General features: G+C 39.4%; 10 protein-coding genes across 18 annotated transcripts in view; 5 read left to right on the forward strand and 5 right to left on the reverse strand.

Annotated features, from left to right (window-relative positions):
• The first annotated feature begins 4,397 nt into the window (after positions 1-4,397).
• On the forward strand, positions 4,398-23,122 carry LOC113024535 (uncharacterized). 3 transcript variants are annotated; one of them, XM_026171719.1, is made up of 11 exons: positions 4,398-4,506; positions 4,602-4,672; positions 4,764-4,884; positions 5,082-5,230; positions 6,036-6,145; positions 17,108-17,140; positions 17,225-17,387; positions 19,672-19,765; positions 19,874-19,952; positions 20,728-20,801; positions 20,893-23,122. In XM_026171719.1, exons 1-11 carry the CDS (start codon positions 4,493-4,495, stop codon positions 21,893-21,895), a joined length of 1,911 nt encoding a protein of 636 aa, XP_026027504.1. In that variant the 5' UTR covers positions 4,398-4,492; the 3' UTR covers positions 21,896-23,122. The 3 variants fall into 3 exon arrangements, with proteins under 3 accessions (XP_026027504.1, XP_026027506.1, XP_026027511.1); XM_026171721.1 differs by lacking the exons at positions 4,398-4,506; positions 4,602-4,672; positions 4,764-4,884; positions 5,082-5,230; positions 6,036-6,145 and adding exons at positions 14,369-14,461; positions 14,735-14,849; positions 14,939-15,003; positions 15,083-15,203; positions 16,044-16,192 and having other exon boundaries at positions 16,998-17,140; XM_026171726.1 differs by lacking the exons at positions 4,398-4,506; positions 4,602-4,672; positions 4,764-4,884; positions 5,082-5,230; positions 6,036-6,145 and adding exons at positions 14,946-15,003; positions 16,044-16,192 and having other exon boundaries at positions 16,998-17,140.
• An 83-nt stretch (positions 23,123-23,205) lies between these two features.
• On the forward strand, positions 23,206-30,571 carry irf1a (interferon regulatory factor 1a). 2 transcript variants are annotated; one of them, XM_026171740.1, is made up of 8 exons: positions 23,206-23,836; positions 23,949-24,051; positions 24,235-24,334; positions 28,345-28,524; positions 28,609-28,782; positions 28,874-28,926; positions 29,163-29,253; positions 29,869-30,571. In XM_026171740.1, the coding sequence occupies exons 2-8, from the start codon at positions 23,962-23,964 to the stop codon at positions 29,985-29,987; spliced, it is 807 nt and encodes a 268-aa protein (XP_026027525.1). In that variant the 5' UTR covers positions 23,206-23,836; positions 23,949-23,961; the 3' UTR covers positions 29,988-30,571. The 2 variants fall into 2 exon arrangements, with proteins under 2 accessions (XP_026027525.1, XP_026027518.1); XM_026171733.1 differs by having other exon boundaries at positions 23,206-24,051.
• Positions 30,572-34,598: 4,027 nt separating this feature from the next.
• cdc42se2 (CDC42 small effector 2) lies at positions 34,599-40,826 on the reverse strand. 2 transcript variants are annotated; one of them, XM_026171780.1, is made up of 5 exons: positions 40,754-40,826; positions 38,396-38,640; positions 36,473-36,574; positions 36,312-36,390; positions 34,599-35,302 (listed from the first exon to the last, which is right to left on the reverse strand). In XM_026171780.1, exons 2-4 carry the CDS (start codon positions 38,447-38,449, stop codon positions 36,316-36,318), a joined length of 231 nt encoding a protein of 76 aa, XP_026027565.1. In that variant the 5' UTR covers positions 38,450-38,640; positions 40,754-40,826; the 3' UTR covers positions 34,599-35,302; positions 36,312-36,315. The 2 variants fall into 2 exon arrangements, with proteins under 2 accessions (XP_026027565.1, XP_026027573.1); XM_026171788.1 differs by having other exon boundaries at positions 38,396-38,637; positions 40,754-40,816.
• A 49-nt stretch (positions 40,827-40,875) lies between these two features.
• nip7 (NIP7 nucleolar pre-rRNA processing protein) lies at positions 40,876-43,079 on the forward strand. The gene is made up of 5 exons (XM_026171772.1): positions 40,876-41,010; positions 41,134-41,220; positions 41,301-41,439; positions 42,226-42,366; positions 42,631-43,079. The coding sequence occupies exons 1-5, from the start codon at positions 40,955-40,957 to the stop codon at positions 42,748-42,750; spliced, it is 543 nt and encodes a 180-aa protein (XP_026027557.1). The 5' UTR covers positions 40,876-40,954; the 3' UTR covers positions 42,751-43,079.
• Positions 42,768-54,218, reverse strand: LOC113024563 (telomeric repeat-binding factor 2-like). 2 transcript variants are annotated; one of them, XM_026171754.1, is made up of 14 exons: positions 54,191-54,218; positions 52,837-52,932; positions 52,590-52,717; positions 51,896-51,982; positions 51,439-51,579; positions 51,089-51,213; positions 49,461-49,997; positions 49,195-49,311; positions 48,284-48,457; positions 45,140-45,268; positions 44,906-45,052; positions 44,039-44,118; positions 43,896-43,939; positions 42,768-43,592 (listed from the first exon to the last, which is right to left on the reverse strand). In XM_026171754.1, the coding sequence occupies exons 1-14, from the start codon at positions 54,201-54,203 to the stop codon at positions 43,434-43,436; spliced, it is 1,977 nt and encodes a 658-aa protein (XP_026027539.1). In that variant the 5' UTR covers positions 54,204-54,218; the 3' UTR covers positions 42,768-43,433. The 2 variants fall into 2 exon arrangements, with proteins under 2 accessions (XP_026027539.1, XP_026027534.1); XM_026171749.1 differs by lacking the exon at positions 54,191-54,218 and adding an exon at positions 53,247-53,656.
• A 1,384-nt stretch (positions 54,219-55,602) lies between these two features.
• On the reverse strand, positions 55,603-67,628 carry LOC113024577 (telomeric repeat-binding factor 2-like). The gene is made up of 11 exons (XM_026171766.1): positions 67,440-67,628; positions 66,507-66,602; positions 63,129-63,259; positions 61,456-61,542; positions 60,567-60,707; positions 59,361-59,485; positions 58,480-59,013; positions 56,838-56,984; positions 56,600-56,670; positions 56,431-56,474; positions 55,603-56,083 (listed from the first exon to the last, which is right to left on the reverse strand). Exons 1-11 carry the CDS (start codon positions 67,588-67,590, stop codon positions 55,925-55,927), a joined length of 1,686 nt encoding a protein of 561 aa, XP_026027551.1. The 5' UTR covers positions 67,591-67,628; the 3' UTR covers positions 55,603-55,924.
• A 1,322-nt stretch (positions 67,629-68,950) lies between these two features.
• On the reverse strand, positions 68,951-84,914 carry zdhhc7 (zDHHC palmitoyltransferase 7). Of its 2 annotated transcripts, XR_003272692.1 has the most exons (9): positions 84,749-84,914; positions 83,613-83,699; positions 77,655-78,005; positions 76,294-76,418; positions 75,975-76,071; positions 73,382-73,463; positions 72,674-72,804; positions 71,946-72,251; positions 68,951-71,794 (listed from the first exon to the last, which is right to left on the reverse strand). XR_003272692.1 is itself a non-coding variant. In XM_026171799.1 (8 exons), exons 3-8 carry the CDS (start codon positions 77,997-77,999, stop codon positions 72,069-72,071), a joined length of 963 nt encoding a protein of 320 aa, XP_026027584.1. In that variant the 5' UTR covers positions 78,000-78,005; positions 83,613-83,699; positions 84,749-84,914; the 3' UTR covers positions 68,951-72,068. The 2 variants fall into 2 exon arrangements, 1 of the variants encoding a protein (XP_026027584.1); XM_026171799.1 differs by having other exon boundaries at positions 68,951-72,251.
• A 13,313-nt stretch (positions 84,915-98,227) lies between these two features.
• LOC113023240 (regulator of G-protein signaling 9-binding protein) lies at positions 98,228-100,521 on the forward strand. Its single transcript, XM_026169300.1, has one exon. The coding sequence runs from the start codon at positions 98,869-98,871 to the stop codon at positions 99,607-99,609; it is 741 nt and encodes a 246-aa protein (XP_026025085.1). The 5' UTR covers positions 98,228-98,868; the 3' UTR covers positions 99,610-100,521.
• A 4,099-nt stretch (positions 100,522-104,620) lies between these two features.
• nudt19 (nudix (nucleoside diphosphate linked moiety X)-type motif 19) lies at positions 104,621-108,399 on the reverse strand. Its single transcript, XM_026171816.1, has 3 exons — positions 107,506-108,399; positions 105,624-105,831; positions 104,621-105,535 (listed from the first exon to the last, which is right to left on the reverse strand). The coding sequence occupies exons 1-3, from the start codon at positions 108,259-108,261 to the stop codon at positions 105,318-105,320; spliced, it is 1,182 nt and encodes a 393-aa protein (XP_026027601.1). The 5' UTR covers positions 108,262-108,399; the 3' UTR covers positions 104,621-105,317.
• An 8,094-nt stretch (positions 108,400-116,493) lies between these two features.
• Positions 116,494-141,739, forward strand: part of slc7a9 (solute carrier family 7 member 9) — a 25,280-nt gene continuing 34 nt past the window's right edge. The window contains exons 1-13 of one of the 3 annotated variants that reach the window (XM_026171835.1): positions 116,494-117,178; positions 118,153-118,271; positions 127,815-127,962; positions 130,287-130,529; positions 134,451-134,576; positions 134,690-134,789; positions 138,775-138,819; positions 138,917-139,040; positions 139,704-139,807; positions 140,056-140,152; positions 140,400-140,549; positions 140,974-141,148; positions 141,290-141,739. The exon at positions 141,290-141,739 is cut by the window's right edge and continues 34 nt beyond it. In XM_026171835.1, the coding sequence (XP_026027620.1) occupies positions 118,167-118,271; positions 127,815-127,962; positions 130,287-130,529; positions 134,451-134,576; positions 134,690-134,789; positions 138,775-138,819; positions 138,917-139,040; positions 139,704-139,807; positions 140,056-140,152; positions 140,400-140,549; positions 140,974-141,148; positions 141,290-141,351 (1,479 nt within the window). In that variant the 5' untranslated portion in view covers positions 116,494-117,178; positions 118,153-118,166 and the 3' untranslated portion in view covers positions 141,352-141,739. Of the gene's footprint in view, positions 117,179-117,572; positions 118,272-127,814; positions 127,963-130,286; positions 130,530-134,450; positions 134,577-134,689; positions 134,790-138,774; positions 138,820-138,916; positions 139,041-139,703; positions 139,808-140,055; positions 140,153-140,399; positions 140,550-140,973; positions 141,149-141,289 lie in introns of those variants that run through there. The other 2 variants (XM_026171844.1, XM_026171825.1) reach the window with 2 other exon arrangements.

Consider the following 141,739-nt stretch of genomic DNA (forward strand, 5'->3'; position numbering starts at 1 on the left):
CCTGACTTCTGCATAGCACAACTGATGGCCTCAACCCCATTAAAAGGCAAGAAATTCAACCAATGACAAGCCACACCTGTAGAGCGAAAATCATTTCAGGTGACTACATCATGAATCTCACTGAGAGAAGGCCAAGGGTTTGCAGCACTGCCAACAAAGTAAAAGGTTTTATGTATGTATGTATCTACAATGTAGAAAGTAAAAAAAAAAAAAAACCATCAAATGAGAACGTGTGTCCAAACTTCTGACTGGTAGTGTATATTCTTTATATATATTACAGCACCGGATCCCCGCAAGGCTGCGTTCCCAGCCCCCTACTGTACAACCCTGTACATATATGACTGTACATCAACCCACCCAACCAACGTCATCGTCAAGTATGTAAGTAAGTATTTAACCAATGTTGGTTTTTCTTTCTGGCCGTTGGGCATAGCAGGAAAATAACATCAACCTTAATGCAGTTGAGTTACATGTCAGCCGTTTTGTGCTGCAATACAGTAACAGTTATATCAGTAAAGTTTTACTGATTGTATGTGTGTGAAAGAAAACCAACAGAACAAATCACAAACCAAAACTGAGCTCCTTTAAATTCCCCTCCTGACTTTGTGGGACCTTTTTTTTTAATATATTTTTCAGACTACACTTCAAAAACAGTAACACATTCACAGTGTAACAACAGATAATATAATATATGAAAAGGGGAGAAAATAACTGAATCTTTTTTTCATTTTTTTGTACAGCAGCAACCACAGCCTAGCATGATTATGCCACATGAACAAGATCTACAACTCTTGCAACACTTCCTTTCTCAACATTTACCAACTATCTAAATTGTGAGTGGAAGTTTACAACACGTCTTCTCGTCACTTTTTATGCTGTGTATGCTGTATATCTCTGCTGCAAGATACAACAAGATATCACGGCCTTATTATTTTATGCATAAAGTATGCCAATAAAAAAACTACTCACTGGATATAAGTGTTTTGGGGACAAAATTTGAGCAGCAAGGCTGAGATGGTTTAGGCATGTGTAGGGGAGCGATAGTGAGAGGAGGGATATATTGGACAAAGAATGTGTAATATGGAGACGAAAAGTGAGAGACAACAAAGAAAATCACAAGATGCAGTAAATAAGGACATGCAGAAGGCCAGTGTAAGCAAAGAGTATTCAAGTGACAGCAGGAGAGCCATTGTGCCCCCTTCAGGAGGCACCCAAGAGAAGAATATTAAATGTCAATGATGGGTTTCTTTCTAAACATTTACATGTCAATGTAAATGTCAATGTTGGTAATACGTTACCAACAAAGGTGATAATACCTTTGTTGAAGTATAAAATAGATTTTATTAAGAGTATTTAATACGGCTGTGTCAGATAATGCATACCCAATTTCTCACTCTACACAAACACTGGGATTTCAGTAGCTTTTTTGAGTCAACTCCCCCTCGACTACTGTTGTGGGCTTTATGCGCACGGTTCTGTCTTCCTTAAGAAATGTGAGTAGGACTGACTTCCCCTAATGTGGCGCAATATATCCTTCTATTGCTCCCATAACAGGAAGACTGTGAGACTTGGGCGTAATAGTGATGGGATTTCCGGCTCTTTTTAGAGATCCGGCTCTTTCGGTTCGGCTCACTAAAAAGAGCCGGCTCTTTCGGCTCCGAACCGGCTCTTCAGGTTGTTTTGTTGCTTTAATTAATTTATTATTAACAATAATATAAAATTATGCACAAAAGGAATTACTAACGTAAAAACAAGTGGTTTTATTTATATATGTTTATATATAAATATATGCGGTGGCCCCTAGAGACAAAACACGTACAAACTCCAAAACACATTTCTAGCATGAACTGAACTTCCAAAGCAGAGCTACTAGATCACTTAAATTACACAATTGAAAGCATGTGTGTATTGTTTGTGTATTTATACACAGGCACTCATATATATATTCAAATAATTTTTAAAAAAGTTCATTTACCTGTTATTACCACACACCAAATCCGGTCATTGGTACTTGCTGGCTTGTGTAGCCACAAGATAACAAAGGCTCAACACTGCGCCCAGCATCCTGGAGCACTTCTGTTGTTCTTTTGTACGTGTTTTGAGTTTTTATGTGCTTCTGAGTTTTTATATGCTTCTGAGTTTTTACGTGCTTCGGAGTTTGTACGTGTTTTTACATGTTTTGGAGTTTTTACGTGTTTTGGAGTTTGTACGTGTTTTTACGTGTTTTGGAGTTTGTACATGCTTCAGAGTTCGTACGTGATTTGAAGTTTGTATGTGCTTTGTCTCTAGGGGCCACCGTAAATATACTTTTGAGTGAGTCCCCTTGTCCTCAAGGCCTGTGCCCCCCAGCTGTGTGGAGTCTTTCATAAACTGTTTATGCTGAGTCTGCAGAGGGTCCCGGTGATGTGGAAGACATCATGCCTCGTCCCTGTACCAAAGACGCCTCGTCCCAGTGGCCCCCAGGATTACAGGCCCGTGGCACTGACCTCCCACATCATGAAGACCCTGGAAAGGCTCATCCTGGACCAGCTGCGACCCATAGTAAGACCACATCTGGATCCCCTTCAGTTCGCTTATCAGCCTCGTCTCGGAACAGAGGACGCCATCATCTACCTGCTCAATCGTGTCTACACCCATCTGGACCAGCCGGCGAGCACTGTGAGGGTCATGTTTTTTGACTTTTCCAGTGCTTTCAACACCATCAGGCCGACCCTCCTGGGTGATAAGTTAGCAGCGATGCAGGTGGATGCTTCTCTGGTGTCCTGGATTGTTGATTACCTGACAGGAAGACCACAATATGTACGTCTCCCACAGTGTGTGTCTGACAAGGTGATCAGCAACACAGGGGCACCACAGGGGACTGTCCTCTCCCCCTTCCTCTTCACCCTCTACACCACAGACTTCAGCCACTGCACAGAGACCTGCCATCTTCAGAAGTTTTCTGATGACTCTGCGGTGGTTGGATGCATCAGCAGGGATGATGAGACAGAGTACCGGGCTGTGGTCGACTCCTTTGTCACGTGGTGTGAGCAGAATCATCTGCAGCTCAACGTGGCAAAGACCAAGGAACTGATCGTGGACTTCAGGAAGACCAGGAAACACTTGACCCCTGTTTCAATTCAGGGGGTCAGTGTTGACATTGTGGAGGACTATAAATACCTTGGAGTACACATTGACAATAAACTGGACTGGGCTAAAAACACCACAGCACTTTACAGGAAGGGCCAGAGTCGTCTCTATTTTTTGAGGCGACTGAGGTCCTTCAACATCTGCCAGAAAATGCTGAGGATTTTCTATGAGTCTGTGGTGGCCAGTGCGATCCTCTATGCTGTTGCATGCTGGGGGAGCAGGCTGAGGGTCGCAGATGCCAACAGACTTAATAAACTGATCCGTAAGGCCAGCAATGTTGTGGGGATGGAGCTGGACTCCCTCAAGGTGGTGTCGGAGAGGCGGATGCTGTCCAAGATAAAGACAATGTTGGATAACACCTCCCACCCACTCCATGACATGTTGGTCAGTCACAGGAGCTCGTTCAGTGAGAGACTGAGATTACCGAAAAGCACCACTGAACGACACAGGAAATCTTTCCTGCCTGTGGCCATCTCCCTGTACAACGCATCCACTTAACACACTGTTTGCTGCTACAACTACACATGTTTCTTTCCAAATATTTATTTATAAGTGATGTATGTATGTATGTATGTATGTATGTATATATATGTATATATTGTACTATTCTTAGTTAGCGTATTGTCTGTCTTGTCTTAATGTTGGTTTAAAATGGAGCACTGTAACAAAAAATAATTTCCCCCAGGGATCAATAAAGTATTCTGATTCTGATTCTGATTCTGATTCTGATTTATTCACTCCACATAAAATGTAATAAATAAATCATCTAATACAAAAATCAACTATTCACATTTCAAGTTTTAACTATTTACATTTTCAGCTTTTTCCTTTCACAAATTTAAAGTGAAAAGAACACAAAACACTGCAAACCACAACACAATTAAATATAAATTATAATATGAAAACTAAAAGAACATGCATATTCTCTGTCATATGGACCTGCATGAATAAACTTTCTCAATCCTTTATCATCTGCAACCGAAAATAGTTGTGGATGATTACTATACCTTTCTAATGTTGTTGTCCCTGCCTCTCTTTCTCTCTCTCTGGCTCTGTTCCTGTGCTACTGAGTGTAACTACCGCCCCTCCCCCCTCTGCCCAGTGTAAAGCACAAGGCTCGCGTGCAGAGTGAAGCGGAAAAAAAGTGCGAGAGAGAGGCTGAGAGAAAGAAAAAAAAAAAAAACACGTGACGGCTCGCGATAAGGAGCCGGCTCGCGTCGTTCACGTCAAAGAGTCGGCTCTAAGAGCCATTTCGTTCGCGAACGACCCATCACTAGGGCGTAAGCAGCGTTCGCATTCCCAGGATATAGACCGTAGCTGAGTGTTTTCCATAGCAGAAAAAAATGCACTCAGTTGTTTCATAATGGATTCAAATAGGTAAACTGATTAACTTGGAGTTGTCTTTCTTACTGAATCCGCCATGTTTGTTGAAAGAAAAGATCTCCTTTTGCGTTTCCCCTTTTCTTTTCCAGACGAGTCTGCACCAGGATCTCTGTTATCTTGCTTCTTTTAGCACACATCGCGACTGCAGCAGTTCTCTCTAGTATGTACATTACAGTGAACAAATGCTGTAATGGATTATTCTATGTGTGAATTCTTAATGAGCCACAATTTATAATTTATGTTTCGTGCAGGAAATATTCAGACAACTAACTCCAGTCTTGACTGTACCAACGACTTTGACGAGCTGATGTTGTGTCAGCTGGAGCTACAAAACTGCACTGAGTACAGTTTGACTCTCCAGAGTGTAGACGGGTATGACTGAGATGGTTTTTTTGGGGTTTTTTTTAGTCTTATTATAACACTGGCTTTTGTAAGCTAGAGGAAATAAAAATGTGGGATGGAGGCATTGGGTGAAAATGCTGTACATAAAAATGTAAGATTAGCTTAATCAGCATAAGATGTCATAAATATCATTTGTTTTAAACATTTTGTATTATTATTTCCCACAGTAAGAAGAATTGCTTTTTACAACAGTGTGGCACTGGACAATGTTGTTGCTCCTTTCGACTGATACTCGTGCTTGGAGAAACTCACACAGCAACTATCTGGAAAGATGGCAACGTCATGGAGTCAAAAGTTTTCAGTGTCACAGAGAGCAGTATGTTGACTTCTTTTAATTCAATTCAATTCAATTTTATTTATATAGCGCCAAATCACAACAAAAGTCGCCTCAAGGCGCTTCATAGATACAGAGAAAAACCCAACAATCATATGACCCCCTATGAGCAAGTACTTTGGCGACAGTGGGAAGGAAAAACTCCCTTTTAACAGGAAGAAACCTCCGGCAGAACCAGGCTCAGGGAGGGGCGGCCATCTGCTGCGACCGGTTGGGGTGAGAGAAGGAAGACAGGATAAAAGACATGCTGTGGAAGAGAAACGGAGGTTAATAACGGATATGATTCAATGCAGAGAGGTCTATTAACACATAGTGAGTGAGAAAGGTGACTGGAAAGGAAAAACTCAATGCATCATGGGAATCCCCCGGCAGCCTACGTCTATTGCAGCATAACTAAGGGAGGATTCAGGGTCACCTGGTCCAGCCCTAACTATATGCTTTAGCAAAAAGGAACGTTTTAAGCCTAATCTTAAAAGTAGAGATAGTGTCTGTCTCCCGAATCCAAACTGGAAGCTGGTTCCACAGAAGAGGGGCCTGAAAACTGAAGGCTCTCCCTCCCATTCTACTTTTAAATACTCTAGGAACAACAAGTAGGCCTGCAGAGCGAGAGCGAAGTGCTCTAATAGGGTGATATGGTGCTACAAGGTCATTAAGATAAGATCAGGCCTGATTATTTAAGACCTTGTATGTGAGGACCTTTTAAATTACAGCCCATAACTCTGCATCTGCCAGAAAGACCGGGCGAACAAACATTCACTTTAATGCTCTTGTTTCTGTTTCTGTACAGTAAAACCAAAAACTCCAACAATCAAATCAGTCAATAAATCTGAAGGGAATTCTGAAGTCATGTGGACGTCAAACATGGAGGGATTTATAAACAATGAAATGACTGCTGTGGTGACTGTAAATAGTCACTGTACTTGTTCTCCAATCTATTATAAAATTCTTGACAAATATCTGTTGTAAATTTCCTCTTCTTAATATTCTTAATATATAATGATCTATTTACCTTAATGTATTTCCATGTCCATGTAGGCCTTAAAGGCAACAATAATGTCTGACTAAATTCTTTGTCATATACTTTAAATGCTCCAGCTCTATCATCCCCAACCCACCCAAAACTATTTTTAAAATCCTTTCCCCTCTCCCAACAATTTCCTAACACTTTCTTAACAGATTGATTTTTTTATGACCTTTCAAATGTATCCAATAGTTAACCATTAACTGTTGCACAACACAACTGATGTTCCCAACCCTATTAAGAAGGCAAGAAATTCCACAAATGAACCCTAAAGCCACACCTGTAGAGTGAAAACCATTTCAGGTGACTACATCATGAAGCTCGTTGAGAGAAGGCCAAGGGTTTGCAGCACTGCCAACAGAGTAAAAGGTGGCTACATTGAGGAATCTAAAATATAAAACATATTTAAAGTTTTTTTTTCTTTGCTGCATAATTCCATATATCTTTTTTCATATCTCTGATGTCTTCAGTATGTATCTACAATGTAGAAAAAAAAATAAAAATAAATACATGAAAAGGTATGTCCCAACTTCTGACTGGTAGTGTGTATTCTTTATATATATTTCAGCACCGGACAAATCACAAACCAAAACTGAACTTCTTTCAATTCCCCTCCTAAATTTGTGGGACCTTTTTTCATATTTTTCAGTCTACACTTTAAAAACATTAATGGAACACATTCACAGTGTAACAACAGATAATATAATATATGAAAAAAGGAGAAAATAACTAAAACTTTTTTTCATTTTTTTACAGGCGCAACCACAGCCTAGCATGATTATGCCACATTGCAACACTTTCTTTCTCAACATTTTCCACCTATTTAAATTTTGAGTGGAAGCTTACAACACATCTTCTGGTCACTTTTTATGCTGTATATGTTACAAGATACAGCAAGATATCACACCCTTATTATTTTATACATAAAGTATGCCAATAAAAAATACTTATTTGATATAAGGGTTTTGGAGACAACAAAATTTTAGCAGCAAGGCTGAGATGGTTTATGCATGTGTAGGGGAGCGATAGTGAAAGGAGGGATATATTGGACAAAGAATGTAATATGGAGACGAAAAGTGTGGATGATGTGAAGAAGACTCACTAGTATGAGAGGAGTATTCATGCAACAGCAGGAGATGGAGGCAGATGAGCCATTCAGGAGGCAGCCAAAAGAAGAATATTAAATGTCAACGATGGGTTTCTTGTTGATGTGAAAAATTTACATCATAGTTCACCATTATCGCTCAAAGCCTCTTAAGCCCAGTCTAGTTCTCCAGGTTGAGTTATCCACACCCATAATACAATCCAACCATCCTTTTCTCTGCAATGTCTACTGACAGGTTTGATGACCCCTGCGGGGAAAGGCTCATCAGTGCCATCTGAGAACTCCTGGGCTCTCTGTTCCCCGATTATATAGCTGTGGTTGGCACATCATTCTGCCTCTCATGCACCTGCCTGCCTGCCACCTCGCCATGCTTCAACGTACTTTCTTTATGTTGTTTAAGCACTTGTGATATCCATACTCACCTAATACTAAAGGAATATCAACGTGTGTCACACTCACTCATTCGATGAATCACTGCTTCATGTTTAATGTGAAAGAATCACCTTAAAAAATTTTGCACAGAGGAGCAAAGCAAACACAGACTTGTAGCTTATGATTACTAAATTTCATCTTTCATCAACTGTCAAATTTACAGAATAACTGTTGTTGTTTCTTGTCTTGTCATGTTTCATGCAGAGCTGTTATGACAGAGGCATCTTTGAAAATTAAGCTGTTTGTGTAGTGTAAAATTACACAAGCTAAGCTAAAATCATAGAAAAAGCATCTGATTTTATTTGAAATAAACAAACCACTTCCTAAAATGTAAATGTTTAGGACAAATACAGTAAGATTGTGCTAATACTTTTTCATAAACATATTGCTTAATCCAGTGTACCGTGAATCATTACAGAAAATGGAAGATGCTCCTCTGTCAAAGTGGTGCCTGCTAACACTTTGTAATCTAAGATAAATGCAAAATCACAGTTTGCAGGGTTGCTGTCAGGGTCCTACCCGGTGTTTTGATTTTGTATTATTATCTTTTATTAGTCTGTGGTTTCTTCTTGATTCGTGTTTACTAGTGTTTTGGTTTCTGTTTTGTATTTCTAGTTCGTAGGTTTTGGATTCCTTTGCTCCTCATGCCACTCTGGTCCCTGTACTCTGGCTCTCTCTGTTTCGTGTCTCTGAGTCTGTCTGTAAGTTCAGTCTGTCTATTTCCTGTTTTATTTTGAAGGTCCATGTCTGGTGTCACTGTATTCAGTTTTCCGCCATCCCTGTTTCGTCATGTTAATTAGGTTCAGCCGTGTCTCCCTCCTGTTTGCTATTCCTTGTTTCCCTCCGTGTATTTAAAAGTGTGTGTTTGCCTTTGCTCGTTGTCGGTCCGTCTGCGTTTCTCTGCTCATCATCCCGTGTTCCTCCCTGCATGTTATGATTTCAGGTTTGTTCACTAGTTTTCCCAGTTCAGCTTAGTTCTGTCCTCGCCATCCTAGCTTTTGCTTGTTTTCACCTCCTGATAATAAAGCTCACTCGCATCAAAGACAGTGCCTGCATCTTGGATCCTTCTCTTAACCCCATAGCTGCTTAATGAACAGTTCAAAGACATACAGTTTTAAATTTAAAATAATTGATTGTTTTATATATATATATATATATATATATATATATATATATATATATATAGCAGTGATCAGTGAGATGCTTGGCTACAAGTTGAACAGCGACAAGGGGCAGTACCCTCCATGGAGAAGGAGGCTAGAGGGCAAGATCAAAGTAGCACGGAGGGAGGTTAGCCAACTAACGGAGTTGCAGCAAGGTGCGACAAATAAGGTGCCTAAGAAATACAGCAAGCTGTCCATACCTGAGGCCTTGGAAACTGCCAAGCAAAGACTCACAGCCTTGGCCAGCCGCTTGAGGAGGTACACCAGAGAGATAGAAGGCAGGAGAATAAACCAGCTGTCCTCCACAGAACCAGCAAAGGTGTACTCTCAGTGGCAAGGGAACAATAAGAGAACAGCACCACCAAGGCTGGAGACGGAGCAATACTGGAAGAGCATATGGGAGACGGACACAACCCATAACGGCAATGCTCAGTGGCTAGAGGATCTGAGGGCAGACCACAGCGATCTCCCTGAACAGGGTCCAGTAACCATCACAGTGGCAGATATCCAAGAAAGGGTCTCCAGTATGAAGAGTTGGACAGCACCAGGGCCCGACATGGTTCACGCCTACTGGCTGAAGAAGCTGACTGCACTCCACGAGCGTCTGGCAGCACAAATGAACCAGCTGCTAGTTAACGAGAGACACCCGGAATGGCTAACTGAAGGCCGGACGGTCCTGATCCCCAAGGACCCCAAGAAGGGACCGGTCCCCTCCAACTACCGTCCAATAACCTGCCTCAGTACTACATGGAAGCTCCTGTCAGGCATCATATCGGCTAAGATGAACAGGCACATGGGTCAATACATGAGCGGGACACAGAAAGGAATTGGCAAGAATACCAGAGGCGCAAAACACCAGCTACTGGTAGACAGAACAATCAGCCGAGACTGCAAGACCAGACTGACCAACCTGTGCACTGCCTGGATTGATTACAAGAAGGCCTATGACTCAATGCCCCACAGCTGGATACTGGAATGCCTAGAATTGTACAAGATCAATGGGACCCTAAGAGCCTTCATCAGGAACTCAATGGGGATGTGGCGTACAACACTAGAGGCCAACTCCAAGCCCATAGCACAAGTCACCATCAAGTGCGGGATCTACCAAGGAGATGCTCTGTCCCCACTGCTGTTCTGCATAGGCCTGAACCCCCTCAGTGAGATCATTAACAAGACTGGCTATGGATACCGACTACGGAACGGAGCAGTTGTCAGCCACCTCCTGTACATGGATGACATCAAGCTGTATGCCAAGAGTGAACGAGACATCGATTCACTGATCCACACTACCAGGCTATACAGCAATGACATTGGAATGTCGTTCGGACTGGAGAAGTGTAGTCGGATGGTAACAAAGAGAGGGAAGGTAGTCAGAACTGAGGGGATTGAACTACCAGAAGGCAACATTGCAGACATAGAGGACAGTTACAAGTACTTGGGGATCCCACAGGCGAATGGGAACCATGAAGAGGCCGCTAGAAAAGCTGCAACCACCAAGTACCTGCAGAGGGTCAGGCAAGTCCAGAGGAGTCAGCTGAATGGTAAGAACAAGATCCGGGCCATCAACACTTACGCCCTGCCCGTGATCAGGTACCCTGCTGGGGTAATAGGCTGGCCAAAGGAGGAGATAGAAGCCACTGACATAAAGACAAGAAAGCTCCTTACCATGCATGGAGGGTTTCACCCCAAATCCAGCACCCTGAGGCTGTACGCTAAGCGGAAGGAAGGGGGCCGGGGACTGGTGAGTGTCAGCACCACAGTCCAGGATGAGACAACGAACATCCAAGAATACATTGGGAAGATGGCCCCAACTGACCGAGTGCTCAGTGAATACCTCAGGCAGCAGAAACCCAAGAAAGAGGAGGGAGACGAGGAACCATCATGGAAGGACAGGCCCCTGCACGGTATGTACCACCGGCAGATAGAGGAGGTGGCTGATATCCAGAAATCCTACCAGTGGCTGGACAAAGCTGGACTGAAAGACAGCACAGAGGCACTAATCATGGCAGCACAAGAACAAGCTCTGAGCACAAGATCCATAGAGGCTGGGGTCTATCACACCAGGCAAGACCCCAGGTGCAGGCTGTGTAAAGATGCCCCTGAGACAATCCAGCACATAACAGCAGGGTGCAAGATGCTAGCAGGCAAGGCATACATGGAACGCCATAACCAAGTGGCCGGCATAGTGTACAGGAACATCTGTGCCGAGTATAACCTGGAAGTCCCGAGGTCAAAATGGGAGATGCCCCCAAGGGTGGTGGAGAATGACCGAGCTAAGATCCTGTGGGACTTCCAGATACAGACGGACAAAATGGTGGTGGCTAACCAACCGGACATAGTGGTGGTAGACAAACAGAAGAAGACGGCCGTAGTGATCGATGTAGCGGTTCCGAATGACAGCAATATCAGGAAGAAGGAACACGAGAAGCTGGAGAAATACCAAGGGCTCAGAGAAGAGCTCGAGAGGATGTGGAGGGTGAAGGTAACGGTGGTCCCCGTGGTAATCGGAGCACTAGGTGCGGTGACTCCCAAGCTAGGCGAGTGGCTCCAGCAGATCCCGGGAACAACATCGGAGATCTCTGTCTAGAAGAGCGCAGTCCTGGGAACAGCTAAGATACTGCGCAGGGCCCTCAAGCTCCCAGGCCTCTGGTAGAGGACCCGAGCTTGAAGGATAAACCGCCCGCAGGGGCGTGCTGGGTGTTTTTTTATATATATATATTTGCAATCACGCACAGTATACTTTTAGACTAGATCTTTACGGTCCTTTTTACTGACAGTTCAACACAACAGTTAATGTGTTATCCAAATTGCACCACACTACCAAAACACTTCTAGTTTAACTCAGGATCAACTCTTGGACAAGAACAGTACAAGACATATTTTTGGTCTTCAAACAAGGAAACGTCACTGAGAATACATTTAGTTAAAAAAAAGAAAGAAAGAAAGGTAGCACAGGTAGCATCATAACATGTCTATTAATATGTTTTTTGGTTGTTGTTTTCTTTTTTCAAATAAAGATCCCATCAAAGCAAAATGTCACATTTTATTTTATGACAGTTGTGAATATATTGATTAAAAGTGTGCAAAATGATGCAGTAGAGCAATACAACTGTAGAACTGCAGATATCTTTTGTATATACTGTACATCTGAAGTTGAAAAGTGTTCCCTTTTAAATGTGATCACAAATTCTTCTCAACATTGCATCTGGTCTAATATATGAATCAGAAAAATAAAACTAAAACTTTTTTCTGTCTGATCCATCTTGGCAAAGTTTAGCACCTACCATTACATCATCAAGTATTTTGTACTCTCGTCCACCAGTGTCTAAACTCCAGGTGGTCCTGATCTAATCCCTATCAACACTGGGATACCATTCCGCCAAGTCGCGCCATCAGAGTCTAACCACTAAATACCTTTATTTAAATTCTGTACATCATGTTCATTTCATTTTAATGATTTCTCCTTATGTGTGTGTGTGTGTGTGTGTGTGTGTGTGTGTGTGTGTGTGTGTGTGTGTGTGTGTAGAGAGAGAGAGAGGCAGCCCATCCAATCCAACACACACATAATGTTATGTGTAATTGTCAATGGAAAATTGTATTTAGTAGTCAGTATAATCTTTTAGTGATATAAGTTTGCTTATGGTAGGATGCTGTTTGTAGTTATTTGTATTAGGAAATGTTTAACCATGTATACTTAGAGGCATATAATCAATTGTGTAGTGACAAGATGTGTGATCTCTAGCAGGCTGCAGGCTTGGTTCACCCCCCACATCCTGGGAGCGTGGGAGAGGTCGCACCTTGTTTTATTGTTTTAACGTAGCTATGTCTGTTTTAGTCTAAGTGCTTTAACTGCTGGACTTCCTCACCGTGCCATCTAGGGTGGGGGAGACTACCCTCTTTATGACCAAGGATGTACCTTTTGTGTTTGTATGTTATATGACCCTTTTGATCAGCAGTGACACACACACACACACACACACCACACACACACCATACACACACACATACGCTCAAGAGTATAAATAAAGACCAGGGCAGTTCTCTCACTGGAGTCTCTTAGTGTGGAGACTGCCCTTGCTAGCAAGAACTTCTGTGTGTTTCTCTTCTCTGAGTCTTTACTGAAGAAGTGTTTTAGAACATTTTCCCTAACAGTAATGATGACAAATAACTAAGGCAAAAAATATTCAACACAGGAAGAATGAGAGGTGCAAGCAAAAAAAGTATGGGATTTCATGACACCAGCTGAAATCTATCAGTAATTAGAAAGCAATGCTCCCACTTAATACAAATTAAGTTTAGCTGGTTCAGTCCAAACATATAGTCTGTGAAAAGCTTTCTCATTAAACATGGTGAGCGCTCTCACAACCTTCGCAACCCTATTATTGCAAAACAAATGTACATAGCATACAAACAATGGTTACAGAAGAATTTCTAAACTACTGAAGGTTCCAGTAAACATTGTTGGGGCCATAATTCGGAAGTGGCGAGGACATCATTTCACCATAAACCAGCCATGGCCAAGTGGTCCCTGCAAGATTTCAGAGATCGAGTGAAATAAATTATCAAAAGATTTGTCAAAAAGCCAAAAGTCACTGGTGGAGAGCTACAGAAAGACCTGGAAGCAGGAAGTACAATGGTTTCAAAGAAAACTATAAGTAATGCACTCAACTGCCATGGCCTGTGTGCACATTCACCACACAAGACTATTGCTAAAGAAAAAGCATGTTGAAGCTTTTTCAAATTTTAAGGAACAAGATTTAGAGAAAAAAAAACGGCTGTGAAATACACTCGTGTATAATCTGGCCAGATGAGACGAAAATTTTACTTTTTGGATCCCCTACTACAAACATTGTTTGGAGGTCAAAAGGTACTGCATATCATGGTGTGAGGCTCTTTTTCAGAGCGTCACTGGCATTCTTCATATGACTGAAAGAAGGCTAAATAGAAAAATGTATGGAGACATTCTAGATAAAAATCTGCTGCCATGGACCAGGATGATGAAGATGAAATAAGGGGGGTCCTTTCAGCAAATACATTGATCCCAAATACACAGCCGAGGAAACTCTCAATGGGTTTCTGAAAAAGAAAATAAATCTGCTAGAATAGCCCAGCCAATCACCTGACCTGAATCCATCTTAAAATCAGTGGAAAGAAGAGAAGCTCAAAGTTCATCAAAGAGGCCCACAGAACTTCAGAATTTGAAGAGTGTTTGTGTGGAACAACGGGCCACACAAGACACCTCAAAGCTGTCATTACCAACAAAGTTGGTAATATTTTTGTTGAAGTATTAAATAGATTTCATTAAGCGTATTCAATACGGCTGTGTCAGATAATTCATTCCTCTGTGGGGCATAGGCCAACATGCTATTAGTCACTTTCACCTTTCACAATAAATGCTCTCAATGTGCTAACAGCTGAGAAAAGACACGAGACATGAGTAGAAACCACACAACACAGTACAGAGGGACATGTTAACGGGTGCCTGTGATGTGGTAGGAAAAATATCGATGCTTGCTTTAAATCTTCATATGTACATGTTTTATTTGTTATTTTTATTTTTTGTCGGGGGTGTTTGTTTTAATTTCAACCCAATTTCCTCACTCTACACAAACACTGGGATTTCAGTAGCTGTTTTAAGTCGACTCGCCGCACCCCGGCTACTGTTGTGGGCTTTATGCGCACGGTTCTGTCTTTCTAAAGAAATGTGAGTAGGACTGACTTCCCCTAATGTGGCGCAATATATCCTTCTATCGCTCCCATAACAGGAAGACTGTGAGACTCGGGCGTAAGCAGCGTTCGCGTACCCAGGATATAGACCGTAGCTGTGTATTTTCCATAGCAGAAAAATGCACTAACTCATCTTACAATGGATTCAAATAGGTAAACTGAATAACTTGGAGTTGTCTTTCTTACTGAATCCGTCATGTTTGTTGAAAGAAAATATCTCTCTTTCCCTTTTTCTTTTCCAGACGAGTCTGCAACAGGATCTCTGTTATCTTCCTTCTTTTAGGGCACATCGTGACTGTTCCCTTTGGTATGTAGCTCACAGTAAACGAATTAATTGTTGTGTGAAATCCTAAGGAGCCACAATTTATAATTTATGTTTCGTGCAGGAAATAATCAGACAACTAACTCCAGTCTTGACTGTACCAACGACTTTGACGAGCTGATGTTGTGTCAGCTGGAGCTACAAAACTGCACTGAGTACAGTTTGACTCTCCAGAGTGTAGACGGGTATGACTGAGATGGTTTTGTTTGGTTTTAGTCTAATTTTAATATTAACCTGATGACATTTAAACCAGCTGCGTCACTTTGAGTGGATCCTGCTTTTGTTAATAGCTCTGAACTGTCGACTTAGTGTGCGGAGCAGGGACTGTAACAGCGGGTTCTTTCGGCGGGTTTGTACTTGCTTTGACTTGACTCATTAAGTGGATGCATATTTGGACTGATATGCGGGAGTATTGTTGCTGGTTGTTTGTTGTGTCCCTGCTTGTTTTAGGGGTGCGACTGATCCTCACAGAAATGATCCTAACAAACTGAAAGTGAAGCATGTTATAATGCTGAACTAAAGTAAATAAAAGTAAATAAAATGATAAATATTAACATTCACGTGAAGAACATATATATTGTACTTCTTGTTAGTGGATTTTTGTATTTGTACACTTCCTTTGGCCGCTCCCTTATTGACATGGGGTCTCCGCAGCAATGTTATTGGAGCTTTGGTTTTGTTTTGTTTTTCTCGAGATTCGTAAGGGGTTGTCTCCTCCCAGAATAAAACACCACAATTTTTTTGTTTATTAGGCGAAGGTGTAAACCACCACACTATGGAGCCTAACTCTTCCATTTCAACTCCTCTTTTATCTAGTGATCATCTTGGGATTTCAGGGGGAATGCTTTCATTTTCCAGCCGTGATTTTGTGAGACTCAAACACTGGCTTTTGTAAGCTAGAGGAAATAAAAATGTGGGATGGAGCCACAATTTATAATTACATAAAAATGTAAGATTAGCTTAATCAGCATAAGATGTCATAAATATCATTTGTTTTAAACATTTTGTATTATTATTTCCCACAGTAAGAAGAATTGCTTTTTACAACAGTGTGGCACTGGACAATGTTGTTGCTCCTTTCGACTGATACTCGTGCTTGGAGAAACTCACACAGCAACTATCTGGAAAGATGGCAACGTCATGGAGTCAAAAGTTTTCAGTGTCACAGAGAGCAGTATGTTGACTTCTTTTAATTCAATTCAATTCAATTTTATTTATATAGCGCCAAATCACAACAAAAGTCGCCTCAAGGCGCTTCATAGATACAGAGAAAAACCCAACAATCATATGACCCCCTATGAGCAAGCACTTTGGCGACAGTGGGAAGGAAAAACTCCCTTTTAACAGGAAGAAACCTCCGGCAGAACCAGGTTCAGGGAGGGGCGGCCATCTGCTGCGACCGGTTGGGGTGAGAGAAGGAAGACAGGATAAAAGACATGCTGTGGAAGAGAAACAGAGGTTAATAACGGATATGATTCAATGCAGAGAGGTCTATTAACACATAGTGAGTGAGAAAGGTGACTGGAAAGGAAAAACTCAATGCATCATGGGAATCCCCCGGCAGCCTACGTCTATTGCAGCATAACTAAGGGAGGATTCAGGGTCACCTGGTCCAGCCCTAACTATATGCTTTAGCAAAAAGGAAAGTTTTAAGCCTAATCTTAAAAGTAGAGATAGTGTCTGTCTCCCGAATCCAAACTGGAAGCTGGTTCCACAGAAGAGGGGCCTGAAAACTGAAGGCTCTCCCTCCCATTCTACTTTTAAATACTCTAGGAACAACAAGTAGGCCTGCAGAGCGAGAGCGAAGTGCTCTAATAGGGTGATATGGTACTACAAGGTCCTTAAGATAAGATGGGGCCTGATTATTTAAGACCTTGTATGTGAGGACCTTTTAAATTACAGCCCATAACTCTGCATCTGCCAGAAAGACCGGGCGAACAAACATTCACTTTAATGCTCTTGTTTCTGTTTCTGTACAGTAAAACCAAAAACTCCAACAATCAAATCAGTCAATAAATCTGAAGGGAATTTTGAAGTCATGTGGACGTCAAACATGGAGGGATTTATAAACAATGAAATGACTGCTGTGGTGACTTACTATAAAAAAGGAGAAACAGAAAAGGTAGGAACAATGCCACAGTAACTATTTGTTCTGGAGATGTAAACATGGACAACTGTCAAACTCATTTTTGTTCCTCCATACTAGACATCTGGACCTTTCAAACCAGCCACAGTTGATGGACTAAATTACTATATAATAAAAGGTCAAGACCTGGATCCCAGTTCAGCATATGTGGTCAGCGTGAAAAGCTTCATAAGTCTGAGTGGCAAGTTCAGTGACAGTAGCGAAGAGTGGGAATTTCAAACTGGTAAGTATTGTCTTTTTTCAGTTTTAAATTCTGTATTTCTTAACTGTGTTAAGAGGCCCAAATTATATTTCTATTACACATTCAGCTGAAAAATAATGAGTTTTAATATTAACTCTCAAACTAACTTTCATGGAAGCCGCTGTCTCCAGAGAAAAGTGGAGATGAGCTCCTCAGATTGTAACATTAAAGCTGAACTACAATGTCCTGTATTCAAACATAAAAGATCCTTGAATATCTCAAAAGCAAAGCGATGCATACTTTGCTGTGAAGGTTCAGTTTGTTCATTTGAATTTTTCTCCAAAACAACCGAATTACTATGATGTCATGTCCTTCTATTTACGTTCCAGAGAGTGCACTCACATTTGTTATTTGCATTAGTGTTAATATGTACTTTCTCCAAACACTTTGAATAATGTGGTTATTGCGTTAAACTTCCTGACTTACAGTGGGGCAAAAAAGTATTTAGTCAGCCACCGATTGTGCAAGTTCCCCCACCTAAAATGATGACAGAGGTCAGTAATTTGCACCAGAGGTACACTTCAACTGTGAGAGACAGAATGTGAAAAAATAATCCATGAATCCACATGGTAGGATTTGTAACGAATTTATTCGTAAATCAGGGTGGAAAATAAGTATTTGGTCAATAACAAAAATACAACTCAATACTTTGTAACATAACCTTTGTTGGCAATAACAGAGGTCAAACGTTTACTATAGGTCTTTACCAGGTTTGCACACACAGTAGTTGGTATTTTGGCCCATTCCTCCATGCAGATCTTCTCGAGAGCAGTGATGTTTTGGGGCTGTCGCCGAGCAACACGGACTTCCAACTCCCGCCACAGATTTTCTATGGGGTTGAGGTCTGGAGACTGGCTAGGCCACTCCAGGACTTTCAAATGCTTCTTACGGAGCCACTCCTTTGTTGCCCGGGCGGTGTGTTTTGGATCATTGTCATGTTGGAAGACCCAGCCTCGTTTCATCTTCAAAGTTCTCACTGATGGAAGGAGGTTTTGGCTCAAAATCTCACGATACATGGCCCCATTCATTCTGTCCTTAACACGGATCAGTCGTCCTGTCCCCTTGGCAGAAAAACAGCCCCATAGCATGATGTTTCCACCCCCATGCTTCACAGTAGGTATGGTGTTCTTGGGATGCAACTCAGTATTCTTCTTCCTCCAAACACGACGAGTTGAGTTTATACCAAAAAGTTCTACTTTGGTTTCATCTGACCACATGACATTCTCCCAATCCTCTGCTGTATCATCCATGTGCTCTCTGGCAAACTTCAGACGGGCCTGGACATGCACTGGCTTCAGCAGCGGAACACGTCTGGCACTGCGGGATTTGATTCCCTGCCGTTGTAGTGTGTTACTGATGGTGACCTTTGTTACTTTGGTCCCAGCTCTCTGCAGGTCATTCACCAGGTCCCCCCGTGTGGTTCTGGGATCTTTGCTCACCGTTCTCATGATCATTTTGACCCCACGGGATGAGATCTTGCGTGGAGCCCCAGATCGAGGGAGATTATCAGTGGTCTTGTATGTCTTCCATTTTCTGATGATTGCTCCCACAGTTGATTTTTTCACACCAAGCTGCTTGCCTATTGTAGATTCACTCTTCCCAGTCTGGTGCAGGTCTACAATACTTTTCCTGGTGTCCTTCGAAAGCTCTTTGGTCTTGGCCATGGCGGAGTTTGGAGTCTGACTGTTTGAGGCTGTGGACAGGTGTCTTTCATACAGATGATGAGTTCAAACAGGTGCCATTCATACAGGTAACGAGTGGGGGACAGAAAAGCTTCTTACAGAAGACGTTACAGGTCTGTGAGAGCCAGAGATTTTCCTTGTTTGAGGTGACCAAATACTTATTTTCCACCCTGATTTACGAATAAATTCTTTACAAATCCTACCATGTGAATTCATGGATTTTTTTTTTTTCACATTCTGTCTCTCACAGTTGAAGTGTACCTCTGGTGCAAATTACTGACCTCTGTCATCATTTTAAGTGGGGAAACTTGCACAATCGGTGGCTGACTAAATACTTTTTTGCCCCACTGTATGTCACAATACAAATTGAACCTGTTCTTCATTATCATTTTCATCCTCTCCCCTGTTTTCATTTTTGCTTGAATTGTTGGTCACAAAGGTTTTGTTTATGCTTTTGGAAATGACAAAGAATACAAAAGCTGATTCATACTTTTGTCTGTATACAGTAGTGTTTGCTCATAGTTGTGTATTTTCTGTACAAATAGAAAAAGCATTCAACTTTTTTCAAACGCCTACCTTCACAGCTCGCTCCCCACACTACCTGCTCGTGGTTATCATCATCTGCCTCAGTATTGCTGCCGTCATCTTAAGCGCTGTTATGTGTGGCTGTTATTTCAAGTAGGTTGTGCATATAAAAAGTTAGTTTTTTCTGCCAGTGCACATTTCTCCTAAATACTAGAGCTTTTTTATTTTTTGTTGATTTATTTTTTTAACATTTCCTTTTAGGTTTAAAATAAACTGGTGGGATGTAGTTACCAAACCTCCAAATCCAAGCTTTCTTAATATCTATCCAAACAAGGAACAGGTGAGACATATTTCACACTAGTTAAAAGCTTCTGACTTGATAGTAATAATTGTGGGAAATTTTTATTAATTTTTTTTCATTACTTCTTCATTAATAGCAATTCATTGGATTTATGTTCCGTCCTTAACCTCCTAAGACCTGAAGTCTTCCACGGCATGCATTTTTAATTTCTCTTTGATATTTGGGCATATTGGGACTCAATGAATGTAAAAACAAAGAATTACCAGATTTTGTTTTTTTTTTTTACCTTAAATCTGTTTTTAGGAAAAAAAATTTAGGAAAAATAAGAGCCACATATTCATTTAAAATTTTGATAGAACAGTAGCAGCATAATGTCCTTGTAAGTGGATATCAGGCCCTTGTAGAGCAAAATTGAGTATTTTGGTCTAAATAACCCAAAATGTGATGTCCACATATGTGGACGCCAGGTCCTAGGAGGTTAAATAGCAGTTTGGTTGGGACTGTTATACTCAGAAGAACAGTGTTATTTCCATCTGCAGTCATTTATATTCTTAGTATGGCTCTCTTCGCTGACTTCCTCACCCTTCCGTGTGTTTCATGAGCACAGATCAAACATGAATACATGGGCTGGAGGAGGTTTGCACCAATGGTAGGCAGGCTAAAACAACTTAATTAGTTCACTGAGTATAACATTTACTGACGGCGCCCTGCACCTTATATCGGATAGTACTTCTCACACAATCTGACAGGATTACAGCTGAGCTTGAATTTATGACCTGCGTCATGTTTAAGACTGCTAATCCCTTTTGTTTAGGTCTTAAAACCTGAGCCATCCATTACCTCCACTATCTGCATTGAGCCCCTTATACCAGATGACAGTAAACTGGGGTCAGTATTGGCTCTATTGATGCATCAGCATTACAAGATATTTTCTTGAGGATTTTTATCTGGCAGTTTCAGTAATTGTTTCTCTACTCAGGTCGAAGATGTCACTGACAGACACAAGCAGTGGAAGCCTTCAGCAAACCAGTGGGATCAGCACGGGCTCCTCCGATCTCAGTTATGCGAATGCCGAACCCCCTGAGACTATGAACGAAGAACCTCCTATCACTAAAGCTGTTCATGATGTGCTTTCTAAACTTTTCCTGAATATTAGCCCCATATCACCAGTGACCACCAGTCCCCTTACACAATTAATGAATATGCAAAAAAGCGATTTATGCTCAGCTCCCTACAGTCCGTGTAGTGTCCAAGCTAATGACACCAGTTCAGGATCATCTGTATTTGAAAATAAAACCTATTCCCTCCTAATCCCCGTCTCTGAACATCAGGCCATGACGGGCGACTTGGAGGCACAGGAGAAGGCTGAAATGCTTTGTGTCCCTGATTACCATCCCAGTAAGAGCGACATGGGAATTTGTCCTCATCAGCTGCTACCATCTTGTCAAGTTCCTGCTCAGCAGGATTCTGGTTCATTTCTAAGGCAACCAAACATGCCATATCAATCCTACAAAGCAGATTCTGGGACATTTTCATATGAAGAAGACACCAGCTTGTCCTCTGTCTCTAGTGGGACTAATGCATCTGATCCTTGTGAATTTTCATCCAGAGCTGAGGCAGAGTTTGAGAGCTCTGATGAGGTCATCAGTGGTAAACCAAAGCTAGGTGAAGAGGTCACAATTTGTGATGAAAATCCCTGTTATGGTTGTGTGCCTAAAGGGTCAAACAGCTTTCTTGCAATGGATGATGACTACCAGGCACTTCCAAGTCTGGAGAAACAACCTGATATTTTGCTTTTAGAGCAAGGAAATGGTGAGTACGAAAAATTATTCAAAAAGACTCCTCAAAGCATCTTAAGTGAAGTCTTTCCAGGTTTTATCCACAATGTCCAGGGCGGGCAGCTCCAAATACCTTTTCCCCCCTTAATGTCTGTTGACCACTCTGTGCCAATAATTACAGATGCTGGCTATCGAGCTGTGTAGCACTGTGACTGTGACCTATGGTTCATTCTTGAACTTGGATACGGTTTTAAAATTGTAACTCAAGAGCCAATTAGTGTCTGTTTTTTGCACTGCATGGGATCTTTACACTGTAAGTCCTGCTTTTACATATAAATGTATACATTTTCAATATAGAGCATCCACAGGTATTCATTCTGAAAACATTTCAACTGTAAATACTTTCTTTCTGAAGTTTTTGATTGAAAATTGTGAAGTGTCCATGAAACTTCCACATAAAATGACTGATATCAGATATCAACCAGTATGCGCCTGTAGCCTTAATATTTTCAGTATTTGTTTTCTACAAAGGGATAGGCAAAACAGCTCCCATCACATCATTTATCTACATTCCACATCTGATATTGAACAAAGTGAATTTTCTTTCTTCTTTTTGTTCAGTTTGGTTTGTGTTGCCGTTTGTTTTTAAATGTCATTCTGCATTTCTTTTTGAAGACAGATTCCTTAAATGCATAAAGGCTGAGATGACTAAGCTGTATCAAATCTGTCTAAAATGTCAACTCAGTAATCCCCTTGAGCCATTTTAGAGTTTTCATTTAAATCTCAGTTTAAAAGAATAGAAAAGAGAGACAATTTGCCCATTAAGTCTAAACCTTTTAAGTAGGAATTACATTGGAAATGGCTGCACTCTCTGACTAAAACAAGCCGCAACACTTATCTGCCCTTCAGGGCTGCTGTTCAGAGTTATGAAATTACTTCCTCATTGCTCTTCTTTGGAACTGTTGATCTGTTTCCACAGAAGCACACGTCATCGCCTTCAGCATGTTGTAGTTGTCAAAATAAAAACATAGTTACTTTTTAATATATGCAACTGAAAGAAACAACTTTATTCTGTATTTGGGTGATGTGAATCTTAATTTTCTGTTGTATAAAAAAGTTCAAATAAATGTGAATACTTCTGAGTTGTGTTTCCTTCAACGAGACAAACAGGTTTGAATGATCCACAACAAGCTTTGTCCGCTGTGTGCTTTGGTACACCAATGAAATTTGGTAATGCATTTTTGAGATTATATCTTATACATAATTGAATTGACCATAATGCAAAATACAATTCAAAAGTATATACCTTAAGTAGGATACATGTTATTTGCTTTTTGGATCCCCATGTAGTAAATATGTGTACTTAAACATGACAGTGGACTAATGTAAACTAGTGTTTATGTGCTACTTAAAATAAAGACATCAAGCATTTATGGTGAGTGAAAGTCACTATATTCTATACTACATAGTGCATATGTGTGTGTGTGTGTGTGTGTGTGTGTGTGTGTGTGTGTGTGTTCTGTATCCTGTTGCTTCTGTGTGTATGTATATGTGTGTGGCTATGCTCAGTATTAGTGGTGGGCGCATAGGTTTAAAAGAAATGTTCACGCTTAACTGAACTGTACTGAACATGTACACTAAAAAGTCGAGGCCCTGTTGCAACATGTAAGGGAACGTCACCATTACTACACCATTGCTTGTGCTTCCACCTTGTGGTCTTAACATGAATAGATGCTATCTAGTAACTGTGCTGTGACTTAATAAAGCCAAAATAAAAAATATACTGACACTGACTTTCTGCAGCAGCTGACATATACAAAAATTCACATATCATGCAAACATAATATATATTTACCTTTTCCCCCATGTTTATACAAGTTATTTTAAATTAACTGTAAACAACTGGTTAATAAACCAGCTTTTCTGTCTATATTCAACTATTGGAAAAGGATTAAAACACCTGTACAAGCAGCTTTACAACTCTCCTCCCACCTATAACCGCACTATTCCAATTCAACTCCACTTGAAGCAAATAACATGCAGTATACAATATTTTCTGTAACAGGAAGAGCCTGTGTGGTAGACTATTGGAGGAGGAGCAGGATCGTGTTAACTGTGAGTCTTCTGATTGGAAGAACCAGCCAGGTAGGAAGGGTGTCCCAGCATAACCTCTGATTTAATCTGAGCTCCTAAGAAATTTTCTGTTATTGCTGAAACTCCTGCTTTTGTACTGACCACCTTTTCCACTCACCTGAAGCACAGACTGGAGCATGCAACAACAAGGCCGGCTCAGGCTGAGGCCGTGGCTGGAGGAACAGATTCAGTCTGGGAGGTATCCAGGAGTCAGCTGGCTGGACCAGGTAGATCACCTTCTTCTTACCACCATATCTACATACACCTACACACATATACAAATACAACTGGGGTTTGGAAAGTTTCCTATAGTTAAAATCACAGTAGGTAAACATAATAAGGCATTTATTCTTAAATAATCCTGGGAATAATACAACAAATCACAGTTTGTTTTCTTTTTCATTCAACAGTCAGCACGAATCTTCCAGATCCCATGGAAACATGCCGCTCGCCATGGTTGGAGTATTGAGCGAGATGCTACCCTTTTCCGGAGCTGGGCCATGCATACAGGTAAGAGCAAAACACTGACACTATGTGATTTGTTTCATCTGATTGTTTCTCGGCTCAATTCAGTCTGTTTTATCATCCATCTGTTGTACTGATCGCTCTTACTGATCAGAACAAAGTTCTTATGCTACATTTTTTTCACTGCACGCTCGTGTTTCAATACAGAGCAACAAGAACTACAAACAGAAACCACAGGAACATCCCACAAATAACTACCAAAATCAATCCCTGGGACAGAATCTCAGCGCTTTATTGATATTAGCGTTGAACTATAAAGATATTTATTTGTTTTTACAGTAAATAGTAATAAAAATTATTACAAGTCTGATCAGGGATCTGTTAGGGAGCTGATATGCTCCCCTAAAAATATACATCTAACAAAAAGATCAGGATAATTACTTTATTCGCAAAAACAAAAACAACAAAGTCATGGGAATGTTCAACACGGAATGTATTTTTTTAGGGTTACATACTTTAGAGAACAGATACAAAGTTTCTAAATGCTATTTAAATTGCATTGCAATCATTGTTTTAACGACCCTGATGAGATTTGCCTATAGACCGGTTTCTTCTGTTCTAGAAGTGTTTCCAGTGAAGAGCTCCACGGTTGTGTTGCTCAGTCTTTCTAGATCTACCACATTCCTGTTTACTTTCCAGCTAAGTGATGAGAGCTTGACGGCAACTTCAAATAAAACAAGCCTTATCCAATCAAACATAGACATGGTCTCTTTAAGGGTAAATAGTTGGCACTACAAGCTGTTGCAATGACGTTAGGGATGTCAGTTCAGTTCATGTAAGTCCCTTCTGACACTCTCCAGTTCCAAACTGAAGCATTCTAATACATGTTATCTTCCCAGATCATTTAACTGATATCTTCTCATGAGTAGTCTGATAACCTTCTTCTAGTAATTTAATACATAACACTGAGTAATTTTCCTCACTCCTTTTAGTGGATCACACAGTTTTCACAATTCACAGAATATAAAACATATATTTTTCATAGTCTTCTATCCCCACATTATTGTTTTGGTCAATGCACAGAGAAGCATAAGTGCATGTGCGCATGTGTTAAACATGTTTCCGTCTTGGGAAAGTTGCGATTTATGACTGCATCTGCATCATGGGAAAGCTCCAGTTCACTTGCTGTGAATGCTCAAAGCGATCGAATTGCTGTCAAAGTACAACATTAAGGCTTAAAAAAAAACAAGCTCTAAAAAAGAGACAAAACATATTCATGAACTGTCTGTGTAAAAACACGGTGTGAAATAAATACTAAATTGATTTGAACACAAACCATAAAAAGCTACATGGAGTTAATGTCTTAAATAAAAAAAGGTCTTTGACATGAGACTTGTGGAAACCTTGATGAATGGGAGGTTTCAGTGGCCGCTGCATGTGCCCCTTTAATTCCTGTTAGCCCTTGTCTGCTGTAAGTGATCCATAGTGGATCTTAAAGCTCCGGTGATTTTATTACTTTAACAGTTCTTTTCAGAAGGCTGGCTGAGAGCCAAGTTAAACTGTTGTGCTAAATTTGAGAAAGGCGACCATAGACTGGATGAAGTCACCTGACAGCAGGGTTAATGATGAATGATGTTAACGATTCACCATTAAGCCTGGTCTGGCACCAGGTGATGGAGAATCTTGGTAACACTTCATGATAGGGCCCGCGATTAAGGGTTTAGTTCTTTTGTAATTAAATGGAATTTCGAATGCTTAAACATGGGTACACTAGAATAAAGAGGTAAGAGATCAAGGTTTTACAAACAAAGAAACAATTTTACTGTGAGTACATTTAAGTACTGCATAAGTATCTTAATTATTTTGTAACTTTAGAGAGGAAAAAATGTATTTCCCCCCATCTTACACTTTTTGGGAGTGTCTTGCCTATCTTGCCTAACTTAAAGTTATTTTACAAAAAAGGAGATTTAAATGCTTGTAAGGGATAACAGTCCTTTTCGCATTTCTATTGGTAAAATAAAGAAGCATTTGAAAAACAGACCATCCATGCACATCAACACAATGAATATTAAATAAAGATGTAGCAAAAATAAGGATGTAAAAATCTTCTTTTTCTATGACTATCTTTAAGTATTTGTAGGTAAATATAATTAAAATGTAATCTTAAATAAAATACATTGAAATTCCAATCCAAACAGGGGACCTACACCCTTAGTGGCATGTTGTGGTACAAACATGTGTTAAATGTGTGTAATAACACAATTTCGGAAAGCAGAACTAGGGAACAAGTCAAACATTATGCATACACTGGTTCTGATTTGATTACTTGTTGTTTTTATTGACAGTTGGGCTAGTGTCATTACAAAGAGTTGAAACCAAAGGCTGTGATTTTCAAACTAATCAGTCAACCACTAACTAGTCTCTGAAGATTACCGTGTGGTCCTTTCCTTGGTACTACTTTAAGGCTTCAGGAATTTTGCAGTGCTTACGTTGATATGTGCTTTGTATTACTTCTTGTTCCCTTTATTCACTTTAATGAGAGGAAACCAAAAAGGGCATAGTGACATAGGTACACTGGTCAAACTACATCAGAATTTCCCTTTAAAAACCTTGTTTTGCTGGCCACAGCTGTGTTTTTCTTCCCCATTTTTACTATAGTACTTTATTCAGCAATCACATAAATAGAGATTGTTACAGTACACATAAAGTCTATCTATGTACTGACAAGTGACTGAACAGGTTCAGGCAGAAGCAATGCTTATATATGCCTGGCTTACATTTGTTTCACTATAGCTAACCTACCCTAGAAAAGGAAAAGAAAACAACAAATACAAAATAATTCACTCATAACACTAAAAAATATCTTCGTAAATCATTCTTTTGAAACCCAAAAATTAATTGCAGGATTAGTTCACATTTTTACCCCAACAAGATAAATATAATTTTTTATTATTTCTAGCTTTTTGTACAGTGAAAATATAAATACCTCTCAAATCTTAGACTAAAAAATAATTGTACACAGTCTGAGATGGACTTTGATTTTATGCAACTTTTTAAAGAACCAAATCGTGAAAGCCCATGCTGTGAGATTTTAGAAACAGTGGATTGGTGGGACCACAGTAACTTGGCTTGTTAATAATTAGTATCTAAAGGTACATTTAAAGGTTGATCCCCACAGTTCCACACAATAAAAAAAAATGTTTGAGCATAATGGAGCAATTGCCTATATCGGTTATTGCAGGGCCTTATAGTTTACATCCACTGTTTTATACAAAATTGGTAGCATTTTTTTTCTTTATTGCAGTCAGTGTGTTTCCACGTTCTTTTGTCTTCAATCAGAAACCAAGAAACTGCTACATGTACTACAATTTCTGTATCAGACTTGTAGTTCATTTTCCTTGTACTTCCTGTTGATTTACAAAATTTAATAAATTGAGTTTCCTTAATTATAAGACACATCTGACTATATTTTAAGGACTTCACACATTCCAAATTGTGATATTACTGTTAAGTATGTTAATAGGTGCAGCCACACCTTTAACTCTATTTAACAGTATAAAGAGTTTGGCTGTAGCTGCCTTCCATTGTTTTCTGGACTATTTTTCAGCCTCTATAATTACGCACACCCATGAGTATGATTATCTCTAGTAAATCACAAGGAAGGTGTGCCCTAAAGCGTATTCTGTTTTGTTGTCACTCTAACTGGGACCATGATTTTTAAAACAAATATTATGCTGTAACAAAGAAGCTGTGACACTTATAACTGAGGCCATCCATAGCCTAGTAAGGAGGATGTTTACTGAAGTCACTTGTGAAATGAGTAGGATCAGTTTCTCATTGACTTCTTTTCGATTTGGCTACTTGCAACCGGATGAGTTGCCCCCTGTTGGCCATTAGAAATATTGCAGGTTTAGAAGACGTGCTTTTGCTGTGTGCAGCTTTTAAATAAAGTCTGTATTTAAAACTATACACACCGCAGACTTCCCTAGCTACACACACCTGACCACAGTCTTTTTCTGACTTTATCATTAACCTTTCTGTATATGCTTCTTTAGGACGGTACCATCCAGGCAAAGATAAGCCAGATCCAAAGACATGGAAAGCAAATTTCCGCTGTGCCTTGAATTCTCTGCCTGACATCTGTGAGCTGCGAGAGCACAGCAAAAAGAGAGGCAGTAATGCCTACAGAGTCTACAGGATGCTGCCCAGCTCACAAACACAGAAACGCAGAAGAGGTAAGATACAGACTTAAAGTGTATTTCCCAACTTTACCTGCAAACACTGGCCTCATGTTTCAGTCCTACTCTCTCTCCTCTCAGGGCTGCGGTTATTCGACCGATCCAGAGAAAGACAGACCAGTTTAGGTGAATGCACATCTAATGACATGCACAACACACAGATTTGGCAACCCACAACAACAAGGCCCATTACAGACATACCACAGAAGGTGGAAGCTGTTGCAGAGAACACATTTACCAGCATTCAAAGACAGGGTGAGATGCTTTGTCTTTAAAGTGCTCTGTTGGTGTTTTGGATGTAAGAGACACTTTGAAAAGATTGATGAGGGTTCTTGTTGGTATGCAGGGATGTGGGACGCCAAACCAGTGGACCAGGAACAGAGTGAGGCCGTCTTTAAGGTACTATATCTTAAATATGCTAACTAATCAAATGCAAACCAACAGTCTTGGTATTCTTGCAAAAACATGTGGGTTTTCCTCAGGAAACGAAAAATAATTGCTATGTAATTGAACTACATCATATTTGACTTAACCGAGATCAGTTTCCTGGGAATTTCTTTTTGCTGCAGTTTTGATTCTGTATGTGCTGCTCTGTATATCTGTTTGACTAACTTTCAGTGTTTTGTTTCCTGCAGCTGATGGATCACTTAAACAACACTGAGCTCTGGAACCAGACCGGGGAGCAGAGAGGATGGAGAACACACAATCTCTGGAACCACTGGCACTGTATGACGCTTATTTTATTTCTGCAAAGTATTATTAGTCAATAGTTAAATGAAATGGTTATGAAAAAACATAACCCTTCTACTTCACGGTACTAAACTGCAGTACAGCATTTTACTGTATGTGGATTTAATGTAAACATTTCCAATTATATTCAGTTTTATTCATATAGCGCCAAATCACAGCAACAGTTAAGGTGCTTTGTATTGTAAGGTAAACCCCCTAGAATAATACAGAGAAGACAGAGAAATGCACTGTGGATAAGAGTCAGAGATTGATAATAACTAATGATTAAATTAAATTACATCCTGAAATGTTTTAATTTTACTCGGATAGAGTAAATGTAAACATGAACAGGAAGTGTGTTGTACTATATATTTTTGTATAAATATGGATTTTGGGGTGAGTAACACTGAGGGAAAGACTATGAGAATAACAAACAAACAAACACAGCTCTATTAGGTAGATGAACGTTAAGCCTGACAGATCAAATTCAATATATTATGTGTACATGTAACAATCTGTAAAAGTGGGATAAAATTAAATGTATTAAAGGTGTGACAACAGCCATGATTGTTGCCATGACTGTGTGTTTATGTGCTGTTTTATGCTTCTCAGGTCCTGGAGATGATAACTCATATCCTCTGCACTCAGAGAACTGCAGCGATCTATTTGGTCCAAACTACATCAAGGAACTTTCCGACTGGTCCACACATCAGCAACCACTGATGCCATAGCTGTGCACCCAAGAACTCCATCTACCTTCTCTTTGTGTTTACTTTGTGTGTTTTTTCTTTTAAGCTTTCTTGCTAACCTTCATCCGTTTCCCTCTTATTGTTTTTCTGATAAGCTAATTGCAGGAAATAGGAGAAATGCGAGAGGGCAGGGAACATTGCTCTGTCATCCTCTCTGCTGAGCATGCTGGGATGAAGATCCAGTTCCAAGCCAAGCTTTACCTCTGTCAACATTACTTATGTTTAGATTTAGTGCCTAACACTCACAGAAATGACCCCAAGCTCGCAGATCTCATTTCATCGCAGTGCAGGATCAGTTTCTGTTCGCCCGTTTCAGTGAGCTTGACTGGATGTTTAGCCAGTAAATGAAGAGCAAAGAATAAACAAAGAACAAAGAATAACAATTTGTAGGTTTGTGTTTGTGAGTGGAGTTCAAATCTCACTTTACCTGCATTCACAGAAAGCTGACCCAATCTACAATACGGTGTATTCTATATCCTTGTCCATTTGTAATATGTGTGCGACTTCTACATTTGTAAATTAATTTTACCTTTTGAAAAAAAACTTTCCAACATGAAATACAAGTTTGTTTGTTTTTTGTATCTTTTTTAAGGCTATAGATTGTTCAGTGTGTTTTGTGTGTTTTAGTGAATAATACCCATGTTGTTTTTTGTGTATATTATTTGTTTATATATTACATTATATATATAAATAAACCTGCTTTTACAAAATACACAAATTACACAAGGGCATGAACTTGTCAGGATTCTTGACATCCTGTGTGTATATAAAAATGAATGCAAAAAATACTGAATTTTAGTGTGTGATTAAAAAGCTGCCAAGTTTCTACTTTTTGATTTTTTTTTTTTCCACATTTATTGCACGTTGTTTACATCCTGAAATATGTGAGGAGTATGATAACTCATTGTGATTGACAAGCATCCAAAACCCAATCCTGTGATGAATAACAAGGAACAGATGTTACATTTCTATTTTTTAAAACATCTGCTTCACCTCATTCCTTGTTGTGTTAGGAGATATGAAACCATGTAACCAATGAATACAGCTTGAATCTTCTGATCTTATCTCGAAGTTGTATTCTTGAGCACAGCTTTTAAAGTTGTAGCTTTAAATCTTGATTAAAGCTTTAAATCTTTAATCTTGAACACAGCTTCACATGTTGGAATTACTAAGCCAATATGCCATTTGTAAGAAAACGGGAGCTACTGTGCATTAATTCAACATAAAAACTAAAATTTCTGAAAACAGAGTTATCTAATTGCTATAACTGGCTAAAACCTAAAAACTTCAAACATGTGCTTTTAACAAATACATTAGTGTTTTTAATTGACACGTCTTTTTAACAGAAGACATTCGGGTCTATCACAGCAGAACAAGCAGAGTGCAAATAACACTTCACAAGAGTGCAATAAAAATACCAGATGTTGATAAAGTGAATCTGCTATCAAGGATTACTATTAGAGACATTGTAGTTATTTATGGGTTGCCACAGCAGATCATCTACCTTCTTCACAGTCTATCCCTTACATCCTCTTCTGCCACATCAAACCTCTGCATGTCGACCTGTGCTGTTTCTGTGGATCTTCTCTTTGATTCTTTTTTGTACATACTTGTTAGATCCTTTGCCTATTGTATCTAATATAAACCTTGACTTTCTAACTTTAGCTCCAAACCAAGGTCTCCCTCTGATGTGCTTATTTCTAATCTTGCCAATTCCCTTTTTCCAGTTCGGGATCACAGAGGGATGGAGTCTATCCTAGTTATCGTGGGACCAAATGTGTCATACACTTTGGACAGATTACACATGGAGACAGAATCATCACCTCTCACATTCAATTAACCCAACAAGAATGCCTTGGGACTGCTGGTGTAAGGTGCATGCAGGTGGAGAGAGAACATGCAAAGTCGGTACAGGCAGGCCTCAGCCAGCCAGCAGTTTTAGACTGAGAATCTTTAGCTGTGAGTGCTAACCACTGCATCACATATAAAAGTTGATAATTGTTTTAAATATTTATGTATAAATATTTTAAAAATTGGGTAGTTTAACAGTTAGAACATTTAATAGAGCATTCTCTGGCTCATTTTGTCTAAACGGTGAAATACCTTTGGGCAACATATTGAACCCTGAGATGCCCTTGATGTATTCATCACAGTGCAAGTCTGCCTGTCAGTGTTAAACAAAGCGATAAGAAATAGATAAAAGTGCTACATAAATGTGTGCGCAATTGCGTGAATGAGACTTTGAGCGCTCAAAATTAGTTGCTATCAGTATCATGCAAGCATCGGGAAATGTCAGCCACTAATTGCCCAACTTTTGTTAATAAGGTTCCTCTTTGCAGCATTCAACACTCAAATGTATTAACAATCTAAAAGTATATCCAAGTATGCTCCACGGGCAGTATTTCATTCTGGGGTGAGAACTCTTACTGTAAAATTCTACTAGATTTATATAAAGTAAAATTTTGTATTGTATTAAAAATGTATCGTCTTTGTTACACTGATGCTTTCACTGCTTTCCTCTTAAAAATGAAAAGATGGAATACACATTTGGTGAAACATCAACGTATAACATTTATTGGCTTATTCTGAAAATGCAATAAAGGAAAGATGATTTTCCCTTTAAAGTGAGAACTACACATTAGGCAGATTCTGAGGGTGGGCGGGGTGGGGGATTTTGCCAACTACACCTTTCTTGTAATATTATACAGAAATATATGAATCTGAGAAAGCGTGGAGCCATCACTTTTATACATCATGTAATAACAGTGTCATCATAAAATAAGCCCTGTGACAGGAATCCAAACACAAAACTGTTAAGTCACATTCAAACAGTCCACTGGCACAGCCTGCTGGTCACATAATGTACTGCAATCCAAGTATGACTGCACATTCTACAGCATTTATCCCAGAGCTGGAAAACAAACAAACAAAAAACACAAAACAAAAACGTGTACATGTATGTGGATCCATCTGCACATAGGAATAACTACAGAAACACAGATGTTTGTTACAATGTTTCAACCTGATGAATCTTAAATCTGTCCGGGGTTATGGGCAAAGTACTTGCAAGAAGTCTTAAGGCTGATATAAGAAATTTGACAACATCAGTTAAATGTATTCTATGATTTGAAGTACCAACATCAAATGAGACGTTTTCTTTGTACCATAGAAATGTTGACAATAGCACTCATTTAACACCAATCTACATGCTTGACTTAATACATTCAACACATTTTGTCGCTGAAATAGTCAATCAATATGATGTACAAAGAGGACAAACAATGACATTTATTAGGTCCAGGCCTGCTGGTTTGCTCAGCACTTTTGATCTTTCTGCTTAGATTTTTTTTCTTAAGATGGACCCTAATTCAGAAATTTGGACAACAACAATAATTCCAAGGGAAAAAACAAAATCAAAAAGACATTCTAGTCTGATCACTGACATGACTGACAACTAGAATAACCAGGCAATAAGATCTGTTTTTATTATTTTTTCCCCAAATAGGAAAATTATGTGCTTGAAGGTTAAAAACACTGGCAAACTGTGAATAAAGTAATGTCCAAGACGGTCAGGTGGTGTGTTAATACTTTTAGTAAAAAATTATTATTATTTTTTTTTAAAACAAAATAAGGTTATATGTAGCAATAATTCAAAACAGAAGCAACATAAGCTCAAACACTGCGACAAAGGTGGGTCACATGTGGCTGGAAGTCATCAAGCTGCATTTATCAGCTGTAACAGTCATGGCAGGTTAGTTTAAGAAAAAGGACAGCATTATCTGTGGCAAATTCCCTTCATCTTGAAAAAAACAAAACAAACAACCCCCCCCCCACGATGATAGGTAGGTGAACTAGATATGAGAATACTGCCGACTGTAACAAAACCCACTTTTGCTGCAGTGTTTGCGACATTCTGATTACTTCCAAGTTAAGGTCTAAAGTCTACTGTTGGTACACAAACCTTGGAAAGACAAAAAAAAAAAAAAAAAAAAAAAAAAAAAAACCCCAAAAAGGCAAAAGAACAAAAAAAAAACAAAAAAAAAAAAAAAAAAAAACAAAAAAAAAAAAAAAAACACATAGCATTCAAAAACATGCAATTGCAAAAATAAATAAAAGCTCAAACAAAGCATTAAAGCTGGGGGAGACACCATTTTTGGCATACGTAGGCAAAGGCTCCACAGTAACAATTCAGCATATTGTACTTTAATGTGCTCTGCAAGAAACTAGCCTTCTGCACCGCCTCTAAGCTCTTCTATCAATCGAAAAATTTTGCCCACTGTGACAGACAATCAAGTCTTCTCAATTGGCTGACCTACAAATGTGCCTTCAGATGGTGGATTGATGACAGAAAAAGCCACCAACAAGCAAAGGTATCGTTAAGTGAAGCTACATAAGAAGCAGTCACGTGGCAACCTTTGGTCAAGCCTATTTGTTCAAGAATCTAGCATAAAGAGGTTATTGACAAAACAGCAAAGAGCAAAGGGGAGAAAGGTGATCATTTAAAACATTGCCTTTTCCAGATTTGTGCCTACTTCAGCTTTAAGCTTCCAAATCGCACTAGCAAAACAAATAACATGACTTCAGGAAGGCAGATTAGGAAGTTAATAGTTTATTAAAATCCTATATGGTTCAATCTAAATGAGTATAAAAAACAAACAAACAAAAAACAGTTGAAATCAATGCTGAACTCCTAAGCAAGTGTGAGTGTACAATGTATGGTCCAGTGTACTCTACTCATTTCAAGTTTATTACAAAAACAGCAATCTTCAACCCTGAAAGCAACTCAGTATAATGAGTATTTCTCAGAATAAAACTATGAACGTGTTGCTTTTTTTTTTTTGCCTTGCTACCTGTCCTTTGATAAACCTCTGAGGATAAAGAAGGAAACTCAATGTTCCAATTTTCCAGCGTGGCCCAGCCACCATGAGGTCCGTTGTCAAATCAAGATAATAAATACAGGCATCCAAATTGGCTTCAACAGCAAGAATCTTTGAAGTAAATTTTCCTCATGCATACACACAAACATACGTCTGTCTGAGATTATGAGCTTTCTAAACCCTCTTCCCTACTCTTAAACAGTTTCTCTTTACAGTGCAACAGTATGGCAGCAAATGGATAGCAGTGCTTTCATTAAAAACAAAAAACAAAACAAAAAAGGGAATGGAAAAATAAAAATATATACAACATCAAGGTAAAGCAGTAGTTTCATCTTTTGGTCCTGTGTCCTTTATGGACAGAACTGCTTTTTGAAAATTCTTCCTTATATGAACAACAGTAGTTTCCACAAGACTGAAGAGCTGTTGGAGGAAAAGGTGGAACAAATGTTAGGATTCGAGTTGCTTCTGATTGGAGGTGTACTTTTGTGTCTGTGTGCATTTGTCAGTCCCAATTTTAAAATCTTAGTTGGTTTGGTCAAATTTACAGTCATCTGTGTTTTTCCCAGAAAGTATTTGATATCTTTGGGTTCGATCTGTCTTAGCACCTATGGCAACACTGTGTGGGAGTGGTTACACCCCCCCCACCTTAAAAAACAAAACCCAAAAAAGCAACCCTGCAGATGTAGCTTTCTTGATGTCTTAGGACAGTAGAGAGCTATAATTTTGCTAAAGGCTAATTTTATAAAAAAAAAAAAAAAAAAAAAAAAGTATAATTCAGTAAAGTCAAGAGAAAAAAAAAAAAAGTATGTCATTTTTATATAATAAAGATTTTATTTATTTATTTTTTTTTAAATTGACTTTGGCACGATTACACTGTCATTACTCTGACAGCTGAGTCACGCTCACAAAGACAGTTTGAGAGGTAATCAGCAAAACAATACCATGCACAGTACAGTGTAAATATGTGCTTCATTGCATTTCTCCCATTTCCTCTCAAAGCCACATAAGGCAAGCCTGCTGTTGTGTGCAGGCTTGATTTGCCATCACTTGTTTTTGACAGTGCATGGGTGGAGCAAACTTTTGAGGTTTACAAGATGGAAACAGTCACGAGAACTTTGACACTATCACTGACTTATGGCTAGAGCCCCAAGTCTAGAATTTCACACATCCTATATGATATTGATATTTCTAATCTATTATTTAAAAGAACTGGAAGACAGAGGAACAAGACAAATACTGCTTTTGCTAGGGAAGGGAAAAAACAAAACAAAAAAAAAAACGAAAATTCACTCAAAAACAAACTTGACCTTTTATAAGTTGGCTCTGGCTGCATGAAAACAAGATGAAACTGTGCTTGTGTGGCTTTGGGGTAGTGAAAAAATCTGTGGTTAATGTCAGTTTCACTAAGGGATATCAGGACATCTCTCACCTCGTTACAACTGCGAACCTTCAGAACTTGTGTGCGCGTATCCTCCTTTAGATTTCATCTGGGCCTGAACTAGGTCGACCTATAGAAATATATAAATGTTAGCTGGCTGAAAACACATGTTTGAAAATTCAGTGAAAACAAACAAAAAAACCAAAACTTACTGATGCCAAACCCAGGCCCATGTCCCCTGAGCCTACATGTGTGGTATGAACAAAGTTTGTCGGCTCCCCAATCATGGAGCGATCGATCCTTCGCCGCCGCTTCTGAAAAGTAGCAAAAATCTAAATTTAAATATTAATATCACAAGTAGACTTACCATACTACACACAAAGCAAATATTACTATCACTGGGAACTGAGAAGAGCATGTGTGAATCAGAAACTAAACACTTATCAGTTTACTTTTTAAATCTTTGTTTGAAGTATAGTGGATCTGCACTGAGACAAAGGTAAAAACTAATCATTTGTGTTATCTTATCTGTTAACAGATAGTTCACTACCAAAGTGATGAAGTTTTACTGAATCTGTTTTGTCAATCCAGGGTTACTAAACCTACAACAGGGAAAAGTTTAGAATTTCTATGATGGACACTGATTAATCACACTCAGGCTGGAAAAACTAAACCTATGTGAATGCCTCACTGTAAAGATTCTCAAACTATTCTGTGGGCAAATAAGACAAATGTGGGCAAACAGAAAAGAAAACAAACCTGCCAAAATGTGGAGTGCTATGTTTAGAGGGAAACAAAAGAGTACTGGCAAGCCGACACAAAACACCATCCATAAAAACATGGTGCAGAAAGTACAGTGGGATTTATGGTGGAGCAGAGTGAGCGTGTTAGCTGTCCACTCCGCTCCAGGGCCTGACTGTCTGTGCTACAAACAATCTGTGGACAACTGTGGCTCATGTTGTTTTTGGTCTATGAGCCAAACACGAAGAAGAACGAAGTTATAAAACACAAAAGCTGAAGTGAAACCGAATATTAAAAACAATGAAAACTGTCACTGCAGTCACTGTGCTTTCCATACATTATTTTTTGATCTTTGAAGTTTTTAAACAGGATCTCCTATTCCCGTGGAACTCTGCTACTGCTCCCTGCTCTTTTCTGGCCCACTTATCAACCAGTTAACATTTGGCAGTCGCATACGTCATCCGATTCCAGCGAGACGCAGTCAGGATCTAGGAGGACTTCACGGCAGTGTTTCTCGCGTGGGTGAAAACCCGTCTCCCCTCTCTGACTGAAAACTGTATGCAGACGGACACATTTGCGAGGCTATAAATCCCGCTTATCTTGAGCTGCTTTTATAGCTCAGGTCCGCGACACCTCACATTCACAAAGGCAGCAATAAATTCATAACCGCATTACAGAACGATATCTGGGCAGCAGTCATGGCAGATCATTTGACAGCACACAAGTAAATAAACAAGAAGGGTTTTTCTTGGTTTACTTTTTTAAATGAAGAAAACTAGGTTTTGTAGTCTGGGTCTAAAACCAATTTAGATACTGTGGCATGACCTAGATAGCTTCAATGTTAAGTCAAGATATCCCAGATATAATAACAAATAGTTTTTCAGTGAGGAATGATCCAAATTCCCTCCCAATCACTGTGCCCGTCTTATGAGCAGCTACAAGAAACTTCTGATTGAAGTTTTTGTTTTCTAAACTCAGAAGTTAATTTAAATTTGAAAGCCTTCCATGAGAACAATTACTTGGGGAGTTTAATACAAACAGGAAATGTACAAAGGTCTGCATGTTTTTGTCATTAACTCTGAATTAGTTGAGCAGTAAACCACATATGATGAGTAATCGATACATTACTCACGATCATTCCAAAGGACTCAACAACTTAGACTTGCTGCGGCAGGACAGGGGTTATTATTGTGACATCAAACAGTTCCCTATTATAACCAGACTGTCTGTCTGCCAACAGATAACCTTTAGCAAATATATTTAAAGTGTTTTTTGCCAGGATGTGTTTAACTGGATGAATGCTACTTTGTTAATCTATATTCAAATTAAAAACTTTTAAAAACAAGGCAGCTTAAATTAAATAAATCAGTTCTTCTTGCAAATTTCATACTCACAGGCTGTGGCTGCTCTGCAATGCAGCAACTGAAACAAACCCAGAACTCAGTCATTCTGAGGCCAACGAAGAAGCCGCAGCAGTTTCCTCTCTCTGCTCAGACGTCTCTACGCCCGTCTTCCTGTTCCGTGTTACCAGAACCACAAACACACGCCGGAAACTGATGACAGACACAGGCCAGTGGCTTCTTGGGGGTAAACCGTTGGCACGAAAAGTCTTGTCCCACTTCAGAGCACCACACACCTGCTGACACGTTAACAAAAAAAAAAAAAAAAAAGAAAAAAAAAAAAAACACATTTCAATCAATTGCTGATATATTTTGATGTGTATCAGCAGCTTTCGGCTGCTCATGTTCCCCATAGCTAATAGTTCCCTGGACTTACTTTTACAGGAAGCAACTTTTGATTGAAAACAATATTTAAAAATTCCTTTCTTGGAAGCTTGCCACTTTTTGTATGATACCATCTCGCGTCTGATGAGGTAATCTATGGTTATTTTTAATCATACGTTTAAACTACTGTCAGACACATACTACATATGAGGCATGGTGAAACATTTACGTCAGAAGGTTAAAAACAGAAAGTTCACCATATTCAAATTTAACTTCTCTTGTAACAAGTCTTAAGAAAAAGAAATGGGGCCAGAGTGTGGCCTCTATTTCAACAAGCTGTCCAGGGGATCACTGTTACTTTCCCTTTTGTGGTTAATCTCCGGTGGTAAATAACTTACTACCTGAATCCAACCTTGGGCTGTGAGGTTAAACGAACAGCCAGTGTTTCAATTTTCAGAAAGCTGTTATTAGCTCCGACACCTTGATAAGCTTTCCATTTTAATTAACATCTCTGTGGACTTGAAATCGTCTAGAGGCTTATTTCACTAATAGGGCAGCAGCAATGTGGAGCACCATTTGGGAAAATAAATAAAAAATAAAACTGTCTTCACTGTACTGTACTTGTTCAAAATATACTTAATTCTATAATGAAGGGAAGAAATTTGATTTTGGAAGCACACTGTGGCCATCAATTTGGTGTTGGATGACAATTTTTATTTTAAGATATCAGTATGGTAAATGTTGCTATACTGACAAATATCTTAGGAAAAAAAATGTAGTTAAAAGGGATAAATGTTGTTTAAAAAAAAACAACAACTTGTGGGATTATCACTAATCTACTAATTTGTTTACAAGGATCAAAGAAAATGCAGTTAAACATATGATCAACAAAGCTATTATAGTTAATTAAAATTGGGTTCATATTTAAGTTTAAATTACATAAAATAATCTTAAAATCATCATCAGTCTTTGTCAAATTTAGTCAAGTGTGTCAACACAACTAGGGTGGGGAGGCTTTGTGTTTTGGATGACTCTCTCTCAATGTGAGCCAACTCCCTTTACAGAGTGTTGTGTTTGTATTGCAACTCCTGTCCAAATATCAGCCACAAAAGACTAAACTAATACTCAAAATAATTAATACCAAACATAAAAACATTATAAACAATGAAATTTCACACTGAAACGAGTAAACAAGTCGAACAAAACGATTAAAAAACAAAAAACAAACAAACAAAAAAAAAAACCCCCACACACAAAACAGGGTGATATAATCAAACAGTGTTACCACATATTTCGAAATGTCATTCGTTTTTTTTGGTCGATGCCTCAGAAAGACACAGTAGAAGGCCTTCTGGCTGTCAAACAATTGGTGACAGGAGGATCAAATGATCTGCCAAAAGCGAAGTGCTCGCTGACGGAGTGTATTTCCCAGTCTGTAACACTGACTCTGCAGCTGACGCTATGCACCGCTGACACTCAGTGCAACTGAATCATATTATCAAGAGTCGTAAAATGAGCGCAGACGTGTTTAATGATGATTTTAACCACATCTGACATCCTTTAAGGATTACCAACTCTGCCGGTGATCTTGGATTACTGGAACTTAATCGGTATTTACAAACAAATGAGCGTTATGTAACTTCGCCCCGCTGCGGCAAAGACGCTTTACATGACCAGTCTGAACACAGCTCGCAGCTGGGTGCAGTTCAACACATGTACTGCTGCTGTGCCGGGGCGTCGGCGTTGATTAGAACTGAACTGCTTTAGTAAATTGGAGTGTTAGCTCTACCACATGCTAATACAGCTAGCTTTCCAGCTAACGTTCACGGGCTCGATAATAGCCGCGGGTCTGTGTTTTTTTCCACTGACAGCTAGCTGTCGGAGCTAACGCAGCCCATTTTCGGAAGCTGTGACTTCAGTTATTAAATTAAAACAAAAGCTGAAACAATTGCTGGTTTTCGCAATTAGAGCCAACTACTCCTCAAGATTTCTTTGTGAATTGTAATTATTTAGTATGAGAAAACTTACCAGATGGCGACCGGTTTACCGGAGAAAAAACACGTCCGTCCAAACTGATCGCTAAAGGAGGCAAAAAACCAGGAACTGTGATCACTGTTACGTCACACAACTTCCGTTTTAAAGCATTACTGCTTCCGCGTTAACCCACGTTTTTTTCTCACAGGAGACACGTTTATCCGTTGCTAACGTTAAGGATTTATAGTAGTAAATATGAGGCCGCTAACAGAAGAAGAGACCAAAACGATGTTCGAGAAGTTATCTAAATAGTGAGTGAACGGTTCCTGCGCCGTGTTAGCCTGTAAAGGTTCAAATTATACCAACACGTTCAGCAAGCCCGGTAGCTCACGCTGTGAATGTGTGTGTGATCCATGTGTTTTCTCTTGTAACAGCATTGGTGAAAACATAAAACTTCTAGTGGACCGACCAGACGGCGTTTACTGTTTCAGGCTGCACCATGACAGAGTCTACTACATGAGGTAATTTTGGTTAATTAACACGCATGTTGGGTACCTGTCCGTACATGTAAGGATTAAGGCGTTTGGTTTTCTGTCCACAGTGAGAAAATTTTAAAGCTGGCCACCAACTTTTCCCGGGACAAACTCATGTCAGTGGGTACGTGTTTTGGGAAGTTTACAAAGACCAAGAAGTTCCGCCTGCACATCACAGCCCTGGATTTCCTTGCTCCATATGCAAAGGTGACTATAAACAACACACAGCCAAGTCATTCCCTCCCATCAATATACCAAGCGGAGCTTAAATAAGATGTAGGAAACGAAACAATACGGGTATTACTAAAGTCCTCTATAGTAGAGGCTCATTCTGAATTATGCCACCAGATCATCTTCCAGAAGGGTTTTTGAAAGAGTTACAGCGAAAATGTAAAGTAGTGGAGTGTGTATAACCAGTTTTTAGGATCAGTGACACACAACGGGTAGAAATTGTTTTTCACATGCATAAACAGCTGTTTACTATACAGATGGAAAATCAAAATATTCAATCAGAAATAAAATCATTGTTCATTGCTGGGAAACACTGGACATGATTTGCAGGCTCATGTGCAATTCTGTGTGCTATTACAGATTTATTGCATGAAAAATTGTGCTGTACAAAAGTTTGTTTATACTTATAAACAGGCTGTTATTTTTTTCCATCTCATTGCATTAGGCTTAACATGCTCTATAAAAATAGATCTTTTTTCAACAAATTGAAGTTCATAGGTGAGAAGATTCATATCTGTGCATACAGATTCACATCTTAGCTACATGGATACTTTAACTGAATGTATTTTTTTGCTTTTTGAAGACCCTAAATGGCGAGAACCTGTATTAAGTAGTTTATAAATATTATGAGAACAAGAGAGAAGTAGCTCTTTGTGCTTAGAAATTCTAGGCTTTCTCTTAATTGTTCAAGCTTTTCATCTGTGCTGTCATATTGGACTCATTCATTCATGTATGAATAACTTGAAACTATCATGTATTCAGTTTAAGGTGTGGGTGAAACCTGGAACAGAGCAGTCTTTCCTGTATGGGAACCACGTGCTAAAATCTGGTCTTGGCAGAATTACTGAGAACACGATGCAGTATCAGGGAGTTGTGGTTTACTCCATGGCAGATGTGCCTCTGGTAAGTCCTTTAAAGGTTGCTCTTCTTGTCACACTGTTATGGGCAGTATTCACAGTACAACAAAGATACATATTCCTGTTGGTAACACTCATGCTGGAAAACAAAGCACATATTATGCAGATGTTTTGTTTTCCTCAGTGCCGTGTATTCACAATAGGGTATTGGATAGATCCACTCATGTACTAAAAAGAGGTTAATACCTGATTAACTCAAGGTTATATGACAAAAGGCACTTATAGGCTGGCTGTTTGTCTTAATCTTCAGGGTTTTGGTGTGGCGGCCAAGTCTACGCAGGAGTGTCGGCGAGTGGACCCCATGTCTATCGTTGTGTTCCACCAGGCTGATGTCGGCGAGTTCATAAGAAATGAGGAAACGTTAACATAAAGATGCAGAAACAAGTGGACTGTCAAACTGTTTATTTTTAACAGTAACACTCACTCAAAGTCAAAGGTTCAACTTTTAGCTGCTAAACATTTTATAGTGACATGATCTGATCAAAGTTCCTACTTCACGAGCAGCTGTTATACCTGGAACACTTCCCTACAGTCCAGAGGCTAAAACAAACAATCTGTCTATTGACTCACTTCTGCCATTTGCAGAATTTCCTGGTTTGTCCCCTCCCTGTTGTATTAAATGAGAAGGGTTTTGTTTTTGTGTGTATGTTTTTTGTAACTTGAATCTTGAAATAAATCCACATCTCTGTATTATTTAAATTAAAATCTTTTTTTTTTTTTACAAATAGTTTGTGTGGGAGGAAAAAATTACCTGTAGATCTTAGCTATATGGATATTTTGCAGCTTTCATATCTTTAATTAAAGGTCTGTTCTGCTTTTCCGAGATCATAAGACTGAGTAACATACTGACTTTTAAAGCTATTCCCATCTCTGTATCAATTCAACAAGTGGGTTTGTTATTTAGGGCTGCAGAGATGCTACAATAGTCACTATTACTGCAATTTCTGTTATCCCTTCCTCAAAAAGAAACAATCTTTGACCCACAAACATTCAACATTTACAAACCAAAACAAATAAATGGAGATGGGATAAAATGAAATGGGCTTTGGTGAGTCAGACGATATTTGATTTTTTCATTGTTCTCCACCTGTCCTTCAGGTTGACATTTGTTCGATCTTTGAATTTGTAATATGCCTTTATCTTGCTCCAGTTGCCCTCTCCAAATTTTTTGACCCCGTCTTTTAACTTCTGCGTCTCACTCTCTGTCCATTTCTGCAACACAGTAAAAACATGTCGGTTAGCCATTTGCCACTGTGGGAAGTCTAAAAATGACAGCATTTTAGATCAAGTTGTAATACCAGTGCAAGTGACTGAACATGCAATGGTTTTGATACAGGAACTTCAATTTGTATGATAGCAACAAAAGGCAAAGCAGCAAATTACTGTGTGATATTGAACAAGAAGTCCTCCCTATGGACTATTCCACACATTTATGTGACAAAGGCATTTAAGTACAAATATCAACAGTAAAGTAATGTGACCAGTTCGCTTTGCAGCATGTTTTGCTATACTTACTCTTTTCCTTTGGCCTGAATTTGAAATGGTGCTCATGTCTAAGCCTTTGTGAGAAGAAAAAAAAATAAATACACAAAATTATTTGAACCCCATCATCTAAACTCCATGAATTCAAGTTGAATATTCAATGAACTATTACTTACTTCTCTTTTTGGAGGTAAAATACAATTCTTCGTCGCTCCATACCTCCTTGGTCTCCTTTGCATTATGGTACCGTTGCTTCCTGTGAATAAGAGCCAGAATGTGTTTTTGTTCGGCAAAATGATTAAGCACAACTACAAAAGATAAAAATAATTAGGGCTATTAATCAGATATGCTGGGAGGAATACTCGTGTGTGTTTGCATGTAATCACATATTAAATATTCTCAGCTAATGACTAGTGCATATAAAAAACAATATGAGACATTTACAATTCAAAAATAGTCAACTTTATTCTATATTTGTAGAGTAATGTTAAATATTTCTAACCATAAAAAAGTGAATATGACCCGTAGCTCAAAAATCAGAAATCCATGATTTCAGATTGTTAAAAACAGAAATATCCAGTATACTAATTTCATACTGGGTTTTTATTTAGAAATCAAACACTTGGTTAGGATTTCTTTGCTATGAGTTGCTGCATCAGTGTGGTGTGGCATGGAGGCAATTAGCTTGAGTAACTGCTGAAATGTTATCAAAGCTCAGGTTGCTTTGACAACAGTTTTCAGCTTGTGGGTAGACAGGTGCTAAGTCTTGCTGGAAAAGGAAACCAGCATCTCCAGATGGAAGCACAGACTGGTCTAAAATGTCCTGGTAAGAGCCTGCTTTGTGTACTTTGTGCTTAATAGAACACAGCAGACCAATTGCCACCTGCGCTAGCACATGGCACCCTAAATCATTGACTGGAACTTCACACCTTCAAACCAAATCAAAATGTGCACCAATCAAAAGGATAAAGCATTCAAAATGTTACATTTTAACATATTACAGCCCTCTTGTTACTTTCTCAGACTTATTGGTGTTTACTAACCATTCTAAATGGGAATGGACGTTCTTTTGAGCAGAGTCCTTGTGAGGAGTAGAGATCGTTTGTGGGATGGGGTGAGAAGGGGACTGACTTGGCGAGCTCTCCACTGAAGAGTCTGTAATATGGATGTCACCCGTATCATCTTGATTCCTGTCAAAGTAAATAAAACTGGTCAAATATCATATGATTAATTAGTCGTCTAGAGCACCGGTATAAAATACAAGATTCTGTAGTTACACTTGATTGTCCACAGGATCACTGGACAGCTGCTTATGAGGCTTTTGTACTGGAGTTTTCTTGCAGGTCACAGGCTCCTTCGGGTCTTCCTCGCTGTCTGACGATAACCGTATTGACTTTTTAGACTTTCTGCAAGATGAGAAAAAAAGTCAATGATATTCTGTAAAAGGAACGACCTGTTTTGAGTGATTGGTGATTAAAATGATGTTTTACTCTTTATTTCTGAAGTTAAACAGCCAGGTTTTATAAAAAGGAACAGCACAATGTGTACAAGTAGAGAGAAACTTTTAACTGCAAAATGCTAAATCACTACTAATGCCTTAAGCTGTTATCTGGTTTAAACTTGTACACTGTGGTTTTAAGTGAGCAGTGTCTGTGTTTCTTCATTGGCTACCAATAATGTCATGAGCTTAAAAGCACTGTATAGGGAGTGCAGAATTATTAGGCAAGTTGTATTTTTGAGGAATAATGTTATTATTGAACAACAACCATGTTCTCAATGAACCCAAAAAACTCATTAATATCAAAGCTGAATGTTTTTGGAAGTAGTTTTTAGTTTGTTTTTAGTTTTAGCTATTTTAGGGGGATATCTGTGTGTGCAGGTGACTATTACTGTGCATAATTATTAGGCAACTTAACAAAAAACAAATATATACCCATTTCAATTATTTATTTTTACCAGTGACACCAATATAACATCTCCACATTCACAAACATACATTTCTGACACTCAAAAACAAAACAAAAACAAATCAGCGACCAATATAGCCACCTTTCTTTGCAAGGACACTCAAAAGCCTGCCATCCATGGATTCTGTCAGTGTTTTGATCTGTTCACCATCAACATTGCGTGCAGCAGCAACCACAGCCTCCCAGACACTGTTCAGAGAGGTGTACTGTTTTCCCTCCTTGTAAATCTCACATTTGATGATGGACCACAGGTTCTCAATGGGGTTCAGATCAGGTGAACAAGGAGGCCATGTCATTAGTTTTTCTTCTTTTATACCCTTTCTTGCCAGCCACGCTGTGGAGTACTTGGACGCGTGTGATGGAGCATTGTCCTGCATGAAAATCATGTTTTTCTTGAAGGATGCAGACTTCTTCCTGTACCACTGCTTGAAGAAGGTGTCTTCCAGAAACTGGCAGTAGGACTGGGAGTTGAGCTTGACTCCATCCTCAACCCGAAAAGGCCCCACAAGCTCATCTTTGATGATACCAGCCCAAACCAGTACTCCACCTCCACCTTGCTGGCGTCTGAGTCAGACTGGAGCTCTCTGCCCATTACCAATCCAGCCACGGGCCCATCCATCTGGCCCATCAAGACTCACTCTCATTTCATCAGTCCATAAAACCTTAGAAAAACCAGTCTTGAGATATTTCTTGGCCCAGTCTTGACGTTTCAGCTTGCGTGTCTTGTTCACCTTGGCCATGTCTCTGAGTATTGCACACCTTGTGCTTTTGGGCACTCCAGTGATGTTGCAGCTCTGAAATATGGCCAAACTGGTGGCAAGTGGCATCTTGGCAGCTGCACGCTTGACTTTTCTCAGTTCATGGGCAGTTATTTTGCGCCTTGGTTTTTCCACATGCTTCTTGCGACCCTGTTGACTATTTTGAATGAAACGCTTGATTGTTCGATGATCACGCTTCAGAAGCTTTGCAATTTTGAGACTGCTGCATCCCTCTGCAAGATATCTCACTATTTTTGACTTTTCTGAGCCTGTCAAGTCCTTCTTTTGACCCATTTTGCCAAAGGAAAGGACGTTGCCTAATAATTATGCACACCTGATATAGGGTGTTGATGTCATTAGACCACACCCCTTCTCATTACAGAGATGCACATCACCTAATATGCTTAATTGGTAGTAGGCTTTCGAGCCTATACAGCTTGGAGTAAGACAACATGCATGAAGAGGATTGATGTGGACAAAATACTCATTTGCCTAATAATTCTGCACTCCCTGTATATAAATGTTTCAATAAATAACTTCTTCATAAAAAAACAAAATATGTGGGGGATACACTATCATTGCAAAAAGGATCAGGTCTTAAACCATGATGTAGATACAGAGATTTAAGAATACGAAGCAATACAATAGAAGAAAGATGAGGAATCAAAGACAAAATTATTTTTGATGCAATAGTTTTTTGTAGAGGCTGGCTAGACTTTCAACGAGTATGATTAGATCTGGGAAAAGTACAAATGAGAGTCAATGATGCCACAAAGCTGTTAACCAACTTTAAGTTTATAAATAAATTTATAAGTCACTTTTGAGAAAATGTACATGAGGCAGCAAGCCAAACTGGAAGGCCCAAAGCTTTGAGCATAGAGTGATCAAATTTCTCGAGGTCCCTACAAGCATCCTGCTTGAGTTGCTTGATCTGTTCATGGTCTGAGATTTGCATCATAGCATCTTCTGATGGATTTCTCAGATATCATTGCTTTTTGTTTGTTGTCAATTGAGAACCTTTGGTTGGAGAGCTTTCCTTTGATGATGGACTCTGACCCTTGACTTTGCAGGGTCAGAGTGCATTTTCCAAGGTGTTCTTCCAGGGATTTCTTTGTTGTCTTCAGTAATCTTAAATGGGTCTCTGATGAAGCTAGTTCTTTCATGCATTTTTCTTTTTCTGAGCTAATCTTAGTCTTTTGCACGTCTCTTCTGTTGGAATTCTTTTTTCTTTCTCTCCATTAATTCACACTTTTCTGCTCCATAGTTTGAAATGATTCCATCCAGCCTCTTAAGCTACAATGTATATTAAGACGATTGCTTTGGTGTCATATACATCGTAGGTAAGAGTAATTCATTTTGAAATCTAAAAATCTATAACCGTTTTTCAATGTTTTCAGTTAATGTGCAGCACAGCAAACATCAGAAAAATAAGTTATTGTTAATGTTCTCCAAAGTAGATCTTTAGCTATAAGACATGTCAAGCCTGTATAAAGTGAAGCTGTACATATGGACTTGCCATGCTTGATAAAGTATTTAACAAGTTACAGTGTTCCCCATCTGTAATTTCACTGCTGTTATCTTTGTGGCCAATAAAAAAAAATCAAAGTAAATCACTTATCTTACACTCAAGATGAACACTTGAACATATGACGTCTATCTATTCATAGCCAAAACTACTGGTGTTATCTCTACTCACTTCTTTGAATAGGAGTTGTTGCTGAGTTGAGCAGAATCCTTGTGAGGAGTGGAGCTTGTCTGAGGAACAGAGTGCAGAGGGAGCAGACTGGGAGAGACCTTCACTGAAGGCTCTGAGAGCTTCTGTGGTTCTCCTTCACTGTCTGATGACGACTGTTTTGACTTGTTGATGTTTCTGTTAGACAAGAGTTAGACTGTTAGACTATTATCTTCAAAATGTAACATTTGCTTTGACTGGAGATCTGAAAGATACTATACTGTTTATCTGTAGTGTTTAATATATGTGTTTTTAAGCACCAAATAAAACAAAGAGTAATTCTAATTAAAAAAACAATTACTATTAACTAAATGACATCATCAAATACACAAAAGTGTAATTTGAATTCTCTTTGAAAGTGAGTCCTGTTCACTTGCACTGAACCCTCACATTAGAGAGGAGGGGGAAACATAAGAGAGTGAGGATAGTTTAGAGTTCTGAGCTTCATGTCTCATGTGTTTTACTACACGCTGTCGGTTCTGAGTTACATAAATTTCATGAGGCTCTGTGCTGACATCCATATGCCTGCCAATGATTTGTGACTGTCTGGACATGTCTGTGAAAACATTATAGAACATCAACTACGCACACACCCTTCAGTCAGACTTCAAAGAACTAAAACAGGAATAACTATTCATTCATTGTGTGGACAGTTGTCTGAGTCACCGTGGGCAACCGAGTATAATAGCTGCTTTAACTAGTTTATTGTTAAGTGTAAGTTGACCTGAGTAACTTTTATTAGCATTAATATTGAGCTAGCTTAAAACAAGGAGATACAGTCAATAATTACAAACAAACTGACAATACATGAATGCATATTTGCTCTAACGACGGTGAAGTCTTTCTGGTTATTGTTAAGAGTTCTAATATTTTACCTGGTGGGTGAACTACTGGACTGGTTATGACGTTTCACACTAACTGCTGTGCTGGCCACAGAATGAGGAGAGTCCTCCTCACTCTCTGCTGACAACTCAGCAAAACTAGTTGAAACTCTGTAAACAAAAGCAAAAAAAAAGGTTTAATGCCATACACTGATTAAACAAATACTAAAAGTAAGCTGAAATGCAAAACCTTACAACCTTGTAAGAAAATAGTGCCTACTAATCATTTTCCTGGAAAAGAAAAAAACAAATATAAGTACCTCCTGTTAATTCTGTTGGTCCTTCTGTGGCGTTTTGGTGCTGGTATGGAAACTTCTTGGTCAGTAACTGGACACTGTGAGTCTCTTTTATTTGACAGAGCCAGTGTCTGTGGTGCTTCTTCTACTCTGGCCTCGGTCTCTAGTTCCTCTGAAACCTTTGAGCACTGTGAACTTGCCTGACTATCTGGTTCCATCACCAGCCGAGACAGAGTGTAAAGCTGTCCGTTCCATGGCACAGAAGTTGTCTTTGAGAGCGAACTTTCCTGAGTTTGTGGAACAGCATCTGCTTGTGGTGGTTGGTCTGCCGGTGAAGCTTCCATGGGGCTGCCTGAGTCTCTCTGAAATAACACTTCCTGCTCCAAGTCCAAATTGGTGTCCATTTTAGGATCAGGTGAGAGTTGCAGACACATATGCTCGCTTTCCTGGTCCTCTGTCTCCACTTCTTCCTCCAGCTGAGAAAACATTCTCTCATTTAATCCTGTAGCCAAGGCTTTGTAGGCTGCTTCTAGCCTGGTCCTCTGGATAGTTGAATGCTTGCTGGAAATTAAGATGCAGACAAGGAAAAGGGGCTGAAAAGGGATGTCTCGCCACATATTTAACTTTTCACACTCACTTGCTAATTTAATCGGTACACCTGTTCACCAGCTTGTTAACGATAACACCTAGTCAGCCAGTCACATGATAGCACAGAAACTTTAGGCATGTAGACATGGTCAAGACAACCTGATAAAGTTCAGAGGAAAATGGGCAGATTGCTTTGAGCCAACAGGGGGTAAACAGTAACCACTCAGTACAACCAATGTATGGAGAAGAGCATGTCTGAATGCATAACACATGCGATGCTAGTGTAATGGTGTGGGGGAATATTTTTTGCTGGCACACTTTGTGCCCCGTAGTACCAGCTGAACACTGTTTAAATGACACAGGCTTCCTGAGTACTGCTGCTGGTCCTGTCCATCTCTTTATGGCCCAAATGTACACTGACAGCCGCCTCCAGCAGTATAACATGCTCTGTTACAAGGCTCACATCATTTCAAACTGGTTCTTTGTTGCATTCACTGTACTCAAGTGGCCACCAGAGAGCAAATTATTATTGAAAAAAATTTGGGATTATATTGATTTATTTTGTGTATTTTTAAAGTTAAGGGGACCTAATTAAACCTTTTATGGTTTGCTGAATCTAGTACTCCTGAAAATATCATAAAAAACAACAATAAAAAAAAAAAAATGGAAATCTAAATTGGATTTTCAAGCTGCAACCGTTCTCAACTGATATTATGCTGCCCAGCATTGACAAGGGGTAGATACAGAGTGTGCAATATATTAACGGAAGTAGTACTCAATTTCAGAATTGAAATAGCTTTCACTATTACTGAATAATGAAGAAACTACGACCACATTTCTCATTTGTAATAAATTTAAAACAGTCATCTGTGATGGATGTTTGCAATTCCCAGTCCAGATGGGGAGTGATTTTTCTCTGGGCATTTGTGTGAGGGCTCCGGGCAGCTTAAGACTATAAGAGAGCACAATGTGCAAATACTCAGCATAACTGTACTTATTAGGATCTAATAAAACCTAATCTGATCAGATTAGATCAGATCACCTGAGAGGGACAGATATCTTACCACGGTACAGACTGGACCATGTTTACTTGTGGACTTGAAGAGGGGACCGGTTGGACTTGCTCATCAGCTCTAGCTGCACTGCTGTCTTGTTCCTTATTCTTTTCCTGAATAAGCCGATTTGCAGCCTGGTAGAATTACACAAAAATATACACTTTTATATAGTGTAAGTGTAAAGACTTATGTTACAGACAAATCCACAATGTTTTGTTAATTGTTTTTCAACAGAATAAACAGAAGTCACAGGCAAACATTTCCTACTGATCACAAAGTAGAAACAAACAACCAAAAAAGAAACCAAAAAAACCCCCAAACAAACTACAAAGCCTTTATCTTAAGTATAGCATTCATACCTTTTGGAGAAAGGGAACGCTTGATGGGCAGAGCCTTTCACAAAAAGCCAGCATCTCCATCTTGAACCGTGCAAAGTTGATTTGCTCAATTACTTCATGCTTTTTATTTTTTGTGCTGATAAGACCCATGAACAGCATTCTCTACACAGAACACAAATATTTCATTAATATAAGACACTACATGAACACCTAAAAAACTTCATGAATCACCATCAATAATTTAGTATAATAATATTTTGGTGTTTACAGTTAAAGCTAAAAAGCCCCCCCCCATCTTCCGCAAGCATGATTTAACCAAGTACCCCTACTCTTATTGCTTTTACACAGCATTTTTATAACTACTAATTTTAACACTGTAAATAATGTCAAAATGGCAATCAATGTGAATAGAGTTACCAAGATAAAACAATCAAAGAATATTGCTTAAGGAAAAATATGTTTTAATTAGTGAACTCACCCTGCCATCCATCTTCTTGGTAAAGTGCTTGTTCAGCACCTTTCCTGCTTTCTCAAATTTTCCATTCTTAATAGAAAGCATTATAATCTAAAGACAGAAACAAATAACTTGTTGAAAAAACCTGATTAATGTCTTGATGCATGCTCAATGATCCAGGTAAGTAAATTCCAAAAGGTTGATTCTGTTCTGTGTAGTGTTAGTGGGAGAAACGTTTCGTCACTCATCCACGTGACTTCGACAGTCTCAACTACTGCAGGTTTCCCCAACCTTATAAACAGTACATTTGCACAATAGCTGATAGCATTCAGTGGGCTGCACTGAATGAACAATGGGCTGTGAGGTACTTGGATGAGTGATGAAATGTTTCTCCCACTGAAAATGCTACATCCAGATGAACAGAATCAACATTTTGGGAAACCTGATTAATAATGTAAAAAAAATGAATTTAGCTCAGGCTTAGTAAGTTCATGTATTCATCCTTTGGCACAAAAAAAAAAAAAAAAAAAAAAAAAGATGTGTACACACGTTCGCCCATGCATTTACACCATCAAGTTAGCAGCACAATAATTTCATTTATAGTCTCTGATTAAACAAAATAGTATGTCTGTATGTTTTTGTGAAAGGGAATGTAAAAACGAATCATGTGCATAAATTGAATAGGTGATTTAAAAAAAACAATAAGGAACATGCTTACCATTTCTTTAATTGAAGTGCATACGTTCTTGTAATCCTGTTGTGGGATACTGAACTCCTGGCTCATACTTTCCAGCAACATTAGGGCTGATTCCAGAGGACATACCGACTGAGAAGACGTGTCTGCAGCTGGGAGAAAAAAAAAAAAAAAACAGGTTCATTTTAGTGTTTATTCACAATGCAAAAGAAGCACTACCATGAATCAGACTGACAGATGTGTGATAATAAATGGTCAATGTTGATCTCACCAGGTTTGTCACCTTCATTTATCCGGCAAAGAAACCGCCACACTTGAATCTTTTGTGGCATGAAATCAATGGGCCCATAAGGACGAACCAAGACACCTGTAAGAAAACAATCAAAAGGCTAAAAAATGCATATTTATTTTTTTGATGAAACAAGTAGTAGGCAGTAGCAAAATAATATAAGTATCTACAATAAAAACAAGATTGATAAAAATGTCACATAAATGACATAAACCAGTGGGACATGCAACCACGAACCTACATCACAATTAGTCCAGCACACGAACCGTGACACGTTGACATATATAGAGCACTTCTTCACTTTTCAAGGATAACAAGCTTGCAAAACATAGTTCTGGTAATCCCAGAGATACGTAGGCTAGTCAAAACACGCTAAACTGATTGTTACTTACTGTCGAGTACATCTGTGATGGCACAGAAATCCTCATATTGTTCCTTTTTAAACAACTCTAGCGCCAAAAACAAATAATAATCCACTACCCAGCGGTTCACCACGGATTCAGTATCAAATTGGCGACTGTTTACGTTTTCTTTTGCCGCCATATTCATAGGGAGTGATGGGTTATTAATCTCCGGGTTTAGCTTGTCAGGTGGCGCTTCATTCCAATTCTTTAGAGGCAGAATTCAGCAAAAGCGTAAAAAAAGACAAAACAAAACACACACCACATACAAAAACAGACAAAACGTTCGTATCCAACGGAAGACTTCTTCTTTTAGTTCTAAATTTTATGGGCGGTTGGCAAACAGCTGAATTGTGCATTACCACCACCAACTGGTATGGAGTGTGGACGGAACGTCACTCACACCGCCCCCCTCAAATCCTCCCAAACCCTCTTTTAAAAACCGGAATAAGGCCTGATAACTTTCACGAGACCTTTTCAAGTAAATCAATAAGATCTAGTTTCATTTTCATATTACTGAGGTTTGGGGTCAGCTGACTTCTCTCCACCTGATACTTCTATAGTTTCCTCTTCTCCACAGTAGTCACATTTCCCTGTATTATGTTTCCCCATTATGAATAGTGTAGTGTTTAAACCAATATGTTCAAATCTTATTCTGGATATGACCACCTCCTCTCTCCTACTCCTTCCTGCCCTGTGCTTCTCATTCCCCCTCCCCGCCCTCTTTCCTCTTGCCACTGTTTTTGCCATCTTTTCTTCATTTTTTCCTTACAATACTCTTTATCTCTGTCGGACAGAAGTTAATAACCAGGTCAACTACCCCAGAAGACACCCTTTGAGACAACTCTCAATTAATACTACGTATAACAATACATTGGTCTCAATTTAGAGTAAAAAAAAAAAAGAAGAAGAAAAGAACTAAATCTTACACTTACTCTTTGAACTCATTGGCAAATCGTATACTCGCAAAACCTCGTGCTGCCACACACTGGACTGGAAGGCGCATTACGCTTTAGACATTCAATTTTAACAGTGATTTTGTTTTTGCATTTTCTTTCCTTTTTTTTTTGTTGCCTTAAACAATTTGTTTCAATCCCAGATGAGAAAGCAGAGCTTTCCTACCGCACAAACACCAAGCTGCTACAGAAACCTCGACTAGGCAAACTATCTTGTTGCTGTAGCACTGTACAGTTTTGAGCCATTAAAACCGTTGTGACATTTTAATAACGCCTCATTTATTTTCCTGGGGAGCTTGAATGATAATAATGCAATTTATGGGCCAAAAAATAAAAATTAAAGCCTAAAAATAATTGGTATTGTTTAGAAAGAAATGTATTTGGATAAAAAAAAAAAAAAAAAGTACAGTAGCAGAAAGTAACATGTTTACATTGTAAAGGCATTATTAACGCAGTTCTTTTGGTATATATAATTTTTTCCATCTGCTACATTTCACTACTCTCCTACTTAAATCTTCATTTTAAGGTAGCTCACTGATATTTCAGTCTACACGGGTTTAATTGGACTACACGCATAAATGAAAATGACAGCAAAGAACGGTTTCACAGAATATGAAAGTGAGACAGTTATCGGAGAAGTGGAGAAAAGGAAACGTGTTTTATTTTGCAGTGTCACTTCTGGAATCTCACTATATTTACTGAAGAGAAAAAACAATGGAAGCTATTAATACTGTAAGTGAAGAATAAAGAACATTAAGGGGCACCTATATTTACCCAGAATTACCAACAGTAATGTCATAGCAGAACTTTGTTCATGTTCATCATTATTTTTAATAGGGACTGAATGATAAAATGTATGTCTCAATATGGGTTTGTGCTTGTAAACAGGAAAGGATTTTTAAATTCTCTGGGCTTATTTTTTATATCTATTTCACTGCATCAGACCTGACACACACACACACACACACACACACACACACACACACACACACACACACACACACACACACACACACACACACACACACACACACACACACACACACACACAAAAAAGGTTGCTCCATTCATTCTTTTTATCGATAGTTTGTTTGGGGGAAAATATACCTGTAGATCTCAGCTAAATGGATATTTTGCTGCTGTCATATCTTTAATTAAAAGGTCTGTTCTGCTTTTCTGAGATCACAAGACTGAGAGAAATTTTTGACTTTTAAAGCTACTCTGTATATACTAAATTGTATCCGCACTGATCACAATGTGGAATTAATCAACATTTGCGTAGCATCCTGATGGGGAGACTCGTTTTCTTCAGTGTCATGTAGTCACAATAGCATACAGAATGGATCCAATTTAAAAAGCTAATTAATGTCACTTAAATTTAGGATTATATGGGGGGGGGGGGGAAGAAGAGAGACCTTGAATTTTGTCCTTGTTCACTAAAGGGACGTATGAGTCATGTCTTGTAATCCTCTAGGACCCCGTGAAACACAAATGAGAACACATTAACATAAAGATGCAGACAAAAAGAGACTATCAAAGTAACATTACAGTAACATTACAGTAACATTTTATCCCTTCCTCAAAACAAAACAATCTTTGAGCCGTGGACACTGAACATTTACCAAATCTATAAACAAATTTTTAAAATTATCAATAACTTGCTTAAGAAACAAAAATAAATAAATGGAGATGGGATAAAATGACATTGGTGAGTCAGACGATATTTGACTTCTTCATTGTTCTCCACCTGTCCTTCAGGTTGACATTTGTTCGATCTTTGAAGCCGTAGTGTTCCTTTATCTTACACCAGTTGCCCTCTCCAAATTTTTTGACCCCGTCTTTTAACTTCTGCGTCTCACTCTCTGTCCATTTCTGCAACACAATTGAAAGATTTGTTAGCTTTTTCCTACTGTGGGGAGTCCAAACATTGTTTCAATTGTTTTTAATGTAACTGACTAAAGTGAAATGTCCTCATGTGTACTGCATTATTCATACAGGAACTTACATTTGTATGATGGTTGCAAATGAGTACTTTTTGTGCAAAAGAGGAACAAAATATATATGCTAAACTGTAAATGGAGATGCCTGTATTGAACAAAGAGTTTGACTTAGTGTAATTTATGTAAATAAATTATAAATTAATTATTTATATTTATAAATAACATCCACAGGAAAGTACAGTGACAAGTTAGCTTTGTAGCATGTTTTGCTATACTTACCCTTTTCCTTTGGCCTGAATTTGAATTGGTGCTCATGTCTGAGCCTTTGTAGGAAGGCAAAAAAACAAACAAACAGAAAAACATTAAAACCAGATGTTTCAGATGGCAAACTTGCTTTAGTCTTATTGAATATTTATAAACATTTTATATTTAATGAAGTGTTACATACCGCTCTTGTTAGGGGTAACATACGACTCTTCGCCGCCCTTGCTCTCCTGTGCATCATGGTACAGTCGCTTCCTGTGAATAAGATCCAGAGTGTGTTTTTGTTTGGCAAAATGATTAAGCACAACTACAAAAGATAAAAATTAAAAATGATTAGAACTATTACTCAATCACGCTGGGTGAAATATTCACCCAGGTGTATTCTACCACTTTTAGTTTCTCAGTTACTGGCGTTTACTAACCATTTTAAAAGACGAGGACTTTTCTTTTGACCAGAGTCCTTGTGAGGAGTGGAGGTTGTTTGTCGGACAGGATGAGAAGGTGACTCACTTGGTGAGCTCTCCACTGAAGAGGATGTGGTACGGCTGACGTCCATATTATCCTGATTCCTGAATAAATAAATAAAACTGGTCAAATATCAATCATGTTGTGGACCTAAAGAAGACAATTGGGTGAGTTGTTTTTTTTTTTTTTAGCATCCTACTAGGATTTAGGACTTAATTGGGTGTTTTCTGCTATGTCTAATTGGAAGGAGACCAGGACATGCTGGAGTGATTTGGCTGACATGGTGAAAACAAAATATACCCTCAGAAGACCTAAAACAGGTGGCTGGGGATAGGGAAATCCGGACATCTTTGCTCAGGCTACTGCCCTCATAACCCAGAGCCAGATAAGTAGCAGAAAAATGGATTGATGGTTGTTATTAGTTTTCACATCAAAGTTATTATAAAATAAGTTCAAACATTGAAAATTGACAATCTAGTAACCAGTAACAGGTGAGAAATGCACATTTGGACTTATTGCTTAGTAAACCATCAAACTGCTGTGCTGCAGCATAACTTTCCCTGCTGGATGCAGAGTCAGAGGAGTCAACTCAAACAGCTGAAACAAACGGTTTTTAATGTTGTATATCTACTAAACAGTAACTTTCTCATAACACAGTGGTTCTCAAACTGAGGGGCAGACGTAAGTTGGGGCATGGACGAGGCGAAACAATCCGGTCTTTAAGTGAGGACGTGATGAATCCTGCTTCCCGGCCCAAACTACTCTGTGTTTAATAAGGCTGTTGTGTATTTAACACGTTTTAATGCTTTGTATCTTGTTCTATTTAATCTCAAGTCCCTAAAAACAGTCAGTGATCACTGTCGGCCTCTCTCAGTTTTTATTACAGCTAATCATTTTAAATCTGTTTTTAAAACCTTACGATGTAACTGCAGCCCAGCCCATGCAGCAGTATATTAATGACTAACCTCATATTGTGGATGGATTATCTCAGTTGTTCTCCTGACTGACGTTTGGTCTGTTTACAGCATCCTGCCATGCGATTGCATTTGTCCCTAACCTTCGGGAACCCTCACATTAACTTTTTATCGAGTGGAAAAAGGTTAGCGTTCATCCTCCAGCTTCACTGTTTATATGATCGCTAGCGATCACGTAGCACATCATTATATACCAGCTAGTCCAACTTCAGTAACCCTACAAAAGTCACTGCTGTTTACTTTTCTGTCTTCATTTATGTCGGAAGTGATAGCTGAGCTGTACGTCTTAATTTTTTCAGAAATCCCTCGGTCAGAACATGGTATATTATATTTAGATGGAAATTAGCGAGCTAACTCCCTGCTAACTTCTAACTCCGTTAAACTTCATAGATTCAGTTTTCATGGATGCCTGGATGTTAAACGTAATTGTTACACCTGGTAGAGCAGCCACACTGATCATTTTATTACAGATGAAAGAATTTAGACAGTTTTTAACTCTCAGTGATGCTGCAGTGATCGTGTGACTTAAGGACCTGCAGCGGAGTTTGGGCCCAGGCACGGCTAATGACGTCAGACTTAACGACCGGATAGCAAAAACATCTTGCTATTTGCTACTTTAACTTACCTGGTGCGAGTTCTGTTGGCTTGAATGCAGCTCTTTTGGGTGGGCGTGGCACCTTTTTTGTCTCTTCCCCGACACTGACGGTCTTTTTCATTAGATGCAGACAGTGTCTGTGGTGTTTTTTTCCTTCTGACCTCAGGTTCCAGTTCCTCTAAAGCGGTTGTGCAGCGTGAACTTGCCTGACTGTCTGGTTCCACCACCAGCCGAGACACAGTGTAGTTCTCTCTTTTACACAGCACAATCGGATTCTTAAAGTGTAAATCTGCCCAAATTGGAGGAATGGCATTTGCTTGTGTTGGTTGGTCTGCTGGGGAAGCTTCCATAGGGCCTCCTGAGTCTCTCTGAAATAACAGTTCCTCCAAGTCCACACTTGTGCACCTCTCTGATGTCATGGAAAGCTGTTTGCAAAAATTTTCTTTTTCCAGCTCCTCTCTGTCTACTTCTTCCTCCAACTGAGCAAATGTTTTTTTATTTAAACCTGTGGCCAGGGATTTGTAGGCCGCTTCTAGCCTGGTCTTCGGGATAAGTGAATGTGTACTGGAAGACAATAAAATACTATTAACACTAGAAAACTGAAAAACAGACAAACAAACATCCTGACAACAAAAAGGTATGTACAGTTAATCTAATACATAAATGTTTTTACATGCATGGACAGTGTGATCACATGAGTGCAACATACAATTAATGCAGCTGCTAATGGTGAGTATTAATATAGTTAATAATCACTTCCAATTCAAAGAAAAGGGAGAATTATTTTTCTTCACACATTTTCAAACTGACTGTTGTTTTGCCACTGATCTTAATAGGCATTGCTATGGACATTACATTAACATTAGACATTACTAACATTACTAATCAACTAAGAGAAGGGAAGCGATTACCATGGTACAAACTGGACAGTGGCTATTTGTGAACTAGAGCATGGCTGAGGTTCAGCTTGTTCATCACTTTCAGTTGTTGTGCTGTCTTGATCCACAGGGGTTCTTTCAATGATACGTTTTGCAGCCTGGGATGCATAAACCAAACACACACACACACACACACACACACACACACACACACACACACACACACACACACACACACACACACACACACACACACACACACACACAAATTCACAACAAAGAAACTTCCATGAACAGGATTTCTGAATTGATTACATATGAAACATGGTTTGTTCTTCATTTGAATCTCAATTCTAGTCAAAAGACAATGCACTTAAATTCATAATATACAGCAAGTTGAACCTTTCATGCATTTACTAAACACACTGAGCTATTAGGACTGCTCAAGAAAGCAATCTGATATTTGCAGCCTTAAACATCCTGGTCTCTTCCTCACAAAGAAGAACTTATTATTGATTAATACTAGTATTGGAAGATACTACAAATCAAGGTGTCAGCATATATTATATCTGAGCTGAAAGAGCTGGATCTATGAAATCCTTAATCCTTAAGCAGGAAATTACAGCAGGGATGTACATGAAGAATAGACATACCGGTAATAAAGAAACATATAGAAATCCTGATAATTTTACAAGATGCGCAGGCTTTAAAAAACACCAACAAAAAAAATATCTCCAAAACCCTGGAGACTTGGTTTAGAGCAGGGGTGGGCAATTCCAGGCCCCGGTGTCCTGCAGGTTTTAGATCTTTAGATCTCTGGGTCAACACACCTGAATCACATGATTAGTTCGTTACCAGGCCTCTGGAGAACTTCAGGACATGTTGAGGAGGTAATTTAGCCATTTAAATCAGCTGTGTTGGTTCAAGGACACATATAAAACCTGCAGGGACACCAGCCCTCGAGGCCTGGAGTTGCCCACCCCTGGTTTAGAGGGTACAGTTTAATGCTGGACTGCAGTTTAATGCTGTCAACCTCATGTAACAGCAATTTCTTTGCAGATGCACCGGGCAGTGTACATTCCATTTTCCCAACAAGTGCTGAAATGTCTAAATGCAAAGATGGGCCAATCTTGACCCCAAATGTTTAAAAGGACTTCACATTGCTTAAAGTTATTCTATTGATTAGTTTCTATAATTAACTAAAAAAAACAAAACATATTTAATACAGAGCATGTATACCTTATGAAGAAGAGGAAGGCTGAAGTGGCAGATCCTCAGGCAAAACGCAAGCATCTCCTCCTTGAAGTGCTGAAAGTTGATTTGCTCAATGACTTCATGAATCTTATTCTTTTTCCTGATGAGACCCATGAATGTTGCTCTCTACAGAAAATGTGAGAAACGTGACATTAAAAATATAATGTGTTTGAATATCTTAGCATGCACCATTTTAATTTTTAAATTGTTTTAGGGATGTAATAAAATCAGACCCAACATTGTTTAACATTCATGTGACAGAAAATGAAAACTAGCCAATGCAGTTATTTGATGGTTTTGTTGTAAAGGGGGAGGTTGGCCACTGGAGGGAGCTGGAGCTAAAAAACAAATGCAGAAAAAGTTGGGGAGGATTCTACAGTGAAATGAGGCTCCACCATCCAAAGATCATTCAGTGATCAGTCAACCCCATCCAGATAATAAAAGGGACACTTATAAGGCATGCAAGCTAAACCAATTGTTTTAATTTGTCTTTTCCACATAATGTCTTCCTGCACCAGCGCTATCATCATATCAGCACACTGATGACTGTGGCTGATGAGGAGATGCAAGATGGGAAAGCAGACTGTCCATTATCCAGTATTTTTATGGCCTAAGCTTGCAAAGCCTAGTAGATCTGAAATGAAATTAACCGTTGTGTCTTTGTCTACACTTAAAAGCTATAAAACGATTAGCAAAAGCTTCCCATCCTGGTTATTTTGTATTACACAGCATATCAACATCGATATGACAATGCTTATCAATTTTTAAACAAGACTTTACAAAATAACTTATCAGTAGGGATAAAGTTACACACTGACTTTAATGTAAATGTTATTATCGTGTAGTGAAAAAAAGGTTTAGCGAGTAACCTCACCTTTCCAATATTTTTGGGAGGAAAGTGTTTCATCAGCACCTCTTCTGCTTTCTCAAACTTACTGTTTTTGATGAAAATCCCCACAATCTAAAGACAGAAATATATTATTTGCTAAACAGAACATAATTAGAAACCACTGTTTTGATTGCCTTTGTAGACGTATGTAAGAATGTAAAAGCTGAACAAGTGCAGATATTTAAAATGTAAAAACAAAAACAACCCACTTAATTTAGGGAGAAGTTGTCTTTGAATTAGAGCTGGGCGATAGAACGATAACGATATGTATCACGATATAACTTTTACTCGATAGAGAAATTAAGCTATCGCGATAGACTTCGCCGCTCTTGTCCTCAAAAAAAAAAAAAAAAAAAAGGTCAGCCAATCCAAATTAAGTAGCGCAGAGCCGAACCAATCACAGCCGCAGCGTCACGTCCGCGTGACTTGTTACGTACAGCACAAGTGCCAAGCCGCACGTGTGTTTGTTTGGGAAGCAGCCAGCGGGTAATGGAGGAAATGAGTGCCGACTAGAAAAATCAACCGAGCGTGACCGAAGAGAAAACAGATGATGGTTCCAATGCCGGAGAGATTGTCGAACGGAAGAGCCATAGAAGTTCCGTAGTGTGAAGGTATTTCGGCTATTTCAAGTCTGACAAAAAACAGAGTAGCGTGCACTGTAAATTGTGCCGAAAGCAAGTCTGGAAATACAATAAACTGGTGCATGCGTGACACTGTGCGTCACGTTATTGTTTCGGTGAAATGAATTTCTACAATACTGTTAATTGTACTCTCTGCAGTGTTTAAATGCTTACATATACACACAGTTACTGTCCCTCCACACATACGACTCGGTTCTGCTTCTATGCTGCAGCTTTGTTTACTTTTTCCCACCGAGGCTTCTAGACTTCTGATTGGCCAACATTTCGGCACGGTTAGGAATCTAGCGCCACCTGCTGCTTTGGCATGTTCATAGCAGCGTTTTCCTTCATTTCTGCCTTTATGTGTGGACGGGATTATTTTTTAAAACGAAAACGGAAAATCTCCGTTTTCAAAAATACCCGTGTACCCGTGGACGTAGCCTCAGTCTCTGACTGGAAGCGCTAATTCGTCATTCGGCTTTTGTCAGACTAAAGTAACTGTTAAAACTGTTTGAAAAGCTCAGCTATACAACAAGGAGAGATTGAGAATTTCCTTTTAGTTCTCAGTTTATTTGATATTGACAAAAGTTAGTCAGTTTTGTCTGATCTTCTGTAAAACAAACTAAGATTTATTTTTAGAATTAATATTTTGTTTCTAAGTGGAATTGACAATTTAGTCTGTTTTGTTTGTTCTATTTTGAAACTTAAACGCTTTAGCGGCTGCCTTTTGTGTAGTTTGCAATATTTGCCTTTATTTATCTGAAAAAGTTTCATGTTCCTTAAGTACATCTACCCTGTTGAACTTATTATGGGAAATAAATATTTAAATAAAAACAAGCTGCTGATTATTTCACATTTTACTTGTGAGCAACGGCACATTTAAATCTTACAAATATAGTTATTTGGCTTATATTGTGATAGATATCGTTATCGCCTGAAATGAAAAAAACATATCGTGATATGAAAAAATCTCATATCGCCCAGCTCTACTTTGAATGGAAGTACAATAAAGGAATTCAGCTCAAGAGAAATGCTTACCATATCTTTAAGAGAAGAGGACACCTTTTCATACTCCTGCTGTGGGATACTGAATTCCTGGCTTATTTTTTCCAGTAACATTAAGGCTGATTCCAGAGGAGTTGATGGCACATCCATTTCAAATGAAACACCTGTAGGCAAAGACAAACCAATATTCACTGTTGTGTTTATTCACAATATTCGCAGTATGACGAGATGTCAACCTCAAATATGAATTTAGAGAAAGCTGTGAATCAGGCTATTGATTATGACAGAAATCAAACTTAGTTTTGTTATCAAGTATTCTTGATAATCAAGTATTCTATCAATTGAGTAATAATGGAAAATTACATTTGTCTCTTTAATAAGCAATTTTTAAAATATTAAATATTAAAATGAGAAAAAAAACAGGTATTTTAAAATAAACTGCTCATTGAATTCTCTTTTAGAAACGATTTTTTTTGTTTAAAAACCGGAGCAGCTTGAGCGTAATGTTTTTAACACACCCCTGCTCTTAGATATGTTTCTGCTACGTTGTCTGTTTTTAGTTGCAAATGTGAGTGACGCCGTGACAACTGAGCGCTACAGAAGCAGTCCTAGTATTGATATGTCACCAGATGTCCTTTATATACCATGTATACACTCACTGGACATCACTGGACTATTAGGTACAATAATACCAATAAGTTTCAAAAGCTACGTTACTCCGCCTCGCCTTCACTGAAGACAACTCCCCTCCTATCCCATCGCTTCACGTGCAGGCAGCGACAAGACGGACACGGCAAATCTCCGTTAACGAGTTACTGCGCATCGCCCCATGCGTGGGGCTGGACGGCGTCAACGTGCTAACGAGCTAAACATGCTAACGAGCTAACCGCGCTAGCGAGCTAACAGCGCTAACCCTAAAATCCTTTCATTCTCTCAAAAGTTGATAGCGCGCCTTATGTATGAATTCTGGTTGTGCTTGGTGGCCGCGAACCGATTTTATGTGGTACACGGCGTTCAGCAATCTGTCAAAAATGTTTGAGTACGACTTTGGTAAGCTACGGAGCTGCACCGCTTGATAGATTGTCGGCGCATTACGGCTACCGAGGAGCTTCGCGGAGTGATACGTACTGTGTATAAGGACCATAAATGGCACCTGTAAGGCTACGTTCACACTGCAGGCGAAAGCGCATCAAATCCGATTTTTTTGACCCTATGCGACCCATATCCGATCATGCTATGACAGTGTGAACGGCGCAAATCCGATATTTTCAAATCCGATCTGGGTCACTTTCGTATGTGGTACTGAATCCGATACATATCCGATGTTTTAGAAAGCGACTGCTGTTTGAACGGTCAAGTCGCATTAAATCCGCCTTTTACGTCACCGACACAAGACTGAAGCCAATTATCAGCGCCCGAGAAGCGCCCGAGAAGACATCGCGAACGCTTCCTAGCCATCCAGTGTAGATGTCAGTGAAACTGTTGGGAAGACAACGTAAACATTTCATTTGTACTGTATAATCTGCAGATTCTGACAGAAATCTGCAGCTATCCTTTGAAGCACCGCTCCTCTCTTAAACAGCAATAAGGATCATTATTAGGTTATTTACATTATTATGTAAATAACAAAATAACTTAAAGCAAAAATTGGGAAACGTAAAGTCCGAAGTCTTTATATTAACGGCCATCAGTCAAACAATACTGTTGTTCTTGGTCTAAACAGAGCGCGTTGTGTGTGACATCTTCTTTTGCGCATGCGGGCCGCTTTGAGCGTTCACACTAGAGCGCGTTTGCTGTCGCATTTTATTTGTAGTGTGAACGAGGAGACAAAAAAATCGGATTTGATCAAAAAATCGGAATTGAGCATTAAGACCTGCAGTGTGAACGTAGCCTAAGAGACGTGGTTATGAAGCGGATTTCAAACTCCAGGCTATCAGTCACACAGTAAAACTTGGGAACAGAGCAGCTGTAAAATCTGTCTGTCTTTGTTATTACGCTCAGCGTCTTTTAGTTTACATTTTGACTGCACAATTGTGAGCTCTTTGTTTAGCACAAAAACAACCTTGTTTTCTTTTATTTATGGAGCATTATTATTTAATGAATGCTCATAATTTAATTTTGAGTAATTTTTCATGTACATCTGTGCTGTATGTTAATAAAAGTGCCTGTGTGACATCTGGGACACAGCTTTGACTAAGAACTCTTTTTGAAAATTTCTAAAATCCCACCGCAGCAGCTGTAGCGCATTTAGGGATTTGGATATGGTAAAGACTACTTGTGGAATTCAAACCGAGCATCAGAATAAGAATTTCAGCGACTTTAAACATGGCATGTTTGTGGTGCCAGACAGGCTGGTCTGTGCATTTAAGATGTACTGGGATTTTCTCTAACAATCATCTCTAGGGTTTACAGAGAATGGTCAGATAAAGAGAAAACATCCAGTGAGCAGCAGTTCGCTGAATAAAAATTGTCATATTGATGGGAGAAGTCAGAGGAGAATAGTGAGACTATTTTGAGTTGACTCATTCACTCAAAATGGAAAATTCTGCCTGGTCTGGTGAGTCTTGATCTCCGCTGTGACTTTAGCATGTTAGTCCCCAATTCTGTTGTTAGTTGATTCTGTTCATCTGGACGCAGCGTTTTCAGTGGGAGAAACGTTTTGTCAGTCATCCAAGTGACTCCTTCAGTCTCAGCTGACTGCAGGTTTCCCCAATCTTATAAACAGTACATTTGCATAATGACGACTGAAACTAGCACCACCTCAAGTAGTGAAATAAGTTTGACATTTCCACCTTGGTGTTTTACAAACTACTTTTCCTTTGTTGGAAGTTGGGATCTAAAAAGGGAGCTGCTTCACTATATCATTGGAAGCTGACAGGTGGTTCCTGCTCTGAGACATGCCTCGGCTTTTCTCGTTGTTGTCCACACTAGGGAACATCAAGGCATGGCGTTGCTACAACAGTGACATTGTGATATGATACTTTTGTGATATCAGAATATTACATAAAAATGTGTACTGGTATTTAAATAGACATCAATGGATATCATGTCAATATGGACCAAGGAAGGAAAATTATGTGACACAAATAACTGAGGCAGCTCTGAAAGCAAAAGGTGATCAATCCCAGTATAGGCAAGGTGTAACTAATTAAGTAGCCAGTGAGTGTGTAGTCAGACTCTAATCACAAGCTTTTATTATTTATATTGCCCTCTAAATGTGTCTAACTGTGGCATAACTGTGGTACAATGTATTGCAGATTAGTTACATACCCTTTTTTAATCATTTGACAGGTAAGTTATTACATTTTTGCAAATGATTTATTTTGATGCACAGAGCTGTACACTGATGTCGCTTAAAGAACCACAGTAATACTCAGATGTGCCGATCTTGTCGATTAATGTTGAACTCACCAAGGTTTTCACCCTCATTTATCCGGGAGATAAACTGTAACACTCGAAATTTCATTGCGATGTCATCCGTGGACTCCAAAGGGCGCGCCATAATACCTGCAATAAAACAATAAAGAAGCTTCTCATTTCCCCCAAACACACAGAAATTAATAACACAAAATAGCCTAAGTAACTGGCAATAATAGCTGGCTATATGCCCACTTTTTTAACGTCTACTGAGGTGTCTCAAATTGAAGGAATACATAACCGATTTTACTGACTGGCTACAAATAACATTTTCAGGTAATGTCAGTATCATGTTTGTCAGCATTAGAAGTACAGCTACATAAACACTTGGCATTATGACAGTCCTGTTGATACTCCATTATCATGTCACCTGGAGAGAAGTCTATGCCCTAGAAACAAGTTCAATAAATAAATAAATAATTTAAAAAAAACAAACCCCAAAAATAAGGCGTATGGAGGTTGTATTTAAGAAAAAGATGTCTTTTGTATGGTAATAAAACTATAAATATGTCATTAAAATCACCTTGATTTTTTTCTTAAAAGACACATTTTAGTATGTTGAAAAACCACTACGTGAACGTACATACATGTAAACAGAACTGAAATTGTTCCTTGTGTATATAAAAGATCAAAACAAATAAATAAGAGCAGCCTCGCTCGACATAACAAGACGATGAGTCCGCTTAGTCTCACAACAACACGATTCATGAAATTTCCCCCGTTTATTCATTTATTTTCTGTCAGCTGGCGCCTGGAAAGTTTAAGAGCATGTATTATCGTAACCAAGATAGAAGACAACTTATAAAGGAGCACTAATATTTAAGTCCGCTAACTTGTATTAAGTTTGGTACGAAGTTAGGCAGTTCTGGTAGTACTATAGCTGGTTACGAGCTAGCCAAACTAGTCAAAAACACTGTTTATACTTACAGTCGAGTATATCTATAATGGCACAGAAATCCTCGTATTGTTCATTTTTAAAGAACTCTAAAGCCAAAAAGAAGTAATAATCCACTAGCCAGCCGTTCACGACAGATTCAACGCTCACTTGATAACTGTTTACAGTCTCCTTTGCCGCCATATTCACGTCAAGTTAGACGGTAAAGCAGGAAAGCATTTAGGATGAAGGCGGGGAAAATTTGAAGGCTGGCCGAAAGGCAAACCGGGGCATTTTATTCTCCGAATTTAGTTTTTCAGGCAGCACTTAAGTCATTCCAGTTGTATAAAACCACAAGAGAAACTCATCCAAGACAATAAATATCCCCAAATAACGTTTAAAAATCGGTGAAACTACAACCATGACTGCCAGTCCAATATCAAAAATACAAAATTTAATTAAGACTTTAAAAAGAGTTCTGCCTGAAAGTCAAAATTCAGCTTACAAAACACAAGCGCTTCTTCTCTGAGCCGACGTTGCACTAGCAGGATAGCACTATGCTGCCACCCAGCGGACTGGAAGAATCAGCGCTGTTCTTTTCAAATGTTTTTTACTGCATTACTTGTACCTTGCAAGCATTTTGCTCCATCGCTGCCAACTCAGCACACCTGTACGTTGCTGTAATACTTGCATTACAACAATACTAAAAGTTTGGTGTTCCCCTATTGAAATAATTGCTCTCATTTACATTTTTGTGCATGTCTGTTTCTGGGGAGGGATTCTGAATGAAGCTCAACTGAACTTTGAAGACTTTAAATGCTTAATTATGTAATTACAGTGTGTATTTTTTTGCTGCTGATTTGCTTAGTAGATCTAGAGTTAGTGATGGTGCGTGGGGTCAACCTTTTTGTACAGTGTAGGCAGTACCAGATGGATGGAAATAAGTGGCAGTATTTATTTCTGACAGAAGGAAAGGAGGAAGAGCGAAAGGGAAGGTTTTAGAAGCTATGGTGTATGGTTTGGAGATGGTGGCACTAACAACAAGACAGGAGGTGGCAGAGTTAGAGATTTTAAGGTTTTTGTTGATCGTAACTGGCATGCACAGGAAAAGAAATTAATATATCAGAGGGATGGCTCAGGCTGAGCATGAAGGAGACAAAGTTAGAGAAGCACGTCTGAGATGTTCTGGACATGCACAGTGGAGGGATTGTGGAATATATTGGACAAAGGATGCTGAATCCAGAGCTGCCAGACAGGAAGAAACGAGGAAGACCACATAGAAGGTTCAAGGAGGTAATAATGAAGGCCATGCAGAGGGTTCGTGTGACAGAGGAGGAAACGAGGGGTAGGGTGAGACGGAGCAACCCCTAAAGGAAGCAACTGAAAGATGATTTGCACACTGCATCTGCATCACAAATGACTTAATATACATATACTCCATAATGTATGATGAAAATCAAAATCCACTCCAAATTCTGCCCAACCTCACACTTGCTGAACTGCTTTAAGCAAATCAGGAGCACGTGAGCATGAGTATGACAGGCAATTAATCCGAGTGTATAGCTTTAAATTAATCAAGTTTATTATGTAAAAGTATGACATTAACAATATAAGACATCATAAGATTATGACACCATTAAAAAAACTTGAATAAAACATTCCATTTATATATTGTTAATAGTAACCTTTATACTTTGCTTGTAAAGCTGAAGGACTTTTGTTCTTGAAGAAACATTCTCTCAGGAGTGTAGGACACAAAACTTTCACAACTGTTCATGGTGATATTAACGGTAAATCTGTGATCAAACACCCATCCTGTTAAGAACCATTACGACACAACACAAAATTCTCTCTATCCTTTATATTCTGCAGGACTCTGCTTCAACTGCCAACTACTGTGAGGAGAAAAAAAAAAAAAGCATTGACAGAATAGTGTTGTATTGGTTTAAGCATCTTTGCATGTTGTTCAACATTCATCTTCCTGTGGTGATTGTAGCTTTTTAAAGTCATACAGCAGAAAGCAGAGATTATCAGTGTAGTCCTTCAGCATTCATCGAGTCTGTTACCAAATATGAAAAAGACATGAGACAGTTTAAGAGTTCGGTCATGGAGCAGGACATCCTATTGTCAAATACTTGACCATATCAATCTTGCCCAAATGATACCAATCAAATTCAAATGCTTTGACACAGCAATATCTGCAATTACTTTTGTTTTTGTACCCACAACAACTACAACTTACAGTTCAGCACTGCATTAGAACTGTTATTTCTTTTGATATTTGCCTTTTATCTAATGACATAATAGTTTATTGGACTCGTCAACATTTCCTGCAACACATTTATTCAGCTGCTGCATGATTAGCAACATATGTGTGCAAAACTAAACAATGGGAATTTTAGTATTATTTTCTGGCAAATTTTAAACTTCTTTCAGTTATAAAAATTTTCATTTTCTACTTTCTATGAAGCTTAACTTTTAACAGTTTTCAGTTTTTAGCATGTTAGGGACTTGTTGAATGTTCTATGATCTATATATAGTGAAAGTAAAGCAATGTTTAAATAGGAAATATATGAAATCCAGCGGAATACAAATGAGAAATGAGGCCAGCATTAAAATAATTCCCTGATATTAATTAGCTTTCAGTGCTGTGACCCTTCTGATGACAGTGCTGTCAAATACCATTCTAATGACAGCATGTTTTTCAAAACATTACAGCCATAGAGCATCAGATATTATTTATTGTAAACAGTGGGCACAGTTCCTTTTCTTAACGACCACAGATGAAAACAAACAGCAGTAATATTGTTCAGCAAGCAAATAAATTAGACTTTAAGAGTCTAGACTTGACAATACTTTGATAATACCAGCCTGTGCATCTGGACTTGACTGTAAACTGCAGATTCGAAAAGCCACATTCATCCGGTGCCAACAAACTCGTTAGTTAGGCAGAGTGAAGTTAGGAGAGTGGCAGCCACAAAATTGACATTTTCAAAAATCACAATATCTTTCAATCTCAAAAATTCAATTGATTTGATGTTTCAAAGGCATGGCAAAGTGTTCTAATAACACTGGGAAAGTGTCTGCTGCTGTCCTGCCACTAGATGGTACATGCCTGAAACTTTTGCAGTAATAGGAAAAAAGGCCTCACAAGCCTCTGCTGAGCTCCCCGAGACCGTATTAAAGCTCGTATAGTGAGCCTGGTACCTCAGTCTTTTTCAGCAAAGCACTCTTTTTAAATCTACAAGCTGACTTCACAATGGAGCTTTGCACAGTCGATCAGAATGTGAAAACAATGACCCAAAGGAGGTTGTGCTAACGTTTCAAACCTTCCTTTTCAACTCATTGTTACACACGGTGGCCAAGGAGCATGTAAAGTGACCATGTCTGAGACTCGGCTCTGTCTTGAGGGCTTATAACGTTGTTTTTTTAGGGTTTAAAATGCTGTGAAGACTTTTCCGATAACTTTTGTATATAGTAAAATTCCTACTACACAGAAGTTCCCTCTGATTTCCCACACAGAGGTTAAAAACAAAACAAAACATGAAAGTATTAAACAACGCAAACTTAGTAACATTTAGTCTTCGGCCTAATTCACTTCATCATGAAAGCACAGCCATCAGTTGTCCTGTTGTTTAACTGATTGCAGAGATAAGGAGATGTTGATCAGCATGTAGGAGTGATGGAAATGGATACACATACACAATTATTACAAAATGTTTTGTCCAAATGAAGACTAGCAGTAGTCGTCTCCTGTGAGTCATGGTCATCTGCTGAGGTGTGCACATGGTGATAAAGCTTCACCAATAAATTTCTTTTAGCTCGAGTAACCTAAACAACTTTATCCCGAGGACCCAAAACAAAAAACCCCCCAAAAAACAACAGAGATGAAGAGATAGAAAAAGCCATCTCCTAGATAAGAATGAGCATTGTGTTCATGGTAGCTTGTTAAGATGATTAAAGCCTCATTTCCAGACTAAGATGCTGAATGAAGCCTTATACATGCAGCACAGTTCAAACTCTAATGACCACTGTGCTCCATAACCAAGCTTTTTCCTCAAGTGTCATGTAAGTAGTGCATGTCCTTGACTGTGAATCCCCTGTCAGTGGTTCTCTTGTCTGGGCCAAAAGAAAAATAATTCAAGCACTTTCCATTTCGACCCACTTGTGTAGCTCCAGTGATGATGAAAGACGTTGTTGATCCATCCCTCAAAAAAAAAAAACATTCAAAGACTTTTCTCCAATCTCATGTGCACAGCAAACAAAACATACTCAAGTTGTGTCCCAAGGTGCATTAGTTGAGTTCAAACAGCATCTTGGATGGTGGGGAATAAAAAGACTCACTTGAGTTACGTACTGCATGCGTTACCAAACAACACAAACCACATAGCTCCTCATTTTGCCCACCCTGCAAAAAAAAAATCCAGTTGTTCATCTGATTTGTGCAAAGCAATATCACATGTGTTGGATCCACATCAGCATGTGATAGACAACACAGACTCTCAGTAGTGATTGTGATACACTTGGGTCCCATTACTGCAGAATGTTTTGTCACCTACTCAGGAAAGACGCCGCCGGAGGTTCATGGTAGCTCCAGTCGAAGAGGGCATAGAAGAAATCCTTTTTTTCCACCACACCAGACACGGTGAGGTGTCGGTGAGTTGCATCAGTCTGCAGTCTTCTCAGACAGAAAACTCAGACCCACCACGGCGACCGTGGGTCAACAGCATTAGGCGCCGCAGACGCAGGCCTGTGAACGGATTGCACCACAGCAAAGATGGCGAACCCCCAAATACAGCTTTCATGCCATCCCATCTCATGCGACGCTCCCAAGTGGGTTTCTCGTTTTTAAGACGTTCAATTTCCTGCAACACATTTGAACCCACCAGAAAGGAAAGATCCTCAATAAGTTGTCCATTTCCTTTCTCATTAGCATGCTAACACAAACATTTATGCAGAGAACTAGAACAAAAGTCATTGCATATTAATTATACTACTATAGCTAAAGAAATTTAATGTACGCCTGAACAATGTCTCAGTTGATTATTTTATAAATAATATATCACTGCTATCTCGGTACACAACTTTTAGGTGAATTTCCTGTGACTTTTACAGATTAAAATTAACGAATGATCATGATTACCAATGAGATGACATTGCTGAGGCAGGAATATGACACCGTAACAACTTGATAAAATTAGTCTATGACTTCTTTCTTCGATTCATGAACATTTAATCCCTCCACTGCTGAAAGGAACAAAGCTTGCATGGCGCAGTAGATACTGACCGTCTCGTCATTGCAGATGGAGTGGATCTGCGTACCAAACATTACAGCTGTGAAAGTGAGGAAGAGGATGGCTTCGAGACACAGGAAGATAAGCAGCAGCACAGACACCCCCGGAGAGAACTCACTGCACTCTGGTTAGAGGAACAAAGTTAGAGGTTTCAGAGTGCGCTGAACAACTGAGTAAAACAGAATATAAAATGCCAATCAAATAACAATACATTTAAAATAGGACAGATTCTAAAAGGGTAAATGTCTTCCCTTTGGGTGTTTAAAAGTCACATAGGTGACTGGATAAAATCTAGTGCAGACCATTAAAATAGTCCCTTTGCTACAATACAATTGCTACGGCAGACTGTATTTTTTTGGGAGGTCAGAGTATTATCCTGTAGAGACGACGAGAAGCTAGAATTTGAAGAATGAAATATTATCTTCATTTTCTGGTTCACTCTTACAGACAGACCCACAAGGGAGCGGGAAGTGATGGATGACAGCTCAATGATGGCTTTGCCGCACAACTTCAATGACTTGTGCAGAGCAGCTGTTCTGACAACAGGATAAAAATCTCTTTCATTTCCGTACTCTGCTTCTTTTCTTCATGTCTCTAAGGAGTTTCAACCACTTGTACTAATAGTTGTATTTCTGCCTTAAACTGCATGTCTTTGACATCATGTGTTCATGTTTTTGAAAGTTACGTTAGAGAAGCCTTACCGTTCCACTGAAGTTTAATACATGTGAAGAAGTGCATGCCACTGAGGCCGAGGGCATAGGCAGAAATCAAGGCTATGTACATCTATGGAGAGATGAAGAGAACAAAAAAAGTCACATATACAAAACAAAGAAGGTAAGCAAAACCACTCACAACCCAAAAGTTTACTGACATTCACTGGAGTAATGTAGCCTTAAACTATAAATTTCACATTCACAAGTAGAGCTGGGCCAGATCATACTGTTCAAGGTGATACCGGTATAATGTTGGGCAACGATAAGAAAATGAAATATCGCGATAGAATATGGGTAAAACGCGCATGCGCAGTGTCTTTGTTTTCATACGCACATGGCGGAAAAAGCATGGCGGCGACGGAGAATGAGAAGAGCGAAAACGGAACGATGAATGAAACGGATGAACCAGAACTGGTTTGTAAAAATGCTGCGACTTCAGTGGTGTGGAACTGGCTTGGCTTTCGTCCGTCAGATACACAACAAAGCACTATTTTTGGTAGCGCATGCTAGTGGGCCGTTGTTATTACCGTGTTTTTTGGCACATACAGAACACTTAAAATCAATCCTTTGATTTTTCTGAAAAGCGACAGAGCCCCTTATAATCCCGTGTGCCTTATGTATGAATTCTGGTTGTGTTTACTGACCTCGAAACGATTTTATGTGGTACACAGCACTCGAAAATCTTTCAAACGTTTTAATACGACTTTGCTAAGCTACCGCTTGATGGATTGTCGGAGCATTACGGCTATCGTAGGCAGGAGCCTCGCAGAGTGATACGTACTGTGCTTCAACATAATATTACCGTATTGTGTGTGTATAACCTCTTTTTAAGTTTTGTGGATATTATACATGGTTATGCTGAGGATATGTCGGCCAGTTTCCACTGGAAATGCCTTTTGGTTAAACTGTCAGCAAGGAATTTGCATTTGCACTGTTAAATTTTTATATAACTTTAATGCACATAAAAAACAGCTGCTTGTTTAAGTGAAAACACATTGATGTTTGTTTTTTTTTACATTAATAAAGTTGTGCAGTTGTAAAGTATTTTGTCTAGTGTCAATTATATCGTCAGTTATATCATTATCGCAAATTTTCAAATGTATATCGTGATAAATATTTTTGGTCATATCACCCTGCTCTATTCACAAGTTTAAGTATTTAGACTTAAAAACAAAAACAACTTTCTATTTTAACCCTTTAAAACCTGAACCATGAAAGAACTGCCAGAAATCTTTAACTTTTTGATAATGGAGTGTTTGTGGAACCTTGCCACTAATCAGAAGGTCGGTGGTTCGATCCCAGGCTACCTCCTAGCTGCATGCCAAATATCCTTGGGCAAGATACTAACCCCATGTTTGCCTACTGGTGGTGGTCAGAGGGCCCAGTGGCGCCAGTGTCCGGCAGCCTCGCCTCTGTCAGTGCGCCCCAGGGCAGCTGTGGCTACAATGTAGCTTGCCATCACCAGTGTGTGTGAATGGGTGAATGACTGAATGTAGTGTAAAGCGCTTTGGGGTCCTTAGGGACTAAGTAAAGCGCTATACAAATGCAGGCCATTAACAATTTAGACAAAATATATACAAATTAATGGTGTTAATAGATTAAAAAAATAACTAATCTCAAAATTGTCTGTAATTATACTTGATCCTGATTACTTGATTTTTTCAACTTTATATTTAAGCTTGTAACAGACATTTATCCAATATAATGAAGTAAATGCAGAAGAAACAAATAATCTATACTTAAATTCAAAGAGAATTTGAATAGTTTTCTTCAATCTTTTAACACAGGTTCTACCACATGTGTTAATTGCATTAAAATTTTTAACCGCGTTGACCGTGATGGCGGATTAATGTGTGTTAACGCGTTAATTTTGACAGCACTAATACAAATATTTGAAATTTTAATCTGCATATATATATTTATGAGTTTTCATTTATATCACATTTACTACATAAACCATATTTTTTGCAATTTAGTCATTAAAAATGTGTCATGCAATTTATATTCTTTTTTGAGGGTTAAAAAAAAAAGTCACGCTGATGATGTAGAGGTCTCAAAAACTCACAAAAACACATGTATCAAATACGATATGCTGTTCTTTAAAGGGTTAAATGATGAACCTGTGTTTCCACAGATAACTTCTCCTTTATGGCAATCTGAAAGGAAAGTTAACTATGACCTTGTGCCACTCAACCATATATGACAGCTTTATGTTTCTGCCCTCAAAAAAGTTCCAGTCAGCACACGAAACCAGAAAGAAGTGCTGATGCTGTCAAGAGAGTCACAGATGGCCATGAAAGCACATTTAATGTCGGCATGTTCCTGCTGTGCGGTGCATCTCTACTGAGCTGAGCTGCTTATTTGATCATGGAAATGAAGCAAGTGGGAAGACTTTTGCAATATCTCCCATGTAGTACCAAATAAAATATAATTTATGTATTTATTTAAATTTAAAATGAGTGGAAAACAAGCAATTTTCTAAGAGGATTAAAAACAGTATTCTCATATGTAAAACGAGCATTTCTACTTGCTTTGTAACTTTAACAAACAGATTAACTCACGACTGCAACTGTGTACTTACAGTGAAAAGAACAAAGAATCTCTGGTTCTTTTCTCCCACACAGTTATTGACCCAGGGACAGTGATGATCCATCTTCCTGATGCATCGTTTACAAATACTGCAGGCAGGAGAAAGGAGAGTTTAATTCATGACAAACTGACTGCTAATGCAAATGTAATCAGCTACTCTGTTTGTCCTTTCATAAAATATGTTTTTAAGGAACATTTTTCCTGCTACAACAAGCCTGTGTATTACTAAGTCACAGAGTCTGAATGTGCTTCTGTTCTCATTACATGCTACTCATGCTCTGCCTGCTGCGTATGCATGGTGTTAGACTGACCTGCAGTGGTGTGCCCTCTCAGGCTTGATGCTACAGCACTTTGGGCACTTGTAGATGACCTCGCCAGGCTTCAACTGCAAGCTCTCCATATATTCCTTTGTTGCGTTACCCTTGGGAACTGCGCCCTAAGGAAAAGGGCAGACAGAAAAAGAAACATGCTATTTATTAAAAAGATCCACATAAATGCATTATGCTGGGGTCATTGAGAATTCAAGCATATACAGCAATTCACCCACTGTTCCTAATGTCTCTAGGCTGTGAGAGGGGAAAAAATACTTTAATTTAAAAAATAAATAAATAAAAGGAACAAAATGTCTACTTGTACAAAGTAATACAAGTAATTAATCTTAATAACCCAAAATGGCAATAGTCCAACTGAGACACAAACAGATGCATTGGTTCTTATTCACAACTTTTCTATTCTACTTGAGGACTCACAGCTTTTTCTATACACTATGTCTGACTCACCCTCTCACGCAAACATTCACACACATATTCACACTCTGATGAATGCACTGGGTCCAACTCGGGGTTCAGTATCTTGCCCAAAACCATTTTGGCATGTCGACTGAAACACCCAGTGTGTAACGCACACTTAAACTCAAATACACAGATGACCTTAAGACCTTGAAAGTACAGCTGAAACTCCAGTTTCTCCACTACAGCGTACACTTCTGTGTTTTACTTGGTGGATTTCAATTAAGCATTTGTTCAGGAAGGGCCACTGGGCTGGAGGCACCAGTGGGGCTGTCACCAGACATTTTAGTTTCTTTGAGTTAGAATCAGTTGACATTTCAACAGCAGCACTAACAGTATTAGACGTGCAATCCCCCCGACACATGACTTCACTGTATTTAAACTATTCGCCAAGTATTAGAAGCAAAGTCAGTAGCAAACCAAATTAAAAGTTGAACATTTTTTTTGAAAACCTCAAATGCTCTTAACAGATTAGAGTAACAAGCTGACAGAAATTCAGTTCAGAAGGCTGCACTGTGCTGCTTTCGTGCACAGCATCCACTCACACACTACCCCTAAGCTTAGTGTCCCAGATTACATCAGTGAGTGACTCCAAGTATCACTGTCAGTGATTTTTGGTGTAAGCTTCACTGTCAAAACATCTACTGCAGTAAGACTACTATACAAAGTCTGAGCATCATGCCACACATCTTTATTTCATTAAGATGATTTGATAGCTAAAGCACCAAAAATTTAGCTTGCAAAATTACAACAATAAGCCAGGTTCTATTTAATATTTGTAAATGTTGTTTGTTTGCAAAAACAAATAACTGCCATCAGACTGAAACTCTCACACTTTCAGTGACCTTTGCCTTCTCCACCCTTACTGTAATAAACATACTTACCGGGTCAGTCAGCATGGTGCGCAGGTGCGAGGCCAACGCAAGCACAGCCAGTGAGTTGAAGGTAGCACCATTCAACAGCGAGTACCAGAAGTTCTTGGCAGGCAAAAGCATGACGAAGTTCACAACAAATTCAGCGTACAGAACCAGGAACCAGGTCATGGTTGCACACACCATACCACAGCTGTCCTGAATAAACCACAGAGTGCGGTTTCCTGCTGTGTGACCCACATGTGGACCTCCAACCATCACTCCGGCTGCAAGGCTACCTGTCTCGACATCTGCACCTGCTGACAGCAGCGGATGGTGCTGCTCCATATCTCGTAATCTGTGGTTTGAAGACTGCATTCTGCCCTAGAGAGAGGAAAGACATTCAAACTTAGTAGCAGTAAAAGTAATAGCAGTCAATCAATAAATACGGTTTAAACTAGAATGAGTACATCAAAGAGACAAATAGTAAAATGTTTGGGGAAAAGAATGAGGAATGTGTGTTAATTAAGAGTTCTACAAATAGCATCAAACAAGAATGTAAGGTACTTATTCTTAGGTCATGATTATCTGTAAAATGACAACTAAACCTTAGGACAGCAGTGATTATAACTAGTGATCAGAGTGCTTTCCAAAATAATTTGAAATCACATAATCAAATCATTTCTTAATAGTTTATGGCAACTTTATACATTCAAAGTTTTGGACAAACGTCTGATGCCAGCTGACACAAATGGGGCAAAGTATGTATATGATCAATGTTGCTCAACCCTGGACTCAACCCCCTCAAAGCTCAGGGCCTGTTGAGCCTTTCAGCATGATTCATTGGCGTACTCCTCAAGGTCGCAAGCGAACATTCAGGACCAGCTGGGGAAACGATCTCCACAGCTTCAGGATAAATCAATGGCTATTCTGGTACCTTTAGGAAACTGATCCCGCAGCTGAGCTACATGTTCAGGAGAAATAAAGGCTAATAATAATTTGTGGGCCTATTTTCCCTTTGGCTTGTAGGCTTTGTGTTAAAAAGAAAAAGACAAAACAAAATAATATAACAAAGCTTTTTAGATTCTGTAGTATTTAAAAAAAGAGAGAAAACAAATATCACACAGCCTTACTTTAAGGTCAAATCTAGTGTTTCTACCATTGCTGGAACACTTGAACCACCAAACACTCAAACGGGAAGAAGGAGAAGAAGAAGAAGAAAAACAATTCCATCCATCCAGGGTCTAGCACCCTATGACAGCAAATCTGGGGGGAACTGGGGCAAACTTTGTCTCACTTGTGGCAAGGTTATATGATGTCGTCAACTATTTGTACCTTTCACTCATCACCTCAACTCCACACATAACACACGAGTGAGGAGGTGCGCTTGCATTGAGACAGAAGAACAACAGGGAAAGGAGAAACTTGCACATCTGGAAAATTATACCAATATGCAGTAGCCTAATGACTCTTACACCGAGCTGTTATGAGACTAGTGCAAATAAATTGCTGAAAGAATGACTCCAAGGAATACAATTATTAATTTAACATTATTATCTGATCAGTATACTCAGTATTGGCATACGCCCAAAGCCAAATGGAGACGGGAAACTGTGGGATTGATGCATCCTTAGTGCACATGAGTGTCTGCTTCACGTGCCTATATACAGAGGAGCAGAGAAATACAAATGAAAAGAGTTAACTCTTAAAATAAAAGAACGGATCCCATTTTAAAGGAACAAGAGGAATAAAAAAATTTAAACAATGTCCAGTTTTCACAACAGAATACATGCGCCCCTGCTAACCAAACACAAATATTCAAGGCCCTTAAAGTGATAAGACTCAGCCAGAAGAACAACCTTGCACAAGGTCTTGCCACCCTCACCAATCTTACACTATTTCCTCATTACCACGCTACAGAATTGACTTAAGGTGAATAGTAGAGGTGCTTTAGCTGCTTCCTTTAGATAAGCATTTAAATAAAATGAGACAGGAGATAGGGTGGTGCAAAGCTAAGCAGTCAGTCTTGTGCAGAATTTCTAATCAGACTGTCTTTGGAATACCCTGGTGATATTTGCTTGTGCTTGCACCTTCAACACCTTTCCATGACAGTGACTTTCACTGAAGTTGCAGTATGAGGTTTTTACCCTGCAGTGTTGAAAACTGCCTTTCTGGCTGCCAGAAAACAGACATCCTCTTTCTCTTTGGGAGTTCAAGCCCCAAAGTGATTTCACGGTAACTGGTTCAAAATAATAGAGGTGTTCTGTAAAATCTGTGTTGCAAGGTGACACTTTAGTAGTGCATGTTTCACAGTCTGTGTGGATTGTCCCTTTTGATAATATGGGAAGTTATCTATATTGTTACACAAGAGTAAGTGCTAGAACACACAAATTCTTCCAAACACATCCTACATGGATAAAATATTACGTCACGCAAGCTAGCAATATGTAACTTGTGCAAACAACTGGTTCAGATAGTAAGAGTGGTCAAACTGTCTCTGCTTTAACATATCTTAGCTACAGATATAGTGCACAAAACAAATGTTTACCATAAGTTTGTATTTTTTTAAAGGTTACCTTTAACGACATACCTGTCTGATTATCATGCCCTGTCAGAGACACACTGTTTGTGATGGAGTGATGTTTTTGAAGTTCAAATTGTGAAAAGAAATCCTAATTTTCAGTGTGCAAGCACAGAAGTGGTAAAATTGCCACTTTTAACCACTCTTGTTAATTGACGTTCCTTTCATTCAAGAACAATAGCTTTTTCCTTTTTTTAATCAGAAGTGTCAGGCACAACAGAAGAACATATACACCTTTGAACACGAACTCAGAAAGGTAAATGTGCTGTGCTGTTTTATATATTATTTCAAAACACACTCATGTCCCTATACACACATTGTGTCGTAACTTGTGTGTCTAATCCACGGGTGTCAAATATAAAGCCCAGGGCCAGAATCAGCCTGCCAAAGGCTCCAATCTGGCCAGCTTGGCAGCTTTGGAAAATATTAAGGAGGACATAAATATGGGGCATTTAACTGTAATTTTAGAAGTTTTTGTAGCTCTTCTCCTGAATACCTCATTAATAACCATTAATACTACATCAAAGTAAATAAATAAATTAAATTACAGAAAGTTTGTTTTTTGCCATCTACTATAGAAAAGTATGTTTCTTTTTCCAGTAGCTCCAGAATTTTAAAAAAAAATTCATTAACTGATTATATAAAAAAGGACATTCTGTCAAATAACAAAATCCTCTCGTGTTATAATTAAAATGTAGGTTGGGCAATATGATACCAGAACTTTTTTGGCATTTTACACACTTATTTCTTACAATTTAATCATCCCAAATAGATTTATTTAATTTACTACAGCAGCATTTTTTCATTGTGAGGAAAAACTGGTATGTATGGTTTATATTGAGATCTTCTTTTTCACATTAAAATATATCAGGGACTAAATGTGTAGTTAAAGTTCTTTACTAGGGCTGCCACAAACGATTATTTTGCTAGTCGACTAGTCACTGATTATTTTTGCGATTAGTCGACTAATCAGATCATGCATCCATTGGACATGTGACTTATATATCGTGTTTAACCGGAGTAGCGAAAGACCGCGGGGGGTTTAAAAACGATTTGCCGGGAGTCCGGTGTTCTCACGGGCTCCAGTGAGCCTTGCCCCCGGCTAGCTATCCAGCTGGTGGGTGACAGATGTCTCCGAAAATGTCGGAGCGCTTTTACAAATATGTGGTGTCTTGATAAGCCGAACAGATGATTGAAGTTCACACAGCTCCATTCTCGCCTGAAAATATGTTCAAAGTTTATTTTGTGACCCAGAAAGAATAATAAGAGTAATATTAAAACTAAGTAGCTGCCGCCATTGTTGGAAACAGGAATATGCTGAGCCGTGCTATGAATTCTGGGATAGGTTGGGCCATATGCCCGACCCATCCTTCAAATCTGGGGAAAAGTAGAACACATTTGTCGGCTGCATTTGCAGAAGTCTTCGAATTTGAAAAGCCTTTGTCGTGTCGCTGTAACGTAATCAGCCTTAAAATGCGGGCACAAGAGGATGCGGTTCCTGAATTTGGACACGGCTACGATATCGGAAACTGCTTCTTCTTCTTGGAGGTTTAACGGCAGCTGGCATTCTCGTACATGCAGTGCTGTCATTTTCTGTTTCAGTCCGTTATTACACTCTTAAATCCTACTACTTATTCCTGCGTCTTTCAGGATCTTACAAAGCTTTAAACGACGCGTCGACTATTAAATTTGTTGTCGACGATTTTGATAATCGACGTAATCGTGACTAGTCGACTAATCGTGGCAGCCCTATTCTTTACACTGACAAAAAGGAGAGTTTCACTGGTGCGGCCCACTATAAGATCAAAGAGAGCTGTACGTGGCCCGTGATGTAACATGAGTTTAGCATCTCTGGTCTAATCTAATGAAACTACTTTGTGCATATTGTAACCCTCCAAATAAACTACAGCAGTGCATTTTTTCTATATTGTGCAAAATAACAAAATACAGGATGTCTTACGTTAATAAAATTCTCCACGTTGTTAAACCTTGTTTATATATAAAAACTATCTTAAAACAAAGGAAGTTTGTTATCAAGCGACCCGAGTGTGATGCACGGAACAAAAACAATAAACCACAAATAAAGCTTCAGTTATGAGATGACTGTGTGTGTCGCTGAATTTTGCACTTCCTTCGTATAGATAGACTGCAATATTTCATATAGCAAAGCTGAGCTAATGTTTCCCACCCAGTTATAATGGGTATAACAGGAACTGAAAAAGTCAGCCCAGAAACTGATAGTGACCGACTGTCTAGCTCATATACATGCTTCACTTCAATTAATTACAATGACAGGAGAAACAGTTTGTGCCAGTTGATGAATATACTGAGGAAAAGCTGCTCAATCACCAGCAGTCAGCTACACTTGCTAAAAGAATAACTCACTCACTCATTGCATATTCCCAATACCACTGGCAACATTGCATTTGTATGTTAAGAAGTCATGCTGAAGTTTAATATCCACAAAGCTGATGCCATTAGGACCACAGGCCAGGTGAAGACAGACAGCATTGCCAGTAGACTGTTAAACTAAATAAAAACAAACAAAAAGGAAAATCACCATCCTAAAGAGGACAAAAAATGCTCTTGCTAGTTTAAGGAGTATTGATTTTTCCATTGTCAATAAAGAGGAGGTCCATTTAAGCCGCAGCAGCTGCTGCTTGTCCAGCTGTCTGCCCTTCCCAGTCAGAGGGCACAACACAACAGCCACCAACTGTCCTCTCTCCTCCTTTTCCTATCTTTGTAACCAGAAACAGCACCCAAACGCTATTCTGCTCAGATCACTTTATGGGACTCACACTAGTCTTGAGTCATCGCATGCCAACAGGGATGTAGCAGTTCCACCAAAACAGAAACCAAGATCACGATGCAAACGTCGACAATATCATCTCGTGGTTCCATCTTCCTCTACCATGATATCCACGTGCAGCAGTTAATGCCCATTTAAAAAAGTTAATCCTGTTAAAATCAGACATTATCTGATTGAATTATTGAGTTTAATTTTTGTTCATGATCCAAAGATTTCCCCCTGCTCTTTCCATTTCTTTTTTGTTACTCATCCCCTCTAATAAAATCTGAGGTTTGTTATATCCCCAACACGCTAAGCAAGAAAGGAAATTACACATATACATACACATATATATATATATAAGAAGATTTACTTAGTTATATTACAACTCACTGTCACATTTTACATACACCATCAATATTGCAGGTCAGATTCGCTATTAACGATTGAAAATACCATAAATTAAACCAGTTTGCAAGTGAATCAAGCAAATATTCTCTGCTGATCTGAATGTCACTTTTCATCAGCCAAAACCAAGAAGTGGAATGCAACTTCTCCAGGTTTTGCATAAGCGACAAACTGGTGGCACAAGGTCCTTCCTCTGTTTGCTCTTGTTACATACCTAATATGTTCCAGCTTCACAACAGCATGCTGTGGTGTGCACCTCCTGGGCCAGCATTCAGGATGAAATACACATGTGGACTGCTGGCTGAAAAAGACAAAAGGCACACAAATATTTGTTCAGTTTCCACAGAGTGTAATGAACTGAAGTTATTATTTTTATTTATTTATTTATTTATTTATTTATTTATTGTGACCGGCCATAATTACAGATTGAAGAAACCATTTCTGTTGATCAGTTTATACATCGCTTAATTTCCTTATAGCAGAATGAGAGTATGTGCCATATATATTTACAACTGTTTTTTTACTTCCAGGTGGCACACCCATAATTAAGGCAAGTCATGGTGATGAGGTGACACTGCAAATATAAACAGTAACATTTTTTTTCCCCGAGTTGGTCAATCAGTCCTTCTCTATTTGGATCAGCTCAATGTGGTCAAACTATAGTAACACTAATCAAATACACAAATTAATAGACACGGGGGGAAAAACACGACCAGTTCCTCAACGTTGATACAAAAAACTAACCATGTAAACCTTTACAAACCACTTTGAACTACTCTTTAAGAAACTAAACTGAAATGTAAATGACTTTTTACTGGTTTTAAACTAGTTTGACCAGATACATATTATTATTATTATTATTATTATTATTATTATTATTATTATCATCATCATCATCATCATCATCATCATCATCATCATCATCATCATCATCAGGGGTCTTTAGGCGTCTCGTCACTCAAAAAGATTGTTTAGAGGTATGACTGATCAGACCACAAACCACTTTCTCATTGATCTTCCGCCATCAGTGGAACTCGTCGTACTAGTATAGGTATCACGGACTATCTGTCTGCCAGCTAAAAGCATCAACTGGGGTCGATCTTCAGATCTACAATACCTGCAGAGGTCGTGATAGAAACTCAACACTTCGACACACGCACACAGACAGACACACGCGCACGTACGCCAGCACGCACCGCTAGCCTGACAGTTCACATGCAACCGGGATGGCTGGTAAATCTCGCTTGCTAACAAGCCACTAAAATAAGCTAACGCCGCTAGCATGCTAACACTCTATACGAATGACGAGTGAGAAAACAAAACCTTTGGAGTGACAGCTAAATTACAAACCTTAATATTCGTCATGTATTTTCCTGGGAACTCTGTCTCAATACATTCTGGCGTAGCGTTTCAGCTGAACTCTTAACCCTCAAAGCAGCTGGATCTGCAGCAAGCGACACATCGTTTGAACAACGGGCTGAAAGCCACCAGTAACAACAGAGCTTCCGGGGTTCGCTTCGGGTTTGTCCGGTACCTTTCGTAATTTTTCGTCGAATCATATTTGGTTAAACATTGCCACCGTGTGGTTAATGATAGAATTGCGCTTAAAAACTGCGATACCATGATTTCTCCACTAGTGGGTGATATTGGCCAATTACAGTGAATAACCTTAGGTAAAGTTCAAGTGAAAAAGCTAAACTATAGTTAAAGAGCAGGTGATGTGTGTGTGTGTGTGTGTGTGTGTGTGTGTGTGTGTGTGTGTGTGTGTGTGTGTGTGTGTGTGTGTGTGTGTGTGTGTGTGTGTGTGTGTGTGTGTGTTTTAGATAGTGTGTGTGTGTATTGGGGCAAACTCCACTCAATAAAAAAAGAAACAAAAATAAATTAATAAAAACAGGGACCCTGTTACTTCAGGTTATTGCCCTTGAATTACTGAATAGCTATTTTTTTTTCATTATTCATCTCAGCTGAATTGCATTCAGGGACCATACTGGTGCTTTAGAAATTTACTTTATATTTCTGCAGATCTTTATCAAATGCTTGCCCACAAAAACCTTATAACAGCATGAGGCTTTAAGGTGTATCTTTCCTACTTTTTGAAGTACCCAATTTTTATGCCACTTACTCCAGTGAGTAAGGTCAACACTGTTTAAAACTCTGCACAATTAAACAACTATGCATACACTTTTGTTGCATGGATACCTTTAAAATCAGTCTGAAGTTGAGGATGCTCTTGTAACTCAACCTTGATCAACATGCACATATGTATTTAGAAAAAAGAGGATGAATACTGTAATAAAACTCTGACTTGTCTGGGAAATCTCTCTCAAAATAAACTCACTAAATCTTGTGGCTGCTACATAACCTTGAATGTCAATTAAATCCATGAACTGGACCTATTGAGGGAAAGGTCACTGCAAACCAATAAAAAACTGTTCTGAGTGACAACCTTTTCACTGTGATGAAGCTAAGTGCTTTGCAGCTTTAAAATCCCATCCAAGTCAAAGACTTATGGAAGATTTCTGTCCTCTGCATTTCCCTCATAGCAGCCCAACATCTTATTCAGTACATACAGATGAAGGCCCACTCATCTAATTCAGTGAAATACTGAGTGAAATCCTTTCTGGTCAGCTGAGGTCAGGTGCACCCTTCTTACAGCAGGGTGTACAGCAGGGAGAGGCAACACCTTACTGGCAGAAGTCTCTGCCGTCACGTGTCACCCAAGAGTGGATTACAAAGCCAAGACAAAGCAGCTTGGCCCTTCTCTGCCCTGTGCAACTGCACAGTGAAAGCTCAGGGAGTCTGCCCTCTCCCATTCTGGTTTAGAGCCAATATTGGCAGTCTGTTTTAGAGCGAGGGAGAGAAAAAAATACCCGGCAATCCTCTAAAGCAGCTTAAAGGCTGAATTTGGGGACTGAAGCTCTTTCCATTTCCAGAACTGCTTCTCTCTCCATTACGGCTAGATGAGCATCTGACTGACTTCCAAAGGAGCAACTACTGTGGATATATTTAAATTGTGTGCTGCATTCTCCAAACGGCTCTTCATGCCTCATGTGCATCTCACAAAACATTGATGTCCTATAAAGGCATTAGAGACTGTGAATAGAAACTGTGGGAAGAGGGGGTTGTTTGATTTGAACTCTTGATGTATTCAGGAGTCTTGCATCCAATTAAATAATGAATGTCAAGTGATCATGTAACAAATAAACTCTCCCAATGGGAGCCTATGGGTTGCAGTACCCATTATTATTTTGGTGCAGTCGCCTCCGCTGTCCTTTGTTAACATGCTGACTTTTGAGTGAAATGAAGTGAAGCAAAGACGAGTGGAGCCCTGAGTGGTTTGAAGTGAGTGCGTGATGTGACTCTAGGTGGTCCTCTTGTCAGTGTGTGTGTGTGTGTATATTGCTGCAGGAATAAACAGAGGAAAACAGAATTGAAGGCTTGAGTTACTTCTCAAGGGGTGAGAGGAGAAAAAAAGGCAAATGAGAGAGAGAAAGAAGGAACAAGCAAAACAGAGAATAGAAACAAGAGTCTATAGAACAGCTCCAGACTGATGCATTTACGCAGACATTGAAAAAACCTTATTTAGATTTGTCCTGGAGAAGAAGCCCCATCTGGGTAATCTCACTTGTTGGGTTTCTACCAGATGCATCCAAATTATATATTAATTTTTGTGGTTGGTTAAGGATTAAGTTAGCATAATTGTGCATATAAATACTTCAGCACGGCATGACACAAGGAAGGAAATTCCTTTGAAAACCAGAGGGAAATCACTTTAATCACATTTCTCAAGGGAATAATTCAACAGCTTGCAACTATATTTATTCTGTTTCTTGCTGCAGTAAGAGGAAGTTTAAGACTGCTCTCATTCCTACAGAAAGTTACCAGCAGCAGCCAGCTGTCTTAGATGAACATATACACACACAACTACAAGACCTGCTTTGTTTCATTGTTTCAAGGGGAAATCTGTCAGTTTTATGCCCCAAACTCAGTACTTAGCACAGTATATTTTTTGTGTGTTTAAGAAAAAAAAAATACAGATTCAGAAAGAGGGTTAGTTTTATATTGGACCCCCCCCCCCCCCCCCCTTTTTTTTTTTCTTTTTTTTTTTGCTTGGCTGCCGGTCAGTATTTTCAGAAATAAATCTAACACTTTAATAAACTTGTAACGGAGCTGGATGGTGCAAATTTTGTAACCTAAGATGTTTGTAGAAAATACGCACACAGAGGACCATTTATAATAACATCTATGTCCAAAAAGTGAAGCCTGAAAATTGCATTCTTTCTTATGGCCAAGAGGCAAATCCTTTGGCTGCAAGTTGACTTCCTTGACCTATGAGCTCAATAAATTGTTTCCAACTTTAACATCTTACTAAGAACAGCACAATTTTTTCCAATGTTTAGTCCTCATTAGAGTGAAAAGGGGCAATAAAGCATCCTCATGTTGGACCTACTTTGTGCTTATTGCTACTTTATGAGTGTTTCAGCTTCTCTGTCACATTTCATATCACATTTAGTGATGTCACATGACTATACATTCACCTCTTGTATAAGATATAAACTCCATATTTCTAGTCATTGTTTAGACATTTTCTCATTGCAAAGCTTATTCTGTGCCAAGGCAACTGACCCTGAGTTACCGTAAGAGAAGAGACTCATAACTGAAGATTAATGTCTTATTAAGAAAAAAGAGTTAAAGAGAGAACCCTCAGAGGAAAATCCTTTGGTGTTGATGGTAGATGGTCAGCAATCTACTTGTGGTAGAAAAGGAGGAGGAAAATACAGTGGAGAGTAGATGCACGGTGTAATAAAATGCTAGATCGTAGTATTTAGAGTACTAGATGAAGTAAGACTTGATTTAGCTAATCTCAAGAACACTAATATTGCCACCTTGGTTATATTCAGTCTCCAGTACAGGAGACCAGCTTAGCCCTCCATTAAAGGGGTAGATTGGCCTGCTTAATGAAATTAAAAGAACAAGATTTGTTCAACAAACTGAGGTAAAGGAGATAAATACAATTCAATGCATTTCCCATGACCTGGTCATTCTCATGACCTCTGTGAAGCATGGCTGAATGAAGCAAAGTAATCTTTTTAGCACCATAAAACTGCTGGAAACATTTCTGAAATGGGTTTGGCCTTTTTTTCCTCTTTTTTTTTTGAATGTTTGGTCACTTTTATTATATTAGCGACCACATAAAATAAATTAAGATACCTTTATCTTTCTTTTTCCTGTTTCAGTAAATACATGAGAGTACTGGATGTTTATTATTGCCAGTAGGTAATCTGGTTGTGAGTGTACACAAGTATCACGCTAAATAAATCTACAACAGAAAAATGTATGAGGTCTTCTTCTAAATATGATTGAAACAGACATAGTAATGGACATTAAATGCTCCACGATATCATATAAAGTGACCCAGGTCAAGGTGAAACGCAGACTTTATACACAGTCTTTAGATGGAATGGCCTCTGACTTTTCCAAAGGCTTATCTCTGATGCACCCACCTTCACCACACAAATCCTAGAAGCCTTTTAGAAGGGATTTTCTGACTCTGGAAATCTGTTTGCTTTTCTAAAACTGCAAGAGCACAAACAGGTCATGACCCTTCCCCCCTGCAGGCCATCAGCTCTGCTCGTATGGTTTATTTGGAATATGCACATTCAGTAAATGACGCCAAGAGGAGTGTTATGAATAAGCAACACTTCAGCGTTTTTAAAGGTCACTAATGTATTTCTCTCATTAACTATGTAAACCTTCTATAGTATGTTTTTGCAGAGCTGAATATCTTTTAAGAGCCCAGTGGAGGACATCTCCTTAATGCACCTGTTGTTTCCTCCATTCATCGTACTGTTCTATTTTCTGCAAAAAGACACATGTACAATGGATGACATTAATGCTCCAGAGAGGGGAGCTAAGGATAAACAAGTACCTCCTTCACATGCAAGCCACAGGATGACAGGCTGGATGGACCGCTTGTTTTAATATGTTTTTATCAGATACTATGAAGTGGAGAATGACAAGAAGCAATACGAATGAAAAAAGGGCTGATGCAAAATTAATTTCAGAAAACTGATTCAAATGTTTAGCATGCAAAGCAAATGACCTGCATCTTCATTTCCTCTGCTGACACTATTCTCCAAATATATCACTTTTAAAGCTTGCCATACCTCAGAGTTTTCTGAAGTTTGCCTTGATGTGACGCGGCAAATGCTATTGGATCTTCTGGCTCATCTCAGTTGTCCAGGTAAACATGTTATCTTGTGTTACAAACTAGTGAGGCTTACTGACTGCCCTCAACTTAAAAAATATACTTGTCCTTTAAAGGCTGCCATTGTATAATATTTTCTAGCTAAGGGAATGTAGGCCTTTTTTTCTCAGAGTCTATGCGGTAAACACTTCAAGGAAACACGCTTACTTCTTCTGTAATGGAAAGTTAAATGAGAAGATCAGCAGCTCCCCAGCATGTGACTGCAACTAGTTTGAATGATGACTGCATCTTTAGGAAAGAAAAGGCATTTTTTTCTTTTAAAGTTTAGCCAGTTTCAGCCACAGCCTCACATAGTCACATATATCCCTTCTTTAATAAATGTTGCTTTACACTGGCAGCGATCAATGCAAACTTTGTATGAGGGCTTTTAAGGTAAGCTTGGCTATCATTTTCATAGGGAGCGAGTAAGATGTGCTTCTAGGGATGAGACCCTAGAAGCACATGGCTTCTAGGGTCTCATCTTTCTTTTTGGTATGAAAATCTAATCAAATTTACTATGCAGCACATTTTAAAACAGCAGTACAGCAGTACTGGATTACTGTATTTGGCAACATCATAAATAAATGCAACAAAGAAAATCATTAAAATAAACTTGATATACTGAAGAAATGCACCTATAAACAGCAGTGAGACAGAACCAGGTACAAACACATGTAACATGATTACTGAAATAAAACAGTTTAAATAAAAATCTTTGCAAGGGCATGGCTTGGTTTGAGTTTGTAACATCCATCAGGGTGTTATGAAAAAGGGTCTGGGTTAAGTTAACATCCACCTTGTCTCTTTGGAACATTGATTTAGAAGAACTTCAATTATTCCAAATCATCCATCCATCATCCAACTATACTTTTATACATGCAGTTCACCAATCTATCACAGGAAAGCTCTTTCAGCTTCTCAAAATGTGTCTATTTACCATATGGTCTAAACAAAACCCACACTAAAGCCTACGCGGGTTAATTAGGTTACATTTAGGTTAGAGCTAGGGGCTGGGATAAGTCTGTCTTACATCACTGCAAATCAATATAGTGTCCTCAGACACTCAGTCTTTGTGTGTGTATATATTTGAAAGTCAAGGTTGAGTGGAGATCTTTGTGGAGTTGAGGCATGACTCACAGTTCACTCCACTGCTGCATGCTATGTGTGTAAGAGGCCACATAGTGGATAAGGTCCATCTATAATTCAACAAAGACAGACTTCCTCTTTCTCTGCTTTTTATTCCCCTCTGTGCTCTGCCTCTTTTTCTAAGTGACTGAATCTTCCTAATTCTGCATACAGCTTTTATTTTCCACCTTCTTCTATGCCAAATGTTGGAAGCTATTAAAAGACAAAGCTGCAAAGTTTAAAAAAAAAAGAAGAAGCTCAAATGAGTATAGGGCTACATGGGTGTGTAAGACCCTTGTCATTCTATAAAGCAATGAAATGAGTGGTCGTTAAGTGGATTTTAGAGATGATATCGTGACGACATACAAGCTCACCTGGATAATACAGTCTAGAAGGACTTTTCCTGAGATTTTCTGTAAGGATGTTATCAGAAAAGGATTATAAATATCTTCTTAAATATATATATAGTTCAGTTTTATTTGTATAGTGCCAATTCAATTGGCAATAACAATTGTCCCAATGCAAAGTTTAGGATAGAGTAGTATAAAGTTTGGTGCCACTGGACTGTAGAGTGGTTGAGATGTGCTCTCTGAAGTGACATATCACATTTCTCCATCTGGCAATCCAATGGATGAGTCTGGGTTTGGTGGTTGCCAGAGGAACAGTACTTGTGTGCTAAAAGTAAGGTTTGGTTTAGAGGGGATCATGGTGTAGGTGTTAAGTCCGTGGGTATCCTGGTATAAAGTGGAGAGCACAGAGGTAAGTTGAACAAAAAAAGTTTATTATGATACAGTGTTCAAGACAGGTTCTTAGGTGGTGACTGCAAAGTTATCCCCCATAAGCGTTCTTGTCTTCATTGAGCTACTCTCCCATGCTGGTCTAATATCCCCTTTTCCACTCTGCATTGAAAGAGCTCTGGACAGAGAGGGAAAGAGGGAAAGAAACGCACAAACACTGATTCTTGCAATACTGATTGGAAGGTGAGCTGAGCTTGTTTAACAGTGCAATGATCTGGTGTCAGTTGAAGAGAATCTCCAGCTTCCAGTAGCCAGAGTATAATTGGTCTGGCAACCTGCAGGTGTGTGATTGGTTGCTGAATTCAGGTATGTGATCACCGCAGCAAAGAGTAGTAAAACAATCTACCTCTGGAAGACAACGCAGAACTGAGAGAAACAAAGAGTGTGAGAGAGAGAAAGACGGAAGGACATCTCAAGCCAGGAAGAGAAGGGAACCTGACAATGGAGTTTTTTTTCTCAGGTATTGGGCTTTGCTCCTTAGTTCCATTGTAAAGGACTCTTAATGCTTCAGCATACCAAGACATTTTGGACAAATTCACACTTACATCTTTCTGGGAACAGTTTTGGAACTGGGAACTGTACATCAGCGCACAAGAAGGCCCATAAAGATATGGATGCGTGAGTTTAGTGTGGAAAAACTTGACTGTCTTGCACAGAGTACCTCAATCTGAGAGAACACCTTTGTTATGAATTAGATAGGAGACTGAGAGCCAGTCCAAAAATGCAAATTCTCATAAACACACTCCTAAACCTCGTGGAAAGACTTCTCAGAAGAGCTGAAACTGTTATATCTGCAAAGGGTGGGCCAACATCATGTTAAACCCCACAGACTAAGAATAGGATGTCACTTAAGTGTTAACAAAAGCAGTCACATTGATGACTGCACTAGTGTAAACTTAAAGCTGGCTGTAACTAGAAAGCATATTTGGTCATTTGGGAAATATCAGGTAGTGCTGGAGCTTTTTACTGGGATTATCAAAGGGCTTACAGACGTTAGAGTCTTCTAATGTGTTTGGTCAGAGTATCAGAGATCAGGGGGAAACCGTGTTTATGTCTGTCCTCTTTTAACCATCATCTCACACAAAGTGTAGTAAGCATCAGAGGCCTCCATTTCCTCCCTAAAACCATTGATTCCATATGACGAAAATGCAAGAGAGACAGATCAGTGTTCTTCAAAAGATACATTAGTGAGCATTATACTGCTAATCCCAGGACCTGTAGGAAACTGCTAATCTGGATTATAGAGTTTGTATCATGTTATAGCATCATTTGTGTCTCCTTTACACACTAAGATGTTTTCCTCCCTTTTAAAGTCCTCCTCTTTTTAACCTCTTGAGCCTCTTATTTTAATGCTTAGCTCTTGGTGCATGAAATTTCTCAGTTAAACATTCCATATATACTATATTTTATTTTATATAAAATTACTCCATTGAAAAATGGAGTAATTTAGCATCTGAATGCTATCATATACTAAAAACTAATAATCTCCATGGAAAACAAGTTTGACATTGTTTAGACATTTTTTTTTTTTTTGGTGAATTCTGCTAATGGGATAATTTTGCCTTATGGAAGTTTGTTTTATGTTGTGTATGTGTGCGTGTTTTTTCCTTTCACAGTTTGTATAGGCTACTTGGTTTAGTTTAAGAAAAGGTAAATGACACTTCTTATAGAGCCTGTCAGAGATAAAGCATAAGAGGCAAATTTCCCAGACAGAGGGACTCATTAAAGGCTCAGTGCAGCACGGAGAGAACCTGGACCTAAGACTGGGGCAATGGTTCAGCTTTTAGTACCACAATGAGCTGAGGCATGTAGCCAAGACAATACTGGAGTGACTTCAGGACGACTGTCTTACTGTCCCTGAGCAACCTAGCCAAGGCCCACAATTACAGCCTGTAGAACAACTCTGCAGAACTCTGAAGAGAGAAACTAAGAGGCACTTCCTGTCTAAACCCAGTTGTCAAAACCACACTCAAAGCTGCCAGTACTGAATCAAGTGACTAAATACTTTTGTAATATGACATTTTGATGTATTTACTTTTTAGTGATAAAAATCATGTCAAATATGCCAGTTTTACCTATTTCATTTAGGTATATAACATAAGCATATAATATGAAGATAGTTGCAAGGTTGAGACTTTCTTTAAAGCCAATGCAAATATCATTTTTGCTTTCAGCTGTTTATGTTCTTATTCAGTGCAGTAATACCTTTGGGGTTTTTCTTTTAAATTCATTGTGCAGCAACACAAGAATCACAAGAAGAACAAGACTCCACAATACCCTGAACTCAACATCAAAGATTGATATTTGGACTACATAAAGAGACAGAAGCACCGGAGGACACATGGATCCAAAAAGGAAAGATGGCAATTTTTTTAAAAAGCCTGGAACAACCTTCCTGCCAAGTACCCTGGCAAATACACACTCATACATCTATTCAAACATCATTTGAAAGAATGAGATCAAAATGGAGATTTGTGGCCATGAAGCACAGTGCCACATTTGGCAAAAACCAAATACAGCATGTCAGCACAAACACCTCATACCAACTGTCAGCACAGTGGTGCAGGGGTGTAGAGTTGGGCTTATTTTGCAGCCACAAGACGGTCAGTGAGTCAACCATGAAGTCCCTTGTGTACCAAGTATTAAAGAGTCAAATGTGTGGTCATCTCTCTGACAGCTAAAGCATTTTCAAAATTAGGTCATCTAACACGACAATTATCCCAAACAAAACATCAACTCTACAACAGAGGGACTGAAAAAGAAAACAATCAAGATGTTGTAATGGCCCAGTCAAAGTCTAGATTTCAACCTGAATGAAATGTTGTGGCAGGACCTTGAGAGGAAGAAGCAACACTGTAAAGAAGAGTGTGTCAAAATTCATCCACAATGATCTGAGAGATAAAGTTACACAGAAAGCAACTCAGTGTACTGGAGCTAAAGGTAGTTCTAAAAGCTACTGAATCATGGTGTGTACTTAGTGCATCACTGTAGCTCTTCCAGGCTAAACAAACTTGCTATATGTGTCATATTCTTTGGGATCTATATCAGTGTAAATGATCTAATGATGTACTCATAATGCATTGTTACACAAACAGAGATTTGGGGGTATTTCTTTATTTCTTCGATAATCTGTGTAAAAACAACAGTAATATCTGGAGAGTTCTATATCATTTTACTGTCCTGTGCAAACAAAAATCCTGTGGAAATCAAAAATGGAGTTTTCCATCATGTGTTGGCACTGAGAGCAATCAGACCACTGCATGTCTGACTCATCACTTGAATCTAACACAACAGCTTATCAGCAACCTTTTTACAGGAGAGGAGAGAGACAGAGAGGTAGACAGACAGAGACTATGGCCAATTTTCTAATCCTGCAAGTCCGACTTTAGCGTTTCATCAGTTATTTATAAAGGTAATAAAGTCTACATTAGCCCAGTTATACGTTTATTGGGAATTCATATGGTCTTTAATCTTTGAATGAATTCCTATATTTTTAATTATTTTTTTACACTTTAAATTCAAGCTCAAAATAAATTAATGAAAGCGCATGAAATGAAAATTGAAACTGAGTTATTTGTTTAGTCTGTGTAAAAGTTAGCTCCTTAAGGAATTTCATGAGAACATGAAATAAACAACAGAAAACAACTGATTTGTAACTTTAAATGCACAAAGTGAAAGATGACATCTCAGAGCAATGAAATACCTTGGAGAAAAATAACTGAAGAGTAGTAAGAGGTGAGAGGTAGCCATGGAAACATATTCATGAAAGGAAAGACGATCCATTTGCCAAGATCATCTGACTCAACCAAGATATTTGTTATTAGTCAGAAAGTGCTGAAATGGCTACCAGCACTTTAAATATATTAAACAGTGCAGTTTACAGCAGAGCCACATATTGTAATCTTGGGATGGTGATCTGCAGGTTTTAGTACACAGTTACCTTATAAAGCATCAAATATGAGGGGCGGGCATGCATAATGTTTTTAATGAGTGATATGAGCAAAAATGGATTCAAACTAGGAATAAATTGAACAGAAGAAATCAATTCCCATGCCACAGCAGATGTCATTTTATGTGAAACGAACAATAAGCCTCTCACTCAGTTCCTCAGGCATTCACTGCACTCCAGTCCATTAGCTTTGCACTGTAGTCACTGGATCATTAGGCCCCATCCGCTTGAATAATGCAAAAAGAGCAAAGCAGGCAAATACCACTCAGCCTTATGTGCCTCTCATCTCTCAACACAGCAGGAGCCAACTAAACAACACATTATCCATCCAGTACTGTGTGCAACAACAGGCCTCCTCCCAGTGTGCAGGCAGCTGTGGTGACAACCCACAAATTATCCACTTTTACCACACTTATAAAACTGAAAAAAAAAATGGCAAGAGAAAAACTGAATACTATTTCCGCAAACCTGTGTCTCATAATCACATCAGCGTAGCTTTAAAATCACATGGAACAACACACAAGGAGAAACAAAGTGTTTTATCTTTTTATAGGAACATATGACTGAAGGTTTAGTCAGTGTATGAAAGATCTTTTGGTATCAGGGTATCATCAGTTTGTTTTGGGTTTGCTTTCAGTGTTCATTGAACCTGATTACACATCAGGTTCAATGAACACACTCAGCTGTGACAGTCAATGGTGCAATACATGTCAACCAGATGGTAATTTTTTATTCTGTTATTTTTAGTATTGTAAAATTATGCATTTTTGATATGCTGATGAAAAGGTGGTGCAGCATCGTCAATAGTGTTTGTTTGTTTTTTAGCAGCTTTTCAAATGTATCACCCTCCACTACAATCTACACTCACCGATGTCTTTATCAGAAAAAATGTTGCTAATCTTGGGTTGGAAGCCAGTTTTACCTTCAGAACTTTCTGATTCTTTGTTCCACTGATTATGGTGTGAGAGATTTTGGTTCATATTGATATGATAGCATCACACAGTTGTTGCAGATGTCAGCTGCACATCCATGATGCATCCCAAAGGTGATTTAATGGACTGAGGTCCACTGACTGTGAGCACATTGTCATGTAAAATATATGTAAATGAAATAAAATAAAACAACTTTGATTTGATCTTTTTTTTTTTACATGTTTTTTTATCTTGCTGAAAGCAACCATTAGATGATTGGTACACCGTGATCACTAAGGGATGGACATGGTCAGCAGAAATACTCGGGTAAGTTGTTGGCATTGAAACAATGCTCAACTTGTACGAAACAGCCCAAAGTGTGCCAAAAATATCTCACACACCATTACACCACCATCAAGAGCCTGAATCACTGACACAAGGCAGGATGGATTCATGCTTTCGTGTTATTTATTCCTAAGTTCTGACTCTATCTCTGAGTGTTGCAGCAGAAATCAAATCGTCAGACCAGCCAATGTTTTTCCAGTTTTCTGTTTTCCTGTTTTGATGAGCCCACACAAATGAACCTAAATTAACCTAACCTTGCTTCCTTGTCCTTAGCTAACATGAATAGCTCCCAGTGTGCTCTGTCTGCTGCTGTAGCCTATCTGTTTCAAGGTTCAATATGTTGTGCAATCAAAGATGCTCTTCTGCAAACCTTGGTGGTAACAAGTGGTTATTTAAGTTATTGTTGTCTTCCCATCAGCCTGTAGTAGTCTGGTCATTCACCTCTGACCTCTGGTAACAAGAATGCATTTTCACCCACAGAACTGTCACTGGTTGGATAATTTCCCTTTTTTGGGTCATTCTCTGTAAACCCTAGTGATGATTATGTGGGGAAAATCTCAGTAGATCAGCAGTTTCTGAAATACTCAGTGGAACCTCTCTGACACTACAAATCATGCCACATTTAAAACCACTTAAATACCCTTTATTCTCCATTCTGGTGCTTAGTTTGAACTACAGCAATTCATCCTTACCATGTCTACACATCTAAGTGCAGTGAGTTGTTGCCATGGGATTAGTTATTATTATTAGTTATTGGCTTTACCAAGAAGTTGGAGAGTTCCTAACATAGTGATGGCAGGCATACATTACAGATTAGGGTAGATTTATCAGTGTGCTGCTAACTATTGCAGCTTAGTTGAAAGTACAGTGCATTTTTATGTTGATGGCAATATAGCCTCTGTTACACAGAGAACACAGGAAGTCTACAAGCCACATATATATACTGCAGGGCATCAGAGTTTGATTATTTTATGGCCATTGAAAGGGAACTGTGGGAACGAGAGAGAGTACCAGTGAAAGCTCTTTAGCCTAACCTCCAGCAGTGAAGATGAAGTAATAGGCAACACTGAAACAGACTGAGGATAGTTCCAAGAGGAAGAAAAGAACCATTCATTTGAACAATTCATACTAAAAGTATAGATTGTTTAACTTAAGTAAAAAATTATATAAATAACAATCTAATTTTTTTATTTATTTACTTTACATTCCTCTCTGGGTTCACCGGTCTTTATTTTTCCTCGTGCAGCCGACTGTAAGCAGGAACCCTGATGACCATGGTATTGTCAGAGAGTTAGGGTGTTTGTGATTTGACTTCCCTGCTGATAGACATCGCAGTTCTGCCCACATCATGGACAGAGCAGCCAATAGCATGAAGAATGTAAACCAAACGCCTGTGTGGAAAAAAAACCAATGGGAGTGAAGCTGTTTTGCTGCCCTGCCTCTGCCTGTCGCTGAATAGCACTGTTGTGCGTGCACATGTGACTACAGAAGGCGCTTACTGGTATTTAAAAATCATCGATCGGGTGCTGAAGTGGACAGCTCCTCATGCAGATAAAACAAACCAAAACAACAATGGCTCGCGTTGCTCCTCGCGGACGCTGAATGGCGAACCTAACTTGTCTGGCAGCGCATTTTCTTTGAACATTTATTTTAAGCTGCTGAAGAGAAAAGGCGCCGAGCTCTCTACGCAAACGGTTAGGCGGATGTTGTGACACCTGTGGCTGAATCGGGATCGCAATTTCATAAAAGGGTGGTTGGATTGTTTCACGTTCGCATCCGTCCTGCAGGAGACGGGCTGCGGAGCCGTATGATCTCGTGTTGGAAAACACAAAGGTAATCTAAAGCCTTTTAGGCTACGGGGCATTACTTTCTAAGCCACTCTCTATATCTGCTTGCACAGGAAGGAGCATGGATAGAGAGGAATTTTCTCTCACCAGCGCGTTGAGTGGATTTAGAGAGCGGCTGGTGAGCTCCCGTGGAAACTAAACCGAGGTCAGTGGCTAAAGCATTGTTCGAATAAGCGCGCTGTTTAGAGCTCCCCCTTTTTAATCATTTCATATTTTCTAAGAAGGATATAGATTTTTTTTTTATCAGTCATGGGGAAAGAGGAATGCAAAACAATGCTGGACGCTTTGAACAAAGTGACCGCCTGCTACAGGCATTTGGTCATCGCTCTTGGGAGCACTTCGGACTCGCAAAACCTGCGAGAGGAGCTGAAGAAGACCCGCAAAAAGGCCCAGGAGCTGGCGGTGGCCAACAGGACTAAACTGACTTCTTTGCTCAAAGATAAGACCATCAGCAAAGAGGATCGGGCCGAGTACGAGCGCCTGTGGGTGCTGTTCTCTAGTTGCATGGAGCTTCTTGAGGTGGACATGAAAAGGTCCTTAGAGATAGCACAGGATTTCCCCCTCAAGGTGCCCACAAGACACCTCATCCAGACAGGGATGACCGGCAGCACCACCACGGTGGCGGCCCGGGCCATGAGCGTGCAGAATATGAAGTACGAGGCGGACAGCAATATCGACACGGCAGACCTCAGAGACCTACAGGCCGAGATCACCCAGGTGAGCCAGATGATGGAAGAAATGGAGATGAAGGTGCAGGTGGCGCCGTGGGCCGTGGAGGCGAAGCAGGAGGCAGGCGCTGAGCTCAAGTCCAACATGAGTGTAGGGAATTCCTCAGTGGGTGTCATCTCGATCTGCGAAGAAGAGCCCAAAGAAGAAGAAGGTGGCGGAGGGAGCAGGGAGACTGGTTTTGCGTCAATCTGCGCGGTGATTGGATTCTTTGTCATCGTTATAGTCGCCTTGGTTCTAGGCTATTTGGTCGTCAATATGTGAACTGTCTAACCAAAAGCCCACCCTGATGGACATCCTGTGAAGCTGCCCAGGGAGCGGTAAGACTCTGCAGGCCCATAAGAAAGAGAAAGAGCGTCTTTTTGGGCTTGAAAAATAATGTGGACACAGAAAAGTTATTAAGCTTTCCTTGATTTGTGAATGTATTTGGCAGAGACGAGAAATTGCACTAGATAAGCTAAAATGTACTAGAACAATATAGCCAAAGTGTGAAAATAATGGGAGTGAGGTAGAAAAAGTATGTTTGGGGGGGAGGGCCAGTGGACCATTTATTTTTGGAAGAGGGTGGGAAAAAAGGTCATAAAATTACGTGACAGAGTCTAGCCATCAGGATGATATAAACAACACGTAATCCAAGTGGATTAGTGGAAAAGCTCAAGCAGAAATGTAGCCTACGGTTAACTATTCTCATGATGTTCTGTGGATTGATGCTTTGCATCCAGAAAAGTTAAATCTGCTCAAACAAACAGGGGGGCATCTAAAAAACGGTTGTCTTATTGAAACTATAGTGGAAGCCAGCACAGTTAATCTCTGCTCGTCAAACCACACTGGTCGGATGTTATCAAATCTGCACTCTTCTACACTCCTTTCAGCACCGTTTTAATGCGTCATAATAATCTGTATAGCCAGATTGCAATAGGCCTGCATCTTACTTTACCGCATCAAATCACAATGTGCTTGATGAGAGCCTTGGGACCGAAGAGATGTTCACAGTCTTTTAATAACGCACCCATTCACTGTAAGCCTGCTCATGTTCCTTTTCAGGGTTTTCTTGCACAGTGTTGAATGTACATTGCAACATGAATAGAAGGTTTGTATATACTGCTGTTTCAGAAAATGTACATACGATCAAGTATATTTATTATAATAAAACTTCGAAACACACTTGAAAATGTGCTTGCAGTTTGATAGGTGCTTTACAAACATGACCAGGCATGCTTGTAAGGTCACTTTGTCTGAAGGTGTGGTAAGTTGTGTACCAGTCCGGGCCTAGTTTGTAATCACTGCAAACCTAAGCTAGAGATCTATACATCTAACACACATAGAGATGTTTTAAGAAGGGAATTAACCACTTAACCACCTTAGGTTTAAAATAGTACTTAATTTAAATGGAAAGTAGACTATGCTTAAATCCCTAATAGTTTTACATCTAAGAGCCTTTAAGGGTATTCCTGGACTGGCATCCAGTTGAACTGGAAGCAGTCAGAGTCAAAGTTTCCACCCATGTGGTTGTTAGTTAAGGGTAGATGCACACTAAGACAGTTTTCTTTAGCCCAACATGAATATAAATGCAAGTTAGTTATTAATTTGCAGAACAGAAATGAGTGCTGCTCCAGAAATATTTTCAAGTCACATGCTTTAGTACATTGGGCTAAAAACAAAAACCTTAACATATAGAGAGATAATGCATCTAATGCTTGTCAAACCACCCTAAAATTCATTAAATAGAATTATGCAAAGGATTGAAAACATCTTCCACTTTTTTTAACTCCACAAAAGTTTGACAAAAAATGTAAAAAGTCAAAAAGACAAAAGTGCACTTAAAAAATAAAGATAGCAAAATTGTTGGTATAAGCATGCATGTAGATATTTTCAGAAATGTATATGTGGGTAAAAAATAATAATGGTCATTGAAACTGGTCATAATCTGGGTTTGAAATCACAGTAACTTGTACTTTGATACCTCCAGGCTAAAATATCCAGGTATCACAAAACTTCATTTCTTACATAGCCATAATGTCTATGTAAGTGAAATAGAAAACCAGATTTATGCACAAACTCATTGCATTTTTGTGTCAGAGTGTTTATTCATTTAAAAAAACATGCCACTTCATGTAAGTAGGTGTCTGAGTTTCTTTCCCCAACAGGCCACCGTGTTCATCCTGTGAGTTTCCTCATCTTCATTGCAAGTTGGTTAACTTATGTTCACTAAACGCTCATTGATTTCATAAGTGAAACAACAAACAGTCATGGAAGTAATGACTCTGGTCATCAGTCAAATCAGAAGGAGGTCCATTTAGATTGACAAAAGAGCCAATTTAACTAAAAACAATAATTCAAGATAAATATTTACACTTGTATCATTAAAATAACAGTTTGATGCAAATTCTAATGAAAAGACTGTTTAAATGCTGGCACCTGAAAAGCTGCACATCACATGAGCCCTGAAAGGACCCTAATGATCAGCTTCTTCACTATTAAGGAGGTCCTCTTGTACTAATTGTATATGGTAAGTGGACCCATGGCATTTGAAGTCAATTGAGTCTTAGGCTGAATGTAGTTATCTCACATGTTTAAATGCAATTACAGTACATCCACATTCCTGTTCGAAGCAGAGGCTCCTTCCTTTACATATATATATATGTGTGTGTATATATATATATGAACTATATGTAAAACATTGTAAAGGTATTCAAGTTTCAGATTCATTTCCTGGAAACAGGAAATGAATCTCTCTCTCTTCTCCACCTCTCAATACAGAAATTCTGTGGAGAAACATTTAAAAAAGAAACTAGTATAATAGAGTAAACAAAGTAGATAAAATGCAAGATATTTAATCTTCTAACAAAAAAGCTGAAAGCATTCTTTGGCAAGACTTCGATGTGTGAAAATCAGTGGCATGCTCTACTCACATCTGATTCACAGTAGGCTTTCTGACATCTTGTTTATCGTTGCTGTCATTTCACAGAGGCACTATGCTCTTCTAACAGTGAGTCACGGACCTTGAATCTCTCGAAACTTATGACAGATTTACATTGTCATCCGGAAATCTAAAAATATAAAAGCGATTAATTAAACATGAGGATGAGAGGGAGGAGATTTAAGTAGAGAATGAGATGAAGCATCCTCAAATGCTGCCCTTTAAAATTTGTTCCACTCACTTCCAGAGGAAGAGGAGCATTTATGCAACATGCAACTCAGAGACTGTTTCATGTGTCTTTTAAATTGCTTTTAAAAAAAATTTCAGTTATGCAAGATGTTCCTGAAAATAGCCACAGCATCAAATATTTAGAGTGCTCCATCACTCACCTTTACAGGTGAGTAAATCAGGTTTCTCAACAGCTGTTTGGAGGTATTTTATTTTAACATATGCACAACAAAACCATGTATTTGCTTAATTCGCTCGCTTGGAAACAAGCACACTAAGCAGACTGGTTCACAAAGAGGTGAGCTACACACTTGGCAGACACAGACCACTGCATCATCACTTCATCTGGACTTAGATGGTGGGTTTTCAAGGCTGTGAGTTGCCATAGAAACCCTTAACATACTCCGCAAACAGCACAGAAGGTTCAGCAGCGTTATTTCAACTCACCCGCTTTCTGCCACCACCATCCTACACACACGGCACTCTGAAGCAGTAAGAGATGAGGTGTGAGGACAGGGGAGGGCAAAAGGGGACAGAAGCTCTGCATCTTTTATCAAGCTGACAGGTAAAATATGTCAGAAAGATGAAAACCAGACTGAGGGCTGCTGACTCGCTTCAGTGTGTGTCTTCATTTTTTTTTTCTGGGAGAAATGTTTTCGTCAGATCAGAGTGACATTAAAGTACTTTTTCTGATGAACACAGGTGACATTATGACAGCATATTTGGATCTATCTCTTGTGCTGGTTCAGCCTCTTCCCACTTGTTCTAGTCGTCTCAGCAGTCCAGCAGACGGTGGTCTGTCACATTTAAAGTGCACTTTGTGTTTTTGAGAGCCGATACCAAAAACAGTTATGAAAAAAAAATCCTGTCTTAAAATACTGTACTGGAGAAATGTGTGAGACAAGGCTATGGGTACGTTGAGCCACCACCAGTTTTCCGGCCCGAAAAACAGGTGGTTTTTCGGTTCTTTCTTACTACAGAAGAAAGAACATTATAAATAAAGTTGTAATATACTTTATTTACATTTTGAGTGTGAATTAGTGAAAGTGTACCTCTGAATTGCACCTTTTCTAAAAAGGTGACTGGTGCATAATGTACTGGAACTCTCGGGGTGAATTCAACCATTGGCCTCTTTTATCTGAAATTAATTTTGTATCTGTACAAAGCTTGTTGTTATGTCAAATATACAGTTAAGTGAACACTGAAAGCTAAAAGAAAAAAATCTTTGGATGCTCATGTTCCACAAGAAACAAAATTTGTCATGTCTTGGATTTCATGACAAATCATATCCAGACTTTTACTTTAAAACCTGGTTAATATGAACTGTTTTCTCAGATAGTTTAACAAACTACCTCACACCACCCTCATGGAGCCTGTGTCTGGCTGTTTGATAAGAAAAACATGCATGAGTAGCCCTTTTGAAGTCTATTTGAAAGAGCAGAACAAACACTTCCAGAGCTCTGGTAGTGTTTCTTTCTCATACAAACAAGCAGATACTAATCCTGCTGCTGGATTGATGCTCTTCCACACTTTTGATGGTGATAGTTGGGAGATACAGGAAACATTTTTTAGACAGTATAAACAGGTATGCCATCCTGGAGGAGCTGGGCTACCTGTGCAAAAGGAATGTGCTTCAGGTACTGTTTCATGCTGCCAGTATTGACAAGAATGGTACTGAAAAATTACAGCAAAGGAGAGGAAGCACTGCATGTGTTATCACGTTGATTTGCACCAAAATGGATGAAACTGATTTACAGCAGTCTATGTTCCCTACAATATGCCTGAAACTTACCTGACTTTGTGTTATACTGTGATGATTGAACTGAATTGAGAGCCTTAATTTTAATAGGACAAACCATTTGGCTCATTACTTATGTCCATCACAAATAATCATAAGATATAGCACAAAAAGGCAGGTTAAAGCAGCGTTATTGAAAGGTTAATATGAATAATGATCAAATATGCTCAATAATAAATTCATTTATACTGGCAAAAATCCTGCGTGGCCCATTTTGCACAAAGTATTTCTCACAGGGCTTCAATTTGTCCTGAAGGACACTGTTCTGGAAAACTTCTACTTATGCATCCTCCACACAAGGACAACCATGAACACACACAAGACACTTGTGTTTTTCAGCAGCCTTTATGTTTAAATTAATCAGATTTAACAAATTTCATTAACAGCATTGCTGTAATCAACCTATATTTCCAGTAATAAGCACAACTGATCAAACACAGCCTTCAGCTTTCACTACAACTGCGACAAAGTTTGAGGATACTCTGGTCCTCTGTATAGTCATGAAGAACATGTCTTTGGATTGCAATAACTATATATACATTTTTATTGGAACAAAAATCTGACCTCTTAATGCATCTGTGTCTGTGCAGGCAGGTCCGTGCAAATAAAAAGTTGTCTAATCTTTAAACTGCATATACAATTTTTGAAGTTGCTTTTTGTCCTGACGTAAAAACTAACTACACACTGTAAAAACAGACACGATTACTGCCATTATTTAAATGAGCTGTCTGGCAGGTCCTGCAAAGTTTGGCCTGAGCTGAAGACTGAATGTTCTTTCTCTTCTGTCCATGTTTGTCTTCTTCTTCTCTTCCAGCTTCATGTACTAGGAATTTCTACCCAAAACAAGCCAATCTGAAACACATTAACTCTCAAAGTGCTGCAAAATTTCTCATTTAAATTAACATAATAAAATATACAGTGATGAGAGCAACATGACTGAGACCGATATAAAAATATGACTGTAAATTTGCCTGGTTTTGTGACTTTTTATTTCATAGGCACAGGAGGACAAGGATCACAGGGTTGTCAAAGCTGACTTTTTGAGTCATGTGACACTGCTGAATGTGCAACAGGGAGGACGTGCTTGTATTTTGGAGTGATGGTGATCTGTACCCTTAAAGTGTATGGATCTGATATGACAATACGGTGGAGCGGGGAAGCATCCTGATGATCCTTTGATTGAGGGGCTGTGTTTTTTGCAGCTTCAGAGTCTCTTGGGCTGTCCACTGGATAAAGTTTATCACCTGGATGAGTAAGTAGTCCAAGAGAGAGAGAGGAAAGATTAAACATAGATAGGTGTAAATCATTAAATGATAATGATAAAATCTGCACCTGGCAGCAGCGATATATGATGTTCATCATTTGATACAACAACGGGCATCCACTGCTCGCAGCCCGCTGTGGCACGCTGGCTGGCGAAGTTGTGGAGATCATTTAGTAGAGGGAAGTGGCACAGGCGGCTGAGTTCATAGAACTGTGGAGGCGCAATCCACAACTCCTGTGCCTGGTAGCTCTGCAAGATCTCTGAGGGTGTGGACCACTGAAACACACAGATGGGGTTAGTGTTTTAGAACTGCAACACTGTGATCTTACCTTTGATTTGGTACACAATATCAATCAGCTGGTACAAAGACACCTGAAAGAGCTAGTGTTATTTACCCACTGAAACTAATTTTACCACATTTTCTGTATAATTTCAGCTGCAAAACCCCATTTTTGAATTACTCACACTGACTTATCCTTGTGTAACCAGTGGCCCCTGGAAGATTTTAATGATTGGTAGAGGAATTGTATAAAGAAGTTCAGTGTCAGGTGATATCAGTTCTTATCTTGGGAGGTCAGAGAAGATGCTAGCTTCACAGTGTGATTTTCTGAGATCACACTTTTTTTTTATGAGGAACATTATTTAAGAGGCAAGTTGACTGCACTGGGAAAATTTAAAAAGGAGCAAGTATCGAACCACTTCTTAGGTCTATGACATTTTCCAACTGTGCTTCTTTAAAAAAAACAAAAACGAACTCTGTGTCGTAAAACAGAAATCATGATTGTCAAGAAACTGATTCACAAGGCGGTAAGCATCACTATCAAGAATTTGGAGGTGTTTCCGTTAGTGAGGGACAGGAGGTCACTGAACAAACTGCTCTCCACCACAGACAATCTCACCCACTCCACTCCGCACTACTGAGGCAGCAGAGCTCCTTCAGACTGATTCAAACACACTGCCATAAAGAATGATTGTGGAAATCAATCCTATATTTCTCTATAAAACTGTACAATAAGGTTTTGTTCTGTCACAGGTGAACATACCTGTCAGGAATAAGATCTAAAACACACATTTTTGTATTATACCCTTTCATGTTTACTTTTATTAATTTTTTTGGAAATGCAATTTACACTATTCTCTTGCATTCGCTTCAGTTTTACTCTTTGTTTGTTATCATTGTAGTGTATGTAAATTTTTGCACTATTTAACAGTATAATTCCCTTACTGTGCACCTGTGGCACTTATACATTCATTTGGTTGTTTATTTACTGCAGACTGTGCTGCTTTTATTCCTTATCCCACTGCTGTAACACAATCATTTCCTTTCTGGGATCAATAAAGTATTTAGCAGTGATTACTGAAAGGTCTTAATTTTGTTCTCCGAATTCATTTCCTGTTACATTTGGAGCATTTCTTTGCTTTACTTTGTCCCCTGGCATTGCATGGGCTGTGGACAAAAAGATCTGCAGGTCTGTCTAATAAGAATAAATTGACATCTCTTGTTTTCTGTAAGCTATAAGCAAAAGGTCGATAGAGGCTGTGTCCTACCACACCAGGCAAGACCCTCGGTGCAAGTTGTGCAAAGATGCTCCTGAGATGACCACATAACAGCAGCGTGCAAGATGCTAGCAGGCAGGGGATACATGGAACCCTATAACCAAGTGCCTGGCATAGTATACAGGGACATCTGTGCTGAGTATGGCTATACTATATCTTTGCTAAATAATATGGCCATACCAAGAGATAGAAAAATCAGAAAGGAGCCACCCCTCAGTGGCTGTAGCTCAGGAGTCAGTTGCTCTACCAGATCCCAGATTTTAGTTGGGATACTGTTGGATTATATGACTGACCCCCTTTTTAATGAATTGGTAAGCAGGTTTTGATGGTCACGTGTGCGTTTCATGCGTCTATAAAGAATATAAATTAATCTGGCTGGATATATGTAATCACCTGAAAACGCTCAATTTCCTTATCATCTTGTAGCGTATGCGGAATCTCCTGCAAGCAGCAGATGAAGAAAGCTGTGTCAAATCTCGTCGTCCCATATCGGCCTGCTGGAGTCAGCCAGTTGCTCCACTCATGTAAAGCCCAGATGTTAGGCAACACTTGCAGCTCTCTACACATCCTGATAAAGTTGGAGGGGTTCTGGTTAACCAGAGCCCTCCACTTGGTGAGCTCACTGCTGCACAGATCATTCACCCCGTAGCGCTCAATGTAACCAAAGTCCTTTATGCTTTTTAACATTTTTTTCTCCTCTGTTTTGGGAGCAACCAGAAGTACGCCAGATTCCTCAAATGTTTCCCTCAACGCGCAGATCCGGAGGGCGACTTCTCCCGGGATGGGAGAGCCTAGTTTCAGTCGGTCTGTAGCAAAGATTGGAGGTCTGGTCTCCAGAGGCTGTTTGACACTTCTTAACCCGAAAGTCAGGGAGTTAGTGAAAGATCTGAAAATGTCCAGCCACTCACTGGAAAAATCCGATGCGTCCACCACTCCCCCAGGAAACACATAAGCATTGGGCATGAATCCGCTTTTACCGCTTCTTTTAAGCAGCAAAACGTCGTAATCAAAGAGGGACCTGTGGGGCAGATGTGACTGTCCAGAGTCGCTTTCCCCTGTCAGCGGTGCTCTCGGGGTGAAACCACGCCCGCGTCCTGCGGCTAAAATCAGAGTGGCCGCCTCTTTCCAGTGCTTCAGTGTCGTGTTCATCCTAAACCAGCAGCGGTTTCATTCAGTCTAAAAAGTTTCAGCCTCTGACCTCTGTACTTTCACCGTCAGCTGGCTGGTAGCTTTGTTTTGGTGGAAGTCACATGATTCGGGGAACTGGGGACAGAAGCCGTTATCGCCATCTACAGGCTGGAAGATCAACAATAACACGATCCTTAAATACAATTTATAACAGTTTTTCAGCATCTATCTATCTATCTATCTATCTATCTATCTATCTATCTATCTATCTATCTATCTATCTATCTATCTATCTATCTATCTATCTATCTATCTATCTATCTATCTATCTATCTATCTATCTATCTATCTATCTCAGTTATAATGATGTGTCGTGGTGACTTTGCTGTAAAACTAAAAAAAAGTCTTTTAATTAAAGGCAGCTAAATTGCAAAATGTAACATGATTTTAAATAGAAGTACATATGTAATTACAATATTTAATGTTACATGTAATGCCCTAAATCTGATTTTTTTAGGCTTTAATACAGCAGTTTTATTCCATTTTACTTATTTAGTAATTATTAAGCTTTTATTGAATTGTGTAGCTTCAATGTTTTTTAAACTATATATATCTGTAAATATTTGTTTTCAACATAGCTCTACCCATGAATCATATATTGGTAACTTTCCTGTCCTGGGTTTGCAACATAAAAATGAAAAAGCCAATAACACTCTAGAGTTGAAACTTTGATTTTCCAAGTATTTCAGTAAAGGCTTATGGGAGTAAGGGACTGTTTCTGGAGTTTCAGTGAATGAAAGTGTCTGCCAATCTGTCAAACTGAAAGTTCTCACTGCAGTAAATACTCTTACTTTCTCACAAACTGTTCTAAATTTTGTTGGTGAAAACTCACTCAGTCAGATCCTAAACCCCCTCCCCCTTGTATTTGTCTGAAACGTGGTCATAAGTTCTGGGTCTCAGGGTTACTGAGTTCATATGCCAGTGCGTTTTTGTGTTAGCAGATTATAACTGTGTCTGCGGCAAAGGTTCAAATTCTCCTTAAAGCGTTTTAAACATTTCCTTTGTATTCGGTAGGTACTCCAAAAGCTGCAAGAACTAGAGGAAGCCAGTGTTTGAAGTTAAAATAAAATCCTGGTTACATTCCCTCTTGGTGCCCACTCTTTTATGTGGTCTTTTTTTTTTTTTTTTTTTGCAGATGCAAACATAGTTGTCTCTCTAGTTTTTCCCTCTTGATTAATTCCCTCACTTCCATTCTGATAGTTTCAGCAATCTTCCTCAAGGAATTTATTCAGTCCTTTTATTGAAGATATTATTGCTTAGATATTAAACATGATTGAGACGAGGATTTTTATTCTCTCACTGATAAATTCAAAAGTTTTCACAAAAAGTAGCCCACAATGCAAATCTCAGTTGTTCTTGGGTTTCTTTAGATCATGGCACACTGTAAAATGTAATATTGTGTTTAATTAAAAATATTAAATGGGCTGAACTCAATTTTTTATCAATTTGTTATTAGAACTCGATTTAAATAAGTTACCAGTACTTTTTATGCAAAAATGCTGATAAACTCAATTTATTTGAGTTGTCTAAACTTAGAAAAACTAAGTAAGCTGGAAGTTTTGCTTCTCAGGGCGGAAGGATGAAAAATGTGTTTTGAAAATGCCACATGACTACCTCCTCCTCCCTCTCGGATCAGTCCACATGTTCATGGTGCCAGCATTTGTTATGGGATATGTTGAACAAACCTGGAGAAGCGTCAGCTCAAGAGATTATTGTCATTGCTGTGAATCTTTACCTGATACACTGACTTGGTGAGTAAATGTTTACTCTTATTCAAACTGATTTTGCGGCTTCTCTTAGTTTAGCACCAGGTTTATAATCTTGCTAGCTAGTTAGTGTTAGCCTAGCGTTGCTGCTGCCGCTGGGGTCATGTTACTTAAAAATTAACACAACAGCCTTAAAAACCTTACATAAAACTGTGTCGGTGAAATTTTCTGTTGATTGTTTGAAATAAAAAAAAGTGAGATAAGAGCCCAGACAAAATTCTTTGGGAGGTGCAGCCGTTAGGGGTGGGGGTATTTTCAATCCATAGCCATAACCAACTAACTAACTAACTAACTAACTAACTAACTAACTAACTAACTAACTAACTATATATCATGTTTAACCTGAGTAGCAAAAGAGTGCAGGGGGGTTGAAAAGAATAGCCAGAAGTTAGCTGTGCTCCCAGACTCTATCGAGCCTTGACCTCCCGGTCAGCTGCTGGTGGATAACAGAGCTCTCCGAAAACGTGGAAGCACTTTTGCAAATATGTGATATTTTGATAAATGAAGTAGATATTTCAGCATTACACATAAAAAATGTTTTAAGAAAGCAATTAAGTTCATGTTCCAAAAAATATGATTGTTTGCTTGCAGGACACCAGGAGAGATGAGTCCTCCGTCACAGATAGTGTGGTCAGTGAAGATGGTCGCCTGCAGGTTCAAGCTCATTGCATCTCCAACCCACATCCACTGCCACTGTACTTAAGGGAAGTTAAAGACTTTCTTCTGCACCTACATTTGGATCACATCGATCCATGATAGTCATTCAGGCAGTAATGCCTGGACTGGAAACAAGCATCCTTAAAACATTACAACATTCCAGCTCATGTGTTGGAATGAAAAACAAATGTGTTGTTTAAATCAGAGACTGCACTTGTGACAGAACAATAAATATTTTATTTTGATTATATAAGTAATGTAAGTACAAAACAGACTTGTGGTAGGCCTAAACTTATTTTCAGAATAATTACATCTGAGACTTTGTTTCATTGTGAGATTATAACAGTGATATAACAGTGTTGTTCAGCAGAACAGTGTCCAGTATGTTGGCTGTTATACTTGGTTGTGTTTGAAAATAAAAGTTGGGCTGATTTTAACATCATTACAAAAAGTTTTGTTAATTATTTTTAATCATATTCAGGTTACCACAAATTGTTTTTTCATTTAGTTGAACTTGAAATGTTTGTCAGTAGGTAAACAATTAGTCAAAGGAGCTTGCAAAGAAAAGCGTCTGGACTTCTTTAAGTTACTTGAAGACGTTTCACCTCTCATCCGAGAAGCTTCTTCAGTTCTAAGGTCAAATGGTGGAGAGTCCCAGATATAAACCTAGTGGGAGTGACCCCCCACAGAGGGACAAAAGGACCCCCTGATGATCCTCTAATCGCTTGAGCCAGATGGCTTCTTTCACTCCTCTTTCAAACCAAAGAAAGAGGAGTGAAAGAAGCCATCTATGTCCACTGTGAGCGACCATCTTTGAACAGAGGTGGTGGTTTACGACACCAACTCTCTGCCATCTATAATCCAGTTTTGAGATCCCTTCCCAGACGCCTTAACGCCCACTCACATCCTGGGCCACCTGATCTCAGGAATTCGCATGATAAGGTGGGGCCAGGTTTCACAATGAACTCACCCAACCGGGACTGATTGGGACCCACACCCAGTTTCACACCTTGGCTCAGGCGATTAGAGGATCATCAGGGGGTCCTTTTGTTCCTCTGTGGGGGGTCACTCCCACTAGGTTTATATCTGGGACTCTCCACCATTTGACCTTAGAACTGAAGAAGCTTCTCGGATGAGAGGTGAAACGTCTTCAAGTAACTTAAAGAAGTCCAGACGCTTTTCTTTGCAAGCTCCTTTGACTACGATGACCTGGATGACTGAGAACCTTCACAGACGTAAACAATTAGTATTGTACAGTCAGAAATATCAAGTTATTCTTAATACTGCAGACTTGCAATGAATAAGTTGTCCTAACAGTCATCTTAAGTAAGCTTTACTTAGTTTTTTTGAGGCAACAAGTTTCCTCAATTGTTTTGAGTTCTGGGAACTAACAAGGCTGTACAATGTACTCAAAATGAGTAAGTTGCCCTAACTTGGTCATCTTATGTAAACTTGATCCAATTTTCTTGAGTTCTGGGAACAAATGAGCCTGTATAGAGTACTCAAAATAAATAAGTTGTCCTAATTTAGTCATTTTTAGCTTAGCTTTACTCAATTTTTTTTGAGGCAACGAGTTTCCTCAATTTTTTTGAGTTCTGGGAACTAATTAGATTTTACAGTGCATGATGTGCTGCTTTTTGATATCTTTTAAATTACTAGTTTGTTAGACAGGTTCTATTTATGTAATTTCTTTTTTTCAACAGATTTGGCAGGGATTTTGAACTGAGATTTCCCAAAAATGTGGTTAATCATATTTCTCAGGAAAGGTCGCATCAAGCTGAGGAACATACAAGTGGAGCCAACTCAACTCAAGCAGCTTGAACATTATAGGCCTTTTTAATATCCTGCCAATTTCAAAGTTACATACGAGTAGCAGGAACAATGAAGACAGCAAAAGTGTCTAGGAATTCTAGTTTAACACTAAACACTTTTTCATCAATCAGAGGGTATATTCCTTTGTAATTGTTGTAGTAATCCTCCTCACCTTTGTTGTTTTTTTTTTCTTGTGACACATTGATGGTGGTAGAGTTAAACATCTCCTGGAGGACAGAATGTTCAGACCAGCATTGTTTCAATGTGTTGTTTACCTGCTGCAAAAATCACAAAGAAGCACATAGTAGCATTCCCGGTAAGACCCAGTAAAGTGTGAACTTGTATAAATAATTGATCCTGTGTTAACTTCTAAAGTTGTTGAGACACATAATGGACCCCAATCTGTACAAATATACACATTCTTAACTCACTCAAAACCAAATATAATTCTAACCAGATCTGAAGTTAGTTTGGTTTTTCACCTTATTATTATTTCAAACTTAATCTCAAAAATGACATAAAATCATTCCATTTCACTGATGGATCGACAGGCCAAGATACAACTAATAAAATACATGTGGACAGAGGTTGTTAAGGAAAATGTTCTAAAACACTTCTTCAGTAAAGCCTCCGAGAAGAGAAACACACAGAACTTCTTGCTAGCAAGGGCAGCCTCCAGACTGAGACTCGCGCTGGTTGTGTGTGTGTGTGTGTGTGTGTGTGTGTGTGTGTGTGTGTGTGTGAGATCAAAGGGTCAGAGTGTGACCCCATAAACAACTTCCCTTAACCTGCTGGTCTGGAAAATCCAACAGTTCATCTATATGTAAAGAAGCACTTAAACTAAAACAGACATAGCTACGTTAATCCTGCCGTGAAACAATAAAACAAGGTACGAACTCTCATGCTCCCAGGACGTGGGGGTGCATTCCTGGAGTGCACACCAAGCCTGCAGCCTGTTAGAGATCACACACAATTGATTATATGCCTCTAAGTATACATGGTTGAATATTTCCTAATACAAATAACTACATGCAGTATTCTATCATATGCAAACTTATATCACTAAAAGATTATACTGACTACTAAATACAATTTTCCATTGACAGAGGTCAAATGAAAACTTCAAGATTCTAATGACTAGAGATGAGAGCATGTGGGGGTATATTTGATTGGTTTTTAGGTGTTTAATTGGAACTTTAGGATTATAATTCCTTAATGTAGCTTATCATTATCACTGAGTAACAGATTAAGTGATCTCCATCAGTATAATTTATTATTTATGTGTGATGTTGATGACACCCATAAACACACCCACAGTGTGAACAAAGTGAGGCTTATGCGTAACAAGGCTGAAATGGCTGCCTGTAGTCCAATCAGTAGTGCTGTTGGTGAAAGACAAAAGTCCTCCATAACTCTTCCTTGGCTGAGGTTAGTAGATTTAATACTTGTTAAGTCTAATTGTTGAATGTTGTCATTGTGTTTCTTAAATTTGTCTTGGTTCAAACTGTAGGATCAAAGCCATTCCTTTGTTTCTGACCACCTCTCCAGCCACTCTGTGCTGGGGGAGGTTTTACTGCAGATACATTCTATCTGGAAGATCTGTTTCTTGTGTTGTAGCTTCCTGCTTTTACGACCCTTTTGGTGAGCAGGAGGTCACATACACACACACACGCACACACATTCTCACACACTCACCCAAACACACACATGGACACACATAGACACACACACGTTCTTGCACATGCATACAAGTGCCTACACATACACACATAGTGCCTTGTCTTTGTAATCAAGAGGGGTCTTACGAGGGGAGGTGCTTTTGCTGTGATGTGTATTGTAACAGTTTGTCAATAAATAGCTGCGAGGGAAGCTGCTCTTTGAAGGATTTGGGCTATGGGACAGGTGAGGAGTGTGAGCTCCAAGAGCTGCTTTTTGACTCTAAACTAGCGGGGCATGTGGAAACATAGACCCAACAATACTTGATAAAGCATTTTAATCTAGATCACATACAGAAAAAAACAAACAAAAATAAAAACATTTAATATGGAGTCATCTTTGAATTTGCATCAATGCCTGCACAAATCAAACCACTCAAAATAAAAATTAAAAAAAGATTGTTTGCAAATTTTAACAAGCTGCTGTAAGGAAGTATTCCTCCAACAAGAGATCTGTCAGTTTAAATATTCAAATTAAATATACAAGTCCTTCAAGAAGGAAATTCAACATGGAGATGTTGGTAATTCTCAGTTAGCTGTATCTACAATTTGAAGAAAATTCAATCAAAGTGGAAAAGGTATTAAGGCGAAACTATACAGGTGGACATGGGAAGATGTGTAGGACATGGAAATATGCTTTGAAAATAGAAAAACAAGCACAACAGGAAAATGAAAAATGAATGGGCAAAAATTGTAGTCAAATTTGTGAGAGAACTGTAAGATATGGGCTAAATGGATTTACATACAAAAAAGCCAAACAAAACCAGTACTAACACCTAAACAAGAGAAAACAAGCTTGTAATGGGCTAAAGAAACAGTCACTGAGTGCAGATGATTGGATTAAAGTGATGTTTAGTCATGAATCACGCATCTACATTTGTCATGGAGATGACACAATTCCAGTAAAACTGAATGCCTGACGTAAACACGTGAATTTCCCCATTCATTTATGTAATAAGTCAGCATGTGGTAAAAGTCCAAGGGAGATGGCAACCACCACCACCACAACCTCCACAACAACCACCACAACAACTACAACCACATTTTATTTTTTTTACAGATACTAGTATTTTTTTTATTTGACTCTATGTGTCTATCTCTGTGCCGCTTTAAGACTGAACCCCCCCCATCCTGTGGAGCTAATAAAGGATTATTTCATCTTATCATGTCTTATCTGAACCACAGTTATCATTATTGCAAATCCCCTAAGAGTCATAGTCCATCATCTCTTAAAACAGATGCGTATGAAATGACATAATTAAACAGGTCATTGTCTGCCCTTATCACAAGGCACAACAATTCTGCAATGTTCACTTTTGTTAAGGCATTTGTTTGAATTTGCACTTACATTTACATCACAGATCATACAAGATTATTCACATAAGACATAATATGATCCTATATATGTTGGGTCTGTGTTTCCACAAGCCCCGGTAATTCTAGAGACTTATTCATCATGAAGAAAACAAGACAGTCGATCGATCAATTATTTGCGCAAGGGAGGCCTCGTCTGTGTCCACCACGAAAATGACCTCTAGATCTGACCTCCACCTGCTGCCTTTTATTGAGAGACAGTTCACACAAAACACGTCAGAACAAAGCCACGCCCCCTTGGTTCCAAGACAAGGCATTGTATGTATATGTGTGAACTTCTGTATCTAAGTAAGTGTGTGTGTGCGCGCGCGCGCGTGTGTGTGTGTGTGTGTGTGTGTGTGTGTGTGTGTGTGTGTGTGTGTGTGTGTGTGTGTGTGTGTGTGTGTGTGTGTGTGTCAGACCTCCTGCTGACCAAAGGGTCGTAAACGCAGGAAGCTTACATCAAAAGCACAAGGATGTGTCTGTGGTAAAAGACTACAGCTCCCCACCTAGAACCTCGAGAATCTGGGGGGAAGGACAGTGAAATTTCTTTCATCAGAGTTAAAACAATGTACAAATGGTAAACATAAAAATGACAAACATTTAACAATTCACTCTAACAATATACAAAGCTTTCTCATTTTTAGCTTGATTCACTCATTTCATGGAATATTAATGTCTGTAATAGAATCTGTGGATGTCATAATGAAGCAAAGATTTGTATAATAATATCTGAAGGTATATTTAAAGGTGACCTAGTCAGAGCTAACTTTACAGCCTAAAATACATGTTCTTTCAGAGGTAAAAGAACATGTATAGTGGAAAGGGAATGTCAAACATGAGCACACAAACTCACAAATGTTCAAGCACACAACTGCAGGGGTGTCACATATCCTTATCAAAGAGGCATTGTGAAGGAAGTCAGGCTAGGTAAACTCAGAAGGAAGGAATTCTTTCAGAGTATCAAAAAACAAAACAGAAAAAAACGTAATAGGTGTTTTGGTTGTGTCACTTTTAGTTTCTTACTGGGATTCTTGGAGTGCTCACTGAGTAACAGATTAAGTGATCTCCCTCAAGAAACAAAAGGGTATAAATTAAATGAAATAAAGCTTATCATGTGATTTTCTTTTTTTATGGTTATAGTATTGCCGTCAGACTCTCACTATATTCTTACTCTCAGTTACTGTTTTACAAAGTTGGGGAGCTGCATATGTATAAAATTTTGCTATTGCACAATATTATGAGTTAAGAAAATCTGCTGTGTAATTCAAAGCAGTACCTTTTTAAAGCTTCTGCTCAATAGATTTCATGAAGCTAGAACTTCGCCTTAACCCATCCCCCTTCTCATGTAGAGCTGTCCAATCACATTTGGGAACCTCCCACCAGAGGAGTTACTCAGTCTCATGGAGATTTTTGTTTTTTCCCCCCCAATTTTCATCAGACATTTCTGCTCTACTTCACTGAACTTAGCTTAACATAATTTGCGTGTTCACAATACTGCACCTGGGTTTGGAAAAGCTGCATTCAAGGTTCATGGACCAACATTGAGGTTTTTGTTTTCTTCAAGTAAGTTAAGTAAGTTAAAACATGTTTTTTAAATGTGCATTTCTTTATAATCATGTATTACATAGTATGTGATAGTGGTGATGCAGAGCTACTGTTAAATGTAATTACATTCAAGCAATTCTTTCCTACAATTTGTATTTAAATATTATCACTGAGTGTCAGAGTAAGACACATTTCCGCTCTCCCCATTCTTTTTATAATGTTTGACTTACTGCCGGTCTGTACCAGTTCTCCTAGTATGACTAAGTTGGAGTCTATGTTTACAATAGTAATATATTCACAGTTTTTCCCAGTTAAAAAGCATATGAAGCATATGAGCTGATCATTACTGCACTAAAGAGCACCAAATCCAAATTTTACAAAATCCAAATTTTACAAATCACAAAAAATCACTAAAATTAACCCTTTGACTCTCAAATAGTTAATGAATGTTAAGGATTACAGTTAATACAGCTCTAAGGGACATTTGTTAAAAATTGCTATTATATTTGTTTAAAAGCTCCACACAAACAATGCTTACATGCTGAATCACCTTATAATAAACTTAAAATCAACCCAAAACCCTTCTAAAGATATTTCAGTGATCTCTTTAAGGCTGTTATTGAGCTGCTCTATTGATGATTAGTCTAAGATATCACTGCATGAGGTTAATACTGTAGTGAAACTCTTTAAAATCAAAATTTGTGCAATTCAGCCATATCTGTTCCTGGTAATGTAATTAAATCTGTAAGATTATGGGAATCAATTTGTGAACAAATTTAGTTTTGATTTGGCTTTGAGTGGATTTTTAGTGAGCTCTTGTTTCTGAGAGTCACTGTGTATCTTGATGAAGGGGAACATTTACTGCCCATGGAAGAGCATAGTTTTCCCTCTAAACGTTATCATGTCATGATAACCTTTTATAGGGACAACAAAGATGTGTTTCCTGTAAAAGTTAATGCAAGTGGTCTGTAATGTGTGTCAACACTTATGTTACCTCATAGACCAGTGTGTTGCTATGGATGAAAGTGGAATAAGGAAGAGAAAGGAGTCACAGAATGGCTCCACTGACCTTACCAAAGACAACAAGGAGGTGGTGAAGGCCGTTGCCCTTCAAAAAGATGTAAGTATGAACCAGTGTGCTTGACTTTTATATACATGCAGGTTCCTGAGAACAAGTCTCACTAAATTTTCACACTAAAGGATCATCCTTACCTTTTACAATAATAGAGCCTTGGAACTGAGTACCAGGCAGTACCACAGCAAGCGTCTCTACAGATTAACTCCATAATCATCCACTCAGCAGTGCAATCCAGACGCCTAATAAGCTCCATAAGACCTAAAATAAACTTATGGGAACTGAAAGGTTTTCTCAGGTTAAAATAGGATTATTATGATAGTCGTTGCTCTCATCCTGGAAAAGTCCATTCACACATATTTTCCTGCAGACTTCTGTAATTCTCTTTCTGGCATAAAGAAAAGTCACTGGCTTTGTATCTTTATATCAAGCCCCACCAGATCGCTGTTTATTTTAATAGATTTTTAAGATTTTACCCAATGTTTGCATCCTTATATCCTCAGGTAGGGCCCTTCTGGGAGGGCCCTAAAAGTGACCACACCCTAGGCTTTAGAATGACCTACCTGAAGAGATAAGGCTTGGAAAATCAGTTACTTTGGTCTCTTCTTTAAACACATTTTATAGACTTGTTTTTATGTGATATTGCTTTTTTATTGCTTCTTAATTCTTTTATTATATCGGCATTTACAGTCATGGTAAAAGTAACCCTCCATCAATCCTAATTCAAGCAGGGCTCGCAAAATTTTTCCAGTCGGGCTACCAAAATCTAACTCAGCCCTGCCCGTCGGGCTATCATAGGAAGGAAAATATATGTCTATGCTTTTGCATTCTTTCGCCAATGTAGCTGAGTAATTATGTCATTGGCATCGATGAGCCACTGTCAATATGTGACATATTGAAATCGCGTTTGAATTTGCGTTTGTTTTTTGCTTTCACTTTCATTTTGCAATTGCGCGAACGGTGTGTAGAGAGCAGCAGCACTGATTGGTGAGTGACGATTAATTGCACACCAATTCCTCTGACATCGTCTTATCACTCATTAGCTTACTATTCAAAAGTGACAAGTGAAATCTCTCGCAGCAAGCTTAAACATGTGAGAGGTTGAGTGTGCAAAGAATCGCTGACCGTTATGTAAGTACGTGTGTAAAAGCAGCAGGATTTACGCTGGTATTTTAGTTCTGCTCAGCCAAATAAGACAGGTCAGGGTGAAGAAGGGGCAGCCAAAGAAAAGCTTACCACAAAACGGAAAAGTTAGGACAAATCAGACTATGAGGCAAAAAGAAAGCGCAGCTTTTTTGGTTTCATGGACAAAAGAATTTCTGTGGCTGGAGTATGACAAGCTAAATAACATGATGTTCTGCCAGGCGTGTTGTGAGTTTCATTTGATTTCTGAGTCGACAAGCGCCTTTGTTACTGGGACCAGTAATTTTAAGAAAGACCCCATCAGAATCCATGAGAAATGCAAGAAATACATTATTGCCCAGTCTGCAGTATCTTTCCCAGAACAAACAGCAATTGCAAAAAAACATACTAAAAATAAACCAAGCACAACAAGAACTCCTGAAAAATCTGTTTAGAACAGCGTACTATGTTGCAAAGAGTGAACTACTATTGGCAAAATTTAGCAGTCTTTGCAAACTTCAAAAAGCAAATGGCCTAGATCTTGGTTCCACTTGCCTCTTACCCGTGACTTCAGTGGAAATTTCAGATTCAGGATCTGACACAGACTGATTCTTACAAGTTCATAGAAATTTCTGTTCAATTTGAACCAAGTATTTGAGTTGATGGTTGTAATTTTTATACAGTTGTTGTGATTTGTATTTTAACATTTTTTTTGATTCATTTTTGTTTCCATTACAATATTATACTTTAATGTATAATATTGTAATGGAAACAAAACATTAAAAAATTGCTTTCTTTTTTATTCGGGCTACTAAATTTATTTTGGGCTACCAAAAACTGAAGAATGCCTGCCCGAATGGCTACCAGAGATTTTGAAATTTTGCGAGCCTTGTCAAGACAGCAAAAAAAATATCCAGTCCTTACCAGGTACTAAAATGATTTAAATAAACATTAAATGAACAAAACACATAGCATATTATACTGTTTCATTATTTATTTACCAAAAACTGAGCCAAAATGCAGAAGCAGTTTGTGGACAAACTAAGTACACCCAATGATTCAGTATCTTGTAGAACCACTTTTATTTGCCATAACTTGAAGTAACTATTATCTTATTGGTCTCTCACATTATTGTGGAGGATTTTTCCACCTAATTTTCTTTACAATATTGCTTCAGTGCTCTAAAGTTTGTAGATATTTGTTTATGCAGCTTTTCAATTAGGTTCAAGACTTAGACAGGGAACTTCAGCACCTTGATTAGTTTCTTTTTTCAGCCACTTTGTTACAGATTTGCTGATGTGTTTGGGGTCATTCTCCTGGTTCATGACTCACTTTTGGCCAAGCTAGCTGTTGGACAGATAAATCTGACTCTAGAATACTTTTGTATACAGGAGTTAGCGGTTGACTAAATGACTACAAGGTGCCTAAGTCACCTAAACCATTACCCTTCCACTAGTGTGCTAAATATTTGTCAAAAGTTGTTTGTGTTGATATGGTGTGTCTAAAGGACATTGTTCCCTAACAATTTCACCTGGCAACCCATGCAACTTTTCAAATTTTAGCTGTGTTGTCATGTTCTTTTTAGATACAAAAGGCTTTGTGTCACGATCTGAGGAGACAGACCGTGCGGTGGTGTGTGTGGTGGACCCCGGTGCGAATACAAGAGAGCAGGTTTCAAACAAAGCAGAAATACTGTGACTAAACTGAACTTAAACTAAACTGGAAGCAGATACTGATAAGCTATGAAGACTAAGAAAATCATGAAGATGACTGTAAAGACTGGCCGTGAGGACATGGAGGGTGGGAACACAGACGACGCAACACAGACTGCATGAAACACAGAGACTAAATACACATGAGGGATGATCAGGGGAAGTGGCCACACATGGGAGCACAGCTGACACACATGAACCTAAAGACAGGACAGGAGAAGTGAAACTAAATACACTGACATTGAATACAGACTTTCAAAGTAAAACAGGAAACATGGAGATTAGACATGACATGAACTAAACATAACCACGCATGACAGGTAGACGCACGAACCAGGGAGACTGAGTACAGGGAGATGACATAAACAACTAAGAAACAAAGGGCTAAACAGCACCCTAGAAATTAACTAGACGAACTAAGCTAAAGCATAAATGAATACAAAAGATACATAAAACTCAACACGGGGTCACACGACCCAGGACCATGACACTTTGTCCTTCCAACCCTTCTACACAAACCATGTTTGTATAGTCTTTTTCAAATCGCACTGTCATGATCCGCAACATTTAACATGCTAGCGGAGGCCTGTGGATTCTGAGATGCAGCTCTTGTTTTTTGGGGGGTCTTTTTTCACCTTAGGGTGAATTTTCTGGAATATTCACTCTTGAAAACATTGGGAAGTGTCTTGAAACCTCAGATTTATTGGTAGTAATAATTGATTCTTTAACATGTTTACTAATGTCTTTCCTTTACAGCATTGTGTTATCAGACACTTGAATGCTTCAGACCCACAACTTGACAATGTTTCTGCTCTTAGAAGTGGTCATACTTGCTGATGATCAGTTAATTGTGTAAAAGTGTATTTGATCATTGGCAGTTGGCTGGTACTCAATTCTCACTGAATGAGGTATACTTAGTTTTCTATTATTATTTTTTTTTATATACTGCTTTTTGAATTTTGGCTTAATTTTTGTTAAATAAATGAAAAAGTATAATGTTTTGTGAAACCATTTTTTTCCTATTATGTTTTGATAAAAAAAAAACAATTAGAATTGAAAGAGTGTGTAATTTTTATTTTATTTTTTCATATTGATTGTGTGACATTCCTCCTGTGTTCTTACTGTTAGTGGAATGTAAGCTGAACTAGTTAATTATCTCTTTGGTCCCACGGACACTGGTCAGTGACCTGGATTCAATAACCCCAGGATGTGTCGTTCCTGTTCTTCTTTATTAATCAATACAATATAATAAATATAGTATCAAGTTAGGTTTGCCTTTAGCCAGTTTACATTACTCATGCTGGTTTACTTGTGAAAATGTAATAGGATTAGCCAAATTCTTGGAAAATACTAACTGAAAACTCAGAGGTTGTTGGTTGTTGGTTGTTGTGTTGATCTTTGGATCCTCCTCCAAAATTATTATGATGATATCAGATCAACACCAACAAAGGGATATCAGGGTGTGTGCTGACATGCCTCTGAAACATTGTGGTCAAGGTGGTGTCTTTGAATGTGCAAACTAAAGTGGTGGTCATCCTTTTTATGAAGACGGGACCATACTCTGTATCCTCCCTTACAAGATGCATGCAAGGGTACAAAAGAGAAGAGTCTGCCCCTTTGTTGGACCTCAGATTCAGAATAAAAAATGTGGTTTCACTCTGGTTGAGGAACATTAAACCAGCTCTTTGCTCCTCTCAAGGATACTTGGGAAATTTCTAAACAAGTATAGAGATGACAAGCCTCTCTGTTTTTTTTTTCATGACTGGGTAAGGCTGTATGAGATCCACAGAAAGATCTGGAACACTTTTGCAGTGATTTAGACAAAGTACAAGTTTAGTGTATTACCCTTATCTCTAGCCTCATCTATCTATAGTGACTAAAAAATGAAATTACCTATAAAAGTGACATTGCTGTTTGTTTTCACATGTTGTGAGATGTGAGAATTTTGTCTTTAATGATAAGGGACTTCTTCATCTTTAATTTAGTCTTTAGCAGCTTACTCTGCCTCACTCAACGTGGCAATGTAATGATATCTGATTCAACCAGTTCTTGAGTTTGTTAACTGCTGCTGTCAACCAACTTAAAATCAAAATATGACACGGAAATGGTGCATCAACTATTTCCACTATTATTTTATTTATTTATTTATTTTTTTGCCTGTCCCGTTTGGCTCTTTTGCCATCAGAATTATTGTCTAAAGGCAAAGAAAGATGCCCAACGGATTTACTTTACCAAATTGACCATCCCAGCCTTGCCATAATGGTCCATTTGATTCACCTTTTATTGTTTATTTTATTTTCACTTGCTGAATACGGGACAGACTTGACTGGGGGAAAGAAGGGGAGAAAGAAAGAGGGAAAGGGAAACAGCTGAGAAGAGGGACGGGGGAGAAGGGCAAAAGACAAAAACCAACAGAATAAGCAGGAAAAAAAAAGAAAAAGAAAATGCATATATCGATCACCTGGATCACCTGTTGAGAAAGAAAAAAGAAAACAAGCAGAAGAGAACAAGAGTAATAGAATAAACAACATCACAATGATATATGGGAATATGACAGTAAATACAAAATATTAAACATTATTGTGCAGCACATAAGATCAACAGAACACAGTGTGCTTTGAGGTAGGAGCCAAAAAGGGTGTAGTTTGTGGGTGTGATCACCCGTGTGTACTAGAGATGGACCGATCCGATATTACGTATCGGTATCGGTCCGATACTGACCTAAATTACTGGATCGGATATCGGAAAAAAATAAAAAATGTAATCCGATCCATTAAATATCACGAAAGCACCTCACAAAACTTGCAACACGCCGTAACTCACCTCAGAATGTTAGCACGTCGGAGCAGTAGGCATCACGTGATAGAGCGGCTGTGGCATGCGGGACCTGTCGGTGGTCTGGATAGCATGTGGAGCTTCGCTAGCAACCCGGCATTTCATCTCCGACAAAGTTATCCCCGAGAGAAGTAAAGCAAGTGTGTAAGTCCATCTCTGAATGTTTGTAAAGCATTCCTGCGTTAAGCTTAACAAACGATATATGGAACGACTGCCTCTTCTCGCTGCTACTTCAATCATGAAACTGCTTAATGATCAGCTGATCGGCTTTTCTGTCGCGAGTCCGTCTCTCTTGTTTGTTTTTGGCCCACTTTGCACCAGAAAGAGGAAACCAGCGGCTGAACAACAGCAGCACGTTTAAGCTTGATAAGCTGTTGTTAGAATGTATTTAATATTACTTTCTACTCGAGGATCTTTTTCTACGTAGCTGACGGCTGGTAACTGTGCAGGGGCGGATCTAGCAAAGTTTAGCCAGGGGGGCCGATAGGGCATTAACAGGGAAAAGGGGGCACAAAGATATACTTTTCTTTCTTATTCTCATTTAAAATGTCTAGCTTTTAATAAATAATTATCTGACACCCAAAGTTTTAATTTGATGTAAAATGAATAGAAGTCAATTACTGTATATAGTGACTATTAAGTCTAATATATATATACCCTAGTAAGCTATAGTACTTTTTCCTTTGGGAAGGTACCATCTGTGCAGTCTGCAATTTTGTTGAAGAAAGATGTTGAATCTATTTAATATTTCTTGAAAAATAATTGATTTCTGTGCATTTTTTTTTCACACTGCATCAAATTAAGGTTGATTACGTTGATTAAGCATCATGAGGTGGAGTGTGAGGGGTGGTTCCCTATTTTTTATTTATTTATTTTTGTTGTTGCTGGGAGTTGGAACCCTATTAGTTAGGTTGCTTAATATTTACGCTAAGTACTCTTTAAAATACCAGAATAGGGAGGATGGTGTAGGTTTAAGTTTATTAGATTGATCAGTATTGCTGAACTATGAAATATTTTTTTTTTGCATACAGGTATAACAGAATAGCTTTAGTGTAGTTGTTGTTTTAAACTTGAGTATGAACTTATACAAAATGCAGCAAGATATTTAAAAAAAAACAGTTTTGTTGATTAAAAAACATTATATCGGATTCATATCGGTATCGGCAGATATCCAAATTTATGATATCGGTATCGGTATCGGACATAAAAAAGTGGTATCGTGCCATCTCTAGTGTGTACACCTGTGAGCATGGACGCGCTTGTTTTTTTAAAAGGGTCCTTCATGTAATGATCTGCTAGAGGGTGTGGGGGGGCCACAGCCCCGTCCTCCAGGGCATGAAGCAGGTATGAAGGAGATCAAAACTCCAGACATCCAGAGGCCCTCAGAACACAAGAGACCAAGGAAGACCAACAGAGGGGCAGCCGCGCCACTGTCCCAGAAAGAGCTGAGGAGAGTCCCAGATGAGGGCTCACTCAGCAGCCGCGGAGCAGAAGCCAGGGGGGGTTGCAGTGACGTGCCCGTGAGCTCCGCCGGCAGCCAGCTGTGCCTGAGTGACCGAGCCCCAGGCCGAGAGGCCGAGGGCACCCCACCTCCGAAGTGGCCCGAGCGAGCCCCAGGCTCCAGGCCCCGATAAGCGGCCGCCAAGGAGTGAGCCGGTGTGTACCCGGACGCCCACCCCCAGACACAAAGAACCACCAATGCACCGACACCTGAGGGAGTCCGCCACTGGCAGGGGAAGTGGTGGTGGGGGGAGATAGGCGTCCAAACCTTGGAGGGCCTGAGATGTCCCCAGAGAGGTGGCGTCTGACACCCAACCTGACATATAGACACAGACATACAGGCACACACAGATACAAACATCCATTCCCACCCTCATGCTCTCATATGCACTTACTCCACACTCAACCAACGTGGAGACAGACATAAAGAGACGCTGTACACACAATCACACTCCCCAAGCGTACTCTACGAACCGGGTCTAGGTACCCTTGCCCCTGGAGGGGGAACTGCACCCAGACCCAGGTGGTGTTACCCTTTTCCCTGCGGTGGGGGGAGGCAGACCGCCCCGACTCCGCAGCAGCAGGGAGGCCCCACACTCCAGACCGCAGTCGGACGGCCAACTCCTCCTCCTAGCCCCCCCGCTCCAGCAGGCCGCAGAGAATGGGGGTGAGAGAAGACTCCAAACCTCCCTCCACCCGCTCATTGTAGTGTTGATGCATGTGTGTTCTAAGGTGCATTTAAAACCCAGGAGGGCATGGAGCTACCTGCCAGAGAGCAGCAGGTAAGCGCATAGTCCCTCCTGCTAGCCCTCAATGTCTACGTGTATTTAAAATTGAGAGGTGGGCAACGACGCCAGGGGTGAGGTGTACACCCTGATGGTAATTTGGATTCCGTGTATCGTGCCCACCCCCAAGATCCTATATGTATGTGTAATGAGAGTGTGAGTAATGTGAATGTCTAAGTTGTGGGATAAAATTGAGGCAGAGGCAGCCAGAAGGGGACAGAGGGGGGGGGGGGGGTAGCCTCCTCTGCACCCTGGTGACATACCCCTACTCCAAGGCCCTGCATGTGTGGGTGGTTGTGGTGGAGCGGGAAGAGGGAGGCAGCTGGAGATGGGGAGGGAAGGAAGGGAGGGGCAGGTAACCCCTCCCTGGGGCCAGCTCCCCCGCTGACCCCAGTAGGCACCCCCATACTCCGCGACCCGCCAGGGAAAGGGGGCCCAGGCCCATCCAGACTGGGGCCCAGTGCAGCAGCGCCCCCCGGCTCCACAGAGCCCAGGACAGTCCACCCAACCCCACCACAGAGAAAACTGCACCCACACCACCATCCACTCATAAGACAATAGACGCCCAGGCTGAGATCTTCCTCCACCTCTCCTGTATCTCCCCCTCCTGCAGAGAGAGTTCCTGAAGAGCGGAAACCTCCTGCAAGATGTGACAATCTCCCCCACCAGTTGAAGAGCCCCCCAGGTGGCTCGACGCACCGGCGGCACCCTGCGCCAGGCCCCCATGCACCCACCCGCCCACAACCCCGGCAACACACCAACCAGGACCCAAGATTCAGAATGAAAAATGTGGTTTCACTCTGGTTGAGGAACATTAAACCAGCTCTTTACTCCTCTCAAGGATACTTGGGAAATTTCTAAACAGGTATAGAGATGACAAGCCTCTCTGGGTTTTTTTTTTTCATGACTGGGTAAGGCTGTATGAGATCCACAGAAAGATCTGGAACACTTTTGCAGTGATTTAGACAAAGTACGAGTTTAGTGTGTGAATGTGTGTGTGAATGGGTGGATGACTGGATGTGAAAAGCGCTTTGGGGTCCTTAGGGACTAGTAAAGCACTATATAAATACAGGCCATTTACCATTTAGTGCATTCTTACCCTTATCTCTTGCCTGATATACTTATGGTGACTAAAAAATGAAATTACCTATAAAAGTGGCATTGATGTTTGTTTTCACATGTTGTGAGATAAGATAAGATAAGATAAGATAACCTTTATTAGTCCCACACGTGGGAAATTTGTTTTGTCACAGCAGATGTGAGGATTTTGCCTTTAATGATAAGGGACTTCTTCATCTTTAATTTAGTCTTTAGCAGCTTACTCTGCCTCACTCAGCGTGGCAACGTAATGATGTCTGATTCAACCAGTTCTGGAGTTTAACTGCTGCTGTCAACCAACTTAAAATCAAAATATGACACGGAAATGGTGCATCAACTATTTCCACTATAATTTCAGATCCCAAGAGCTGAAGCACAGCCACGCATTAAACGGTGTTGCTAAAAAAATTATTATTTTATAATATAATTATGATGTTATAGAACACATGGGAATGATAGTTTCCTGAAAACAGTTACTGACATTAAATAACTGAAAAAACACATTAATATTTTTTATTTTCCATGTGCTTGCTTAGGTTGGTCTGCTGAGTGGCATTTGTCTCATTGTGGGGACTATGATTGGCTCAGGCATTTTCATTTCCCCAAAGTCTGTTTTGCTGTACTCGGGAGCTGTGGGACCTTGCCTCCTAATCTGGACTGCTTGCGGCGTGTTATCTACTCTTGGTGAGACCAACATTTTAACTCATATTTCATTGTATTCGGCAACCAGTTCTGTTGCTATATCAGGAATCTAATATTCTTTTCAAGTCATGTAGACAAATAATGATGGTCAGAATAGGAACAAGCTCACACAGTATCACCTTTTGTTTTCTGCCAGGAATATAATTTTTCATTGTGGAAGATGTTTTTACTGGCTGTTGAAGTCAAAATCGTTATTGTGAGGATTTTTAGTGCACATTAGTCTTCAGATTAATTAAGCTCACAGATACAAAGGAGATGTTCCCGAAAAGCGTAAAGAACATCGTTGTTTTATCACTCAGACACTGTGAACTGTTTGATGTGAGAAAACAATTAAATGGGGAAAAAATAACAAAAGATGTCTGATCTAAGTCAGCTAAATTTTTGTTTTGTACTGTTTATACTAGCACACGCTATTTAGTATGGCTTTAGTTTGTATTTCAGTTATGTTGTATTTAGATTTTGATTATTGTAGTTTGACAGAGTTTTATATAAAATGGGTTCCATCTAATCTGGATTTCCTGAATCTAATTATATGGATCTGAAGATATACTTTCTGGTCAACCTAACTTGAAAGCCCAGAAATTGGGTGGCACACTGGTGAAGAGTGTGTGTGTGTGTGTGTGTGTGTGTGTGTGTGTGTGTGTGTGTGTGTGTGTGTGTGTGTGTGTGTGTGTGTGTGTGTGTCTACATATCTATATCTCTATATCTCTATATCTATATCTATATAGATATACACTCAACAAAAATATAAACGCAACACCTTTGTTACTGCTCCCATTCCCCATGGGATGGACGTAGAGACCTAAAATTCATTCCAGATACACAATATAACCATCCCTCCCAAACAGTGGTCACAAATCAGTCCAAATGTGTGGTAGTGGGCACATCTGCTATATTGAGATAATCCATCCCACCTCACAGGTGTGCCACATCAGGATGCTGATCTGACATCATGAGTAGTGCACAGGTGTACCTCATCGTCGCATGGAGTCTATTAGATTGTCAATTGTGGCCTGTGGAATGTTGGTCCACTCCACTTCAATGGCTGTGCGAGGTTGTTGGATATTCGTGGGAACTGGTACACGCTGTCGTATACGCCGGTCAAGCACATCCCGAACATGCTCAATGGGTGACATGTCCGGTGAGTATGCTGGCCATGCAAGAACTGGGACATTCTCAGCTGCCATCTGCCCTGAACAATGTGAACCATGATTCATCCGTGAAGCGCACACCTCTCCAACGTGCCAGACGCCATCGAATGTGAGCATTTGCCCACACAAGTCTGTTACGGCGACGAGCTGGAGTCAGGTCAAGACCCCGATGAGGACGACGGGCATGCAGTTGAGCGTCCCTGAGACGGTTTCTGACAGTTTGTGCAGAAATCGTTTGGTTGTGCAAACCAATTGTTCCAGCAGCTGTCTGGGTGGCTGGTCTCAGACGATCTTGGAGGTGAACCTGCTGGATGTGGAGGTCCTGGGCTGGTGTGGTTACACGAGGTCTGCGGTTGTGAGGCCGGTTGGATGTGCTGCCATATTCTCTGAAACGCCTGTGGAGACGGCTTATGGTTGAGAAATGAACATTCAATGCATGGGCGACAGATCTGGTTGACATTCCTGCTGTCAGCATGCCAATTGCACGCTCCCTAATTGCTTGTGGCATCTGTGGCATTTTGCTGTGAGACAAAACTGCACATTCCAGGGTGGCCTTTTGTTGTGGGCAGTCTGAGGTACACCTGTGCACTACTCATGATGTCAGATCAGCATCCTGATGTGGCACACCTGTGAGGTGGGATGGATTATCTCAATATAGCAGATGTGCCCACTACCACACATTTGGACTGATTTGTGACCACTGTTTGGGAGGGATGGTTATATTGTGTATCTGGAATGAATTTTAGGTCTCTACGTCCATCCCATGGGGAATGGGAGCAAAAACAAAAGTGTTGCGTTTATATTTTTGTTGAGTGTATATCTATATCTATCTATATATCATATATTACATATATTTCTGGAAGCACAAGCACCTGCAATGTAATGCAAAAATTTAGAAAAAAACAAATTTGAAACCATTTCTTTTGATCTTATTAAAACTAAAATAAGAGGTGAAGAGCATTGAAAATGAGAGCATAAGAAGCAAGGGAGATATAATGACAGCGATTGAGTGTGCCAAGCATATATGAGTGTCACAGACATGCAAGGTTTCTTACCACTGCTTTGAATACATGAACTCATACAAAGTTTTGAAAGTCCCTTCTTCTGTGTTGTTTTACAACTTTCCTTTCTGTGTTTTTGTGTGTGGCTGCATAGGAGCACTGTGTTATGCTGAACTTGGAACCATGATCACCAAATCAGGCGGCGAGTACCCCTATTTCATGGAGGCTTTTGGCTCTATTGTTGCCTACCTTTACTCCTGGACAACTATTATGGTGTTAAAGCCTTCATCCTTTGCTATCATCACACTGAGCTTTGCAGAATATGCCTCTACTCCTTTCTACCCTGGCTGCTCTCCACCTCTAATTGTCACCAAGTGTCTAGCAGCAGCGGCTATATGTAAGTTCATGCTTAACAGCAATAAACTATACACAAGTACAGAGTCACTTTAGAAGGTCATACATGACTATACTTTATAATGGAAACCACAAAGTGATTGTGAAGACAATCGGTTTTCAGGCCACATTAGCCATTTCAAGCTAATGTGTGCCTTACTTTGTAAGGTGTCCAGAACGATGTCACTCTCCAATTTGCAGATGTAAAAAAAAAATACTTTTATTGAAATTAAAATAATTAAAGCCAACTGTGATGCCTACACACAACTCAGACCACACAGTATTCTTGCTATGGGTTTTGTTACGGATTCAAATATTGGGGATGGATACAAGAGGAAAAACCAAAATAACAACACTGGTCCGGCCGGGTTGAGTCAAACGATGATTTTAATGATCACACGCGTGGGAGATGGACACCGTACGCAGACAGCATCAGATCTCAAAATGGTGGAGCATTGATCAAACTCTTATAGCCTCTAGTGGCCCCCACCTAATTATAAAAGCCTAAACATTCACATTCTTTCTCTCACACAGCGCCTAAGCTACGACCTTGGCTCCCTGTTTATCTGCTCCTGCTGAGATGGGGCAGAAAACTCCAGTATGTTCTGTTCTCTTCTAATCAGACAAATAAGGCGATGACTTTCTGCGAACAGTATTTCTTATAACTCAGCAGTATAATGCATCATAAAACAATATCATTCATTCACAATAAATCAGCAGTCTAATGTAATGCAAATCAGTTTAACAAATGCAATAGTTATCACCTTCTTCTAATTCAGGAGAATAATGCAAACTAAAACTACATAATAATTCACAATCTTTAATTAGGGGTATAACATGGCATAAAATAATATTATAATCCCACAGTTTCTTTTGTTTGTTACGCTTCCACAGTGTTTCGGGGTAAACACTTTCCAGCTGACTCCACTCTCCTGTCACCAGCTCCTTCTCACTCTGTCAGCTTCTGGCTGATGTACAAGATCGGTCACTTTACCCTCCTTACCTGCAGGGACAAAACGGCCAGCCCTCCATTCGAGGTGTCTGTTTGCAGGACAAAAAGGGAGGAAAAAAGTTAGGTGTGGGGACCTCCCCACAGAAGAGCTTCTTCACCTACACAAATGCCGCCTGACACCACTCCATCCACTGGACCAGATCTGGTTCACCCTTCCGGGCATGAACCTGTGGTAGTACACGACCAGCCCCAAGAACCGCCTCACCTCCTTCTTGGTCTTGGGACACGGGCAGGCTGTGATGGATGCTGTTTTCTCCATCTTTGGGTGCACCTGTCCGCCCCCAAAGTGGTACCCCAAATACTGGACCTCCCTCTGTTCAACTGCACACTTCTTCAGGTTGGATGTGAGCCCAGCTGCCTCAGGGACTCCAGGATCCCAGCCACCCATTGCACATGCACAAGCATGACTATGGATGATAACATCTTCCAGGTAGGCAGCAGGATATGAAGCGTGTGGACGCTACACCTGGTCTATGAGGCACTGGAAGGTGACTGTGGCACTGAACAAGTCAAACGGAAGTGTTACAAATTGGTACAATCCTTACGGAGTGGAGAAGGACATTTTTTTCTTGGACTCTGCAGACAAGGGAATTTGCCAGTAGCCCTTGGTTAAATCCAGTGGCATGAAAAATTCAGCTGTGCCTGACTGGTCCAGAGCCTCGTTGTCCTGGGGCATGGGGTAGGCATCACATCATGACACTTCATTCACTTTGCAGTACAATACAGACCCATCTTTTTTCACCACAAGAACTATGGGGCTACACCACGTAGTGTGTGACTCTTCTATTATCCCCATTTTTATGTTCGGGTGTGTTTTATGTTCAGGTAACCTGTATGGCTGTGAACGCACCGTCACACCAGGCTGAGTTTCAAAATGGTGGGGGGCAAATACATCTGCAAACAACATCTGAGCCTTTTCTTAACCAGGCTCACCAGAAAGTCGGTTTCCACCTCTCTTCATGCTTGCACAATGTTGAGATGAAATATTTGTGTGGCTCTTCCCCGACCGCACCACCTCACAGTTAATGTCCCGTAATCATCGTGTCCTTGTCACTTGGTGAGTAACATTAAGCTTAAAGAAGGAAGTAATAAAAGCACTTTGTCTCCTGGTGAAAATTGCCTGAGTCAGCGGTGTTGACGTTCCCGGATCTGGAGTATATTTTCCCCAGATAACCTCCTCAAAGTGTGCAGCTTTGCTCTCAGGTCCAGGATGCATTGAATCTCATTTTTGGCTTGGACCTTTCTATCAGTTTTCTTTAATCAGGTGCAACATCCCCCGTGGCTTTCTGCCGAGGAGTAGCTCAAAGGCTGAAAGTCCTGTGGAGCCCTGGGGAGCCTTCCTCACTGCAAATAACAAAGGGTCTAACCAATGACCACAACTGCATTCATCCTCGTGAATGAACTTAAAGTCTTATTCAGTTACTCCACCAACCCGTCAGTTTGAGGGTGGTAGACGCAGGTCTGAACAGATTTAATGCCCAACAATTCCTACAACTCCTTAAGTGTGTGAGACATGAATGATGTGCCCTGATCAGTCAGTAAGCTTTGGTGATCCCGACTCAGGAGATGACCTGAAACAGATAAGCATTCCAGGAGGTAATACCCAGAGTAGACCATCCACCGGATAGCCATTCGTATTGCATCCCTGGCAAATTGTTCCCAGAAATAGGGGATGCGATAGGTGTGAGTTATCTGCAGCCTTAACTGTATGCATTTTTCCTTTAAATTTTATATGCAGCGGTACAATGGGAAACTTGCGAAGATCCCCATGACCACAGTTCACCTCATCCACTCCGCCTTCACTAGTAGCCCATTCGCCATGGGGCATTATTGAAGGCAGAGTGGATTCGCCACCAGGGTTTAGTGGACCAGGGTCTGTGTACTATCCATGTCCACCAAAACCTAGCGTATACCCCCTTGACACCTTACTGGAATGCTGTATGTCCCTCTTTGACCAGGGGAGGGGTTTGGAGCCCCGGGTATGCGAAACACCTCAACAGACACTCCCGTTTCAGATCCCGGGCGCACTCCTTCCAGCACTCCAGGGCCTGGGCAAGCAGACCAGGTAAAAATTGGTTTGTTGCATGAAGCATCAGCGACCGCTCCACTGGGGAGGGGTCGGGGAGCCTCTGTCTGAGTGCTTGCATGAGCTGTGGTCTGGTAACTGGCTGGCTGTGGCTCTCTGCTCCCTTGGTCTGCGCAGCCAGGTGGTCCTCCGCAAGTGTGACCACAGCTTCCAAGCTTGCTGACCGATGGGAGCAGACCCATCGTGCCATTTCCCTGGGCAGCCCTTCAATGAACTGCTGCAGAACCACCAGTTCATGGTGGTTTCCCTCTGACGGCCTGGGCTACAGCCACCTCACTGCTGTGTCATTCAGTTTCCAGGACCACATGAACAGTTGTTCCACTACCTTCATCTGACTGTCCCGAAACCGTTCATGATGGTCTTCCGGGGAGAGGCCCAAGTTATCCATGATGGCCCAGCAGATGTCGTTGAAGCTCTATCGTAAGGCCAGCGGCAGGCTCATTTGATCCTTTCCAGAGAGCGGAGGCAGTAGTCACGATGCTCACTCTGCAGGAGGCCACTGTTATGCCTCCAGCGTGGCTTGGAAGACCCGAGGGTCATCACCCTCTCCCATCCAGTATATCGTCACCACCAGTAGATGATTGGGCAGCAACAAAGTGACCCTCAACAACCTCTCCAACACCTATGTCAATACTCAGTCTGGTCCTGAAGTCTCTACAGTTGCTGCTGCTTGCTCCACGTGCATTTGCACTCACATTCACACCTTTGGTCAATTTAGAATTATCAGATAAACTAACCCCCTAATACCAAGTCTTCTTCGAAAAATGTGTTTAATTATAAATGTATAGGTGGGAAATTATATGATTACATTTTCTGTTTTTTTGCAGTGATCATCACATCCATCAACTGTTTGAGTGTCAAACTGGCAAGTTATGTGCAGAACTTCTTTACTGCAGCCAAACTTATAATCATTCTTGTCATAGTTGGAGCAGGAATCGTTCTGTTGGCACAAGGTCAGTCTTCTTATAGATCTTTACATACAACTCTGTCTTTAAATGTTTGTGTTAATAAATGTTAACCAATGTATAACCACTAACATTATTGTATATTATGTATTTATGTCTAGGAAAAACAGAGAATTTTTCAAATGCTTTTGATGGCACTGCAACATCTTTTGGAGCAATTGGACTTGCATTTTATAATGGGCTTTGGGCTTATGATGGATGGTAATTATTTACTTGGTTTCATACTTTCTCAGGCTATATGTGATAATATGATGAGTACTGCTCTTCTGAATTCAAATAAGGGGCACCATCCTCAGCATTCAGAAAAGAAAAGAACAAAACTGTTTTACAGCTTTGTTTTTAAAAATGACATACTTCAAACTGCTTGCATTTTATCTCAAATAACCTTACTGATGTATCCAGTTCAGGCAGCATTCAACAAATTACACTAAAATATTTTTAATAAGCAGATATACACCCCCCCCCCCCCCCCCCCCCCCCCACACACACACACACACACACACACAACATATTATATGTAATTAATTAGTTAATGAAATAGTTATATCAAAATGCAGGAACAGTGTATGAAAATTGGAATACACTCCATGATTCAACCCCTTTTGGCAGCAATAAATTAACTTAGTCATTTCTTCTATGACTCTCAGTTTCCTTCATCATTATAGAGGATTTCTGGCCCACTGCTTTTGCAATACTGTTCAGTTCAGTGAGGTTTTGGGCATTTGTTTATGCACGACTCCTACCACTGCTTTTCAGCTAGAAAGGGCTGAATTTTGACTGAGTGACTGATATACCTATATTTTTTATTTGTATTTTTCACTCATTCTCTTGTAGTTTTGCTGGTGTGGTTAGGGTCACTGCTCTCTTGCATGATCCAATTTGGCCAATTTTAACTGTTGGATAAATGGTCTCATATTTGATTCTAGAATGCTTTGGTATATAGAGGAGTTAATGGTCAACTCAATGACTGCAAGGTGCCCAGGTTCTGTAAAACGAGCACAAATCATTACCGCTCTACCACCTTGCTTGGCAGTTGGTATGAGGTGTTTGTGCTGATATAATTTCTTTTGTTTTTGGCAAATATTCTCCACTTTGGTCTCATCTTTGAAAAGAATATACTTCCAGGAATCTTGGGTTTTTTTCAGATGTATTTGCAAATCTTGCTACCATATTTTATTAGAGAACTGAGATATTTTTCTGGCAACCCTTCCAAGCAAAGCCATACTTGTTCAGTATTTTTCTATTTGTACTGTCATCAACTTTAACATTGAACATGCTAACTAAGGCCTGTAGAGACTGAAATGTAACTCTTCGGTTTTTGGCAACTTCTGTAATCCTGGGAATATTGGCACTTGTCTTGAATGTTTCCTACTATAGATTCATGAATTTCAAATTGCTTGCTTGCTTTAAAATGTATACATGGCTTATAACTCTTCTGAAATTGACAAATAGTAAAGTTGTTTCTCCAGTATCTTTACTAACTTCTATCTTTACTATCTTACCTCCTCAGTGTTGGGAAGATTACTTTTAAAATGTATTCCACTACAGATTACTGAATACATGCCCCAAAATGTACTTTGTAACGTATTCCGTTACGTTACTCAATGAGAGTAACATATTCTGAATACTTTGGATTACTTAATATATTACCATGCTTTTTTACAACTACATGAATGTACTATTGCTGTGTGATTTATTACTGAAGGTTACTCGCCATGCCAATAGCAACTAGATTTTTAAATCTTAATATAAAATGAGTAACAGTAGGTGGACATTAGGTATAGCTGCACTTTTTACAGTCATCTCGTATATAAAACTATTCCGCGCGTATATAAAACAGGTCCGCGGCTCCAAACCATAGTAAAGGGACCTCTGGCTAATACGGGCTCGTAGCTGAAAACTAGCTTTACTTTGTTGTCAACTTTGCTAGCGAGAGACAGAGAGAGGTGTTGAAAGGCTGCTCCTAAGGAACTTATTGGTTTGGAGGAAAACACGAACACAGTGTACAGTCGAGTCTTAATAGCTTACTTACAACTGGGCTTGTCAGGCACTCTTTTTGGCTGCAGTGGTTATTATTATATTTACATGCTTCCATCTCCCACTTCTGCTCGGTGACAGCTCGTACTTTTCCACTCTACTTTTTCTCCCCCCCTGGCGCTCACAGACACATAACTATGGCGTTATTTTTGTGCCAGTATTCTGAGCGCACGTAAAAAAAACTTTGCAGGTGCAAGTGTCGCATTTTGAGGAGAAATTTATTTTGAGTGAAGAAAAGCTAAATTTGAGTGAACAAAATTCATTGCTGCGTGCAAAAAAATGTATTTCAGTGTTTGCTATTATCCATACGCACACACAATAGCAGCCCCTCTTGCTCAGTTTTTGCATTTGCGCTTGCCCTCAATGTGTTGCTTGCTCTTTCAACTTTTCTGCCCGTGCGCGCTCAACTCTTTCTGTACACCATTATATTTGTGCCACAAAACCAGCCAATCACAGTCTTGGATGCAAGTCTGTTTTGGTCACCAATCAGCTCAAAATGACGAAATGCAATATCCCAGAATCCATTACGTCCAAAACTCAAACAAGGCAGTGGCAGAGGAACACAGAGTGGCGGAGTTTGAAATATTACTCTTTCTGGGTCACAAAATAAACTTTTACGATATTTTCAGGCAAGAATAGTGCTGTGTAAACTTGAAATATCTGCTTGATTTATCAAGACATCACATATTTGCATAAGTGCTCTAATGTTTTCGGAGATGCCTGTTACCCACTAGCTGACCGCATAGCTGGACTGGCCATTGGGGCATTTGCCCAGTGGGCCGATGGTGATTTTTCATTTTTATGGACCAGGCGAAGCAGAAGCTGAGGCTGGACGGACTCCTCGGGCCCCCCAGCTGACAAAGTGAGATGCTGGCTGGGTTCACATAACATCTTACAGTTATCAGTCCAGAAGCAAACAGGCGTTAGATGTCCTGAGGCAGGGGCCAGTTCATTTACTTCAAGACTCATGTTGGCTGTCATAATAGGCTCAAAAAACAGAAAGCCCTGTGTCTACATTCCTCCTTTCAGTCTCAATCAATGACTTATCTTTATGGCCCAGATAAGCTGGGTCAGCCACAGGGAAAACAAGGATTACAATATTACCCACAAAAACATGACTTAAACCTTCATGGATAAGCTCCTGGGCAAACATGAAATATTCAGGTATGAATCTAGTTGATGAGAACTGAACAGCATGATAGTGGTAATGGTACATTGACTTGGGACCATGCTTGAGGTGGACTGTAACTCAAGGGTGTTATGTAGAGTGTATAGAGAAATGGGTACAGATAGTGCTGTGCTAGCACCCTTAGCTGAGACAGGTGACATTTCAGGCTGTGTGCTGGTGGTAACATTATCCTTGGAACTCAAAACCTTTTCTAATAATGTGCTCACAGAAACACAGGAGAATTGTGTCAAGTTAACTCCGTGAGGGGACACCACATGTTCATTAACAGTAGAATTGTATCCCCTGGTCTCAGCCTCCCCTGGTTTCTGTGGGCGCCCGTGTTAGCAGTGTCCAAGCGTTTTGTCCCCCCCCCCTCTTTCATTCCACGCCCCCCCTGCAATGGCTCTGCGCCCCCCCCCTAGGGGGCGGCCCCCACACTTTGGGAAGGTCTGGCCTAACATATGAAACAGGAAAGACCGTCGTGTAGTCCCTTTATTTTAGCAAAGTAACTGTATTCTGAATACCACCTTTTTAAACGGTAACTGTAACGGAATACAGTTACATGTATTTTAAATACGTAACGGCGGCACATGTATTCCGTTGCTCTCCAACACTGTTCCCCCTTGCCTCTGTGTTAACACACACCTGAATGATCCAGACTAGAAAACTGCCAAAACTGCCAGTGATCACTGCAGTGTAGTTTATTAGCAGCACCAGTTGGTATTAAACCTTTTAATTTCCATGGAAAACATGATTTAGTGTCATTCATCTGAGGTTGTATTTAAAGGGCAAATAAAACATGAAAGACATAAAAGAATAAGTTACTGCTACCGAAGATGCTGAAGAGGCTAACTCTTTTTCTGTTTATTAGGCCAGAAAAACTGGACTTAATTGGGTTACTGAGTATGTGCATATACATTTGAGTCCAGTGCTCTACTGAGAAATATGTATCATATATTTTCTATTTCATTACTTTTACAGGAACCAACTAAATTTCATCACAGAAGAGCTAAAAGACCCATTCAGGTAAAAACAGGCCTTAAAGAGACTCTAGTGTTAAGCAATAACTCACAAGGCATTGAATTTTTTTTAAAATACTTTTTCTTTTGTTGATTAATTTCAGGGACTTGCCACTGGCGATTGTTATTGGGATTCCTTTGGTTACTGTGTGCTATGTTTTGGTCAATGTTGCTTACTTCACTGTTATGACCACAACTGAACTGCTTTTGTCTCCAGCGGTTGCTGTGGTAAGGATAACACTGGTCAATAAGCATCTTGCTACTGGGATTCACTCACCTATACTTTAACAAATGTTTACTTAGTGACTGCAAATCTGATAATCATTTTTATCTAGCTAGTAATATTAGTTTTTAGGTATGATGTTTCAAGTATTTGACAGTTACAGTAACTGGATAGAAAGGATGATGTGTTTCAGAATTTAAGAAAAAAAGTTTGGTTTCGAGAAAAGTGAAGACAAAATCAAAGAAGGTTTATTTTTGTGTTGATCCTGAAAAAGCTGCTGACTTCTCAGCTTGCCCAGCCTAAGTCACCATTAATGTGAGATGGACACGCTTGTAAAATGGAAACAGCTAAGTTTTCTCTGAGTACAAAACAAGCTTTCTGCAACAATAGCTGACTGCAGGGTCAAGACAACTGTAATGTAAAGGATGGATGCAAACAACCAAGGAGCTTTATTACAACACTGTCTGTAATAAAAGGAAGAGATTGTATTACTTTTTTGGTGGGAGATAGGAAATTAGACATAGTGATATATAATATTGATATTAAAGTGTCAAAATCAAGCTTCATATCTTGAATTACTGTAAATAACATGACAATTGTAAATGAGCATAATAGCCCCTTGTTTTCACACCTTGTATTTTCTGAAACATTAGTTTGTATTTTTTTAGACTTTTGGAGACAGAGTCCTTTACCCAGCATCTTGGATTGTTCCTCTCTTTGTTGTCTTCTCAACATTTGGTTCTGCCAATGGAAGCTGCTTCACTGCTGGCAGGTAAAAGAGACATCTATTACATATTGCATGTCATGCTGATAGTTTGGCATAATCTAGATTATTTCTGTCAGTACCTTTAGAGCGGTTTGAAGTGCATATTTATGTATGTGTAAAAATGAAACAATATCTGAAAATGAAAGTTAGAATCCTGAAGGGGATGGAACGAAAAAGCAAATAAAAAAATACAACAAATTTATAGCAAAAAGAAAAAAATTAATAATGTAAACCTAATGTTTTTTGCTCTACAGATTGGTCTATGCATCTGGCAGAGAAGGACACATGGTGAAAATCTTATCCTACATTAATGTGAAACGCTACACTCCTGCTCCTGCTCTTATATTCAATGTGAGTCTTACGCATTAATGACTCATTTTGTATGCATTCTATTTGGCCTCAGATGATCAGCCATCTATTGTTTAAAACGTTATATGTCCTTTCACGGTGTGTTGATTACAGATTGTAAAAGTTTTAAATGAGCCCAAAAACCAGTGTCATTTCAAGTCCTATAAATTTTACATGGATTCTCAGATAAACAATACACTGTGTTGTTTCACTACATGGCATTTCACTGTTTAATTTTTCTCTGTTTTAGGGTGTTTTGGCTATTTTCTACATTATTCCAGCAGATATCAACACCCTCATTAACTACTTCAGCTTTGCTCAGTGGTTTTTCTATGGGCTGGCAGCACTGGCTCTCATAGTCATGCGCTTCACTAGAAAGGACCTGGACAGACCAGTTAAGGTGAGCCTAGTTTATCTTTTATGCTGTTTGGCACAAAAGATCATTTTATTCATTTTGATGCCTTGTTAATTTGGATTGACAAACCACATCATACAAAAAATGACCACAATCAAGCCTTGAGATGAGGATTTATTTTATTTATTTTAACAATACCTAGTTAACAGAATAGTTATGATCAGTAATAGAAGGTCAAATATATACTTGATTTTAGAAAATTTTATCAGTTTTTTAGAAAACATTTCTATCTGTTTTGACTCGTCTATGCAGTCAACAGTAATTTCTGTTTTATTTGTTAGTCAGCCATATTTAGCTTTTGTCTCAAAATGTAGTAGTAAAAGTTATTATTTTTAAGTGTTACATCAAATATTAGACAATCAAATACATTAATCAAATACTTCCTATGTACTTCTCTGTTCCCTTGAAGATACCGGTGGTCTTAGCAGGCATCATGGTCCTGGTGTCCTGCTACCTGGTCTTGGCACCCATCATTGATCAGCCAGAGCTGGAATACCTTTACTGTACCATCTTCATCTTCAGTGGTCTTATCCTTTACTACCCATTTGTCTACCGAAAAGTGAACTGGGGGCGCAAAATCATGAGTAAGTTTATATTTTTGACTGTAAAAATTTAAAATATATATGTTGAGAAGTATGTAGAATTATATGATCAAATATTGATATGAAATGATGATTACTTAAGTGCTTGTGTTGATTTGACCTCTAACTTCTGTTTCCTGATAGGGCCCATCACTATGCATCTCCAGCTGCTAATGGATGTAGCTCCTCCTGAGAAAACTGAATGAGAAGGGATAACGCGTTTCGGTGTCTACGGGGTAATGAAAAATGCTCTGTCTAGTTTTGGAAACAGGAAGTGTGCCTAAAGGCTTAGAGACACATTTTAGAGCTCACTTCTCTGCAAAAGTAGGATGAAATGAAATAATTTAAATTTGTTGGTTCAGGGCTCAGAAATTGTGTTTATATAGAATGACTGCAGGATACAGTGGGAGTATCTGCAGGATATTCCAGAAGTATATGACATATAAACTAAAAACAGATGAAAGGGTACGCTTTCATCTGTTTTTACTTTTAAAAATTATATACTTGTGAACTATACACACACACACGTACACACACACAATACACATACATATTCGGGGTGCAACAATCCATGTATCGTTATTGAACTGTTTG

This window comes from Astatotilapia calliptera, chromosome 1, assembly GCF_900246225.1.
Source record: "Astatotilapia calliptera chromosome 1, fAstCal1.2, whole genome shotgun sequence".
Taxonomy (NCBI): Eukaryota; Metazoa; Chordata; class Actinopteri; order Cichliformes; family Cichlidae; genus Astatotilapia; species Astatotilapia calliptera.

Excerpts from the sequence above, each read along its gene's own strand:
- nudt19 (XM_026171816.1), bottom strand. The coding sequence starts at position 108,261 with ATGAACACGACACTGAAGCACTGGAAAGAGGCGGCCACTCTGATTTTA. Across the intron at positions 105,832-107,505 it reads AGGAAATTGAGCGTTTTCAG|TGGTCCACACCCTCAGAGAT; the intron begins GTGATTACATAT and ends TGTGTGTTTCAG. Across the intron at positions 105,536-105,623 it reads TCATATATCGCTGCTGCCAG|GTGATAAACTTTATCCAGTG; the intron begins GTGCAGATTTTA and ends TTACTCATCCAG.
- LOC113024535 (XM_026171719.1), top strand. Across the intron at positions 5,231-6,035 it reads TTTCAGTGTCACAGAGAGCA|TAAAACCAAAAACTCCAACA; the intron begins GTATGTTGACTT and ends GTTTCTGTACAG. Across the intron at positions 20,802-20,892 it reads CCAGATGACAGTAAACTGGG|GTCGAAGATGTCACTGACAG; the intron begins GTCAGTATTGGC and ends TTCTCTACTCAG.
- cdc42se2 (XM_026171780.1), bottom strand. The coding sequence starts at position 38,449 with ATGACTGAGTTCTGGGTTTGTTTCAGTTGCTGCATTGCAGAGCAGCCA. Across the intron at positions 36,575-38,395 it reads TTGCAGAGCAGCCACAGCCT|AAGCGGCGGCGAAGGATCGA; the intron begins GTGAGTATGAAA and ends GCTACTTTTCAG. Across the intron at positions 36,391-36,472 it reads TGGGCCTGGGTTTGGCATCA|GTCGACCTAGTTCAGGCCCA; the intron begins GTAAGTTTTGGT and ends ATATTTCTATAG.
- LOC113024563 (XM_026171749.1), bottom strand. The coding sequence starts at position 53,403 with ATGAATATGGCGGCAAAAGAAAACGTAAACAGTCGCCAATTTGATACT. Across the intron at positions 51,983-52,589 it reads GCACTTCAATTAAAGAAATG|ATTATAATGCTTTCTATTAA; the intron begins GTAAGCATGTTC and ends TTCTGTCTTTAG. Across the intron at positions 45,269-48,283 it reads AACAACTCCTATTCAAAGAA|AAAGTCTAAAAAGTCAATAC; the intron begins GTGAGTAGAGAT and ends CTCATCTTGCAG.
- LOC113024577 (XM_026171766.1), bottom strand. The coding sequence starts at position 67,590 with ATGGCGGCAAAGGAGACTGTAAACAGTTATCAAGTGAGCGTTGAATCT. Across the intron at positions 60,708-61,455 it reads CTCCCAAAAATATTGGAAAG|AGAGCAACATTCATGGGTCT; the intron begins GTGAGGTTACTC and ends CATTTTCTGTAG. Across the intron at positions 59,014-59,360 it reads ACTGTCCAGTTTGTACCATG|TACACATTCACTTATCCCGA; the intron begins GTAATCGCTTCC and ends ATTGTCTTCCAG.
- LOC113023240 (XM_026169300.1), top strand. The coding sequence starts at position 98,869 with ATGGGGAAAGAGGAATGCAAAACAATGCTGGACGCTTTGAACAAAGTG.
- zdhhc7 (XM_026171799.1), bottom strand. The coding sequence starts at position 77,999 with ATGCAGTCTTCAAACCACAGATTACGAGATATGGAGCAGCACCATCCG. Across the intron at positions 73,464-75,974 it reads GATTCTTTGTTCTTTTCACT|ATGTACATAGCCTTGATTTC; the intron begins GTAAGTACACAG and ends ATCTCTCCATAG. Across the intron at positions 72,252-72,673 it reads CCATCTGCAATGACGAGACG|GAAATTGAACGTCTTAAAAA; the intron begins GTCAGTATCTAC and ends AATGTGTTGCAG.
- nip7 (XM_026171772.1), top strand. The coding sequence starts at position 40,955 with ATGAGGCCGCTAACAGAAGAAGAGACCAAAACGATGTTCGAGAAGTTA. Across the intron at positions 41,011-41,133 it reads TTCGAGAAGTTATCTAAATA|CATTGGTGAAAACATAAAAC; the intron begins GTGAGTGAACGG and ends CTCTTGTAACAG. Across the intron at positions 41,440-42,225 it reads TCCTTGCTCCATATGCAAAG|TTTAAGGTGTGGGTGAAACC; the intron begins GTGACTATAAAC and ends TCATGTATTCAG.
- irf1a (XM_026171733.1), top strand. The coding sequence starts at position 23,962 with ATGCAACAACAAGGCCGGCTCAGGCTGAGGCCGTGGCTGGAGGAACAG. Across the intron at positions 28,525-28,608 it reads AACACAGAAACGCAGAAGAG|GGCTGCGGTTATTCGACCGA; the intron begins GTAAGATACAGA and ends CTCTCCTCTCAG. Across the intron at positions 28,927-29,162 it reads AGAGTGAGGCCGTCTTTAAG|CTGATGGATCACTTAAACAA; the intron begins GTACTATATCTT and ends TGTTTCCTGCAG.